The sequence below is a fragment of the Vipera berus genome (genome assembly GCF_964194415.1).
Source record: "Vipera berus genome assembly, chromosome: 5".
In the NCBI taxonomy this organism is placed as follows: Eukaryota; Metazoa; Chordata; class Lepidosauria; order Squamata; family Viperidae; genus Vipera; species Vipera berus.
In genome coordinates, this window is record NC_138207.1 from 32813866 (window position 1) to 32958044 (window position 144179).

General features: G+C 39.8%; 2 protein-coding genes and 1 long non-coding RNA gene across 8 annotated transcripts; 2 read left to right on the forward strand and 1 right to left on the reverse strand.

Annotated features, from left to right (window-relative positions):
* The first annotated feature begins 457 nt into the window (after nucleotides 1-457).
* On the forward strand, nucleotides 458-52902 carry CUL3 (cullin 3). 3 transcript variants are annotated; one of them, XM_081329800.1, is made up of 17 exons: nucleotides 481-888; nucleotides 23409-23606; nucleotides 26347-26460; nucleotides 28231-28391; nucleotides 29537-29651; nucleotides 30033-30261; nucleotides 30536-30681; nucleotides 33305-33481; nucleotides 35061-35231; nucleotides 36268-36375; nucleotides 41777-41901; nucleotides 42393-42489; nucleotides 43621-43755; nucleotides 45122-45308; nucleotides 46047-46192; nucleotides 47067-50615; nucleotides 51995-52902. In XM_081329800.1, the coding sequence occupies exons 1-16, from the start codon at nucleotides 823-825 to the stop codon at nucleotides 47196-47198; spliced, it is 2307 nt and encodes a 768-aa protein (XP_081185926.1). In that variant the 5' UTR covers nucleotides 481-822; the 3' UTR covers nucleotides 47199-50615; nucleotides 51995-52902. The 3 variants fall into 3 exon arrangements, with proteins under 3 accessions (XP_081185928.1, XP_081185926.1, XP_081185927.1); XM_081329801.1 differs by having other exon boundaries at nucleotides 47067-48328; XM_081329802.1 differs by lacking the exons at nucleotides 46047-46192; nucleotides 47067-50615; nucleotides 51995-52902 and adding an exon at nucleotides 44527-44627 and having other exon boundaries at nucleotides 458-888; nucleotides 45122-45243.
* Nucleotides 42374-54831, reverse strand: LOC308669209. The gene is made up of 3 exons (XR_014026723.1): nucleotides 54702-54831; nucleotides 43150-43258; nucleotides 42374-42478 (listed from the first exon to the last, which is right to left on the reverse strand). It is a non-coding gene; the product is annotated as an uncharacterized lncRNA (long non-coding RNA).
* A 119-nt stretch (nucleotides 54832-54950) lies between these two features.
* FAM124B (family with sequence similarity 124 member B) lies at nucleotides 54951-78168 on the forward strand. Of its 4 annotated transcripts, XM_081328412.1 has the most exons (8): nucleotides 54951-55074; nucleotides 55887-55925; nucleotides 65510-66252; nucleotides 67151-67636; nucleotides 70038-70148; nucleotides 74109-74242; nucleotides 75620-75675; nucleotides 77375-78168. In XM_081328412.1, exons 1-5 carry the CDS (start codon nucleotides 55014-55016, stop codon nucleotides 70074-70076), a joined length of 1368 nt encoding a protein of 455 aa, XP_081184538.1. In that variant the 5' UTR covers nucleotides 54951-55013; the 3' UTR covers nucleotides 70077-70148; nucleotides 74109-74242; nucleotides 75620-75675; nucleotides 77375-78168. The 4 variants fall into 4 exon arrangements, with proteins under 4 accessions (XP_081184538.1, XP_081184535.1, XP_081184536.1 ...); XM_081328409.1 differs by having other exon boundaries at nucleotides 67151-70148; XM_081328410.1 differs by having other exon boundaries at nucleotides 67151-70148; nucleotides 75624-75675.
* The last annotated feature ends 66011 nt before the right edge of the window (nucleotides 78169-144179 follow it).

Genomic DNA, 144179 nt, shown 5'->3' on the forward strand with positions numbered 1-144179 from the left:
TTTGACATTCATTCGATTAGATTTGTGAAAGCCGCCAATTTCCATAGTTTTAACTCCATTAAAAACTGTAATCATAAAAGAAGCGTGGATTGCCAGAACTAGGTATCCATACAACGTGTCAGGCTAACAAGAAGCGAGAGGATGCGGGGGGGGGCGGCGGGGGAAACTAGTCGAGCAACGCTACGTATGAATCACCCCTCCTCTTTCTGAGGTTTTACCGCGTGACAACCAAATCCTATCGCCACCGCGCCGCCGTCATCCAATTATCAGCCCCATTCGCTCGCGCGCCCCCAGCGGCGGTCGAGGAGAAAGACAATACTCCTCCCCCACCCTACTTTTCGTTTACCGCGGCAGCCGTTTGGAGCTCTCGCGAGACTTGCCGAATCTTCCCCCGCTCGCTGGGTTTCCACGCCACTCCCCTTTATCCCTCCTCCCCGCCGGCTGTGCTCCTCCCCTTTCTCCTCCCTCCCCCCCCTCTCTTGCGCCGCCGCCCCCGCCTGATCTGTCTGTGTCTCGGGGAGAGGGGAGGGGGGCCTTCTCGGCCCTGCGCACTGAGCGATGTTTGGCCGCCATCGCGGCGGAGGAAGAGGAGGTGCAGGAGGCTGAGGGAGTCGTCGCCGCCACCGCTACTATCGCCGCCGCCGAGTGAGAATAGACGGCCGCTTGGGCCTGCCACGGCTCGGCTTTTCACTGTCTACTGTCTGAGTAAAGGTCGCCGGCGCCTCTGTTGTTGTTGCCGGCGGGAGCTTTTTCCCCGATCCCTTTCCCTCGCCGCTTCCTCCTGGTCCCCAGGAAGGGGCTCCGCTCTCGCCGAGCCCCAAAATGTCGAACCTGAGCAAGGGGACGGGCAGCCGGAGAGACACCAAAATGCGGATCCGAGCATTCCCGGTGAGTGGACTGAGGCTGCGTCGCTGCGCAGGGCCTGGCTCGGTTCGGCCTGGCGAAGGGACGAGACGCCGGCCTCTCCTGGCTCATTTGCCTGGGAGCCTCGTTGCGCTCTTTCTCTCGCTTCCTCGACCCGGACTGTCAGCGACTCTTAAGGCTGGGGGGGGTGTGTGTGGAGGTGGGGAGGGGAAAGGAAGTCGGCCTTGCAGCTAAGGGATCCAGCGAGCTCCGGTGCCGCGGTTTGGCGAGCAAAGGAGAGCCCAAGTTTCCGTCACAGGAAACGAAGAGGGAGGCTGGAGGGGCCGTCGTTTGCCCCAGGGAAGGACGCTTCTCCCAGGCCTTTGTAAGGGATCTGTTGTTTCTTTTAATTTCGCTGATAAGGGGGCGAGCCTTTTTATACAGAAGAATAAATTAACTCAACGGGATTCGGCCACGTACCTGTCGCGCCTCTTGTCGGCGGGCCCACCTGGGATGTTTGCAAAGTTGCTTTTGGAGCCAGTAGCGATAAACGAACCTGCACACAGTACAGAGTTTGAAATCGGAAGGCAAAACAACCTAGTTCTGAAGTAGGGCACAGTTGTCATTTGGGAGGAATTTTGGGGGATGATTTTCTTCCATAATTGCTTCATAATTGCTTGGGAGGCCGGTGTGTGGTGTAGTTGGTTCACATAGTGTGGTGGGATGGAGGGTTTGTTGTCACTGTGTGTTGGGGGGAGAGAGCAGGGGGGGGGAGGCTCAGCTAATCTCAATGTACACATGTTGTACTTTGACAATAAAGGTTTATTATTATTATTATTATTATTATTATTATTATTATTATTATTATTATTATTATTATTATTATTATTATTATTATTATTAATTATTATTCATACCTTGTGATGATTTCAGTTGACATTTGCTTCAACTGAAGGTTGGAACCACAAACACGAGGGCATTCTCTCATCAAGGATTTCTGTAACATGAAGGCTTGGGGATTTTCAGTCTTTGAATCTGTTTCATTGAATCTGATGTACACATATCTATAAATTTGAAAGGCAATGGCTTTTCTTTTTTACCTAAGCAAAAGTTTCCCTGTTGGTTAAGGAGTATAATGGCAGATAATAGTTGACCTTTGCAAAGATAGAAATTATGCCCATTTAACAAATTATTTGGCAGCTGTCACTGACAACAGTACATTCTACAATTTCTTATTGAAAATATGTTTTGAAGCAGTCCATAGATTAAAAATAAAATCTTAGTATCCATTCCAGTTTACATAGAAATTTACTGGTTTTCTATAGTTTCACCTGAGTTCAATTCACAATATTAACATGTCAGCTTTTAAATATATATATATTTATCTTCTTCCTATTTCACTAGATTTGTGCTCAAAATGCTCTTTAAATCTTCTTGCATTAATAACTATTTGAGTAGCAGCTTCTTAAGAACCAATGAAATACTGTAGTGTTTTTCTGTTTAGTTGATTCTGAAGTGACTACACAACCAGTGGGATTCTTCCAGGGATAAAGTGTTACACTTTTTAAGGAAGTTTTGTTATTTTTGATTGTAATCAATATGTGTAATATATTAAGAACACATTTAATATTTAAATGTATTATCAGGAAAGTGTTCACTGCATGTTCCACTTGCCTGATAAGTTTGGTAAATGAGATCTATGCAGCAAAAAATGCTTAATGTACAAAAAAGTTAACTTGACTAAGAAAAGCAGAGTTTGTAGTCAGGATAAATATTCTTCATTCTGCTTGCTTTTTACAGATGAGCCTGTAAAATGTTGCTGGGTGAATATTGTTCACAGAGTATTACTGTTCCTCCCATGAAATTGTTTCATATTAATGAATATTTAAAACTATTCTGATAGTAACTGCATAGAAGTTTTACAACATGCATAGAGAGAATACATAGATAGCCCCATATAAAAGTTAGTGATTCTGTGTGCAAAGAATATGTATAAAAATTAATGTATTGAATATGAGTCAGATTTTATATTTCTGATAATAGAGAATATTTAGAGAACAGTAATTATCAGCTATTTTTTTCTGATCCATACATAGCACTGAACCTCAGCAGGGTCTATTTTGCTTAGGCACCGCACACACATACCCCCCCCCCCAAATATCAATAAAGAATCGTATACAGGTCTGCAGATTATGTTAAACTAAAACTAAATCTCATTATGGCTTAGTGCAATATGCATTTTAACTGGCTTCATCGTTACTGTCACATTACTAGAATGTGTACTAAGTTCTGACATCTTAATTTTAAAAAGTATTGACTCAGGTTTAATGTATTGAGTGGACAAACATGGTTTTTTGTACAGTAGCATTGAAATTTTTGAAATAGTTCTAATTTTTCTGGTTTTGTATAGAACAATACAGTTACTGTAAATTGTTCAATTTGGGTACAATATCAGTATCAGTTATTTAATTACATATGCAAATTGACAACCCTGTCTTATGATGAGTTGATATGCATAGGACTTGGTAGCAAATTATTGATATTGGTCACTTATTAGTATGAACATATGATTAGGTACTGAATTAATTCATGAGGTTATTACCAATTATTCGAAGAGGTTCTTAATATGTCATTCTGATTAGATTAACCTGCTACTTTCCTAAAAGTCCGTTAGATACTCCTTGGTCCATGTCTGTGCTATCTTTTATACCTGTTTTCTTTGCAAAAAGAGCACACGTATGTTTTGTGCAAAGTCTTGTTAGCCTGTGAGGCTTCTTCCATCTGCTACCCCTCACCCCAAATAAATGTCAGTGATAAGTTCTTAAGAACATAATTTCCCTGCAAGGAGAAACCACTCTGGGGTGATTATGAGTGGGCATGCATTTCAAAAATGTAATGTGAACAAAAGTGAAAATGTCACATTGCCCTAACTATATGCCATTGAAAAATATATATAATGTGTATTCTTTGAGTATCTACTCCCAGTTATAGTGATATATTTTCAACATTCTTTGATTCATATTTCTGTAGCTTTGCTTTTTATTCATATTGTAATTACTTCATATTTAATAGATGGAGTCAGTCTATAATTCTTTATGTGACAATTTTCTTTATATCCAGACATGGGTTTAACATTTTCAGTATTGAGAGTTTCATGATCTTAGCACTACAAAATATAATTGTATTGAATATAAAACTTTTTTCATATTTAATTAGACATAGTTAATATGATTACTATGATATTGTATTGTTAATATGATATTGTAGTTTACAATCCATTTTATAATTTTCCCTTGAAATCAGTTTAAAAAATACAGTTTCTTAGCATCTTTTGAAAGCCAGTGGAAGACCTACTTTAGTCTTCTGTAGTTTAGAAATTGTAAGCAACCTCTGATGTAGATAAAACACAAAAATATATAGATTAACGTATTTGAGTTATTCTGTTCCTCTTTGAAAAAGTCTTAGAAATATAATAATATGAATAGTAGAACAAAAGATGATCAACCATTTTTTGAAATATTCAAAGTGATTTCAGTCTGGCTATTACCTTGTATCAAAAAGATTACAGAGGTTCTTGTGATAACTTAAAGATTTGCATTTATGAATGGTAACCATTTATGAAAAAGTTCTTTATTCTGGCTTGGACTTTAAATTGCAAAATGTTTCATGAAGATACTTCATCCATTACATCTTTCTGTCTTAAATAATTTGTAATTTGTGCCATAAAATCATGTAGATTGACATAAGGATTGTTGATAAAGACTATATTCACAGATAATTTTTGCCATTCTCTGTGATCAATACATTTAGCTTATTTTTAGTGCACTTCTGCCTTGTAAACCAGGAGGAGTTCTCAAATATACAGCATTGAATTTCATTGTGAGACTTTCAGTTTGACTCCCTCAGAGGAAATCAGGCCAGGGATAGTCTTATCAGTGCCTAAATAAAATGCCAATAAATGTTTGCTGAATAATTCTACTTATGACAACTAGATAATGCAGCACAAAGCATTCATTAAAGTTGCTTCATGAAGCAACCCCCCCCCAAAAAAAGAACACCTGTTCTTTAAGTATTAAAGCATCTTCATCCTCTGTGAAACTTGGTATACATGCATACATAGCTGCTTCATTAGTAATCACAGCAGTAATGTTTATAGCTCTGCACATACAAGTATTTTGCTTAGAAAGCCTTTGGAGCAGCCATCTTCTGGGTATGATTGCATTAATAGTTGAGATGTTTACACCATTTTTTTTTGCAAATGTTTTGCATAGCGTTTCTAGATATAAATATAAAGAATTTCAGTAGGATCCCAGATTAGTTATATTATTTTTCTTACCATAATGGAGGCAGAAACAGAGTATAATAGTTTGAATTGTAATATTCTATGCTGCTTTGTTTCATTCATTGATTTGCCATTTTTGGCCTAAAGCAGTGATGGCGAACCTTCTAGAGACCAAGTGCCCAAACTGCAACCCAAAACCCACTTATGTATCGTCATGTGCTGGGTGGGCATGGCTCATTGGGTGAGCATGGCCCATTGGGTCGGTGTAGCTGCAGTAGTAATGGCAGACTGGGTGGGACTAAAAAGTTCAATCAATCAATTCCAACTTTGTGAGATCTTTTTTTTCCCACGAGAATTTGAAAGTGATTGATTGATTGAACCTTTTTTTTTTTTGCACATGGTGTTGGAGACCTAAAGTGAAAAGGTTTTATAAAACCCAGCTGAAGGACTGGGGCAATGGTGTGCGTGCCGACAGAGAGGGCTCTGCGTGCCACCAGTGGCACTCGTGCCATAGGTTTGCCACCACGGGCCTAAAGTGTTCTTATCCTAATTTTTAGGTTTTAAGAATGTGGCACTCAATCAAAATCTAGTTCATCATTACCATATTCATATAGAGAAAATAATACAATATTTTTGGTGTAGAAATTTTTCTTAATCAAAATGAAAGCTATTGTGGTTACAAACTACAATACAATGTGGCTTAATTAAAGCAAAAGCAGTAGCATTCTTACATTGAGAACACACCAGTTGTTTTGAAGTATGAACAATTTAAGGTAACAACTCCATTTTACTCATTAATTTATATAAAGTATCAATTATATAATGTATGAACAATACATTCAAAATTAAGTTCAAGTTTCAGTAGTTTATACAAATTCATGTTGAAGTCGTTCAGAAAACAGTTACTCTTTAGATTCATATTTGTATATTTTAAAGGTCCTTAAACTGCTTTCTGTTTTTTTGGACTAAGACTATGAAATGTTTCCAGTATCCAACCAAACATTATTAATTGTTCAAGTGCTACCCAAAATGTGATGTGAGTGATAAGGAATCTTATACTTTGCTACTTCAAAGTATTTTGCCTCTGGTATTACTTGCAGGTTTGTGAAAAAAACATCTGAAGTAATTACATCCAAGACAAGATATTAGAGAAAGGATAGTTCAATCTTTGATCTACTTTTTTATATAATTACCACTTATAAAACTTATCGCCGATTTAAAGTAATTGGGCAGTTGAGAAGAAACATAATTGTTTCTTGTTCCCAGCCTTTAGCATGGATCCATGAATTCTGATTCACTCTGCTAATCCCATATTTGGTAATATCTGAATGGGGGGGTGTCAAAATAGGCACTATGGTGGTTACAGCAATGTTGTTAAAAGCCCTGCCTGTTTGTATATGTATATGATGTCAATAAAACTCTCTTTTTATGACCAATTAATCCCTGCCTACACAAAATGGTTAGGCTTTGATGGTCCTATGACAACTGACATTTTGCTTGTTCTGTCACACACCCATTCATCCTTTAGCCCTCACCATAATTGCCACTGCTCATGTTTGGCCTGGAGTAAAAACAATCATTCTTATATATAAGATAAAGTGTCTTATAACACCTGAAAAATAATCAGGTCGTTATATATTAAAGTTTGTTTGATTATTTTGTATTTTCTTGCAAAAGATCAATATAATTTGTTTTCTCCTGGAAAGTATTACAATAAAAAAAATCCTATTGGTAATTTGTTGAAAGTACAACATCAGCCCAAACTCATCCTGCTTTTCAGTTTTATTCAGGAAATGAATTAAGAACTATTAAAATATGAACCAACTGCTGACAAACTCAAGAAAAGATTGAGGTTGTTTTCTATATTGTATTTAATGAATTATGGTACTTCTGAAAAATATAGTGCAAGCATAGTATAAATAGTTCTTATTTACTGATTGCATTGTACGATGACTGTCAAAGTTACAATGGTGTTACAACAATGACTTGTGTTCAGTGCCTACATTTATGACCTTCACAAGTCTGCAAAGCAAAGAAAACTGAAGTAAGACTATAAACACAGTTGCAGTGTCATTTACCAATCAGTTCACTTAACAACAAAATTGCCTTTTCAGTTGTGGTTGCTAAATAAGGATTACCTATATTTGTCATTCATTCAATCAGACTTATCAAGCTCTGATAGATATTAATTTGCTTGGATTGTCTGTCAGTAACTACTACAATGAGTTATTGTAGGGTAATGGTTGTGATATTGGTGATATCTAGCCATCTTGTTTTCTGTTAGTCCCTTTTTCAATTGTCTTTGTTGCCATGCATTTTGAGAGACAGGAAAGTCTACTGAGTAGTCTGGCTGCCAGCAGTTGCTAGTTCGTTTAGTTCAGGCTGTAGGACTATCCAGAGTGCACCATGAGGAGGCAAACTAGCTTTAGACCCTTCACACAGGCTATATTGAAACAGAATTTCAACAAGGCCTCAAAACCACAGCTATGTTCATAGACCTAACTGCAGCATATCAACAGTTTGGAAGGATGGGTTGTATACAAATTGTGCCAGATATGCCAGCGACAAGGAGATGCAAATCTGGATATGCTGATGATTTGGCCATATAGCAGTACAAGAAAAACACATGGAGATGGCAGATATTCTCCTGTCCAAAGATCTTAAAATCTTGGGAAAATTCTTCATTGACTGGAGGCTTACTCTTAGCACCAGCAAAACAGTAATTTTGTGCTTCCACCTTCACAACAAGCTAGCATATGAAAACCCCAAGGTCGTCTTAAACAACAACTTACTGTCTTATAATACCTAAAATATCTTGGAGTAACATTGGACCAGACTCTCTTCTATAACTAAATGGGGAGCTTCAGCTGCCACCCTCGGGCCATCAACACTAGGGGTTGGTCTACTGTGAAGCAAAATACTGGGTCCCTATATGGCAGTTTGGCGGGTCGAATCCCGAGTGCCGCGTAACAGAGTGAGCGCCTGTTACTCGTCCCAGCTTCTGCCAACCTAGCAGTTCGAAAGCACGTCAAAATGCAAGTAGAAAAATAGGGACCACTCCGGTGGGAAGGTAACAGCGTTCCGTGCGCCTCTGGCGTCTAGTCATGCCGGCCACATGACCACGGAGACGTCCTCGGACAAGCGCTGGCTCTTCGGCTTTGAAACGGAGATGAGCACCGGCCCCTAGAGTCGGAAACGACTAGCACCTTTACCTTTACCTTTATATGGCTTAACAGCTGCCATTACTAGTAAGTTAACCAGACTCAAGGACACCATTAGGATTATAAGTGGAAATATTAAAAGCACTCTGACTTGCTGTCTGTCTGTCTGTCCTGAGCCATATAGCACCACCATCTGTACAAAGGCAAGATGCATTAGTGAGAGAATACAGAAAAATTATGAACAATTCACTCCTATTGATGCATGCCAATCTTTCTCACTCATCAGCTGGAAGCCTCAAATCCAGGAAGCCCCCACTGGCACTTGCACAACATCTGCCCAGCAACTTTAACATCAATTCCTAATGGAAAGCCACATGGATTGCTGAACTCCCAGACATAGGTAGACGTAAATGACGCCACAAACAGGATTCCAGGCATTGAATTACCATATCAGCAGCGGACAATCCTGAATAGGATTTGTACCTCACACAGCGTCTGCCAGGATCCTCTGTATAAGTGGGGCATAGACTCCTCCCTTCAGTGTGATGCAAGGTCCCATGTCAGACATCATGACAGGCTATAACCTGAGGGCATATACAGTACAGGTAGTCCTTGACTTTCAACTATTTGTTTAGTGACTGTTCAAAGTTACAACTGCACTGAAAAATGTGACTTATGAGCATCTTTCACAGTTATGACCTTTGCAGCATCCCCATGATCATATGACCAAAATTCAGATGCTTGGCAACTGGTTCATATTTACGACCGTTGCAGTGTCTCAGTTATGTGATCAACTTTTGCAACCTTCTCACAAGCGAAGTCAACAGGGAAGACAGATTCACTTAACAACTGGGTTACTAACTTATGAACTTCAGTGATTCACTTAACAATTGTGGCAAGAAAAGTTGTAAAATGGGGCAAAACTCACTTAACAAATTTTTCACTTAACAACAGAAATTTTGGACTCAATTGTGGTTGTAAGTCGAGGACTACCTGTATCTGTTTGTTTTAATGTAAAAAGTGGTGCACTTCAGTGGTTAGATGACCTAGACCAGGAGTCCCTAACTCCCGGTCCGTGGACCGGCACTGGGCCATGGCATGCCAGAAACTGAGCTGTGCAAACAAGCAAAGCTCCATCTGCGGGATGCAGGCAGTACATGAAACCGTGCAGCTGTGGTCCGCAGAAAAAGCTTGCTCCACGGAACCAGTCCCTGGTGCCCAAAAGGTTGGGGACCTCTGACCTAGATATTGGTATTTGAACATAGCCTTTTTAACATTTATATTTTTTTTTCTAATCTAAGTAAAATGTTATATATTGCTAGCCTGTATGATACGCCACACACTAAATAAATAAATAACTTCCATTTTTTCCAAATATATGGTTTTCTCTAGTGACTATTGCCTTGCATTGTATTTCCAAAATATTAAGGCTTTAACTTCATTGAATAGTATTTCCAATTGTTTACTTGATTTAGTACTGAATTCTTCATTCTGATGGTCCAAGATATTCTCAACATTTTTTATCCAGCATTCAAGGTTTCAGTTTTTCAGCTACTCTTATAATCTGGTTTATGCAGTTATTTCTTAAAATTTTTAAAGCCATAGCCTGCTATTTCCCCCCCCCCCCCCCGATCTGTAGTTAGAAGGATTGTTGGGTCTTCTCATTCTTGTTGCATGAGATGAGCGGAGACTTGGAGATATTTTTCCCAAATACAGTTTGTTTTTACCATTAATATTCCATTATCGGTATAGTTAAAATAGCAAAAATTAGCAAAACCAGAACTATACTTTTGGAATGAAGGAGGTTGTTACCAGGCTTACAAACTATAATGTGAAAGTTGCTTATGTAAGACCAAATATCCAAACACTTTCCTAACTTCTTGTATGGAAGTTTAGTTGTTTTACATTTTTCTTGCTGACTTATTTGTTACATTCACTTGACTAATTGCTTTTTTGTATGAGAAAAGGAAAGGCTTTGTACTTTTTGTTAAAAAAAAGACTTGCAAAAGGAAAACATGGACTTTGCTTCCTGGAAGTATTTCTTTTGCTGTTTTTTTAAAATTAGTTTGTAAGTGACAGTTTGGAAAACAGTACAAGAATTTAGGCTTGATCTGAAATTATCCTTGTTGATAATTCTGTTTCCTTCTTCAGGGTATAGAAATGTATACTTATAAATACAGTGCTTTAGGCAAACGGTGCTGCTGAATTTTAGCAGTAATAGATATCGGTTGCCTATTGCTTATGGAGAAGGAAACAGTTCCAGAGCTAGAGAATTTGTGTGAGAATTTTTAGATAGTGTAAAAACATTCAAACTGACATTATCTGACAACTAAATGTAAACCATTCACTAAATATTGCATTTAAGGGTCATGAAATGCAGCAAGAAAAATATATGAATTTGTCTATGTTTATAAAAATGTGAGAGCAAAAACAAAATACCTCAGTGACTATATTTTCAAATAGAAACTGAATTATGACTAGAAATTGGTATAGTTTTTATTTATATAGAAACTATTAACTGATTTGATTGGTACCACAGATCAGAGAAATATAAGAATTACAGAATGTAAATATAAGCATGTAAATATATTTTTTGCATTTGTTCAAATTACTATGCATACAATATATGGATAATTAATAAAATATGCCAACATCAGATTATAAAGAGTAGGGTATCAGCCTTTTGTGATGGGAAAGTCAAGAAATAGGTGTCATTAAAAGTCTTGGAATATACTTTAATATGGTTAGGTTATAGTGACAGAATATTGAAAACCTGTCAGAACTGTTCTCTACTCCAGTTTATAGCTATCCCAGTCATGGCAGAGATAAGTTTCTCATATTTTTTCTTTTTCAAAGAGTCAGATATCTTTCTTCTAACAGCTTGGCATTCTCCTCCTTCTCTGAGTCAACCCAATATTTTATCACATAGGAATTGATTCTTCATTATTATAAATAGTATGAAAAGTTTTGTATAATTAAAAAAAACTGCTTAGTGATTAGGTTGGCCATACAGTATATGATAACAGAATAAAATATATCAAGAGCCAGTGCCATGTAGTACTTTAATGAATGAAATGTGCCATATGTAAAACGAAATAATTGATCATACGTTCGGTGGCTCAGTGGGTTAGGACGCTGAGCTTGTCGATCAGATGGTCAGCAGTTTGGCGGGTCGAATCCCGAGTGCTGCGTAGCAGAGTGAGCACCTGTTACTCGTCCCAGCTTCTGCCAACCTAGCAGTTCGAAAGCACGTAAAAATGCAAGTAGAAAAATAGGGACCACTCCGGTGGGAAGGTAACAGTGTTCCATGCACCTTTGGCGTCTAGTCATGCCAGCCACATGACCACGGAGACATCCTCGGACAAGCGCTGGCTCTTTCGGCTTTGAAATAGAGATGAGCACCGGCCCCTAGAGTTGGAAACGACTAGCACGCATGTGCGGGGGAACCTTTACCTTTTACCTTTTTATTTTAGTAAAGAATGTAATATTTCATCTAGATGAGCCAGCTTAGCTATTGGCTATGATTGTTAAAAAATCCTGGAAATTGAAGTCCATAATTCAGGATGTTTTCATTCTTGCCATATTGCCAACTGCCAAGTGGCTTTTGAGTACTGGAGCTTTTACAATATTTGATACTCAGTTATGTATATATATCAAATAGAAAAATAGTTGAATGAAATCTGACAAGTTGTCAGACTTTTACCAATTTATAATGTAATGGGATCAGATAAATTGATTGTTAACTCACAGTACTAAAACCCATAGTAAAGTATATGATTATATGCCTGGCAAGGGTCAAATGGAAAAAAGAACTGTGAAAAAAAGGAATATGGAAGAGCATTACTGTCAAACCTGAATTTAACAAGACTATTTAGGATTCTGTTAAATCAAAATGTCCATTAAATTTGAAGGTGAGAAAAGAAAGAAGTATCTAATAACAGGAAGAAAGATTCAGTATTGAATCACAGTGATCTGTAGAATAGATAGAGGATTGTGCTTGCATCCTGGGTGGAAGCCCTGCTTTGAAGAAAAGAGTGTAGGGAGGGGTAAGGGCAGTGAGAACATAGAGGGGCAAGTTATTCCTTTCCTTAGGCTGTAGTGAGACTGGAAGGATGCCAGGATGGAATAAAGAAAGATTAATATTACTAATTGTTAAATGTTTTGTATTATGTTTTTATCTTATGCTGCAGACTTCCCAGAGTCACTAACAGTGAGAAGTACAGCACATAAATTTAATAAATAGTGGAGAAGGGTAGTATAAAAGTTTACTATGCTTATGTAATGTACTCTGTAGCTTCTCAGTAGGGTCAAAGTTGCACCTCCACAAAGAGAGGAGGAGGAGTTACAGTGCATTCAAACCCCCTTCACTTTTATCAATTTTATTATGCTGTAGCCTGATTCTACAGTTGTTGAAATTTCATTTTTTTTCCTAATTAATCTACACTCAGTACCCCATAATGACAAAGTGAAAGCATAATTTTCACTTTGAGTGTGTGAGTGAGTATGTGTGTTGTGAATATAGTCAGTGAGACAATGACAAGCACAGGAGAATATGATGAGGAACACTGAATGGCCATTGCAGAAGAGAGTCTCATACAGTGATACAGGGCCCTTCTTCTAACTTAGTAGTTCCACCTGGGTGATTGAATCATTAGATACCTTAGGCTTCCTTGGTAAATGCCAAGTCTATATCTAACCAGACTATCTGTTCACACTGTAGAGGTGGGTTCAGATGTAGGCTTGACATACATTATGAGATTTGGTTGTGCAATGATGGTGATGTTGCTCTGTTAAAGGACTGTCCACCTTTAAGTTCAAGTTTTATAGCAATAGCTGCCATGCCAAGAATAGGAAAGGTAGATAGGTTCAGCCCCTTGGCAGAGACCGATATTGTTCCAGAGATGAATGATGAAAAATTATGTCTTGGTGTGCTGTCAAGACAAAACAGGACTTCTAGGAGTGTTTAGTTCTACTGGTTGAGAACAACCTTCAATTTCTGGACTATTCTGAGAATGGGTTTTGGGATCTCTCGGGTTTTGGAGCTGTAGGGTCTTGAATGCCTTTGAGGGTCTTGAATGGCTAGCGTATTTATAGCCCCCATAATGATTTTGTCCCAGGAAATTTCAGTGTCCATCAAGAGCCTTGGTGGAGCAGTGGGCTAATGCCTCCTTAAGTAACACCAGCTGCCTGCAATTAGTGCAGGTTCACATCCGGCTCAATTTTGAAGACCACATAGGAGCCGTGACCAGGGGGGCTTTTGCACAGGTTCACCTGGTGCGCCAGTTGCGTCCCTATCTGGACCGAGACGCCCTACGCACAGTTACTCATGCGCTTGTTACCTCCCGTCTGGACTACTGTAACGCTCTCTACATGGGGCTGCCCTTGAAGACCACTCGGAGGCTTCAACTGGTGCAGAATGCGGCCGCGCGAGTTGTAATGGGGGTCTCCCGATACTCCCATGTAACACCTCTACTCCGCGAGCTGCATTGGCTTCCGGTTGCCCTCCGGGTGAAATTCAAGGTGCTGGTTATTACCTATAAAGCCCTACATGGCCTGGGTCCGGGCTATTTGAGGGAACACCTGCTGCCGGCATCAAACGCCCAGTGCGCTCCCACAGGGAGGGTCTGCTCAGGGTGCCGCCGGTGAGAGATTGCCGGCGGGTGACACCCAGGGATAGGGCCTTCTCAGTGGGAGCGCCTGCCCTCTGGAACCAGCTGCCGGTGGAGCTGAGGACTGCCCCCGACCTCCGATCATTCCGCCGGGGCCTGAAGACCCGGCTCTTTGAGCTCTCGGGCCCAGGCTGAGGAGAAATTTTTAATTGGGGTTTTAAGTATACAGGGTCAATTTAATATTTTTTAATTTGGTTTTTTTTTAACTTTTGTATGGTGGATTTTTTAATTTCCTGTAAACCGCCCTGAGTCCTCAGGGAATAGGGCGGTATATAAATGTAACCAAATAAATAAATAAATAAATAAATCCCACCAGGCTCAAGGTTGACTCAGCCTTTCATCTTTCTGAGGTAGGTAAAATGAGGACCCAGATTGTTGGGGGCAATAAGCTGACTTTGTAATAATGCCGCTTGGTGGGAGGGCGAAAGCCCTAATAAGCAGGCATATACGTAGAATGAAGGCTATTGCTCAGCACATTGATTTGTGCTTTAGATTGTAAGCTGCCCTGAGTCTTCGGAGAAGGGTGGGATATAAATGGGATTAAAAAAAAACATAGGCAGGCACAAACTAGATCTGGTCTTTATTTTGGAGTAGGGTAGTTATAGTATGAATCATACAATTGATATCTGTTCTTTGTCACAGATAGATCATTTTCTGGTCAAGCAGGAGATTATCTTAACATATGTCAGGGCAAACAATTTATTAAGATGATCCCATGATTTTGGTAACTAGTTAAAGCTGTTCCTGACTAGAAAGCCTAGCTGATCATAACTCACACTTCTATTACTGACTACTACCACATGCTGAATGCGGGGTAACCTTTGAAAAGGCCTTGAAAACTATCACTGGTACAGAATTCAGTGCTCAGATGGCCAGTGGATTATACATACTATTGCAGAATAATTCTTAATTTTGTAGTTACTACACTGATTGCTAGTAAGGTTTTGAGTCAAAAATGTTGGGGTTTTTTACCTGTAAAGTCCTATGTGGTATAGGGTAACATTAGGGACTGCCTTGCTCCATATCATTCTGTTTGCAACAACAACAAAAAATAGACACTCGTTCTGAGAAGTAAAAAGACATCCACTAAAAGGTGGTCCTCCCTCATTGCCCTAACATTGTGCAACATGTTGCCACCAGAAGTAAAGTTAAGTCCCTTTGCTTTGGGCTTTCTGGGTGTGTTTGAAGTGAGCTTTTGATCTAAACTGGTGGTAAATGAGCACCATTTCTACCTCTTTATGTGGGTTAAGAAGTTGAATTTTTTATGGATTGTTATTTTATGTTTTACTGTTAACTATTTAGAAATAGATTAGGCATTATACTGTATCAGTAAATAAAAGATTTGTATGCATTATTTTTCTGATCTCAAAATAATCAGTTTTGTGAAAATTATAAAATCCTGAAATACTATTTTATTTTTTATTTTATTTTATTTTATTTTAATTCCATTTTGAACTTCATAAAGAAGCTAAAAGCTTTAGAGTAGCCTAAAAGCTTTAAGTAATTTATTTCTTTTTTAAAAAATGTGTAAATTGTTGTGTCACTAACAAAGATCTAGGGAAGATAAAGTGTGTATTTTTGAATCTGTCTTTTTGTTCAATATAAAGGTACTTGGGTAGGACAGCTTTCTTTGTTCTATATCAGGGCTTTTCAACCTTTTCACCCATTGTACCACTTTTAGGATATGGCAACATCCGAGTACTACCTGTTGCCTAGCAAGGTGTCAAAAACTTGATGACAAGAAAAAAGAAAAAAAGAACGTAGTCCTCGACTTACAACAGTTCGCTTAGTGACTGTTCGAAGTTACAATGGCACTGAAAAAAGTGCCCCCTAAGCCACAGCTGAGCAAGACACCTGCCTGCCCGCCTGGCGGCGCTCTTCCTCCTGTCTGAGGTTTTCATTGTTGTGAGCATTTCTACTGAGGATTGGCAGTGGTGTGTGTGTGTTTGGTTTTTATTCCTTCCGCCCTCTGCTGGGTGGTTGCAGCAGGTTTTGGTCACTTCACATGACCCTGGGACACTGTGACCGTCGTAAATATGAATCAGTTGACAAGCATCTGAATGTAAATCACAAGACCCTGGAGATGCTGCAACATTCCAGCTGATCAGCACTTCTGGGCTCAGCAGAAACGCCAGGATCAGTGCTGAGCTCCAGCTGGAGGCTGGCACTGATCCTGGCGCTTCCATTGAGCCCTGACAGCCCTGAAGAAGCGCTGATCCTGGCGCTTCCGCTGAGCCCTGACAGCCCTGCAGCTCCAGCCATCTCTCACTCAGGCTTGTGCGGTGCTGCCACCGGTTCAGCTCATTCCCCTCCCCCGCTGCCACTTTTCTAGGATGGCCACGTACCACCTGCCAGGTGCCAATGTACCACAGGTGTTACCCGTACCACTGGTTGAAAAGTCCTGTTCTATATTATTGACTTGCAGAGTTCAGAAATTTCAGTCAGTGAGAATAGCATGATCTCTACCCATACACCTTTTAGAACAGTGGTCTGAAAATGCGGATGTATGAGGATGATCCGTATATTTGTGGAAGTAGATCAGGTCCCTGAAGACGATGTACCCCTGGTAGTGTGATTTTTAGTAAACCTTGTCTCTCAGCTCTTGTTAGATGGATAGAGACAGAGAGAGTAGTCAGAGAGTAGCTTGAGCTTTTTTATCTTTAATATTGCTTTATTTCTTCAGATGGCTAAGTTGACATACCTGGTTATTCCAAATATATCTGAAATTTTATTCATCTTATATTGAAATATTCAGAATTTAATAAAGTCTTCTGCAGTGTTACTGAGACAAGTAGCCGCTTATCATCTTAACACATTTCATTAAAATCTACCTCAACATTCTAATGACGTCACAGACGGTCCTATGGCTCTTAGTAACCAAATTAGAACTTTGAGTTTCTGTATGAATGGTGTATACTTGTTTAATGAAGACGCTTTTTATAAAACTATTTGAAATACTTGAAAACAATCCTTTTAAAGGATTTTTAGAAAATGATTGTAAAGAAAACACTTCAGAGGTAATACACTATTGCAAATGCTTGATTTGAGGGGGGATATATTCAGTATGCATATTACCTGTAAACTTTCTGGTCTTAGATGATCCATTATTTGGCATGAATCCTTAGTTATTTTAATTGCTGTATCTTAACTTTCCAGTTGCTCATATTCTTAAGCTTATTGTATTGGAGTCCAGCAGTCTTTGAAGTTCAATTTTGTGCTTGACCTGTTTCACCCAGCCCCTTGTTTTATGTCTCAGCAATGGTGATAGGTCATTCTATGTGTAACTGCTGGATTCCTGAAGGTAATTCATGATTATGGACAGAATTGGACATAAGTTTATCTGTATTGGAATTTTGGTAACTGATTAGACTCTTAAATTGCTGAGTAAGTTTCTATTCATTCTGTGTTGATATATCTAAACATCAGTAAATCCTTGATATATAGTACTTGAACTATTTCTGAACATATACAGAGAAATCTATTGTAATATATCTCACTGCACAAACAGCAATACATGAATATTTAACATTACTAAACAGTTAGGATATATAAAGCTATATTAAGATACCTTGTTTCCTAACTTACAGAGAAAGCATGCATATTTGCAGTTAGAACAAAATCTTGGATTTAATTCTGAATTTATTATGTTAAATATGCAGTTGATTCAGATTGTGAGAAATTACCTAGAAAAAAATAGTGCATGAAACTTACATTTTGTAATGTTATTGTTAACTTCTGTTGCTAAAAGAGAAGCGGTTTCATGTTTATACAGTGAATTGTTGCAGTGTCTTCCACAAGTATTTTTAAGTAGTATAATTCTAAAAGAAACACAGACATATACATCACATGTAAATTTATTCTTTCTAATCTTTGGTTTAATAATATGTTTGTTAAGATTGTTCCATGCTGTAATGTCAGCTGTTTTATATAATGCCTTTCTGAAGTACAGTTTTATCTTGAATCTGATTAGTAAATTCTCTTCAGTAAATTATAGGAGTATTTGGGAAAGAACAGTAAACCAAGGTTTGCTATTACTTCCTTGATCCTGATCCTCCATCCATTTCCTCTACTGGCATGATCCTAAGAGAATAACACTTATATTTTCTTCCATTTTCAGCTAACCCTAACATACTGTCTGGGGAAAAAAACTGCATTTAGCTTTAATTTAATTATGTAACCAGGTTAAGGTTACAACTGATTTGAAATTTTCATTCTCAGACACACATATTATATACCATTGTGTCCCAGTTTGGTTATAAATAAGGTACTTTTATCCATGGGCTGTTAGGCTTTTGAACGAGAAATAACTTGTGTGAATTTTATGCAGAATTGACTTGGGAGGCCAGTGTGTGGTGTAGTTGGTTCACATGGTGTAGTAAGATGAAGGGTTTGTTGTCACTGTGTGTTGGGAGGTGGGAGCACAAAGGGTGGCTCAGCTAATCTCAGTGTATACATAGTTGTACTTTGACAATAAAGATTCATTCATTCATTCCAATACTGTATGTTTGAGTAAAAAAAGGAGGTGGAAATGTTGGTTTTTAATAGCACAGGGTTAATTTAATATTTTTTAACTTGGCTTTTAACTTTTGTATGTTTGATTTTTAACTCTCTGTAAACCGCCCTGAGTCCTCAGGGAAAGGGCGGTATATAAATGCAATAAAATAAATAAATAAATAAACTTGCAACGTCACATGATGTTGTGCGATGTATTGTGACTTTTTCCCCATTGCCAACAATGGGGTGGGTGCGGTTTCGGTGTGACGCATCCGGCCCATGGGCCGGCAGTTTGACATGCCTGCCCTATGGCTCTGCTAGGGGATAGGAACACACTAGCAACTGATTCTAAACTATAATTTAGTTTTCTGTCACTACTCAGTATTCTTCATGTACTTGACTCTTAAAATGAATACTATCTTTTGCATTGTTTGTTAACATTAAAAGCATTTGATTCCTTCATCACTGTTATCACTGGTGTTTGTATATTAATGGAATATGTATGGAATATGTTGTATTTTCCTTTTGACATTTAAATATATATAAAATGTGTTTTTATGTGCACGCATGCATGCATTTGACATGAGTTCCGATCATCATGTGTTTTGTTTATTTTAATTTACTCTGGTGTTTGAACCTGCTCATTGTGACTTAGTATACTGGAAGAACCAATTACTATGGATTCTTCAGAAAATCATGGTGAAAATAGTTCTGATTTTCCTTAAGCCATTTTACACAAAGATAGATATCGAAATGGAACTCTGACTTCAGTCTTTCTTTATAATTCATGTATCATTAGAGATATTGGGGTATTATCTTTGAAATCCTATCTTCGAGGAATCCTGTGCACCCTATTTCTTGCATTCTTCCATTTAAAACATTATTAGCTTTGTAACATATTTTACAAAATTCCTGAAGAAAAATTCTAAATAAGAAGCAAGTAACCCCAAAGATTCAGCCTGAATTAAAACAAGCTTCTCCCACATTTCCATCATACTTATTTCAAAGAGGTATATTTTGCTGAAAAACTCAATGTTTGAGATTTAATATAGAAAATCAGTTGAATTGGACAAGATCAACATGATTTTGAATTATCTTTAAATTGGGATTGCAGCATTATGTTCCAACTCTTAAGAAAATAGGCTAAGTTGCTATATGGCAGTGAAGAACTAGTGAGAGTTCATGAGCCTGTTGACTTTAAGCATTGACAACCTGCTCCTTCTTGACTTATGTAGATGTTAACTATTTATCTAGTACCATCAAACCTTTTCTGAAAGCAAAATAATTAAAATAACTACTTTGTCTTTTTAGGAAGTTATTCCAATAACCCTTCAGTGCCAGCATAGGGTGCTGCTGTGGCTTTTTGTATTCAGCACAGAATTTCTCTTTGTCTTTATAATTTTATCTTGAAATGTAATAGTAGGAGATTTAACAAGAATAAATACACCCGTAACAACAATTTATTTAACATTGATTCTATAGCATGGCTTGAGTCTCCCTTGATGTGAATAACTCCCCCCCTTTAAAAAAGAATATAGCCTTTTGTATTATTGCTAAATTCCCTGTCAGTTCAATTGGAATTATTCAGTTTCAGAACAGGTTTTCAACCTTTTCAAAAGTTGATTAGATCCTCTTATGTTTTAATGTTGGGAACCAGACTTTCCTGTTTTCGATTGAAATTGAACTAAGGGAAATATACAGATATTCTTTGTTTAATCTCAGTTTACAGAAAAGCTGAAGTGAAGAGATTGTATGCTTTCAGAACAGGGGTGTCAAACTCAATTTCATTGAGGGTCGCATCAGCATTCTGGTTGCCCTCAGGGGGCCAGGTAGGTGTGGCCAGGGTGGGTGTGGCCTAATGGGTGGGCATGGCCAGCTCTACATTGTTTGTGTCAAGGGTGCCTATGGGGGCCTGGGCAGCAGTGGGACAGATCTGAGGGTCCCTGGCAGAAGGGAGTGGGACCAGGGTAAGTGCCAAGGCATGGTCCACTGGAAGAGCCTCACTGTTCCTTTCAGGCCATGCGGGGGGGGACTGTATGGTGGCGTGGAGGTCAAATCAGCATTCTGGTTGCCCTCAGGGGGCCGGGTAGGTGTGGCCAGGGTGGGTGTGGCCTAATGGGTGGGCATGGCCAGCTCTACATTGTTCGTGTCAAGGGTGCCTATGGGGGCCTGGGCAGCAGTGGGACAGATCTGAGGGTCCCTGGCAGAAGGGAGTGGGACCAGGGTAAGTGCCAAGGCATGGTCCACTGGAAGAGCCTCACTGTTCCTTTCAGGCCATGCGGGGGGGACTGTATGGTGGCGTGGAGGTCAAACACCTAGCCCGGTCCTCAGCACTAAGCCCAGCCCCACTTCCCCAAGGAGGTGCCCAGATGCACTTACCTCCTTCTCAAGGCTGCTGCCCGCTGTGCTTGTTCTCCTTAGCCAGGTTGCTCATGATGGGTATGATGGCAAAGTCAGAGGGAGGCCAACTCCCTCTCCATATGAAGCCGCTGGATGAGATCATTTGTGGGGGGTTTTTGGGTTTTTTTTGTTTTTTTTAATCCCATTTATATCCCGCCCTTCTCCGAAGACTCAGGGCGGCTTACAAATTTTAAGCAGAAACCAATGTGCTTAGCAATAGCCTTCATTCTATGTATATGCCTGCTTATTAGGGCTTTCAACCCCCACCAAGCGGCATTATTACAAAGTCAGCTTATTGCCCCCAACAATCTGGGTCCTCATTTTACCTACCTCGGAAGGATGGAAGGCTGAGTCAACCTTGAGCCTGGTGGGATGCGAACCTGCACTAATTGCAGGCAGCTGGTGTTACTTAAGGAGGCAGTATGCTGATGATACCCAGCTTTTTATCCATCCCAAATCAACCCAGTGATGCCCTCGCCATGATGTCCCGTTGCCTGGAGGCGGTGAGGGTCTGGATGGGGAGGAACAGGCTTCGTCTAAATCCCGACAAGACCAAGTGGCTGTACATACCGGCATCTCGGGTTATCCACTCTATTCCATCTTTAACTATGAGGGGTGAGGTGTTACCCCCCGTAGATAGGGCTCGCAACTTGGGTGTCCTCCTTGACTCACAGCTCAGTTTAGAAGATCATATAGGAGCTGTGACCAGGGGGACTTTTGCCCAGGTTTGCCTGGTGCGCCAGTTGCGGCCCTATTTGGACCAAGATGCCCTACGTACAGTCACTCATGCGCTCGTGACCTCTCAGATTGACTACTGCAATGCTGTCTACATGGGGCTGCCCTTGAAGTCCACTCGGAGGCTCCAACTGGTGCAGAATGCGGCCGCGCGAGTTGTGATGGGGGTGTCCCGATACTCCCATGTAACACCTCTGCTCCGCGAGCTGCATTGGCTTCCAGTTGTCTTCCGGGTGAGATTCAAGGTGCTGGTGATGACCTATAAAGCCCTAAATGGCATGGGTCCGGATTATTTATGGGAGCACCTTCTGCCGGCATCAACCTCCCATCGTCCTATGCACTCCCACAGAGAGGGCCTCCTCAAGGTGCCGTCGGTCAGGGAATGCCGACTGGCGGCCCCCAGGAGGAGAGCATTCTCTGTGGACATGCGTGCCCTATGGAACCAACTCCCTGTTGAGCTCCAGATGGCTCCCGACCTTTGCTCCTTTCGCCGCGACCTGAAAACTTGGGTTATTTGAGCTTGCCGGCCTGGACTGGGATTGGGATTTAATTTTTTTTAATTTTTAAACTTTTAGAATGTGTTTTACTTATTAGGGCTAATTTAATGTAATTTATTTTAACTTTGTATAGTGTATATTGTATATTGTGTTTATTGCCCTGTACACCACCCGGAGTCCTTCAGGAGAAGGGCGGTATATAAATCCAATAAATAATCATAATAATAATGTGAGGAGACCTGGCTTTGTATCCAAAGCTTCCTTAGCAATAGGATGGGAGACCCCCCAGGATAGGCCAAGAGCAGGGCGCAAGGGGATGGTGAAAGGGCAGCAGGGCAGGACTAAGGCAGTACTTCCCTCAGACTGTCCCTCCTTCCTTCGTTCCTTCCTTCCTTCCTAAGAGTGGTGGGAAAATATTTGAGATGAGGGAGGGAGAAAAACAGGCAAGAAACGCAGCTGGGGAAGTTTCATCCTTCATGAAGAATGAAGAAATGCACCATCGCCTGGAAGTGGCCAGCACATGGCCCTTGCCTGCTTCAATATCCAGCTTGGTGGACTCTAGGGGAGGGGATGCCATGAGCAGCATGAGTCAATGTTACCTGTGCAATGCTGCCCAGTCCCTAACCTGCCTGAAGTTGCCAGGGCCATGTGCTGGCCACTTCGAGGCGATGGTGTATTTCTTCATTCCTCACAAAGGGTGATACCTCCCCAGCGTGCACCCAGGGGGCGGGGCCGATGCAGCAGGAGCCGGTCCCTTGCTGTTTCCAGACGGCCTTGTGGAGCTAAGACTGAATGTGTTTCACCATAGATGGCCACCATGAAATTGTACATTGCCTCCCAGCTGGCCTGGGCTGGGGTCAAGGCAGCGGGGGCCGTTCCCTCACTGTTTCCAGGATGGCTTCGCGGGCCACATGAAACCACTTCGCAGGCCAGATCTGGCGCCCGGGCCTTGTGTTTGACATGTCTGCAATAGACATTAATTCAGTTTATGTTAATATTTTGCCCTGATTGTGTCCTTTCTTATATACTGTACATATGCTCATGCAAGAAAGCAGCATATATTATTTTGCAGGCTTGGGTTCAGTGGCTTTCAGAACCATAACTGAAAAGTCAGGGAAGCTGAGCAATTTTATAGGAATTTTGTCTGTTCTTACCTACACACACGCACACACACTCACACATTCTATGTTTATTTGGGAATTTCTCTTAAATGCATCATCATCTATCTTTTAGGTAAATTTGGTCCTTAATCTGATTTAAAGGAAATATGTTTTGAAAACCTGACACCAATAAACTCTTAACTGTACTTTTGTATGTCCGCATACAGATGACCATGGATGAAAAATATGTTAACAGCATTTGGGATCTATTGAAAAATGCTATCCAAGAAATTCAGCGGAAGAACAACAGTGGTCTCAGCTTTGAGGAACTGTATAGAAATGCATATACTATGGTATTACATAAACATGGAGAAAAATTATACACTGGATTACGAGAAGTGGTTACAGAGCATCTTATAAATAAGGTATCTGAAGGCAATAATTTCCTGAAAGCATAGAAAGCAATATCTTGTTTGAACATTTGCTTGTCTTTAGAACAGAGACTGGTATACTTTGGCTTGGGTACATTTCTCACCTACCTGGAGAATGCAGAGCATGACTGAAGACAATGTAATGTTGTTGGATTAAGGAACTCAAATTTGGGGATATGGCTTTTTGTTGATGTTTTATTTTGCTTTGGGGGAATAACAGATAAAATTGATATATTAAGCTCCTTAAAATGCAAAAAATGGCCCAGTTTATGAGGCTTAGAATTTTTAAGAGCTTCTATGCATACTTACATTTATACAACATTTAACTTGATTTTGGGGCACAATGCAATCTAGTGGGGCACTAGGGACCTCAGGATGGGATGCTGGATTGAGCAAGTTTTATATTTCCAGCGAGATGTCTTGTTGGTGATATAGAGATTGAAAGAAGATTGCTGATGGTAGCTGATGAAAGAGGAAAAATAGCAGTGTGTCTGTGGAGATTCTCCATCATCATGGTTGTCCCAAAGGTGCTTTTTCCAAAAGGCACCTGGACTTTCTTGGGTTTTTTCTTGAAAATATTTTACTTTCCATCCAAGACGTTTCTTCAGTTCTAATTGACTGGTGGGGAATGCAAGGATTTATATTCTTTGCAAGTTGTTTGTTAACTCTCTGAGAGTCATTGGGGCCACTTGGGAGTTTATATACTCAGTGTTTCCTCAGAGTCACCTGAATTGGAGTGTAAACAGGTGTGGAACCTTCTTGGGACTGCAACTTGCTCTTTTAGCCCTTCCAAGAAGGTTTCACACCTGTTTACACTCTTATTCAGGTGACTGAGGATACAGATAAACTTCCAAATGATCCCAATGACTGTCAGAGTACTAATGAGCACAAGATTGCAAAGTATATAAATCCTTTCATTCCCCACCAGTCACTTATAAATGAAGAAGCTTCTTGGATGAGAAATGAAATGTTTACAAAGAAAAACCCAAGAAAGTCCAGTTGCTTTTTGGAAAAAAGCATCTTTGGGACAAAAAATAGCCATACTAGTTATATTATATAACTAGTAACATAAATTTTTGTTGGTTATTGACCAAATGAATATTACTATTAGCATAAACAAACCATTTATAAATAGTATCTAAATGTCAGAGTACTTTACATTTTTACATAGATTTTATTACAGTTAAAATCAATTAATTTAAATTAATTAAAATAAATTAATCTAGGTAAATCATCCACGTACAGGAGGTTAACATAGCAGAGATATTGTTTATGATAAGGGAAAAAAGCCAAAGCAGTTTTTGCTTTATAAGCAGAAGTCTTATTTGTCAGGCTTCCAGTCTTTTTTCTTTGGTTTGTATAGAGGTTTGAAATTTCTACTTCTGGTTTTCAGCAAACCATTATTTAAAATTATCTGTATCCAGAAGAAAACACTTTTCCAAGTTTGTACGAAATAGCAAATGGTTTGCTGTAAAATAAAAAATTAAACTCTAATTATGTCTAATAAAAAATAAAGAATTTACATCTTTGTGCTTGTTAACAAAATCATTGATGGGCTTCAGTTCACATGTTTGGTTTAAGTGGTTAAAATGCTGGCCTGAGTACTAGGAAAGTCCTTCTTTAGGCATGAAAGCCAGCTGCATGACTTTGGGCCTGTTTCTCAGCCTAATCCACCTCGCAGGGTTATTGTGTGGAAAAAAGGAGGAGGAAGTATTATGTATATTTGCCACTTTGAGTTACTTATCAAGTCATACAGGCAGGATAAAAATCAAATAAATTATTGGTGATTGTCTGAAAAGCATAAACTTATATAGCAGCTTGATATTATTAAACACCAAGAGGTGATAAGGGATTTTGGCAAATAAGTAAACTGCTAATATTTATTGATAACTATTGAGTGTGTTTAGAGCAGGGGTGTCAAACTGGAGGTGTGCGGGCTGGATGTGTCACATGCAAGCCACGCCCATCCCAGTTCCACAAGGGCAAAAAAATGTGACATGTCACGTGATGTGATCAAGTTTGACACCCGTGGTTTAGAGCATTTCAGCTGAGTTAAATATTGTAATATTTGCATTAACAGGTTGTTCTGCCAAGGGCATATCAGACATTTAACCTAATCATGAGACTTCAGTATAGCAAGTACCGTACATGTTTGTGCTATAATCAGAAATCGATGTTATAATAGAGTGGGGGAAAAATCCAATTTACATTCCAGCATCTTTCACAGATAATAATGGGCACTGAGTGACAATATAGATTATACTATTATTTGTTTCAGGCATTGTAAAACTATAGTGAAAAGTTACTAATCCTTTTCAAACAGTTGGCATGTGGTATTCTCACAAAATAATCACATCTCAGTGAACTTTGAAATTTCTCTTCATCTGTTCATATTCAGAGGGATAGTAATAGGAAAAATGAAATGGCTGTGGAACAGTAGTATAGTAGTTGTAAACTGCATTCATTTGTCTATTTGTCAGGAAAGCAGTGTCCTTCAGGTCATTAGCGTTTTTCTGCTTCAGATATCAAAGGGGATACTATTGTTTGCTCTTGCTATGCAACTACTTAATGAATTCAGTGTAGGAAAAATATTCACTATTTTGACATTTTGTCCCTTAAGTTCCCCCTTCCCAAAAATCAATGTTTGACTTCATTCATTCTTGATAATGCAGGATATAATTGCTCATTTCTGATCTATATTAAACAATTTATTCAATTAAATATTTTGTTGTAGGTGCGAGAAGATGTATTAAACTCATTAAATAACAATTTTCTTCAAACATTAAACCAAGCATGGAATGATCACCAGACAGCAATGGTGATGATTAGAGATATTCTGATGTATATGGTAAGTAAAATCTGAAATTCCAGTTACAAAAATGGTCAGTTAAAATGCAAACATTTTCTACTCCATGTTGTTGGAAAAATTGATTCAAACTTACATGATTAACTGATACACAGAGGAAAGAAACCTTTGTTTCTACCTCTGGCTTTAAAAACTACATTATTTGGCACTTGCTTTTATATTCTTCCACATTATTACATATTGTTTGAGTTTCCTGAATTTATATCTTTTTGTGTAAGCTGACCCTAAAGATAGTATATAAAAATGAAAAATCATAAGTACATATAACTCCAAAACTAAAATGGGGTTGGCTCACTTAATTTGCTATCTGTTCAGTTTGAATCATCCTGGGTTATGTCTTGCCCCTCTCTTGTTTTTATTTAAAAGAATACTACTCTAAGGATTAAAAAATTGCAAAAAACAAGGAATTTTGCTAAATCTGGTTTTTATATTCACTGTTAAGTTTTTTATTATTCCTAGCCTAGCCAATACAAATGTGGAGGAACTATTGTAGTAGTAGTTCCACATACAGTGAAATACAAGGAAGTGTTTCTTTTTCCTTTATTAAGGTTGGGATTACAACTAATAAGGCTTGGTAGAAATGCAGATTTGACACTGAAATAGTGATTTGGATTGTATGGCAAAAGCCACATTGCACTTGTTAATATTTTAAAGAAGCTGCATCTTATATTGATTCTAGGAAAAAGATGCCTTTGATCTAAGAATGTTCTGCTAGAAGATAATTTTGCATTCATGCATAGTCTAGAACATTTATTCAAATTCAAATTCATTGTACAATCCTAGTAGCTAACATTATTACCAACCCATATAAGCTTGGAATAAATAAATAAATAAATTTGTCGTTTATCTGATTAATAGGCAAACATGCACTATCCAGTTTAATTGTTCATGGTTTTGAAACTGTAAAACACTAATTTATTTAAACTATTTTTATATTCTAATTAGGTTATTAAATGTGAATGTAAATAGCTTGTAGCATTATTTTTAATGATGTTTAGTATATAGTTCCTTTTGTTTACTACATGCAGTACTTAAAAAGATGTTAGCCTTCCTCTAAAGCAGGGGTGTCAAACTGCCAGCCCACGGGCCAGACGCGTCACCAGGAAACTGCGGCCACCCAATTGCCGGCAATGGGGAAAACGCTCCGATATGTCGTGCAACGTCATGTGACGTCACGAGTTTGACATGTCTGCTCTAAAGGGCTCAAATGGTCACTCTGAAATATTTCAAGTAGTCATTCTTTTTGCAGTTCTAATCACAGCATATGAAATAATTTAACACTTTTTATTGCATTTTAATCAGGTATTGTTTCATACATGTGAAGTCACATGTTTATTATGTTCTATCTGAAAGAACTTAAATTATATATAATTTGAAATGGGTGTGTTAACATAATTTGTTGTACGTTAAGTTTATATGTATTGTAAACAATGGGTTGGAGCCCAGTTTAATCTAGATTACCGTATATGTTTTGTTATCATTGAACTCATTCCTAAATCCAGTTTATTTCAATAGACCTACTCCAAGTACGACTAGGTTTAGATCAAACCCATTAATGACTAATACATTTATCCAGTGTACATTTTTCTATAAATGTAACATTAATTTTGATATTATTAAATGCAATATTTTGGTAAGAAACTTAATAAAAGCATATTGTAGAGATATGCTGAAGCAGAATTAAGTTATTCCACTATAGATAAACTTCAGTTATATAGATGCTTTGCATTTGTATTTGTACTTTGATTTTAGGACCGTGTGTATGTACAACAAAACAACGTGGAAAATGTCTACAATTTGGGATTAATAATTTTTCGAGATCAAGTTGTACGGTACGGGTGCATTAGAGATCATCTCCGACAGACTTTGTTAGACATGATTGCAAGGGAACGGAAAGGAGAAGTGGTAGATAGGTATGTCTCTGCAAATGAATTACATTTGACAACGTTTTATTGGTTTGGGATTTTTTTGTTTTACTTCTCAATCATTTTTTTTGCTATTAGATTTTATTGGGTTTTTTTTGTTCAATATCATATGTCATTTTACATTTTTCAACTCTGAAATTTTAGTTGTTTTGAGCTAGTATGAGGGAGATCAACCACGCCCACCCCATTGCCGGCAATGGAGAAAATGTCGCGATGTGTCACAACACATCATGTGACGTTGCGAGTTTGACACCCCTGATCTACACAGTTCACAGTACCTACAGCAACCGAGTTGAGGTGCTTCGTAATTCACAGCTGAATATATAATCACAGCTTTATCTTATCTTATATGGCTATCAAACTAGTGAAATTCTGGACACCAAAAGAATAAAATAATGTCCAAACTGTTGAAAAGAAACAACAACTTAAGGGGCCCATAGAAATCTCTTTTCAAACCATTTGCATGTGTCTACCTCATTGTTCCATTAAATTAATCCCCAGTCAGGGCTTCATTGCTTTACAAAAAGCCAACAGTCAGGGCTGTTGGTATCCCTGAAAGGAGGCTGTTCCATAAGGCAGATGCCATGAAAGAGAAGGCATGCTTCCAAGGATGTACCTTGCTGGTGACACTGCTTCACTGAGTGAACTCAAGAGTTTGCCCACTCTGCTAGAACTGGTGGGATGCACAGAAACCATGAGGGATAACAGTCCTGCAAGTAACCTGGCCTAGTGTCATGTAGGGCTTTAAAGATGAAGACCAGTGCCTTGAATTGCACCCAGAAGCTTCATGTCAATTTATTATTTGGGGATAAAATGAAGTTATTTCCAAAATGCACACTAATAGATGTTGGGGATAAACAATTTTCTGAAAACTGACACTGATTTCTTTTTTCTCTCTTTCTTTTTGGCTTTGGTAATGATTGTATACTATTACCTTTGGCTGATAATAAAAAAACCTTTCTCGGTACTGTTCTAGCTCTTTCATTTATTGAGAACTGTGATACATAAAACATTTACTTTTGTGTGAAACATAGAACAAGTATGGAAATATTACACGAAACACTTATTGAATAGTTTGCAAATATTAATTTCACTAAAATTAACCTAATCTGCAAATTCTACTGTTTTGACAGAGGAGCAATAAGAAATGCTTGCCAGATGTTAATGATTCTAGGCCTTGAAGGAAGATCAGTCTATGAAGAAGACTTTGAAGCTCCATTTCTGGAGATGTCAGCAGAATTCTTTCAGGTACAATGCTGCTTTTCAGTATTTACAGATAGTAATAAAATGGATTTCCCCCAAAGTTTACAAATCCCTGTTATTTAATACTAGATTCATAAATATCAATCTGGAGTATTGTTATTGGCCCCTAATGTAGAGTGGTTTCTGCTTCAGGTTTTTCCTTTGCTCTGAACATGAGGCTGTGTTCACTCAGCCTTGACCTCTGGTGATAATGGATTTTGGTGGATATTAATGCATGGCAAATATAAGAGTTAACACAGTAGTAAGGTGATGAATTAATCCCTTGAGCAATTACTGCTAAGAGAAACTGAATGGGTTTGGTTTATTTTCTGTAGTTCTTCACAGTTTCTGTAGTGTTCTATTTTCCTTTGCTTTATTTTATTACAGATGGAAAGTCAGAAATTTTTAGCAGAAAATAGTGCTTCAGTTTATATTAAAAAAGTAGAAGCTAGAATTAATGAAGAAATAGAACGTGTGATGCACTGCCTTGACAAATCAACTGAAGAGCCAATTGTCAAAGTTGTTGAGAGGGAGCTGATTTCCAAGCATATGAAGACCATAGTGGAAATGGAAAATTCTGGTCTAGTTCACATGTTGAAAAATGGAAAAACAGAAGGTAAGTCTGTGTAGTGCTATCTGCAACAATAGTGAAGCCACATGTGGATGGATGCTAATTGAGACATTCCAGGTGATTTCAAAATGATAACAAAAAAGGAATAAGGCAAACTGATTTCAGAGAGAGAGGGCTATGATTAAGTAATGCTGCTTCTGGAAAATTGGAGAATTTAATGAAACATCAGAAATACCACATTTTGATTATTTGCTGTGTAATGTTACAAATATGTTATTAGTAGATAACAATATAAAATTTATGTATATATCTGCTGCAGATCTTGCGTGTATGTACAAATTATTTAGTCGTGTTCCAAATGGTTTAAAGACAATGTGTGAATGTATGAGTACCTACTTGAGGGAACAAGGTAAAGCACTTGTATCTGAAGAAGGTGAAGGAAAGAACCCAGTGGATTATATTCAGGTAATCAAAGCCTTTAAATACTCATTTTTTCTTATGATGAAAATGTTTCCTTTAGCAGAAGTATACTTACATAATTCAAGTACTGCTTCAGCAATGTTTCATAGTAGAGATAAGCAAAGAGAAATTATTAAGAATCATTTTCCCTAAAATTTAAAAATGTATTTACATTTTAATACTCTTCATTGGCTTCTCAAATTAGCTAAATTTTTTCATATGAGATAAACTAGATTTTTCATGGCTGTAAACAGAAAATTTCCGACTTTCCTGTCAATTCCTAGAAAGCTTATAATTTTAATCCCAAAGAAGCATAATAAATAAATTTTCAATTTACAAGAGGAGATTCTCAATCATCCAGGTCACGGTTGTCCCAAAGGTGTGTTTGGTTTGTTTTTTTTTCAAAAGGCAAGTGGGCTCTAGATTTTTTTTTCTTTGAAAACATTTTGCTTCTCTTCAGGTCTAACTGACTGATGGGGAATGGAAGGATTTATATTCTTTGCATTCATCTGCTTGTTAGCTCTTTGAGAGCCATTGGGGTCACTTGGGGTTTTATCTGTATCCTCTGTATTCCCTGAATCAGAGCGTAAAGGGTGAGGAACGTCTTGGGACTGGGGACAGGAGATAGATGGTATTGTCTCCCTCCCCCTCTGTCGAGGGAGGGCTGTTCAGTTTTGACGTAGATGTCAAATTATTTAAAACACCATTCAGAGCAACAACCAAGATGCCTGCAAAGAATATAAATGCTACCATTCCCACCAGTCAGTTAGAACCGAAGACTTTTCTTGGATGAGAAATGAAATGTTTTCAAATAAAAAAACTAAGAAAGTCCAGTTTTTGGAAAAGCACCTTTTGAGACAAAAATAAAAATATTTTTACTTTCAGTGAACAGTACAGACAGACAGCTCTTTCATAGATCATTCCATCTGGCAACACAGGCCGGCTTGTCTGAAAGGGAGAAAACAATTCTCTTGAAGTGCCAGTTTTCCTTTTCTTAGATAGCTTTCTAATATGGTTCATACTAGGTGCACAAAATGCTTCAGTCAAAAATCTTACATAGTTCTCATTTTTCTTCCTCTGGAACCTTTTTCTAAACTAATTTGTGAAAGTCTCACTTTGAAGAAGATAATTGACTAGATTCTCTAAACCTGATGGTAAATGAGGATACTTTATTATACTTGGGTCCGCAATAAATCTGTGTTTGTTTCTCCAGGGGTAGCTAGAAGTATGTGGGATGTAACTGCTTTCCTAGCCTGAATTTCTGTCAAATTTGTCAAGTGGATTAAGGCACCTTTTGACAACTGTCTGATTCAGTGAAATGCTTTTTTATTAGGGAAACAAACAAAGCTTTTCAAGAGACCTCTTTTCACAGGAAGAGAGGCAGGTTACTGCACCTTCCAGTATTGTAGGCATCATGATGGCTACTTTTTGGGTGAATTCTAAATCAAAAGTAAATATAATTCACCTTATCTTCTCCAGAAGGTATAATTTTGGGGATATTTTAAGTATAATATTAGGGAATGAAGAACAAGAAAAGGGCCAAAACAAAAAGCAACCTTAATCAATAACCAAAGCTTAATATTTAGATATTAATAGGAGCCCAGCAAGAGAGATGCGGTGGCTCAATGGGTTAGGACGCTGAGCTTGTCGATCAGAATGTCGGCAGTTTGGTGGGTCGAATCCTGAGTGCCGCGTAATAGAGTGAGCGCCTGTTACTCGTCCCAGCTTCTGCCAACCTAGCAGTTCGAAAGCATGTAAAAAATGCAAGTAGAAAAATAGGGACCACTACAATGGGAAGGTAACAGCGTTCCATGCGCCTTTGGCGTCTAGTCATGCCAGCCACATGACCACGGAGACGTCCTCGGACAAGCGCTGGCTCTTCGGCTTTGAAACGGAGATGAGCATTGGCCCCTAGAGTCGGAAACGACTAGCACACATGTGCAGGGGAACCTTTACCTTTAGGAGCCCAGCAATACAGCATATATCATTCAGAAGTATAGCATAACATCAGAATCTCCTGATACTCAGTTTCGGGTGGCTTTCATGATTTCCAGAGTTTGAATCATTAGGGAATTTTTTTCTTCCTAAGAAGGCATTCCTTGAAAGTTTTTTAGATTTTTAGAGACAGTTGTTTCTTCTTCAGAAACATGCCAAACAATACAGCATCTTCTAATCAAGATTTTGCATTATTTTCTGCAAACATCAGTCACATAGTTTACCTCTACATAATAAATTAATAATGGTTTAATTGGAGTGAAGGATTCCGATTCCCAAGAACTCAGCTTGAATATTTGCAATTGTAAAAATGGTGTGGGTTGGAGTGCAGTGGAGACTCAATCATGAGAATGAACCCCAAGTCATTATCCCCAGAAGAGTCTGAGAAGAACATAAATTATCTTAAAGATACTCATCTAGCCTTAATTTGTTTTATTATAGGACTGCAAGGGCAATATAGCTGAGAATATAAATGTGACAGGATAACAGGCAAGGAAACGTCAACATCCAAGTTAAAGGATTTTTGGCAACAATAAAAGTTACCAGTCCTATAAGTTCCAAAATAATAGTGACTATGATTTTCATATAGAATATAGTAGAAATCTAAAAAAATAATATGCTTTGTTGTTCTAAGGGCTTACTGGATTTGAAGAGTAGGTTTGACCGCTTCCTTCAAGAATCTTTTAATAATGACAGGCTCTTCAAACAAACAATTGCGGGTGATTTTGAATATTTCCTTAACCTCAACTCTAGATCTCCAGAGTATCTCTCATTATTTATTGATGATAAGCTAAAAAAAGGAGTCAAGGGAGTAAGTATCTTTTCTATTACAACTGTTCTGCTTTTGTGACAAAACAGCTACCAAAGCAGTGGCAGCTCATATTTGTGTATTTTTTTTCTAACAAAGAATAAAGGGAGACAGATATGATCATTTCAAACTTATTCTCCTCAGTCAACCATACCCTTCTGAGGAAAAAAAATTACACACATATATATAAAAGTATAGACTGAATAAATTCTTTTTAGGAACGTAAAACTCTGCAAAATACTGTATATATAGTTAAATCGTGTTGAAATAGTGAATGTAAGCCTCCATTCATATATTTCTTTGTTAAAATTAGGTATGTATATAAAAATTACTAATAAGTTATATGCTCATATCAAAATCATACATAGATATTAAACTAGGCCTGGAGAGGTTGGTTATGAGGTCTTAGTTGTGGGGAGAATCAGGATTTGAAGGCAGATGTAACTCACTTGCCTTTCAGTTACTCCATCTGTTATATCTTTGCTGTCACATTTTGAAGGAGTTACATTAGTTGGATCACTTTCAGTTAGTTTTCAGATCTGTAATACTTCAAGAAAGCAGCATTGATCATGCTTTTTCCATGGGTTAGGAATGGGAGGCATGGTGATTCTCCGCCTTCCTCCTGGGCTGGTTCAGGTCACTATTGATTTGGAAAAAGGGGGAGCAGAGAACTAGCATTGCTTTGCAGAATGCCTCAGGGTTTGGTTCTCTCCCTGCTCCGAGTTAACAATTATGTTCATTGGCACAAAGCTAGATATCATCAGTATGCTGATGATTCTCTGTGGTGCAGCTTAGATCCAGACCCTCCAATGCTGATGAAGTTCTGTAGGGATTTAGATGGAGAAAAGAGGCTCAGATTCACATCTTGTAAGAATGAGTGGTTGTGGATTGTGGAACCCCGAGGATATGGAGATTTTTTTGTCTTTGGTCCTTGGTGGGGTAATACTGCTGCAAACAGATCCAGTGCACAATTTCATGGCTTCTGTTTGAAGAGCAGATGGCATCTGTAACCCTGCAGGCCTTTTCTGCAGCTTTGCCATATGCGCCAGTTATACCCTTCTTGAATTGGGAGGCCCTTCTGCCTTACTTAAATCATGATTGGATGAATACAATGCACTCTACATGAAGCTGCCCTTGGACGCTCCAGCTGGTCTAGAATGCAGTAACATGAATACTTATTGGCATACCTCACTTACATGCACTTTTAATTGTGAGCAGCACTATAATCAATTTGATTCTAGGTAAAACTCAAGGTGCTGGTTCTTACCTATAAAACCTTTCATGGAAACAAAACTAGACTACTTATGGCAACATAGTTGTTTAAGCTGTCATATTTAAAGATTCAAAACTAAAACATTACTTTATTTCATTAAAATGAATGTTATGTAAATGTTGCACTCATATTTATAGAGTTTTGATTTTTGTTTTGTTCATAAATAGAATGGATCAGATAATCTGTTACTAGTTTTTTAATCCCTGCCTAAATTAACAACAAGATAATTTAGTTTTGAGAAATATTTTCTATAACAGTCATAGTTTGACTCTTCTAATAGTATATTGCCTATTATTTATATCTTTATAGCTAACTGAGCAAGAGGTGGAGACTATATTGGACAAGGCAATGGTTTTGTTTAGATTTATGCAAGAAAAAGATGTATTTGAACGATATTATAAACAGCACTTAGCAAGGAGGCTTCTGACAAACAAGAGTGTTTCAGATGACTCAGAGAAAAATATGATATCTAAGCTAAAGGTAAGCAGTATAACGATTTCTCGGTGACTTTTCCACTTAGCTTTAATTTTATGACAACATTTATTCAGTGGGATAAATCGCAGTGTAATTGGTTGTTTCAGCTAATTGTAAAAAAAATTTTTAATTCCATTTATATCCCGCCCTTCTCCGAAGACTCAGGGCGGCTTACAAACTTAGCAGTAAATGTTATATGATGTTAAGAAAGCTACAGTATATTTGGTTCAAATATTTTGTTTTTGTCAGTAAAGAATTATTAAGCCATTCTGGTGGAGTGACTAAGAAGTTAAACTAAGACTGAGGATCCAAGTTCAAATCATTTTCAGCCATGGAATCTCAACTTGTTGTACTAGTCACACTCTGTCAGCTCAGCTTGTCTCATAAGGCTTTTGTTGTGGGTTCCTTTACATAAGCCAATGTGCGCTCTAGTAAAAATTCAGAATATAAATCAAATATCAATACTATAGGGAAGTATTTTTCTTCAAGTTGCAAGTAACCTCCATATCCACAGAACATGCTTTTCCCTCTGCTTGGAAGAAGCAGTTGGATTCTTTGGGCTAATGGTTCCTAAAAATAATCCTCTTAAAAAGCAAAATTCCCACCCCATCACCCAACCATAAAATTTTACATTCCTGCTTTTAGCATGTGCTTGAATTAATATGCACCTGCAATGATATTTTAAGAATTATTTATGCTTCGAAAGGCCTAAGGAAATATTTACTGCATTCATTTATAGATATTTAATGGGAATATTGCCAATCTCTATTCCATGTTGAATTTTAAAAGATTGAAATAGTAAATTCTTATTTTCAGTAAAATTTACTAGAATAAATAGTTGTCTGATAATCCAGATATAAATTAGCATAATTGCCTGTTGATATTTACTGCTGATTAATTAGTGCCTGGAACCAAATAGAATGTGTTATTTTTTCATAACTTTCTTACACTTACTTAAATGTTTGTATTAAAATTCTAAATAGCTAGCCTAAGAGGTTTTTCTCTGTTTAAATCATCCTAAAAATAACTTTCTCTTTTGCAGACTGAATGTGGATGTCAGTTCACATCAAAATTGGAAGGAATGTTCAGGGACATGAGCATTTCAAACACAACAATGGATGAATTTAGGCAACATCTACAGGCCACAGGGGTAAGATGCAATTTTTTTATTTAACTTCAAGGATTCACAGACTTTTTGACCTGGTAGACACATTTGGAATTTTGAGAAGAGGGTGTGTGACACTTTGTCAGGTGTCCCCCTACCAAGGCAGACCAAATAATTTATTGGGGGGAAAAACTCTTACAAAGAAATTTCTGCAATCACTAGGTATGAAAAGTGCATCATTTATATAGCAAATCAAAATGTTTATTTCAAAAGAAATAAGACAAAAGGAAAGTATGTAAATTAAAAACTGCGTAAAACTAAATAAAAATGTCAGAGTAACATTAGGCTAGTATTGCAAATAAAAGAATGAAACAATTTTAAAATAATATTCAATAATTAATAAAAGTGAGTAGTAAACCTATGTCAGATTTAAGCATTATCCAAAATTTCTTTTTTTTATTTAAAAAGTTTTACAGTACATTTTAACTTTAACAATCCCCCCCTCCCCCACCCCTATCTAACCCTCCCTATCCCTCTCCCCCATTCCCCCCTCCCCCCCCGACTTCCCAGAGCTAAATACAGGGTATAAAGAGCCTTGGTGGAGCAGTGGGCTAATGCCTCCTTAAGTAACACCAGCTGCCTGCAATTAGTGCAGGTTCGCATCCCACCAGGCTCAAGGTTGACTCAGCCTTCCATCCTTCCGAGGTAGGTAAAATGAGGACCCAGATTGTTGGGGGCAATTAAGCTGACTTTGTAATAATGCCGCTTGGGGGTGTGTGAAAGCCCTAATAAGCAGGCATATACATAGAATGAAGGCTACTGCTAAGTTTGTAAGCTGCCCTGAGTCTTCGGAGAAGGGCGGGATATAAATGGAATTTAAAAAAAAATAAAAAATAAAAACGAAGAAAAAACATAAGCATCCATATGCTATCAACAATAAACTATTAATTCTATCACCCTCTAGCTCATGTAAAATGAATACAAACAATATTAATATTACAGATAAAAAAAAGGAAGAAAACAGAAAAGGAGCTTTACTCAAGTGCTAAATGAAATTTCTTAGTCCCAATCCTTATTCATATTAATTTCAAAAAAGAAAAAAAACTTTCATCAACTATTTACATTCTCCCACATTTCTCTAATTTCTAAACAAATTCTCAATTACGCGCCAAGAGCGCCTATCTCTATTAACCTTATTAATCTCCAACCAAACTGAACTATAATCAAAAATAGTTCTTGCATATGTCACGCCAAATGTCTCGCATTATCCAAAATTTCTATCTCATCTAGAAAGTTATATCCTCATATACTAAAACATTTAGAGAAGCCCAGATTTCATATGTTTCAGGTGTGGTAAAAGTCCATATATAATCTTAACAGTTCATGAATGATTTTCAGATTGAATTAAATTTGATATCAGACCTATTTTTCAAGTACAGATATATTGTTTGCATTGATGCATACCCCACAGCTGACAGAAAAAACAATTATTTCTATATTTATTCTATTGTTCAATAATCATATTCCAGGATTCTTGAACTTAATGCTGTCAATATAAAAAAGAATCTGATCTAATTATTACTTTCCAACAGTTTTTAAAAAATGAAGTAAACTAATTTGGCAATTAGCATTGAAATAGTTTCCAAAGGTAAAACATTTTGTACTCTCTGATATTCATGATAAAATTTATATTAGTCTTCCACAGATACTCCTCTTGTTGCATATCGATTTTTTTGTTTAGATTCTGCCCTTTATCATATAATCTTTTGTTAAATTGCTGAATCTTATTTTAATAACAACCTGTATGTAATTATATAATTGGTCATTCCTTCCTTACATGTTAAAATTATAAATATAAACTTAGATATATTTCAAAAATCTAACTGAGTTGCTTCACCAGCAGATGGCAGATTTTGATTTTTGTAATGAAAACTAATTGAATAATTTGAGGTCTGCTGCATTGAAAGCTTTTTGTAATTCATATATTTTAAAAAATATAATAAAATCTCTTGTAGATTATAATAACCTGAAAGCTACCTAGCTGAGATATAAGGACCTTCTCATCTTGTTCTGAGTTTGGGATGAAACAGAATCTAGTCAACATGAAGAGGGCAAGGTTAATGTACAGGTAGTCCTCAACTTACAACAGTTCATTTAGTGATCGTTAAAAGTTACAATGGCACTGAAAAAAGGGATTTATGGTCATTTTTCACACTAACGACCACTGTAGTATCTCCATGATCATGTGGTCAAAATTCAGATATTTGGCAAATGACTCGTCTGTGACGATTACAGTGTCCTGGAGTCATGTGATCATCCATTTGCGACCTTCTGACCAGCAAAGCTATTGGGGATTCATGTAACAACTGTGTTAGTAACTTAACAATTGCAGTGATTCACTTAACAATTGTACCAAAAAAGGTCATAAATGTTGCAAAACTCACTTAACAAATATCTCACTTAGCAACATAAATTTTGGTCTTGATTGTGGTTGTAAGTTGAGGACTATTTGTATATTGCTCCCTTTCTCTTTTTAGCAATTACCGTATTTTTCGGACCATAAGACGCACTTTTTTTTCCCAAAGTGGGGGGAAAACAAGGGTGCGTCTTATGGTCCGAAGGTGATCCGTATGGCCAGCCCCAACCTCCGCAAGTGAAAGCAAGGGAGATTGCAATTGGCTCCTGCAATCTCCCTGCGGCTCGGCTTTCTCTTGCAGAAGGCAGGCTGAAACAGAGCAAGGAATACGAATCGGCCGATCTCGCGCTCCTACGAACTCCTTCGCTCGGTTTCAGCTTCTCTTGCTACAAGAGAAAGCAGGCTGAAACAAAGCTCGTTTCAGCCTGCTTTCTCTTGTAGCAAGAGAAACTGAAACCGAGCGGAGGAGAATGCAGGAGCGCGAGATCGGCCGATTCGCATTCCTTGCTCCGTTTCAGCCTGCCTTCTGCAAGAGAAAGCCGGGCCGCAGGGCTGCCTCCGTAGGTACTGCTCTAACGCAGAGAGGGAAGGACAAAGAGGGAGGGAAGGAAGAAGGAAGGAAGGAAAGAAGGAAGGGACAATGGGAGAGGGAGAAAGAGGGAGAAAGAGAAAGAGAAAAATAGAGAGAGAGAAAGAGGGAGAGAGAGAAGGAGAAAGAAAGAGGAAGGGAAACAGGAAGAGGGAGAAATAGAGGGAAAGAGAAAAATAGAGAGGGAGAGAGAGAGGGAGAGAGAGAAGCAGAAAGAAAGGGAGGGAAATAGAGGGAGAGAGAGAAAGAGGGAGAGAAAGAAAGGGAGAGAGAGACAAGGAGAAAGAAAGAGGGAGGGAAATAGAGGAAGAGGGAGAAATAGAGGGAAAGGGAGAGAAAGGGAGAGAGAGAAGGAGAAAGGGAGGGAAATAGAGGGAGAGAGAGAAAGAGGGAGAGAAAGAGGGAGAGAGAGACAAGGAGAAAGAGAGGGAGGGAAATAGAGGAAGAGGGAGAAATAGAGGGAAAGAGAGAGGGAGAAGGAGAAAGAAAGGGAGGGAAAGGGAGAGAGAGAAAGAGGGAGAAATAGAGGAAAAGAGAAAAATAGGGAAAGAAGGAAAGGGAGAGAGAGAAAGAAGGAGAGGAGAAAGAAAGAGGGAGGGGGAGAGAGGGAAAGAGAAGGAGAGAGAGAAATTAAATTAGTAACATGATTGTTAAGTGAATCTGGTTTCCCCACTAACTTTGCTTGTCAGAAGGTTGCAAAAGGCAATCACATGACCCTGGGGATGCTGCAACGGTCATAAGTGTGAAAAATGGTCATAAGTCACTTTTTTCAGTGTCGTAACTTTGAACGGTCACTAAGTGAATCATTGTAAGTCGAGGACTACCTGTACTTTATCATTTTTTTAAGGGGGGGTCAAGTTTTTGACACGTTGCTGGGTGACATTGCCTTGTCCTAAAAGTGGTACAATGGATGAAAAGGTTGAAAAGCCCTGTTTTAGTATACTGGTACTATTTGGTTCAGAATATTTTTTTTCTTGTTTTCCTGCTCTAAAAACTGGGTGCGTCTTATGGTCAGGTGCGTCTTATGGTCCGAAAAATACGGTATTTATGTGTGTCATTTCCCACTGGCCAAGTTATCCTGAACTTTCCCTCCTTCCCATCAGCTACTTGCATTTCTCCCTATTCCTTCAGCTCCAAACTACTTCTGGGACAAAACAACTCTGTTTTGTTTCACATGACAAGATACCCAATATGTACATGTTTCACTTTGAAGATGGACCACTCAAAACCGGTTGATCCTTTCACAAAATAGATCATATGCATAATGTTTCCTTATATTCAATTTCTTCTGTTGTTTCTATCAGCTTTTAAAGTATGCTATTTGTGAACTTGGAAAGTAATTTTTCATAGATAATAGCTATTCTCAGCATTATAAACAGATGGAATTTAGCTAATGGTCAGTGGTTGTTACTGGTGGTAAACTCTGGACAAAATTGCATGGAAAGTTAAGAAAATATACAGGTAGACCTCAGTTTATGACTAGACACTTAATGACCATTTCAAGTTATGATGAAAAAGTTAAAAAAAAAAGTTACTTAACAACCTGTCCTCAAAATCATGACAAATGCACTCAACCTGATCACATTTCAGACAGTGGCAACTGGCTCATATTTACAATTGGTTGCAGCATCATGTGATCATGGATTGCAACTTTTTTTGTGGTTTTCCAGCAAAAAAACCTGCTGTGTTTAACTGAACAACTATGATAAAATCAAATCCAGTCACATAGTGACTCAACCTCATTGACTCAACTAAAATTTCGGGCTTAATTGTGATTATAAATCAAGGATTATCTGTATGGGAAACTCTTTTAAGAATGTCTATTAGTTCTGAAAGCTTCAATGGGATCTTAGATTTAATTTTTTACAGTTACAGTCCCAATGTTTGGGGTATATTATGCTGAGCTTGTTGATCAGATGGTCGGCAGTTTGGCGGGTCGAATCCCGAGTAACGCGTAACAGAGTGAACGCCTGTTACTTGTCCCAGCTTCTGCCAACCTAGCAGTTCGAAAGCATGTGAAAATGCAAGTAGAAAAATAGGGACCACTACGGTGGGAAGGTAACAGCGTTTCGTGCACCTTTGGCGTCTAGTCATGCCGGCCACATGACCACGGAAACGTCCTCGGACAAACACTGGCTCTTTGGCTTTGAAACGGAGATGAGTACCAGCCCCTAGAGTTGGAAACAACTAGCACACATGTGCGGGGGTACCTTTACCTTATCTTTAATAGAATGTTTCTTTCAGCATCATTCATATTTTAAATTATGATGTAAAATACAGTTATTTCTGATCAGATGGGTAGCTGTATAAATTTGATAACTAATGGGCCAGTATAATGAAAAGTAGGAATATAAATTCTTAAAGATATATAAAATAAATTGAATATTGAAAGGGTGGAATTATAAGAGAATACAATACATTGTTTGCCTTTATTTTTATAGGTCTCACTAGGCGGTGTTGATCTGACAGTGCGGGTTCTCACAACGGGTTACTGGCCCACTCAGTCGGCCACACCAAAGTGCAACATTCCCCCAGCCCCCAGGCATGCTTTTGAAATATTTAGGAGGTAAGAAATTTATTTACTTGTTTTAAAACGTAGTTAGTGCCCAAATTTTTGTGAGCATTTATGTGTGAAATTATTCTGCATCCACACTAGGTATTCCAAAAGTTACTGTTCCAACAATATTCGATTATTGCAAGATTTTTTTTTGGGGGGGGGAACATTTAGGCATTTAAGACTTAAAAACATTATTTGGATTACATGCAGTTGTTTTAATAGGTTCTTCTTTATTACATTTGTGTGTCTTCCTATTTTATGTGTGTGGACACTGATTGGTTCACAGTTATAAGATTATAATTAGTATGAAACATTTAAGATAACTTTTGAACTATGTTTTTGAAGGAATTTTGCTTATATCTGTTTTTTGAAATCATTGATTTTTGTAATAAATAATAAATATTGTTTAATACAATTTTTATATGGACATCAAAAATCTTTTTGTTGGAAATTCACAATACAATTAGGCAACTGTTGGTTGATTTTCTTGAATTTTGTAGATTTTATTTAGCCAAACATAGTGGACGGCAGCTAACACTCCAACATCACATGGGTTCTGCAGATCTTAATGCCACCTTCTATGGTCCTGTAAAAAAAGTAAGTGCCCTTGCTTATAAATAGTGTGGTCTAAGTCATATTTTAACAACAGTTTGCTGTATTTGTACTTTTCAAAAAATATTTATTTTGGCATTCAGTTATCTTTCAGAATAGCCACTGTACAAATTTTATATGTGCTTTAAGCAAAAAAATGGATACAAAAGTGCATCATTAAGAAATAATTGACATAAACATGAATATACTCATTAAAATGACAAAAATGCATATATAAAATATATTTTTAAATGTATATTAGGTAAACTTGCATATACCATATGCCATATGGTGGTTTCATAGTCTCAGATACGTTATTTTTTCTAGGCTTAACCTGCCCATCTTGTTTGACTTTATTTTAAAATAATTTTTATCATTGGCCACAGAACAACGGAGTTGGAAGGGACGTTGAAGGTCTTCCAATTCAATCCCCTGCTCAAGCAGGAAACCCTATACCATTTCAGACAAATGGTTGTCCAGTCTCTTCTTAAAGAGTACCTACAACTTCATAATTTTCAGAGTGTGATTTTACAGTATTCCAGGATTTTACAGCATTCCAGGATCCACAAATAGCATTTTAATGGTCACAGCTGTAAATTGTATATTTCTAGTTTGATTCAGAGTAACAAGGCACAGCCTGACAGTACAAATCTGTTGGAAACTTACTGATAGCAGCACTGTGATGACATATGGTTTATTTATGACTCTCTGGCTCATTTGTGCTTTGTTTCTGCTCTTTTCTCAAATCATCCAAAGACATGCAAGACATCATTAGCTAAAACAAAAAAGAAATAAAAGTGTTTTTTGCTATGCTCGTTCCACAGATTACATTCTTTGTCAATGAACTGTGATTTGGCTTAATAGATGTTTTTGCATTTCATGCTTTCAGTTACAGTTTGAAAGGCTTTTGAAAAGATACACTGGTAACTTCGATCTTCCAATAACTTATTAAAAAAATAAGCAAATCATGAAATGCACAAAATAATTTAAGTCCTGTGACAAGAAAACAAAGATAAATACCTTTAAATGAAAAGCATCTAACAACTTAAATTTTTTTAGTGAGTACACTAAATACTTAATCACTAAGTAAATGAAAATGTTCCTAGAATGACTTTAGATTATTATTTTTTTAAACAGGAAGATGGTTCAGAGGTTGGTGTAGGAGGTGCTCAAGTAACTGGCTCTAATACACGGAAGCATATATTGCAAGTCTCTACTTTCCAGATGACAATACTCATGCTTTTTAACAACAGAGAAAAATACACTTTTGAGGTATGAGCTAAGTCTTTGTTAGCTGTACACTTTCAGCTGTCTTTTGAAAATGCTTTTATTTTTATATATCATGGGAAAATAGGATGAATCATATATTTGAGCAATTGCATAGGAAATTCCCACATGTAATACCTAGAATACTGATTAATCTTACTGAACATCTTCGCTTGTTAATTAAATCTGAGTATGCTATATTTGTTGTGCTTTACATTTTTTGTTAATGTAATCTTGAAATTATATTACACCATTGTAAATGAAATTGATATGCTGCAATTCTTCCCACCCATTATTTTTATTTAAAGTATTTAGTGATAATATTACCATATTCATACTCTAAGTTCACTTTTTTGCCATGTAATAAGGTATGAAATGCAAGTGACATGGGAGTAAAGTTAGATTATTGCATTTAAATGTCACCATATATGGTCTTCGAAATTCAGTGTACAATTAAAGAACAAAGCTATCTTAAAAGTGAATACTTAGTGGATTGGTAATGTAGTTAAAACTTTCTTTAAAAGATATTTTACATCAAAATTGACTTTGTTTTATAAATGTTTAATAATGTTCTAGTTTGGTATTTAAATTATTTTGTGAAAAATCTTGCTAAGAATATTGCCAATCATTAGGCAAGTAAAAATAACTTTTTCTGGACTTAGAAATTTGGAACTTGAAATTCACAATTGTCTTTTTGAATGCACTTTCATATTTTTGTTTAAAAGATCTTTATTTTGAGAAGCAATGGATATTGTGGGTTATTTCTATTTTTTGAAGTGGTAAAGGGCAAATCAATGAGGAAGAATTGATATTACTCTCTGTGTTAGAGAATATACCCTGCCCTTGTATGGAATGGACAACCTACAGACTGCATACAGGTAGTCCTCTACCTATGACCACAATTGTGCCCAGAATTTATGTTGCTAATTGAAAAATTTGTTAAGTGGGTTTTGCCCCGTTTTATAACTTTTTAAACTGTTGTAAGTTGAGGACTGCCTGTACAACTCCCCAATACCTTAATTGGTCACCCCATATCTTAAGTTCACACCCCATAAATTCAACCACTAAGTGCCCAATTTTGAGTGGGTATTAGTTTTTTTAATAACAGTGGGAATGGGAATCTTAAACTTCTAAAGAGATTTTTTTTCCAATTTTCACTCTTCACCTTCAGCTTCTCTCTCCTTCCCAGTATTAAGTCCCTTAAAAATGCCAAACACAGGCTGATGTTTCCATAATGCTCTGTTGGTGACATCATAACACAGATTCTCTTTTGTGACCTCAGTTTGGTCAGGAGATTGAACTATAGTCCCCCAACGTCTCTTTTTTAAAATTTGCCTTGCTGTGTACAAAATCTTTATTCAATTTGATGTAGGAGATACAACAAGAGACAGATATTCCTGAAAGAGAACTTGTACGAGCGCTGCAGTCCCTCGCATGTGGAAAACCAACACAACGGGTTCTTACAAAGGAGCCAAAATCAAAAGAAATAGAAAATGGACATATATTTACAGTGAATGATCAATTCACATCCAAACTGCACAGAGTCAAGATTCAAACAGGTATGTTCACTTTCACTTAGCTGTCAATTTCACTATTTATTGATTCCTGGTTGCTCTTTCTCTCACACTCCCTTCATCACAGCTCCTCTGGCTTCTCCATTGATTTCAAATATTTTACTGTCTTGTCCCCAAAAAAAGCAGGGGTGGTATTCTTAGGGGAACATCATTCTCCTTTTTAGAATTGATAGTCTCTCTTAGACATTCTACTGAAATCGCCAAATCTAAAGGTTTTCATTCTCATATTGCTGGATCCAGTCACATTTGATTCACTTTGTTATTTATCAGTTAGATCTCTGTGATTTTATACTCAGATAATTCTCTGTCCAGTCGTTCTTTCAAATTCCTCTTTTTCTGGGTGAGGATATCTCCTAAGGCTTAGACTTTTGTCTATTTTTGTCTGTTAATATATTGAGTCGGGAGTCTTAAAACAAAATGTCTCTCATGAAAGTATATTGAAACTTCATGACAAGCATCAGTCTTCTTTTAAAGGTATTCTCATGCCTTCCAGATATTGCTAAAAGACAATACATAATCAATTAAAGGTTACATAAACAATTAAAGATGCTGGGAATTTTATCTGGGAAGAACATGAGAACCTCACCTTGTTTAAGGAATGAAAAGCAAGTTTCATTATTACACTACTGGATCACTTTGACTTGGCTTATTTTCAAGGACTGATTACTATTTTTAAAAATGCTACTTTTATTTTAATTGTGGGCGTCTATTCTATTCTTTCAGTTGCTGCCAAACAAGGAGAATCAGACCCCGAAAGAAAAGAAACAAGACAGAAAGTAGATGATGACAGAAAGCATGAGATAGAGGCTGCTATAGTGCGGATAATGAAATCTAGAAAGAAGATGCAACATAATGTGCTAGTAGCAGAGGTAATTTAATTAACGAAACATTAAAATTAAAATGTGTTTTAAGTTTCTAATTAATTTGAAATTAAAATTTCACAGTTGCAAGAATCATGAAAATTCCAATTAAGAGAGAGTTTTGTTTTCACAAATGGAGTTAGGCACATATCCCTGAGGAAGGACTTCTGTCAGATTGGATGATGCTCTAGTTCTAGCCCCAGCTTATAATCTTAATAATAACCATAAAAGTGGTTCATGCCACCAAAGCTAGCGATCCTTGTTTTAAAAAACTTATATGACACCTTTTTTCTGGAAGGAAATAATCTAGACCCAGGTCATTTCATTCTCAAACCCAGACGCCTGAATTGGCCGTGGAAACACTAGCTTCAATATGGTGTATAGTCAGTCTAATTTTGATGTAACATAGCATGTATACATGAAAGCAGGCTTGCCTTTCCTAGACAGTTACAGCTGACATGGAGAGAGAAAAAAAGTAAATATGTCTCATAAATTTCACTGTGTGGATACTGTCTTGCAATTTTTCAGACAACAGTGGTGAGGTTGTTTACCATTACCAGATTTTTGGATGTTTTTGACTTTAATTTATTGCCCTGTAATCCACATACTAGCATATTCTTCTCTGATTATCTTCCAAACCCAGTGTTTGGTTCCACCTGCTTAGAAATAGTCCTACCTTCAGCCGCCATGTATTTGTTTATATTCAGTGATGTTTACCAAAGGATCCCGAAAATACAGAATTAGTTTTTCAGTTTATGAAATTTGTGAAAGTATCAATAATCGAAAACGCATCCTACATGTCTTGCTTTTCACACAAAATCATATCCGGGTCTGCTTACTTGCTAGTATAAATGATATTAAAATACTTTACCTTTTGTTCCAGGTAACTCAACAACTGAAGGCACGATTCCTCCCAAGTCCAGTTGTTATTAAAAAGCGTATTGAAGGACTTATTGAGCGAGAATATTTGGCACGAACACCTGAGGACCGCAAAGTATACACTTACGTAGCATAAAACGTGTTCCACAACTATGATTTATTCTTGGACTATATTCTTCGCATGAACTGAGAAGTTCTTTTAAAAATCATTAAATATTAAGACGACTATATCTTCTATTAAATTACAATACATGTTCTAGACCAGTCAGATCAAGCCTTTACTTCTTCAGAAAGTTTTTCAACATCAAAATGATTGAGCTTCAAGCTTCTCAGCATTTATCCCTGTAGAGATCATCCTTACAGTTTCCTCGGGAAAATGTGAATGTGCCGCGTTTTTGTTTTCAATAATGTATGAAAACAGGAGAAAAAAATAAAAACAAATTTAGAAAATACAGCTCATTAAAAAAAATAAAATTGTTGGAATTTCATTTCCCTAAATCTTCAGTGTTGATGTAAATGTGTTTTCTATAGTGTTGCTTAGCACTTTGTGCATTGTATACGTTGGGTTACAAGAAAAACACATGATGGTAAGATTGAATTTCCAAAAATTCCAAAAATGTTTTGGACTTTTCTTTAAAGAACCATGTTTAATTTACTGTTTGGTAAATTTATAAAAGCCCAATTTTGGCATGGTTTTCCTTTCCACCTGCACTCATTCATATTCCAGTTAAAATGAGCAAGAACCTTTTTTTCGGCACAATTATGGGCTGTAATATTTGGCCTTCCCTTTTGTCATTTGAGATCTTCCAAATTAAATTGCATATTAATTTGATTTGTTCTGATTTCTTTATAGGAGAAATGGGAAAACATTAGTCTGTATAAACTGTATGATACTTTTTGCTGTTGTATTCACTGCTCATAGTGGATTGTACAGAGCTATGTTTTTATTTCACTCAATGTAGACAAAACAGATTTAAAATAAATGGATTTAGTATACACAGAGCACTAGTTCAAATATATTAGAGCACAGGGATGGCAATTTATTAAACCAAATACTGCCCTTTGGAGAAGCACATTAACCTATGCTCTCATGAAGTAGAAGGAGATTTTACAGCTTTTTAATTTCTCATTTTTCAGGAAGTTCAAGTGAAGCCACTGTGCACTATTTTACTGTTTTAAAATGCAATCTTAAAATGCAATAAATATTGTTACTTTGATCTTATTAAATCTCCAGTTCTTGCAACAAGTACTTTCTCCTCAAAGTGGGTAAGGATGAAGTTTTGACTACTACTAAAGCTTTTAAGATATGATTTTTTAAAAAAATTCAATAGCATTTTACTGTGTAATCTGATACCAAATGAATTTTTATGTAGCTCCTATACTATACAACCTAGTTTTACAGCAAATGAGTTCACAAAGATTCTTTTTGTGCACAAATTGTGAAGTGCTGCTGATCAATTTAATTTTAGCTTAAGTTCATAAATAGTATTCAGATGTAACAGTATAACTTTTTTAAAAAAAATGTATAGCATGTACAGGAAAGGGAACTGGTTGAATTCTGTTTCAACCTGTAAAATTGAAGTTCTCATTGAGCTTTTCATGCGTTACTGCTGTACTTTATTTGTACATTTGTATAAGAGATTTTTTTTCCAGTACTGAATATTTACAGTCTGCTTAAGCAGATAAAAGGTGGTAAGCCTGGTTCTGCATTGTAGGGTTGCTATTAGTAATGAATGTTTTTTTCCTGACTATGTAAAAGATTTGTTTTTCCTTTCTTTTTTTTCCCTTCTATGGGGATCATTTTGAGTCATTGCAATATGAAATACTGTAAAAGAACTATAGGCAATATTCTTGCAGTTGGGGTTGCTAATGTTAAGAACGTTGATTAGACCAGTTAATGTGTACTTAATTTTTTTTTTGACGTGTGATTGTTTTTATTGAGAATATTATTTTTTAAAAAATATATGTGTAGGTAGTTGTTGGTTAATGACCATTCAGTGACCATTTGAAGTTATGATACTGAACAAGGAGACCTCAAAATGGTGGCCAATACTGCATTCTCATCATCACATGAGAAACATCAGAACTTCATATAAAACTATGGAGACTTCCCCCTTTGTCACAGAGTTTGTATACACGTCTCTGAAGACGTGTGGTCTATTATCTACAGTACTGTGCAAAAGTTTTAGGAAGTTGTGCAAAAATGCTGTAAATTAAGAATGCTTTCAGAAATAGAAGTATTAATAGTTTATTTTTATCAATTAAAAGTGGAAAATAAATAAACAAGAAATCCAAATTGAATCAATATTTGGTGTGACAACCCTTTGCCTTCAAAACAGTATCAATTCTTCTAGGTACACTTGCACAGAGTTTTTGAAGGAACTTGGCAACTTTCAGGATTCCAAACATCTTGGAGAACTAACCACAGATCGTCTGTGGGTGTAGGCTGCCTCATATCCTTCAGTCTCTTCATGTAATCGCGATCTCAACGTCAGTGATGTTGAGATCAGCTTTGTGGGGGCCAAACCATTCCAGGACTTCTTGTTCTTTTTACACTGAAGATATTAATGACATTGATTATATGTTTGGGAGTGCTGTCCTGCTGTAGAATAAATTTGAGGCCAATCATATGCCTCCCTGATAGTATGGTATGATGGATAAATATCTGCCTGTATTTCTTAGCATTGAGGACACCATTGATTTTAATTAATCTCCAACTCCATTACACTCCAAAAATGCAGCCCCAAACTTGCAAGGAATTTCCACCATGCATGACTGTTGCCTGCAGACACTCATTGCACTGCTCTCCATCTCCAGTGAACAAACTGCCTCCTGCTACAGCCAATTTTTCCAAATTATGACTCATCAATCCAAAGCACTTGATGCTATTTGTCTGGACCCCAGTTCCTAAGTTTTCATGCATAGTTGAGTTCCTTAGCTTTGTTTCCACATTGGAGGTAGGGCTTTTGGGGCACAGTTATTCCATGAGGACCACTTCTGGCCAGACGTCTCCAGATAGCAGATAAGGGTACCTGGGTCCCACTAGTTTCCACCAGTTCTGTGCTGATGGCACTGCTGGACATATGTCAAAGAAAACCATGATGTGTCTTTCATCTGTTGCATTAGGTTTCCTTGGCCAACCACTGTCTACAGTCTTCAACATTGCTTGTTCCTTTGTGCTTTGAAAGAGCTTGAACAGACACCTTGAAACCGCAGTCTGCTTTGAAATCTTTGCCTGGGAGAGACCATGCTGATGCAGGATATAAACTACCTTTTGTCTTGTTCCTGTGCTCAGTTTTGCCATGCTGTATGACCTGTGACGTGAAACTCTTCCACAATCTCACCTTAGTAGCAAAGGTTGTTCCTCACCCAGTGTTAAGCCTCCTACACATGTCTTTCACTTAATGACTGCGTTGCAACCTATATATGAAACCGATGATCCTTAACATGTGCTTGGTATAATTGGTTAATCATACACCTGACTAATCCTACAAAATCCCTGACTTTGTACTAGTGTGCAAGTGTAAGAATTGATGCTGTTTTGAAGGCAAAGGTTAGTCAAACCAAATATTGATTTTATTTGGATTTCTCTTCTGTTCTCTTTCCATTTTGTTAATTGATAAAAATAAACTATTAACACTTCTATTTCTGAAAGCATTCTTAATTTATAGCATTTTTGCACAACTCCCTAACACTTTTGCACAGTTAGTATTTAGTATTTACTACTAAAACTCCCATCATGATCTTTAACTGGGTGATACAGTGCATCATTCGACAATAATTTTTAAACCAAGGTACCTCAAATAGGCTAACTTACAGAATCTGGGAGCCATGATTCTCTCCTGAATTCCTATACGCTTCCCCGGTTACTTTATGGAAAGCTTGCAGGAGAAATTTAGAGGGAGGTAAGGAAGATATGATTCCTGGCAGATTTCCACAAAGAAATTCAATGGGAAGCCATAGGAACTCCTAGCAAACAATTGTTTACCATCTATTAATAAAACAAATGAGTTTTTTAACTTAACAGGCAGAATTTCTCACTTTCTAACTACTTTTAAGCAACCTTCCCTAACCTTAACTCTTCCAGCAACTTGATTAAATATAAGTGGCCTATTAATACACACACACACCAAATGCATTTATATAAAATTGTTCTGAAAGGGAAAATTAAACGAAGTAATTGATAGACCCTTATGAGTACCTTTTCCAATAAGAGGCAAAATAATAGTTTCTTACAGTCTTTTAAAATATACTGCAATTTTCATATTTTAATTTAATCTGCATTTTAATTATTTAAAGTGCGGCTCTATACAAAGGTAAGTTCTAATGCATTAATATGTTCCAAAAAAGGAAACATTGGATTTGAAGATTTATTCTATAAGGGACTCCATGTTTTAAAAATAATTTGAAAGAAGTGCTTTGGGCCTTATGTCAAAGCAACTATTTTTCTGCTATTCATTAAAAGAGGTGGTACTGGGATTTTTAGTTTATCCCCCAAACTTCTGAATCTGAAAAAGGATTTTTCTACTTTTAATAAGTTGATTCAGCAACTCAACATTCATAAATTTATTCATACACTTGGGGAAAATGTTTTAATAATGTCATGTTTGCACAAAGTCTGTTTTCCCAACCATTTTCAAAATCTTACTCTCAGTTTTGCCAACTGATGCCATTGATACCTGTTGGTACATTAATTCCCAGAATATTACACCACAATGGTCTCTATGAAATTCCAAGAATTTCACCTGGAGAGTACATAAATTAAAATTTTACAGCTGAAAATAAAATATTTTTCCATCGAAGACAGGAAAACAGCCTATGGAACAGTGTTATTTTTAACTTTGCTTTGTAAAGTACTCAACACATGATTATGAATGCAAGAAACAACTATTTGAGAAAGAATTATACAATGTATATATTGTTTCTTAACAGATAACTGAAAATCCTTGCACTGGATCTAGGCATAGTGCTTTGTGAAGACGGCTTCCCTCCATTAATGAAGGGAATCATCACTGACTCCAGAGGAACACTGGAATGAAGGGTTTTATTCTCGTTTTCATTTTCCAGTGTCACATATACATGCCATATTCTAGAGATCCTTAATTTTACCGAATAGCTCATCTGGAGAAGAATGAATCAACCAGGAGGACAAGTTGAACTTTGAAGAAGCAGGATACGAAGAGTATGAATGGTTTGGAACTTTGATATTGAAGAGAATACCTTGGACAGTTAAGAAACCAAACTGAAAATTGATCAAATCAACCCAAAGCTGTCACTGGATGCACTTTTGTTTATTCTACTTATGCAAATACCAAGCTCTCTGGAGAATGCTCCAATGCTATGAAAGGTGGAAAGAGAAGAAGGGGATGCCCAGCAGCAAGGTGTATTGACTCAGTTGCAGTGGCAATAATTGCACCCCTGGAAGACCAGACATGTCAGGGACAGATCATCAGAAAGTCCATCCTTCCATGCAGGAGTTGATTACAACGTGATGATAAAAACTGGCAAAAATGTGCCTTCTCACAATTTCCTCTAGTTTAGTACTTTGCTCATAAAACTATGGAGATTTGTAAAAGACCAAATTGTGTACCAATTGTTTTTAATCAATAGCACAGTATAAAAGGAAACAGTAGTATGTAAACCATTGTTAGTGTGAAAAAGTAATATAGGTGGAATATCTTCCTCCCCCAAGGATCTTATAAGAGGACAAAGCACATCCATTTTAGGATATTTCAAGAGTTATAAACTGAATATTGAGTTTTCTGTAGTCTAAGACAGGACTACACTCTGAAAGTTTTGGATTCAGGAGGCAAAATAAAACACGAACTGCTTAATTTTAATTATTTGTTTTTGCATATTGGTGTTGGTATGTATGAGAAAGATTATTTGGGTTTAAATTAAATTGATCCAATAATAGCAATTAGTATTTCAGTCCTAATTTGCTTTCATTTTAAGTTGTAATAATAAAAACATATTACATTGTTCTTAAAGCTGAATATAACTGATAACAAAAATGCATGCTCAGAAAAAGTTTGCTTTGTTTATTCTGCTTGAATAAAAGTAGGATAAAAATAAGTAATAAATAAATTGGTGTGATTTAGGATATGAAAGATTAAAACCACTAATTTAGTTAACCCAATATCCTGTCTCCCACACCACAGCTAGCCACATTTTAGTCTTGCATGTAATAATGATAATGATAATAAAGTTGAAAGGCACCTTGGAGGTCTTCTAGTCCAACCCCCTGCTCAGGCAGGAAACACTATATCATTCAGACAAATGGTTGTCTGGTCTCTTCTTAAAAACTTCTAGTGTTGGAGGCAAATGTAATATGAATCCAGCCAGTTTGATTAATTTATGGATGATTTGTATGTAGAAAAGTGGGGTACTTCACTAAATCCATTATTAGTTTAATCATAAGAAAGCATATGATGTGGATTTAGCCAGGGCCAGCTAAGTCCAGAAATTCTAGGAACAAGGTATAAAGTTGTTACTTTTCTAATGATGGCACATATCTCTACCATTTCAAATCTTTATGAAACTTTGGCCCTTTAATTTCCACGTAATCCAACATTACGATAAAGTGGATTGTTCTAGGGCAGGTTGCCTAATCTGAGGTAGACGATCATACACAACCCCTGAAAGTTTTGGGCATAGTGTGAAAGACCTCCTAAGTACTTAGACTTAAATGAAATTTGTTGGCCTATCCACTAATGGGACTACTTGCATACCATTCAAAAGCTAAATGCAGTCCTTGGTTTGGAAAGTTTAGACCAGCTGTTCAACTTGTTAAAGGGGAAAGAGCCACGTTGAGAAATTAAAAACCATGGTGGTCTCAAAGGAATATCTTGGTATCAGCTGTTTGATGGGTGACAAGGGGAGGATCAGAAACACAGCAGTGGCAGCAGTGAATTTATTGACTTTACAAAATGAGGAAGGACAGCTCAAGGCTGCAGGTTGTACAGGCCTCACTTGGACTCTACTCGGAGAATGTCCATCTTCCGTTTTGCTATGCTGTGCTGTGCTACTCCCAGTGTTTGCCTCTTGTAGTGAGACAGGCAAAAGAACCTTTTGTCAGAACCTTTCATCATTAAGAGTTCCTCTGATGGCAGGCGTGACTTTACTCACACCATTTTTAGTTTTCATTTTCCCCTCAGCTGAATTACCTTTTAGTGACTGCAGAAATCATTTTATGTAGACATTTTATAACTGAGATGGTCTATTGTTTTATAGCAGGGGTCTTCAAACTTGGCCCTTTTATGACTTGTGGACTTCAACTCCCAGAATTCCTCAGCCAGGCATGCTGGCTGAGGAATTCTGGGAGTTGAAGTCCACAAGTCATAAAAGGGCCAAGTTTGAAGACCCCTGTTTTATAGAGTTCATATGCTTGTTCTGAGAAGAGCTATAAATAAAACCGATTAATTTTCCCAATTAGTATCTCACTTTAAACTGAAAGTCAGACCAGAGAAAAAGCAACAGGAAAAAGCTGTTTATCAAAACCTAGTTTCAGCCTACTGTTTGAGACCGGGCCACCAGAAGTGGTTTCACACCCATAACACGGAAGACTGTGCTCCCAGATCATGCTTAACCGGGGAATAAACCACAATTGGCTGGCTACCTTCAACCTGCTAAAACCCACCAATCGAAACGGCCAGCTTCGCGTAGCAGCCGAAGCAACGCCAAGCGCCGAGCAACTTGCCCTTTCTCAACTTCCCCTCGTGATGCCAAGGTCCCCTGAGTCTGTCCCGGGGCTTTCCGTGCCCAGCCTTCCCTTTGCCCCTCTCGGACGTTACCTTGACAAGCAGCCGCTGACCTCGCGGGAAAAAAAAAGCCACCAGCGTGGACCAGCCCTGCGTGACGCCCAGAAGAGGCGGGCCGGCAGAGCGGATGGGCGCGCGAGGGCAGCGTCTCCCTTCGCTTGTGGGCTGAGGCGCCGAGCGAGCCCCCAAAGATGCCCCGAGATGTTTTCCCCGTAGAGGCTGCGTGGAGCGGGCGAGGGGCTGCTGGCGAAGGTAGGACGCTGTGTTGTTTGGTAGTCTAGGCCAGCGTTTCCCAACCTTAGGAACTTGAAGATGCGTGGACTTCAACTCCCAGAATTCCCCAGCCAGCTATGCTGGCTGGGGAATTCTGGGAGTTGAAGTCCACGCATCTTCAAGTTCCTAAGGTTGGGAAACGTCTAGGCAGCACCAACAGCGCCGCTTTTTTTTTGTTTTTTTGCCTTCTTCAAATTCTCCCCGTCGCCGTCCGGTATGTAACGCTGCCCTTAGCTGGGCAGAACCGGCCGGAGCAGGACCGACGAGACGAGGTGTCCGCGACTGGCCTTAGCCTGGCAGCCGCTTCCTTTGTTTTCGCAAGTTTCGCCGGGGCTTGTCGTTCGTTTCCTTTCTGCACCCACCCCTCTTTCATTCCAACCCCCCCCTCCCCCAACAACTTTCAATAACTTTTCAATTACGAAAGACGATGTACGTCGGCTTTCCTCCGAAATGCGGCCTTCCCGATGCCTTGGGTTACAAAAGCCCATGATTCCCAGTCATTCCCGCATCCGACAGCTATTTTGGTTCGGGAGTCCAACGCTCTTACAGAATACCAGGCTGAGGAAGAGTAACATGAAGTAATCGATAAGTTTTAAATGAAGTTGAGAAGCAGTAAGGACAGTGCTTTAGACTACAGTTATCAGTCTGTCTAGTTGTAAAGAAATATTGTATGAGCAGATCAAAGGCTCGTCTAAACTATCATCCTCTCCTGGAGAAACTATTTACTTATATCTGTTTTCTTTTCATCACTTTATACACATTCCCTTTTTTTTCTCTTTTCCAATTTATAGATGTGGAAAATCAATTTGCTGGAGAGAAAACCAATCAAGGTTTGCATTTGAGATAATTTCAGTAATAATTTGACTGTTTAGAGGCCATTTGACTCCTGACAAGTCTGGACCGCTTAAAAGAAATACAGAATGAGAAACATGCAAAAGTTATTGTAATGAACCTGTTATAATTGCTAGCCAGCTTTTTTGCTGGGAAAAAACAACATGAAGGGGATACTATGTTTATGCTTACAGGTAGTGCTCAATTTGCAACCATTGACTGTTTGAAACATTGTGAAAAAAGGTCATAAAATGGGGTGCAACTCAACTGTCTTACTTAGCAACAGAAATTTTGGGCTAAATTGTGGTCGTAAATTGAGGATTACCTGTATTTTATCTAATGGTATTAGAGATATGCCATGCATTTAACTCTGTTATGGTTTGTTCCCATGTTCATAATTTATTAAGAATGATTATGTGAAAGAGTACCTGTGGAAATAAGGGAGGTGAAGAGACAGTGAACTAGTTAGTGAAAAACAATTAAAGAGAAATGTAGTGCTGTTAGCTTACAATCAAAGAAATTCTCAAAAAATGTAAATTTATCCTTGGCCAAAGTTAGAAAAACATGTATTGTTTCATATAGTTGTGTTCTTATCATATTTAGCTGAAAGCAGCATAACTCATTAAATACAGTGGACTTTCAGAATAGATATCTGTAAGATTGTGCTTTTAAGACTGTGCTGTGTTGCACTATGAATGATAGTCTACTTCCTGCCTATTAAATGTCAGGTTTCTACTGACTCCTATTATTTCTAGGCATTTGATTTCCAATCATGTATTATCAAGTTGAATTGTTTTTTGTAATCAATCCAAGTTACATTCAAGATGGTCTTCCTTGCAGTTTTCGAGTTTTGTTTCTCTGCTGTGTTGGCAATTTTCTTTCTGGTCATGTGCAAAGAGCTTATTTTCAGTTAGATGTTGAACTGTATCAGCTACACACTAGGTAGCAATTTGAAAGTTGTTAGTAAACAAATAATTGGTATGTAATTGCCTTTGCTACCCCTTTTGCTGGATCTTTCATTGTTGTGTAGATTCTACCAGATATTAACCAATCTTCCGATTTCACCTCTTTGTAGTATGTTGTTAAACTGCTTGGCAACAAATGGATTAGGCAGATGTTTCAGTCAAAAAAACATGTAGTTTATCTTCACCTAGTGCTGATCAGTTCTTGATCTTTGCCTTTTTCTCCATTTCAGCTATTAGATTATTACATGTTATTTCATTTCACTTTTTATTTTTATCCACTACTTTTATCCAAACTGCGTTCTTGTTGTATCTCTTTGGATTGTCCCATGGTTGCATCCAGAACTGCATTGTTTCTTTGTTGTCAGGTATTGACTGGTTCACTGGAGCTTCTCCATTGTTACTTAGTAGAAATGTTTCTGATTCCATTGAATTTGGATATTCTGCATATAATGTACAATTTGAGGTTCATTATGATTATCTTCTTAGCTAATAAAGCAGCTAAAATACAAAAACCTGCAAATAGAATTAGAATGACTGGCAAGAGAAAGCAAAATAGTACCAATAATAAGAAGTGTCTTAGGTGCAATCCCAAAACATCTGGAACACCACTTTTACACACTGGCATTAACAAAATCACCACCAGCCAACTGCAAAAGGCAGCTTTACTTGGAATAACTTACATGTTATTGTAAGTGTGTAGTGGGGTGCCCCAGGGCTCTGTTCTGGGCCCAGTGCTCTTCAATATCTTCATTAACGATTTGGATGAGGGGATAGATGGGGAACTCATAAAATTTGCAGACGACACCAAGCTGGCAGGAATAGCCAATACTCCAGAAGATAGGCTTAAAATGCAGGAGGATCTGGACAGACTTGAACACTAGGCGCTATCTAACAAAATGAAACTCAATGGTGAAAAAAGTAAGGTTCTACATTTAGGCAGGAAAAATCAAATGCACAGGTATAGTATAGGTGGTACCTTGCTCAATAGTAGTAATTGTGAGAGGGATCTTGGAGTCCTAGTAGACAATCACTTCAATAAGCCAACACAGTGCTAGGCTGCATTAACAGAGGGATAGAATCAAGATCAAGTGAAGTACTAATACCACTTTACAATGCTTTGGCAAGGCCACACCTGGAATACTGCATCCAGTTTTGGTCACCACGATGTAAAAAAGATGTCGAGACTCTATAAAGGGTACAGAGAAGAGCAACAAAGATGATTGGGGGACTGGAGGCTAAAACATATAGGGAACGGTTGCTGGAATTGGGTATGTGTAGTTTAATGAAGAGAAGGGTGAGGGGTGACATGATAGCAGTGATCCAATATCTCAGGGGCTGCCACAAAGAAGAGGGAGTCAGGCTATTCTCCAAAGCACCTGAAAGCAGGACAAGAAGCAACGGATGGAAACTAGTCAAGGAGAGAAGCAACCTAGAACTAAGGAGAAACTTCCTGACAGAACAATTAACCAGTGGAACAACCTGCCTCCAGAAGTGGTAAATGCTCCAACACTGGAAGTTTTTAAGAAGAGACTGGACAGCCATTTGCCTGAAATGGTATAGGTTTCCTGCCTGAGCAGGGGGTTGGAATAGATAACCTCCAAGGTCCCTTCCAACATTATTATTATGTTTCAGTCTTTCTGTATTTTTATCTCCTTCCACCTATCCATGCCTGTCATCTAAAAGAATACCCATATTTCCCAGATTGTCTCTGTTCAGAATGTTGAACAATATATTCCAAGATTCATCTTCTTTCATTATCACCATTTTTAGAGTATAGCAACCTATGAATTTTTGCTCCTCTAAGTGGAATTTTGACATATAAAATGGAATAGATCTTAAAATTGCCAGTTTGGCCTTTCTTATGGCTTCTTAAATGTATCGAATGATGCTTTATTTTTGCATGAACAGTTTAATATAGTTCCTTGGTCTTAAAAAAAAGCTTTGCATTTTTTTGTTGAATGGTTGAATGTTTGAACTGGAAGTTTTTAAGAAGAGACTGGCCAGCCATTTGCCTGAAATGGTATAGGGTTTCCTGCCTGAGCAGGGGGTTGGACTAGATGACGTCCAAGGTCCCTTCCAATTTTTTATTATTATTATTATTATTATTATTATTATTATTATTATTATTATTATTATTATTATTATTATTATTATTATTATTATTATTATTATTACATCCTGCGGCAATACCTTTAACACCAACAGACAACAACATCTGCCTCTTCCAGGTCCTCCGGAAGGACTCTAGGTGAATAAAAATGCCAGAGACAGTTTTAACATTTGGTCGACTGCAACAAACTGTAATAATAACCAAAGTGCATTAACAGCTCTTCATCAAACTGGGAGTAACAATTTGATCTTTGCCACAAATCTGAGTCTTTTACACTTGAATATTTTTATTAATGACTTAGATGAATGAATCCTTATCAAATCTTCAGATGCAAAATTGAGTGAGAAAATAGAAATAAAAATTTAAACAATATGGATGGGTTGGAAACCATGTGTAAAATTAATAATACAATTTTGTACTGCTGTATAAATAGTTCTACTCTATTTTGCATTGATCATACAAACTCCAATCTGGGTGTGATATGTTAAGAAAACAAATGCAGAAAAGCACAATGAAGATGATCTGGGGGCTAAATATGGAGAGATTGCAGTAAATGTTTTAACTTTGAGGGGAAAATGGCTGTTTAAAGATTTAAAGAGAAATCATAACAATACATATTCTTGTTTGCTCAGTTTCACATCATAGAAGAATAGTCTTAACATAGGAGAAGGCAGAGGCCCACTGAAATTTAGGAAAAACTACTAAAGAGCAATTGTGGCAGTGGATTGAGAGAGTCCTTCCCATGAGCTTCTTCAGTCAATATGCTCAAATTGAAATTGGATTAAGAGTCATTCATTAGATTGTGACACTTTTTAATAACCATAGACATAGATCCTGTCCAGAATTAGTATCGTCAACAGCATTCATTGCTGTTTTAATAGAGTCCATTCTAAGATGATTAAAGGACTGGAGACAAAAACATGAAGAATGGTTGCAGAAATTGGGTACGACCTCTCTAGAGAAAAGAAGGACTGGAGGGGACATGATAGCCGTATTCTAGTATTTGAGAGGCTGCCACAAAGAAGAGGAGGATCAACTTATTTTTCAAAGCACCAGAAGGCTAGACAAGAAACAATAGATGGAAACTAACCAAGGAGAGAAACAACCTGGAATTAAGGAGAAACTTTCTGTCTTCAGAAGTTGTAGGTACTTCATTACTGGAGGTTTAAGACTAGACAGCCACCTGTCTGAAATGGTATAGGCCAGGGGTAGGCAACCTTGGCTCTTTTATGACTCGTGGACTTCAACTCCCAGAATTCTGGGAGTTGAAGTCCACGAGTCATAAAAGAGCCAAGGTTGCCTACCCCTGGTATAGGCCCTCCTGCTTGAGCAGGGGGTTGGACTAGAAGACTTCCAAGGTTCCTTCCAGCTCTATTTCGATTTATTGACCCTTCTTTTTCCTTTCCTTTTTGTCTTTCCTTTTCCTCTTTTCCAACATTATAGGCTCCTCAAGGGTCTTCAAATAATGTACTAAAATATGATATTTTCAGTCCAGTTATTTCAGTCCAGTTATTTTCAGCCTCAGCTGAAAATTCTGCATTGTTTGTCCTATTTGGTGCTTTTCGTGGCTTTCTGTGATATCTTTAAAAGTCATCTGCAATAACTAAGTTCAAATGTGTTGATATTTGTTCTGCTTTTGTAAGTCTAACTTTTGCGTATATGGAGTCTCACAAGAAAAACCATAATCTGAACAATTCCGATCTTTGTAGTTATAGAGAATTTTGAATATTTTTCCAAAGCCTTTGTTACTACCTTACAAATCTGTTATCTGTTAGTAGTTTCTAACTACTGGATCATTTACAGTTAATGAAGGCTATTGCTAAGCACATTTGATTTGTGCTTAGATTGTAAGCCGCCCTGAGTCTTCGGAGAAGGGCGGGATATAAATGGGATTAAAATAAATTAAAAAATAAAATAATGGTTAATCCTAAAATCTATCTACCAGTTTAATGTCTTCATTATCGGTTCTGATGCTAGGTACCTTTTATTATTTAATCTTGGTATATAATCTTTTTTTTTACTGTGCTCTTTGATTTTCATTACTATATTGTAGATCAGGCATGTCAAACTCATGACGTCACGTGACGTTGCATGACGTATTGGGACTTTTTCCCCATTGCTGCCAATGGGATGGGCGCAGTTTCGGAATGCCGCATCCAGCCCATGGGCCGGCAGTTTGACATGCCTCTTGTAGATAATTTACATTTTGACTATCAGCTATTTCTTGCTCTGAATTTGTATTTCTGAACTGAGTAGGGTGTTGAACTTAAAGGCACAGTTCTGTGGCATAAAGAATACTCGTTGAAAACAAAACTATAGAGATTATATCCTTTTTAAAAAAATCTTTGGGAAATCTAATCCTGGTTTTTCCCCCACAATTTCCTGGTTGACTTTAAAATACAAAAGCTGTATGTTGGTACAGCTGTGATTTTAGCAATTCACTGACTGCTGGAGAACCAATATGGAGTTGGTACTGTGCACAGGTCTTCTTAGACTGATATTCTTATTGATTGCTAAAGTTGTTATAGGATTTGAACTAATATGAATTTTAATGAAACATTGAATTTTACTTTGAAATGCAAGTTTTTAAAATATCCAATTAAATTATTTTGCATAAACTATAGATTGCAGCAATGTGATTGTATGATGAGTAAAAGGGAAGAGAATATTCCAGCTTTTTCAGTTTCTGCACAAATAAGACCATAAATAAGAACATGAATAAAAGAGTGAACTTAAATAGTACTGCTCAAAAGGTACAGTAATTCTTTTAAAAATATTTTAAAATTTAATTTAGAAAGAAAAGGCATTCCTTTTGGTGTCTTGTATTTCACTTCTTAGAGTATTATCTACTAGTCTGCAAGTACTGCAGTTCTTTGAACAAGGTATTTTTTGAAGCAACTAGCTAAGAAATCTGATGGCAAAGATAACGTGTAAATAATGTGAGAAATCAAATTAATTTGTACTGTTTTATGTATGTACTTTCCTCTAAATAGAATGAATATTGAAAAAACACACAAAAGATATTTAAAGCTTTTAAGAACTGCCTGGCAATAGAAATTGTGACAAGTGAAAAAGTACACAGTAAAAGCCACAGCAGCTTCTGCCCACCTAGGAAATTCTTCTCTTTAAAAAAAAAAGTAGACTACAATTTTCATCATTCTCAGCCAAATAGGGATGTGTTTTGTTTTGGTTTTTTGGGTTATATGAAGCATGAAGGCATTAGGAGAATTAAATTTGGACATAACATTAATGAACCCACCTGATTAATTGCTAGTAAAATAAAGGAAACTCCATGTAATATATATTCATGGGAAAATTAGAGTTTTCAGTTAGAGCATTAGCATACACCCACATGAGAAAGTTATTCAGGAAAACAGAAAGCAAGTGATAATTAAGGGTGATAGAATAATTATTATATAGCATGATTTTTCCCACGTCTCTTTCTGTTTCAAAGCTCTCCAGACTGGTCTGGGAAATACATAGTAAAATACGTTATCAAAACAGAATTGTGAGCAAAACAACTCTTTGTATGTCCTTTACAGTTTAGAAAGGGAATTTGATACAGTAATATAATTTACTTGCTTCTAAAAAAATTGGAAGATTGGATCTATTGCCACTGTTGAGTCTTGTTATAGCAAAAACAAAATACAACATATAAAATTACAGTTCTAATTTTGAGAAGGGTATTGAAATACATCCCTTTTGCTCTATTTAATTTACAAGTGGAGAATATAATTTTTTGAGAGAAAAGTCACTTTGAAATTACTGCAGGACATGAAGAATTTTTGAGAGAACCAAATTTCTTATCCATTATTATTTTTAATTCATTAACTTAACACAGGGTATTGTCCTCAACTAAAGTCCTCTAGAAGGAAACAGTTTCCACCTCTGACAAGACCAACTCACTTACCCTGCAGCATAGTGGAAAAGAGATAGAAAAAGAAAAAAACAAAACTTGTCCACTGTTTGCTTAAGCTCCAACAGTCATAACATGGAACCTCTATGAATCACCCATTGTTGCTTTAACACAGGGGTGTCAAACTCAATTTCATTGAGGGCCGCATCAGCATTGCGGTTGCCCTCAGGCGGCCGGGTGGGTATGGCCAGGGTGGGCGTGGCCTACTGGGTGGGCGTGGCTAGAGTGTATATGGCCTACTGGGTGGGCATGGCCAGCTCTACATTGTTTGCATCAAGGATACCTATGGGGGCCTGGGCAGGAGTGGGACAGATCTTAGGGTCTCTGGCAGAAGGAGGGTCTCTGGGCCAGGGCCAAGGCAGTGGGGGCCGTTCCCTCACTGTTTCCAGGATGGCTTCGCGGGCCACATGAAACCACTTCAGGGGCCGGATCCAGCCCCCGGGCCTTGTGTTTGACATGTCTGCTTTAACAGATACTTAAACCACTGATTTTATGTGCCACTGAGTTCTCTTGGTGATTATAAAAATCTGTTAAGCCATATGACTCTAGAATTGGGTGGTATCATTAAAAAAAATCCTATAGAATTATCCCATCTTGGATAAGGATCAATTATAGATAATTTAACTAAAATACAGCCCTGGATCATATGCATATATTATTTGATTTACGGTACATCTTCATTCACGCTTGCTGTAATATCCAGGAATTTTTCATTTTAAAAGCCAGACATGGTCCTTTAAAATTAAACTGGATTTGCTATCCACGTGTCATGTTTATTTTTCCCCAAGAGATTCTAATAATACAATGCAAGGAAAGCGTTTGATTATTTGAGAACAGTAAAAACTGCAAATGACTTTGTGATATGACTTCTGAAACTATAGTTTAGCAAGGAAACTATAGTTTAGGACAAGAACAGAGGAGAAATTCTGAATGAGAGATGACTATTACCGGTAGGAAATAAACAGTTTTAAAACAGTGTTAGTGTTATGGAAATTGAGCTCTCATTTAAACTTTACTGTGGACAAGCTATGTTTCCTATCAGTGTGTTTTTGTCTAAGGAATGACCTGCCTCCAGAAGTTGTGGGTGCTCCAACACTGGAGGTTTTAAAGAAGAGATTGGAAAACCATTTGTCTGAAATGGTATAGAGCAGGGGTGTCAAACTCAATTTCATTGAGGGCCGCATCAGCATTGCGGTTGCCCTCAGGGGGCCGGGTGGGTATGGCCAGGGTGGGCGTGGCCTTCTGGGTGGGCGTGGCTAGAGTGCATATGGCCTACTGGATGGGCGTGGCCAGCTCTACTTCGTTAGCATCAAAGGTGCCTTTGGGGGCCTGGGCAGAAGTGGGACAGATCTGAGAGTCTCTGGCAGGAGGAGGGTCTCTGGGCCAGGGCCAAGGCAGTGGGGGCTGTTCCCTCACTGTTTCCAGGATGGCTTCGCGGGCCACATGAAACCACTTCGCGGGCCGGATCTGGCCCCCAGGCCTTGTGTTTGACATGTCTGGTATAGAGTTTCCTGCTTGAGCAGGGGATTGGACTGGAAGACCTCCAAGATCTTTTGAAAAAGCACCTTTGGGACAATCATGAATTAGATGACTGAGAATCTCCATAGACATTCAAGATCCCTATGAACTCTGTTATTCTGCATTATTTAAATACTTGCTCATATGGTTGATGACCACCTCTCATGATTTGGAACTACTTAGTCCATAGGTAGTTTTGTTTCAGCTGCTCAAAAGCAGCTATCTGTTCTGAAATATCATATCAGAGTGTTTGGCATTTTCAAGGTTGATCCCAAATCCGTGAGCTGGTAACTAGCTCACAAACCTTTTCAGAAGGCAGATACATTCAACTCTTTAGTGTGAGAAAATTAGCCTCTGGAATAACTGGAACAGAGCCAACTGGCATTGTAAGAAGCAGCAGTTATCAAACTGGCATTTAGAATCTGTTTCCTTCACGTCTTGTCTTTCCTGACTGACATTCTTCCTGTTATCTTTGGTATTCACTTTGACTCTCTGTAATTGTCCAATTTCCTTTCTTCTTTTAAAAGAATGGTTTATCAGCACAAGCCCAGGAAGGGTGTTGTCACAGGAAGATTGCTGCCTTCGTAAAACGGGCAATGCACACAAAGATGGAGGAAAAAAATCTGAACCTTTAAAATGCAAACATCATCTTGTATTTACATTATTTATATAATATAGGCAGAGATATCTTTTTTACCCTCCCTAAAATTCTGATAATTTACCCCAACTTTTTTCCAGATGTAAATGTACAGCCCTGAAAGAATTTGAAGAAGGATGCAGGGCATTTGAAAGCATGAAATTGTATAGTATATCGAGCTCTTGCTTGATTTAAAGGATAAGAGACTTTACTGTATTTTCCTTTTTTCCACTACTTGGACTTCAGATCTAATATACAAATAATAAATCAAGATGAAATTGTGGGTCTGCTTTGTACAGACATTTGTAAAGCTTAGAGAATTGCTTAAATGAGAATTAGCTGGGAAAAGTGGGTTTTATTCTTTTTAACATGGTTGTTGTACAAGTACGATCTTATAATCGATAAAGCATTGATTATGTTACTACTTGTATCTGAAGGTCACGGTGCAATGGATGTGACAGGAGATTCCATGAGGATGACTGTGCACCTGCTTGCCAACACTGGACATGCAATACACTTGCAACAAGCTCTTGATCAACTTCAAGAATGGATCTGCCTGGATGTTCGCCTCTTTCTTGTCTCAGAATGCCCTTCTCCCATTAAGTATTATGAGACATATCGCCAAAAGAGTTTCAGGTTTCCTAGTACTTCTGTTCTCCTTTTTTTGCATGAGGACTTTGGAGAAGAACGTTTTTTCCAGGTCCATGACTTCTTTCAACATCCACCTTGGCAGCCTATCCACATTGAGTGTCCCAGCAGGAAGCTATCCCTCCATGCCCTTGATCATCAGGACTTCTATGGACTGGATGAGCATATGCCAGTATGGGGCCTGAGACAAGTTCACTATGGCATGGAAATCCTTCGTGTCACTCTCTATTGTAGCTTTGATAATTATGAGGATGCAGTAAGACTTTATGAGACAATCCTGCAGAAAGAAGCCTCTGTCCAAAAAAGCAGCTTCTGTGCTTTCTTACTGTACACAACACAGAGCCTCGTGGTTCAGCTCTGCTTGAAGCAGCTGCCCTTGGGGATGAGTGTTGACCTGAAGGAATCTTCAGTATTACAGTTCAAAGTGCATGAAATTGGACAGCTGGTTCCACTTTTGCCCAATCCTTGTGTCCCAATAAGCAATACTAGGTGGCAAACGGAAGACTATGAAGGAAATAAGATCCTGCTGCAGGTACTTGTTGTCACTGCAATAGATACCAAAAGACATGATGGTAGAACTTTTGTATTGTCCTTAGCATGGATATTATGCAATAGCTGATACTGCTATTTTCACAGATAAGATCATTCTTCAGATATATATTTATTTGATATTTGGTATGGCTGTACAGAGTGATTGTAAAGGCATTTTATTCATTGGGATAAGAAACCACTTTGTCCCACTGATTGATTATTGATTGATTAACCATATTTGAAGTATTGAAGCAAGAATGTCTTCCAGAAAACCTGGTGTGATTCCTCTGAAGACTTACAGATGGTATGTCCATTTAAAGTGCATGTGGTTATGAGTTTGGAAACCATTCAAAGCCAAACTTTCTGAAGGTTGCCACTGATTTGCAATCACAAAATATTAATGTTCTTTGCAATTATATATTAATTAAACCTTTTAAAATTCTGTCTTATTTTGCAGTTATTAAAAGACAGACAAAATCTTTCAAAAAAACATCTGGACTTCAGCGGGCTTATGGTTAATCCAATGACATGTAAAGTGAATGCCTCGAATTACAGGCCTTGTAAAAATTATCATAAGCATGTACTGTATAAACAAGTAGACCAATAAAAATAGAATTGGTCAATAGAACATTTCAGGGTAACAATTTATCCTTTGATTTGGTATAAGCGATGTTATATCTTTTCAGTGTTTGCTTAATTATTCCCACTGCTGTCCCACTTCCTCTGCCTCCTCCCCCACCCCAATTCCATTTAAAGCTAAGAATGTGTTTTTCTTACCTATGTCCTTAGTAGAACCCTTTAATTACTGATTTGTGGTTGATGGTTTTATAGGATCAGGTGTAGATCTGACTTTATTCCTATTGTCAAGGTGCAGTTAATTTATTTATTTTTGTCCACAGGTTCAAAGCACAGGGTCAAAGCACAATGGAACTCAGTCTCTACCTCCTAATTGGCGCAACAGCACTGATGAGAAAGTGTCTCTCCATTACCACTGTGATTTATGCTCCAGTGTAATGACTCCCAGAACTGCTGTTCAGCAGAAAAACCGGACTCTTCGAGCCATGAAAAATAAAAACAAATCTGCAAGGAGGATGGTGCAAACTCCTACAAGTCTTTTCAGCCCTTCACAAAGTAGCTTTAATTCTTCCTCCAGTTTGTATAATATAGTACATTCTTCTTTGCAAGATCTAGGCCCTTCCCCAACGAACCTGGGCACTAAATTGAGACACTCCAGCCATGAGCTCTGGCTATGCCAGAACAAAGCAGAGGAGGAGGAGGAAGAGACTAATGTTGACACAGGCAAGAGAGTAGTACCTTTCACATGTGCTAACTCTCCCCTAAACAGATTTTCAAAGGACTTACAAAAAGAACTTCTTCAGTCCCAGGTACCAAGCAGTTCATTTATGGAAACAGGTTTGGGTTCTGAGGACAGGAACTCTCTATTGTCTTTGCATATTGCTGAAATTAAAAGATCAGGATTTAATCCTTTTCAGCTGCGCACATCAGGAGCAAGCGATGGGAATGAGAAAGATGAGGAAGAGTTTTTTATATGATTTGAAACTTCCATGTGTCTTTTACTGCCTTATTTTTGGAATATCAGAAAGTACAATTGATCTGAGCTGTATAAATAATCTGACAGTGTATGCTACCTTTTTATATTAACACTACAAAGAAAGGTTTACAAAGGTTGTTAAGAGAGCAAAAAATGTTTATGGATTAAAGTTAGAACTTGGGAAAGAAAAGGAAGAATTTTGCAATATAAATTTCATGTACTGGAGAACACTGCTCAATAGATTGGAAGAAGCCATTCATTTTAATGCACCCCATAAATTTACAGAAATTCACTAAAAATCTAGGAGAAAAACCGAAATCTAAGAAAGCTAAAAGAAATTTGGGAGGCATCAAGTTGGGATGATGAAAACAGTGCTTTATTTAATCTTAACTCATCTGACTCATATGGGAAGCTTGTTAGTTCTTGGGTAAGGCCTCCATGAAATATCCTAGAAGAAAGCAATGGCAAAAAATATTGCCACCAAGAAAATTCTTGGACACTTTTTCTGAAATCATGAAGATTCAAACTTAACTTTTCCATACCATAGAAATGGGTTTAAAGGTATAGAAAACCAAATAACTATTTTCATTTTGTCATCATTACTATGCTAAATCTATCCTCATTTTCCCCGTGCTTCCTGTACTACATCTTGATGTCAGAAGTATGAAAATGCAACTTTGGGTCTTGGGGACTGATGGCTTTCCATTGTTAAAAATGGAACTTACAAAGCAGAGGGGCATTCATAAATCTGGCTTCTAATGTCAATCCAAATGCAAAACTGCTTAGAATGGGCAAGATTAGACAATATGTCTAAGGCCAGGATAAATGCTACAATTCATTAAGCATAAATATAAGTCAACTTATAAGATAAACTGATTATTCTATCCACTTATTTTCATTACATTCATATTGAAACCTAGTAGCAATTTTTCCAGATTGCTCTGGAGAATATATCAAAGCTCATTCTGGAGTCCAGTTTTTGCACCTTGATGGAAAATGTAGTGCTACTGTTGTGACTACTGTAGGAATATTTCTTAAGCTATGGGCTACTTATGTCTAACTGATGATACTTGATAATGAGTCCTAGAGAACAGGAAACAAACACTCAGCTTGTTACACCATATTCATTTCTCAATCTGTTTATCAGAGAACTTAGATATATGATCAGAAGGCTGAGCTATATTCAGAATGATAAATAACTATAAGAACTATCGCAAATATAGGTGTGACTTTGTGCACTTGCTTTAACAGATGAGTTAAATTTGTCAATAACGAATTGTTATCTATATTAGTAAAGTAATATTGTGCTATCAATGTATTGATTGTCATTAGAAATATTTTTTTCTACTGCTAGGCAGAGGTGGAAGGTCTGAGGCTCTCAAATCATATGTGACACCGAAAAGCCTTGGGTGCCCCAGATATCCCCAAAGATATTATCAAATAAAAAGTTTAATATGACAGAAGCTCATAGATTAAATGCCATCAAATCAATCTGAAGGGGGGATGCGCATGTGCATGCTTGCCTGCCACTTTGTGTGGCTTGGTTTTGAACAGCTCACGGCCCAGTAGTGGACCAGGGATTGGGGACCCCTAATCTAATTAACATGCCAAGTATTGTTTTGCAGCCCACAATGATTTTTAATTGTTCATTGTGACCCTTTCCCCTCTACAAATTATACAGGTCTGATCTAAACACATCCCAGCACTTGAATACCTTTTCTAAGGTCCTTGTGGCTGCTGTACCAAGTGCTACTCTGAACCCAGGGTCCCCAACCCCTGGGCCATGAACCAGTATTGGTCCGTGGCCTGTTAGGTGCTGGGCCATGCAAACAGCAGGTTAGTGAGTGAAGCTTCATCTGTGCATGCGTGGGATCTCGGGTATGTGCAAAACCACCACCACCACCCCAATTCCAGGAAACCATTCCCTGGTGCCAGAAAGGTTGGGGACCGCTGGTCTGAACTATATTTTTTAATTACTTGTCCTTTTTTAGTAGAAAGTTGATTCTGTAAAAGGCAAAGACTATTCACCACTTCAATATTTTCATTGTCAGATGCAGGAATTATGCTTGTAACTATTGTGTGACAGAAATTTAAGTGAATGATTAATGTCATTTTAATTATGTTTATAGTATAAATGAAATTAAATCAATATTATTTTAGAATTATTTTAGAATTGAGCCTTACTGGTTGCACTCAACAAAATGTTGTTTGGAAATGGGCGTATTTTTTTTTAGCAAAGTGCAAGTAGCAAGACCAGAGAAGCTGAGAGCTAGAAGAAATGCAGCCAGTCCGAGAAGGCATTTGAAGCTACATACAACAATATTGTGAAGCAGAATCAAGAGGAGGTATTGTCATCTCTCCATTTACAGTTTCCTTCCTTTCTCAGATGAAAAGACTGACTCACTATAGAGTGCTTCACTATGCTTACAAACTGTGCGAACAAAACTTTTGTTTCAAGCCTGAGACAAACCGCCATGTTATAGAAATTCAGATGCTTTTATGTCCCACCCTCCCATCTTCTTAAGTTTTCAATGAAACTTCATTTCCAATAATCTTTCTTCCACCCACCCACCCCCCCCCCCCCGCTGCTTCCCCTAGCTGTTACTGATATCCCATCATGGCATATCTCACTGGCCTTCCTTCCCAATCTTCCATTCTCTCCCTCCCCCCTCAACCTCTGCCACCAAAGGATCGGCTTGTGAACCTCATTGCAGGAGTCTCCCAATGCATTTCTGGCTCAGCTGCTTCTTCCTGCCTCCTGTCAGACATCACTACAGATTTCCTTCCTATTTCTTGTTGATGCACACACTTCACACTAAACACTTCTGCCCATCAAAGAACTGTATTTCAGGTCACACCTGAAATAAAACAACCCCAAATTGTTTCAATATTTTGTTTTTAATATCCAGGTTCAAATTTCCATTTTATCATGAAATTCACTGGCTTTGGCCATTCATTCTCTCTAATGAAGTTGTTACCATAAAATAAGAAATAGACCTCATCAACTTACAGAAGGAGGGAAGGAAGGAGGGAAAGAAGGGAGGAGAGGGAGAGAAACTTGAACAATTTTAAGACATCTTAATTCCAATAAGTAGGTTCTTAACTGTTCTCACAAGCTGATTTTTGAATGCATTATTTTAGCTAAACAAAATTAATAATGCAATTGCCCTGCTTTGAAAAGGATCCAGGGCTGAACCAGGTGAGAAAGGCATTTGCCTGAACTTTATTTTTGTACAGGTTCAAAAGTAAAGGCTTAAAAATGTACATTGAAGTCAGCAAAGTTACCACTGGCTGTCCTTATTATAGATGAGGAAGAAACAGCATCACAGATAATACATAAACATCAGTTGCTAACCAATCAGAATAACAGAGTGGAAAGGGACCTTGGAGAACCTCTAGTCTAAACCTCTGTTCAGGCAGGAAACCCTATATCATTTCAGATAAATGATAGTCCAATTTCTTCCTAAAAACCTCTAGTGTTGGAGCACCCACATCTTCTGGAGGCAAGTGACATTTTCACCTCTGAAGCAGTTCATTTAAAAACCAATATCAGAGATGGTTACTATATATTCAACCAGCAGTTTATTTTTTAAACCTGATCCACCTTGTATGCTAAACTGTCTCCATAGATATAGCTAGTAGGAATTCCATGGAGAAATTGATCACTGTTTTGACAATGTGAATATTTCCTAAGCACTAAGTTACTTCCCCCAAATGTTGCCAACTAAATCTTTCCTGAAAATCTATTCTACCTCAGTTCTTCCAGAATGGCGAACCCGCATAGATATTCATTATTCTGAAGAGTTGGCACTAACCATGCCAACTAAATAAGAGAGATGCATAGACTTGTGATGGCCTGCATAGATAAAAAAACTCATCCTAGCTGAATCATGAAAGGCTATTTTATATAATTTATTATTCCTACTAATTTTAAAGTTCTGATGATGAAACGTTAGACTAGTGAAAGGGAGGCATATGTTAGGATAGGTAGCCTTGTGCTTCCACATCTTACTATGTGTCATAGTCCCATATTTGGTCTATATGTCATAGTCCAGGGGCCTTCAAACTTGGCCCATTTATGACTTGTGGTCTTCAACTCCCAGAATTCCTCAGCCAGGCATGCATGAGTTGAAGTCCAAAAGTCATAAAAGGGCCAAGTTTGAAGATCCCTGTCATAATCCCATTCACACTGCACTTAGTATGAATTGTGACCTTATAAATAATGAACTGTTACCTCAGTCAATTCATATTACCTCCAGATAGAAGCAATCATGTTTGTATGGTTAAATATTTAGAAGGAACATAGAAAGCTATCTTGTACAACTCAGGCCTAGGTCTGCCAGTCTATGATATTCCAGATTTCAGAATCTAATACAAACCTGGTGAGTGAGGGCTTTAGTTCTTCAGGTTCTTAATTTTCTGAATTTCAGCCTTAACCTTCTCTAACAGTTTAATAAAATAATGTCAGCTGCAAAGAATCAGGACCACAAGTTCAGTTCCAGTTAAGCTAATTTATTGCCCATGCCTATACACAAGAATCTAGTCAACTAATGGTCAGCATTGAATTGGTTCTAGGTAAGAGTTAACAGAACTCAAGGGAGGCTGGACTTGAACCACTTGGGGGAACTTAATAATTTCAGGCTAATTCCTCTCTTGACTGTGGCCCCAGGCTCTGCCTGTCCTTCTACAATATCAACAGATTGTTAAATAGCTGTGATAATATATTTGTCGCACACAAAAAATCATTCTAAGCCAACAACATTTCTACAGATGGAATGACCTGCTTTTGTATGAATTTTTGCACAGAAGGTATATTGAGATATTTCAGTTTGTTTATCCCAGAGGAAATAACTGGATAGAAAGGAAAATGCTTAGAGTAATTTTAGAAATTAATTTAAGTGGACTGCGGTTGTTTCTCCCTCCATTGTAGCCAATTAGTATGCAGCATGACTCCCATTTTCCTGCTATCAATGAAAACATAATTTGAGGAATGTCTCAAAAGTGCTGTTGCAATATTTATTTGCAATTGTAATTTTCAGTATGAAGTCTTTGCTTCTCAACCATGCTGAGTTTAGCTCCAAAGAGCTTTATGAAAGAAGAAGAATAAAAAAATGTTTATCATTATCAATGCAAAATGCTGCAGCAGTCTAAATGAACTTCAGGTTGCACTGTGCTTTAGCAGTGTGGGTGCTATTTAGTTGGTCCACAATGATGGGGAAGCAAAAGGGACATTTGGGACTTGATATAAGACAGGATGCTCCAAAGTTATAGGCTTAGTTGCCTCAGGGCACAATAACATCTTTTGTCTTGCCTGAAACTAGCAGTAGAGTTATTTCAAAAAAAGAGGGGGGGAAAAACACCTTCAGCTTGGTTGCCAAGAAACTGAAACAGTATCCCATAGCATCTTGGAAGCAAAGCAGAAGACTTTTGGAGGTTTGCCTAGTGTGTCCTGACCTGAGTGTAAGATTTTGGAGTAAGTGAATATCTGATGATTAATGTAGAAAGAAGAATTAGTTTTATCCTGTCCTAAACATACCATTATATCCTGTATGCTGCCTGAGCTATATGTGCCATATATAAAATGACAAGTTGCTTATAAATGACCTGAATAAAACATAAATAAAGATCATCCAGAGGTAGGAACAGAAACTGCAGCTGTGGACAGGAAGGACTGTAGCTAAGTCTAAGACTATAGCTTGCTTAAAATGCTAATACAAACTGGGCAGAGCTGGCTTGTTGAAGTTAACATGAATCTCCACATAAGACTTGAACAAGAAAAACAAACATTTGGAACTTGTAGCTGCATATGGGTGTAGAAGTACTATGCAGATTTGATTCATGATAAATTGTAGTTTAGCATCTTTTCTCAGTATGGCATTGAGTTAGGCATTCAGACTTGATACCAGTGTTTTGTGTTACATTTTATATAAGTGGAAAGTTCTAATATTTCAGAGGCTTTACCAACATCAGTAGCTCAGTCACAGTAGAGCATGGAATATATTGAGAAAAGGCCAGCCTGAATAATTGGTTTCTAGAGCAGAAAAAAATGGAATTTATGTGATGTTTTGATGCCTACTATCTCCTAGGAAGCTTATTGCTTGATAAGAAATGCATATTTTATGAAGTTTTGTGGAGCTACGAGATAGTAGGCAGATAAAGAGGAGCGACAGCTGCTACTTTGATAGAACTTTGATAAAAAATATTAGAGCTTGCAAAATGTTTTTAAAAGGAGTTTCAAAAACACATTGGCATGAATGAAGTAGCTTCACTTTTTCCAGTCCAACTGTTTCTCCATTCATGTGCAGGTAAAGCCTCAACTTTCCTGCTTCTCAGAGAAGTATCCGGTGTGCTTCAGATGAATGTGCAAGAAAAGGGAAAACATTCAAAACAGCTGGAGAAACTTGGAAAAGCCAGTGCTACTTTGACAGTTTGAAGGAAGGTATTTCATTCATGCTGATGCATTTTTAAAAATGCTTCATTTAAATACTGTACAAAATCATAAAAAGAATATTGGTATTTGCTAGTAGTCTACTGGAATTCCACCAGTTTCATTGGTTTCTTCTTAAACTTACCTCTAACATTTTGGTACAGATTTTAACAAACTTTGAAAGTATTAATAGCATATTTTGAAAATTCAGATGGTGCAAAATGCAGTGGCATGAACATTTATGTGTGTTTCTGGCAGAACACATACCTCTGCTGCCAGTTTTTTTTTCTGTATCCAATTCAAGGTGTTTGTGTTTACCTTTAAAGCCCTACATGGTATAGGACCAGGTTATTTGAGGGACCACCTTCCCAGATTTTATCTGTTCTTCCCACCAGAACCAACAATATGGGCATGCTACTGGTTGAATCATCTAGGGAGTTACATCTGACAGGTCTTAGCAATGGGCCATCTCTGATGTGCCTGCATAGTAGATTCTTCTCACCCCTGGGGCGAGGATGGCTTCATCTCTTCTGAGCTTCCAAAAATCCCGCAAGACCTGGTTATTCCAGCAGGTGTGAGGAATCCAGGGGATGGGAAACTAGTGATGCGGCTCCATTATTATTAACATTCCTTCATCTATAATTCTTTGTTTTAGCTCTGTTCGTATAGTTGTTAAATTTTAAAAAATAATGATAATTGTTTTAGTTATTTATTGTTTTAGTTTTGTTGTAGGCCACCTAGTGTCACTTGTTTGTGAGGTGGGCGGCTATATAAATGTGATAAAGATTTAAAATAATATTACATATCATGAAATTATTCACTTTGGATTATTATTTTTCTAAAACAAATAATTATTTTATTGGCTGTTAAGAAGTGCAAATAGGAGAACATACAAAATTATTGGTATGTCCACATAGGAGAAATATAATACATAAATGTTAGCCAAATTTCCCAAAGGTGTTTGTGGTTGTGTTCCACCAAACAGCAAATTCTGGGATTGGTTTTTTTCCATAATTATTGTAAAAGCAAAATTGAAATGTTGGAATCACTATTGTTTTAACATCTAGTATAGTAGCAGTGAAATAAACCATAACGAGTTTAGATTAACAAATAAACATGAGTAGTTTTTCACAAAAATTATATATAGTTATTTTAGCAGGGATTTTTTTAAAAAAAATATGGATAAAATTATAGAGGATAGAAGTATTTTAAAGAAATAGACAATAATCAGTACATGATATGTAATTATGTGGGAAATATGAATTAAATAATAAGGGTATATCAATGTGCATAATAGGCTGTGTTGAGAAAGTTGTTTATTGAATTTATCTAGAAACAGGAGAAGCTACAATCTGTTTCTAATATAAATTAAATATTTGTTTTTTCCAGTGAGGTTATTCATATTTACTGGAATATGCTGCATCTCCATCTTGTGGTCAAAATTGGCAAGTTTTCTTGAATATTTGTTAATTGTACAGAGCAGGGTAGGCAACCTTGGCTCTTTTATGACTTGTGGACTTCAATTCCCAGAATTCCTGAACCAGCCACGCTGAGGGGAAAGGGAGAGGTTTCCAAGCTGAGCCATGCTGGCTCAGGAATTCTGGGAGCTGAAGTCCACAAGTCATAAAAGAGCTAAGGTTGCTTACCCCTGGTATAGAGTATCTTTCATAACATTCCTATGATTATTTCACACACCTGTTATTTGGAAAAGTTGCTCAGAATTTATCTATTCCTTCCATATACCACACACAAAGTACAAAAGTATCTCTGCTGAAAATATTTGTATATGTCAACAGTTGACATCTGCTGAGGTTTTGGGCTGTGTTTCTGTGTATCTCTGATGTTAACCTGTTGCTGTTTATAAGAGGGCCACGAGCCTGGTTGGCTTTCTCTGAGCAAGGGTAGCTCAACCACTCAAGTACTGAGGCAGAACAGATGCCAGCTCTGTCTATACTGGCAACATTGCAACATGAAATAACAGATTTCACAATATCAGCAGTTCATAAATAGTAAATACTTTATTTAAGGGAATAATATAAGGAAGAGCTATTTGTTAAAGTGGAATAGTGTTAAATTCAAACGGGATATTATACTACAATGATGATGGCCATTTTATGCACATACAAAATACAAAGTGAACAGATTTGGAATATTAGATCTGATATTCACTAAACCAAGGTCCATTAAATCAAGGGTTTGTTTTATTTTTTTCATCTCTGGTTGATCTTTAGTCATAATAAATTTAAATTTTAAATCTTACTTTATTATTCCGGTAGGGATGAACAAGCCATCTCAATCAAAAGCTAGATGGAAACAAATCTCTGATAAGAAATACCAACAGCAAAAAATGTTGACATTTTAATGTTTTAGTCTCCCAACCACTTTTTCCTCTAAGAGGGTTACCTAGGATAATAGGCACCTGAAGAACAAAGTATAACACTGCAGAAGTGAAATATGTTATACTGAAAACCCAGGTATTATCTCCCATGGCTTTACTGTAGAATTAACATATAACGTGTAAAGGTGATCAGCTTGCCAATGCAAGAATGCTTGCATTGTTTACATTACAAATTTACATTATAAATTTGTTATACAAAATACAAAAAGTTTACATACAGATTTCTTACTCTTTAAAGTATTGTGAGATTCTAATGGTACAACACTATCACATCTGTTCTGGAAATGATTGAAAATTTAGAGGCAAGATAATATGGATATATGTATAGATGTTTTTGATGCAGTGCAAAGGAATGGCAGCAAACCCAGACCAGTACCTTAATCCTTTGTGTTAAACCAGAGGTCTTCAAACTTGGCCCTTTTATGACTTGTGGACTTCAACTCCCAGAATTCCTCAACCAGTGTGCCTGGCTGAGGAATTCTGGGAGTTGAAGTCCACAAGTCAAAAAAGGGCCAAGTTTGAAGACTCTTGTGTTAAACGAATGGCACAAATAGCACAATCAAGATATCTTTAAGCAGTGACTCAGAATGCCATAGCAGAGCCCATAGCACTAATATAGAAACTGGCAAGGCAGATGGTAGATTTTAAGTCAGCACTGTATTGTATGGGGTGAAAGGCAATGGAAACCACTTTAACTTTATAGGGAGGAAAATTCTTAGATTGGTCTGTTCTTTTGTATATTACAGGAATTCCTGAACTGTTTATCTCACACCACCACTAAACTCCAGAATTAAAATGTGCATGAAAGATCTACTTTTCTGCATTCTGCCCTCCCTGCTAAAAAGAACAACTATAATTCCTTCACCATCATATCCTTCTTTTTTCATTACCAACCAAAAGGCAACTAGACTTTCAAAAGGCAACTAGACTTTCTTTGTTTTTCCTTCAAGATTCCTGTTACAGAATCTGGTAGTCCTTCTGGAAATACTTTGAAACCTCCTCCCTGAGGGGAGCAACAGAAACAGACCGTAAAGTGGGTTTGTGGGGTCTCTGACAATGCTTTGAGCTCTAAGCACGTAGCGCTTATAAGCAGTGTCCTGAATAATGGGAAGCGGGCTTCGTATAATCTTCTTGGCTGTCCTTACTACTCTTTGTATGCCTCTTTGGGTGTTCCCCAGGAAGCTTTTTTAAGAAAATAAATAGTGGCACAGCTGGAGTGGTGGACTTATGGTAAAATAATATCTTTTAATTTTGATGATCCTAACCTCAAGTCTGAGAAAGAGCTAGAATCAGAAGGACATGTCTGATTTATTTATTTACAACTGAAAGAATGATTTAAATTAGACAAAAAACAGCTATGGTTTGGACTTTATTAAAAATATATGGTAGTGTTGAACATATCATTGCTAAGGTCTATAAAATGTTATTGAAAATGAATTTGGAAAGTGAATTTGTAAAGCATTGTATGATTCAGTGGGCAAGGAATTTTGGATATAATGTAAAGCAGACATGTCAAACACAAGGCCCAGGGGCCAGATACAGCCCGCGAAGCCATCCTGGAAACAGTGAGGGAATGGCCCCCACTGCCTTGGCCCTGGCCCAGAGACCCTCCTTCTGCCAGAGACCCTCAGATCTGTCCCACTCCTGCCCAGGCCTCCATAGGCACCCTTGATGCGAACGATATAGAGCTGGCCATGCCCACCCAGTAGGCCATACGCACTCTAGCCATGCCCACCCAGTAGGCCATGCCCACCCAGGCCATGCCCACCCGGCCCCCTGAGGGCAACTGCAATGCTGATGCGGCCCTCAATGAAATTGAGTTTGACACCCCTGATGTAAAGCTTGAACAATGGGACAATCCAGAGGGGGGGAAAGGTGCCACCGTCTTGGAGAACAGCTTTTATTTCCTTGATTCCGAAGGAAGACCAAGATGCTACTCAAGTTAAAAATTACAGACCGATATCGCTTTTAAATACAGATTACAAGATATTTGCTAAGGTTTTGGCTAATAGACTGATGAGGGTTCTGCAACAGGTGATTCATGGGGACCAAACAGGATTTATTAGTGGTAGGCAAATGAAAAATAATGTGAGGCATATAGTTGATGTGTTAGAGTTTTTGGAAAGGAACAACCAGATCTCTGCGGCGCTAATTTTTTTTAGATGCTGAAAAAGCTTTTGATCAATTGAATTGGCAATTTTTGTTGAAAGTTTTAGATAAAATGGATTTTGGGGAAAATTTTGTGCAACCGATCAGGGCATTATATCAAAAACAAACTGCCCGAATTATAGTTAATAATAGTTTGACAGAAGCATGTAATATTGAGAAGGGCACAAGGCAAGGGTGTCCGTTATCGCCCTTGTTATTTGTGTTAACATTAGAGATAACGGAATTCGGAAAAAATTAAGGGGATACAAATTAGAGATCAGGATTATAGATTGAGAGCATTCGCAGATGATCTGGTTGTTACAGTGACTCAGCCAGAGAACTCTGTTGTGGACCTGATGGAGATAATAACACAATATGGGAAGGTTTCTGGATTTAAAGTTAATACACAGAAAACCAAAATTTTGGCCAGAAATATGACAGTTTTGCAAAAGGCTCTCTTAGAAGGACTAACTGGATTTGAGATTGTTAAAAGGGTTAAATATTTGGGGGTGCTTTTGTCGCCCTCTAATACAAAGTTATATAAAAATAATTATGAAAAACTATGGGGGAGAATTCAAAAAGAATTGGAGAGTTGGGAAAAATTGCAATTGTCTTTGTTGGGACGGATTGCAGCAGTGAAAATGAATGTCCTGCCTAAATTTTTATTTTTATTTCAAATGATACCGATTCTTAAGAAAGATTCTAATTTGGAGGAATGGCAGCGAGGTATCAATAAATTTGTGTGGGCAGGGAAAAAGCCACGAGTTAAACTTAAGATTATGCAGGATACTCATGAGAGAGGTGGGCTTAAAATGCCCAATTTTAAATTATATTATGAAGCTGCTGCATTAGTAGGAATAAGTGATTGGATTAATTTGACACAAGAGAGATTATTAAATCTTGAGGGCCATGACTTGTTGTTTGGCTGGCATGCATATTTGTTGTATGATAAGAAGGTAGACAATGTGTTTAGAGTGCATATTTTAAGACAGGCATTGCTGAGAGTCTGGAAGAAGTATAGACATAAGTTAGATTGCAAGATACCACTATGGGCAATTCCAAAACACGCAATAGAAAATATACATGCTGGTTTCAAACATGACGTGACTACGTACAAGGAGATCCTAAGTTTGGAAAGAAATGTCTGGTGTTTGAAATCATATAGCCTCTTGCGAGAAGAGAAGGTTGTTCAAAACTGGTTTCAATATACTCAGTTACGGGCCAGGTGGAAAGAAGACCAGAAAAATGGTTTTACAATGACTGATGAAAATTTGATAAAGCAAATTAGAAATCAGGGACCCGCACATATTAAACGGATATATCTTGCGCTGATAGAGATTGATTCGGAAACAGAACTTGTTAAGGATTGTATGATAAAATGGGCCCAAAACATCCAGGAAGTTATCACAATGGACACGTGGGAAAAGATTTGGGTGAGGAACGTAAAATTCACACAAGCTCAAAATCTAAGAGAGAACTTTTATAAAATGTTTTATAGATGGCATCTAGATCCTAAAAAGCTTGCAAGTATGTATCCGAATTATCAGCCTAAATGTTGGAGGTGCGGTGATGAAGACGCAACATATTTTCACATATGGTGGACTTGTAAAAAGGTTAAGGCTTTTTGGATAAAAGTCTGGTGGAACATGCAGAAGATTTTTAAACAGAGGATAAAGTTTTGTCCGCAACTTTTTTTGTTGGGAATAATTACAGAAGAAAACTTTTATAAGATGATGTATTGTTGGTATTTAACACCAGATAATTTATCAATAATGTATAAAGGTTTTTCAAATTAATGTTGGAAATGCAAGTTAAAAAAGGGACCTTTTATCATTTATGGTGGACATGTCATAAAGCAAAGAAATATTGGAGTAGGATTCATATTCTAATACAGAAGATTCTTAATGTGAATATAAAGATACAACCAGAATTTTTTCTTTTGGGTTTAATGGAAAAAGACTTTGAACAAAAATGGAACTTTGATGTTATATATGTTGATGGCAGCAAGATTACTCTATGCATAAAAATGGAAGAACACTTTGATCCCCACAAAGGATGAATGGCTGCAAAAGTTGATGGAGTTAGAAGAGATGGCTAAATTGACTGCTTTGATAAAAGAAAGAAAAAACATACCGGTAAGTACTTTGTTTGTATTTGGAAACTGCTTCTGGACTTTGTGCTTGAGGTGGAAAAAATGATATTTTCAACCATCTTGGCAACAGCTCTTTTGCTTCATTCGGTTAACCACTTGTACAGTCACCTAACAACTACAACTACCAGTAGGAGAGCTGGGATTGTGGTCACTGAGTGAGTCAATCATGTGGGTATCTCACTTAATGACCGCAATGACTGATGACCAAACCTCCAGGTTCAATTATGATAGTAAGTTGAGGGGTACTTGTAAGTGCAGTTCAATGGTAGAATTGATTGACCAGAGAGTTGATGAGCTCCCTTTTATTAAGAGGATGTCCATGATACTTTAATTTGCATTTCTCAGTGAGCAGGGGATTCGACTCAGTAATTTAAATGGCTCCTTCCAAATTAATAATTTTATAAATCTATGGAACAGTGTTAAGTTCTGGTTATTTTAGCATCAGTTTATTGAGTGTTTGAATTCAGCTAGCAGTGGCAAGATATTTTCTGTCTTACAAAGAGAAATAAAAGATTTTATCTGAAACCCTCTGCTTGCAATGGATGTATTCCACCACTAAGGTATGCCCTTTACTTATTCATTTTGTAATGCATAATAAAGACTTCTCAGTGTCTCTTCATGTAGAACATCAAATAAAAGCAGTTCATTTCATTTTCAGGAAGTGAGTCAATGCAGCAGTAATATTGGAATACATCTAAATAAAGTATCTCAAAAATCCATAACCTATACTAGGAAACTACCCTGTATTAAGGCAATAATGGTCACAAATTGGTATGTTTCAGCATGTGGCTATGACAGAAGTTGCAGCCAGCAATTACAATTTCATCTCATAGAGCAAATACTGGATTCCATCTAAAAAGGGGTTCATTTAAGTCTAAGATTATGAAGTGCATTTATGCCTCACCCAAGACTTACTTGGATTAAGAAGCAATCCATGGCACTATGCTGAAGATAATGTTCAAATCCCAGTCATGAAGCAGTGTGACTGGAGAACAGATTCAGTGCTTCAATCTGAGCTTGTCTGGAGATTGTTTTAACAAAAAAAAAAGGGAAAAAAGAGTGACAAGCATATACAGTCTCTCTCTCTCTCTCTCTCTCTCTCTCTCTCTCTCTCTCTCTCTCTCTCTCTCTCTCTCTCTCTCTCTCTCTCTCTCTCTCTCTCTCTCAGGCTTCTATGTGGAAATGTAGAAGAATTATTACTCCATATATTCTGACTACTAATCAGCAGGTCATATTGGTGTCAGAAGAGTTTTAAGGAAATAGCAACAAAAAGTTCAATTACTGAATTTCAGACATAATTCAGTTTATTAAATCCTTGTCTGTTTAAAGCTAATGCATTAAACTGAGGAGTGCTTTATAGGCAATCAGTTTTTTAAATCAATCAGTTGGTGATTATTATTGGGATACAAAATCCCAGGACTGAAGAAAGAAATGATAAATCATTTCTATACTGTTCCAAGAAAATTACACCACAATTTCTTTGTAGGTGAAGAAAGTTACAGACAAAAATGATGAATCATGCCTTATTATAAATCGGCACAAAGATTTAATAAAATGTTAAAAAGAACCAGTTTGGTGTAGAGGTTAAGGCATCAGGCTAAAAAGTGGGAGACTTTGAGTTCAAGTCTTGCTTAGCCATGAAAGCCAGCTGGGTGACTGTGGGCTAGTCACACTCTCTCAGCCCAAACCACTTCACAGGGTTGTTGGTATGGATAAAATAGGAGAAGGAAGGTGTGCTGGATATGCCAGCTGCCTTGAGTTATTTGTAAAAATAATAAAGGGATACAAACAAACAAAGAAATTTCTAGCTGCTTATTAAAAGGAACTGTTCTCCGTATTCTCTCTTAGCTTCCAAACTGTTCTGTTATAAAATACACCCTTCATCTGAACCCACTTAATCTGTCATTACAAATGTATACATTTATTAATATAATCGATAGCAGGTAGTCCTTGTCTTACAATCACTTGTTTAGCAACTGTTATAAGTTACAATAGCACTGAAAAAAGTGACTTAGGAACGGTCCTTGCACTTATGAGCATCACAGCATTCCCACAGTCCCATGATCAAAGTTCAGGTGATTGACAATTGGCATGTATTTATGATAGTTGCAGTGTCCTGGGCTGTGTGATTACTATTTGTGACCCTTCCAGACAGCTTCCAACGAGCAAAGTCATGGGGGAAGCCACCTTAAGGGCTGTGTGATCGACTAAACAACTGCAGTAATTCATTTAACAACCAGGATAAAAAGGATTGCAAAACCAGGCACAACTCATTTAACAACCATCTTGCTGAGCAATGGAAATTCTAGTACCATGTGATTGTAAGTTGAGGATTACCTCTTTGTGGCAACCATCTCTTCCAGAAACTCTGGGCAGTGAACAACATAAACACAGAGAATGTCATTAAAAACAAAAAACCTGCATAAAATAAAAACACACCACCACTAGACATGCGCACACCTGCCAGAGCTCCTATGCCATCATCCCTAATGTATAGAAAACTTCAGTAGAAGGTGGTTAGCTACTGAATTTCAGCGGAGGAGAAAGTCCAATTTAGAAATGTATTTTATATAAAAGCATTCCCTGATGTGCTCTAAAAACAGTACATGCTCAATATGGGATAGCATGTGCCCCATCCACCTCATCTTAGGTGCCTCCTCTGGGACCGCAGTTGGCAAACTCCAAAACTCTGTATCAGAAGAAAGTGCTTATAAATTACTCAACTTCAACTGATTTTGCACGGGGCAAAATCAGGGCATAGGATTTATCTTTTTCCACAGAGATATACTGTAGATGTAAAAAGGAAATAAACCCTGAAATTTCTTTTCTGAGTTTGCTTATTTCAAAATAGCGATATTCCAACTTAATCATTTCAAGAAAGCACAAAGTCATCTTCTTGTTTATGTAGCTTTGAGAAATATTTTGGTGTCCAGGAACTGCTCTTAATTTTTTTTCCCAGGAAGCCATGTTAAGTCTAATGGAAAGTTGGGTCATGCAAATGGGTATGGCTGAATATTGAAAAAATGTTGTTTGTTATTTAAGGTTCATGCTAAATCTAGTTTAGGTCTGACAGCATTACTATGATTTATTTCCTTCCTCAAAATAGCAAGAAACCACACTTTTTAGCAAAACAGTATACAGAAAAGGGGTGCTGTGTCTAGGAGTTATCCAGGAATATTCACACAGGTTTTAGATGATCTAGTTCTGCCGTAATTGTAGGGCTCCCCATTCCAGTTCCTATTACTCTCAGGAACAGAAGTAGAAAATGCCTATTGTCCTTCAGTCCCGTTTATCAGCTTCCAATCTGGTCACTTTCCAATTTCATCTGGTATGATACTCTACATGGACCCTTGTCTTATCAATCAGAATCTTATTTTAAGAGATTTATACATATGCATATCACATGTCAGAGTTGGACAAAATTTTTGTTACTGGCAATGCATTCTTTTTTAAAGAGGGCAATTTTATTGGCCTCCATCAATTACTGGGGCATGAATAATAATGTCATGAAGGAAAAAAAGGTTTTGTAGTTAAGACTGAATTGTCCAGCTCCTCCTGAATGGTAAAAATTGGCCCTTTGGAAGGAGATGATGTGATGCCTTAAACTTAACCCATTTCCTGCAAAAGAGTTTGGCTCAAATACTCAGATAGGTATTCTGATTGGCAGGGACAATCCTATGACCCAAGGATCACCACTTTTGTTTTAAACATATATGTGACCACTTCTTCTCCAATATATAAATGTATCTATGTCACAATGCTCTGATCAGTTCTGTAATAATATTCAGAGTCAAGAGAATTCCTTTTTATGCATCTCCCAATTGCTATTTCTTTGTAACAACAAAACTCCTCCTCTTTCCTGAGTCTGTTTGAGATTAGTTTCTTAAGATATTTACTCTTTGGTCTTGCTAGGACAACCAAGGCAAAAAAAAAAGAGCAAAGTTTCTTGGCTGTGGTTACACACAGCTCTGAATCAGCAGCTTGCATCATACAATTTCACAATGGGAAACTGTCTGACCACAGTTACAGACCAATCCAGCTTGATCTGCTGTTACTGAACTGCATCACAGTTAAGTAGACACAATAGCTTTTTGCCTAGTAGAAGACCTGGAAACATTTTATCATCTTTACAACCTGCCAGATAAATTAATTTGAGCTATGTCTCATACTGTTTTTTTCTCTCCTCTCTCTCATATTTCTTTAGTCTCTTATTCCATATATTTTTTCATGGTGGGATTCTGTTTTGCACTTTGGACATTGAAGGAAGGAGATTCAGACATCTGTTTCTTTTAAGTTTAAAAATGAGATTTGCTATTATTCTACTTCATGGGAAACTCTGCTGGCAAACAGAAAGTATATTTTTTTTCCTGCAGCTTTTTCCTAAAAAATTCAAATTAATCCAAATCTGAGATCCATAAAATACATTGTGTACTTTTTAGCCTTTTCCAACATATTGCTTGCTAGCTGGGGAGGATTGAAAACATAATCCAATCACCTGGTGAGAACTTAGTGGGAGAAGCTGCTTCTTACTCGCCTTCATTGTTATAGTATTGTAGTTATATGATGTGGCACAGATTCTTTTTTCTTTAAAACGTGAGGTAAAATATTAAGATGCTATAAAATGTGAAGCACACAAGCAGTTTTCATAATACAGCTATGAAGTTTTTTATACAGGCAGCCCTTCAAAGGAATAATTGCCCAAGGTATAAAAAAGGGCGCTTCATAATTTTTTTTTGGAGTTAATGTGGTTTGGAGAAGATAGCTTTTTTCATCCCTCCAGCATTCAGAACCTTCCTACTTGGCTCTGCTATCTGATACGAAAAAGCCACCTGGGAGGAGTTTTCCAATATACATCTTCTTACTCTTTCCATAAATTTCCTTTCCACCTAGTTGAATCAAAATGGTTGAACGAATATGGAGCACCACACAATAATTTATTCACAATTAATATGTTTTTGTGCAAGATTCCCCCTCCCCAATATTATATTTCTACTACTATTTTACTAGAGTTTCATTTCTTCAAAACAGTATGGAGTATGGCTTTAAAATTACTATTAATTAAATGATTGTGTTCATATCCTGCATCAAACATATTACATTTTAATGTAGCAAAATATATGGAATGACATGGCAGGTATCTGGACTGCAATTTTGCTAGTAAGGTAGCTTCCTAAGTTTGTCCGACATGCATCATTCATATTAAGAGAGTTTGAATCAGGAACACACTGATCCACATAAGTGATGATACCAAATTCATCTGAGATCCTTTGATTCCAAAACTGTATTCAGCAAGATTGCAACACTTGCCTAAATGTGAGGAGACAGGCTCTACTATTCCCCAATATTGTCCTCTAGCTTAAAAGTTCTCTCTTCATGTTTTTGGACACCCCTGTGATAATAGGGGATTAGAGCAATATCTTTTTTATTTTACACCCCCCCCTTTATTTATTTTTTGCCTCAGTGTTGGAAGTAACAATTGTAACACTGGGGTGGGAGAGAGGACAAAGGAAACAGGAAAAGCATTTTCCCCCTGTCAATTTTCCTATCTACAGTATGTGCCACTGGCCCTTTTAGCATGTCCTGACTATAAAGTTACCCAGGCTGGATTTATGTGGGGATGTGGTAAGATTAGTTTTACCTTCTAAAAAGCTTCCATTACCTTTAATGTATTTGATTTGCCAACAACATCTCGGCCTCTCTTATGTAATTTCTTTCCTTGTAACTGTCAGTGGATAAAGTCCTGGCTTTCTATTAATTACACTTGCTGATTCCTAATACTAGCCAAAATATTCTTGTCTATTTGTGGTTTTTGATTTACCGTAAGGGTTTTTAAAAGATTTACTGAACTGGAGATTAATAATTAATAACTCACCATTACAATGGTGTTGTGTTCAGACTCAGTGAACTACTATTCTCTTCAAACTAGATAAAACTTTGCTTGAAGCCTGTATTAGGAACTCTGCTGTAGAATCAGTATGATCATTAAATTTGATGAAAAATAATTTATGAGACTTTCTCATAACTGGAGTATCGAGTTTCTATCCTTATTGAGTTATGAAGTGGCCAAAGGGTTTGTGTGAATGCCCTGTCTTTAACTGAAGAGTCTCGTATCCCTCAGTCTTACTGTTCCTGGCTTCAGTGAGATATCCGGGAAAGAATCTGGAGGGAAGTATTAGCACTACTTTTCCTTCTAAGGGAAAATCCTGCCCTTGGAATAACAGTTGGAAGGAATCTTGGAGATCTTCTAGGCTAAGCCCTGCTCAAGCAGGAAACTCTATACCATTTCCAACAAATGGTTGTCCAATCTGTTCTTAAATATCTCCGGCATTAGCACACCCACAACTTCTGGAGGCAAGTTGTTCCACTGATTACTTGTTCTATCAGGAAATTTCTCCTTGGTTCCAGGCTAGATCTCTCCTTGATTAGTTTCCATTCATTGCTTTTTGTCCTGCCTTCTTTGTGGCAGCCCCTCAAATAGACTGCTATCATGTCCCCCATAGTTTTTCTGGAAAATTTCCCCTTCCTAAGAAGAAATTCAGACAGTTCAGTTGCCCACATTTGTGTGAAACTGAATTCAGGAGGCACATTTAAAAACAAAATTCTCATTGAAATGAATTCCAAACTCAAAGGAAATTTGATTTTGAACCTGCATCATGCGGTGGTGCTAATAACAGCTCTTTGTTCTACTTTAATCTGTCAGCAAACTGGCAGCTTTTATGAACTGATTTTTGAGGTAGGATTAAACTATGAACATCATTAGTGAGTGAACTTTCATACTAAGTAACAGCATATGGCAAATGTGAACAATTAACAATTTATAATGTGATCAAATTTCAGGACAGAAACTACTAAGATCTCAGTGACTCACTATGCAGGGCTTAAAAATTCCAATGGGATGGTGTCATGTTGACACCACAGCTTTGGTTGTCTAGACAAAACTAAGACTATGATAATCTGTACTTTTTTCCTTTTCAGGTCAAGGAAATCATGGACTTGGATTAGGTATAAATAATATGTTGCATTTTTCCTATTATAATCAATCGTGTAAATGTCATGATGGACATTCCTCCCTCCCTCCCCCCTTCCATTATTGTTTTTTTTATAATTTTATATGTATATAACCAGTTTATTTATTTTATATATTTCATTAACATACTACCACAATTGTATGGAGACTAAGCAGCAGGATATACAGTACAGAAAATTTATTCTTTGGGTCTTCCACTATCTGGAGTGCCATTTAAATTAGTTTTTATGACAATATGAGATGAAGCTGATTTTTTTTTAACTTTTCTAAGAAGCTCTTTTGTCAAATCAGTAAAATGGGAAGATCAACAGCATGGAGGGAAATCTCTGACATGTGCAATTTCAGACTCACTGAACTGAAAATGGATATGGTTGATAAATTCAGATTCATAAATAATGAGCAGCCATTCACAGAAACCAAAGAAAAGATTGTTAACCCCTGAAATGGATGGATGGAAAGTCAGACAAACAGATAAATATGGGAGTCAGAAAATTTATTGCCTGAACATTTTTTAAAAAAAAATATGGGGAAAATGTTTTGGTAACTAAACGCTGAGGGGAAAGCAAGTCTTGGATGGGGAGGGTAGAAATTTAATTTTTTTCACATTTTGGGGTACAAACACATGCTTGTGTTTGGACTTCATGATGCTTTAGTGTGTCTGTTTTCACTCTTATCTGCCCCTCCTCCCAATCTCTTCAAATCACATTACTGAAAATCACCCATGGTCCTGCTGCATTTCAGTAGCATATTTTGAGGGTATTCTGGGATTGCAAATATGGGCTGGTATATGTGTGTCTGTGTGGGAGCATGTGCATGCATGCATATCTGTATACTTAAACAAGGATAAAACAGCTATCTAGCTAAAGATCCTGAATAGCAGATTCTGGCAATTTAGGGCCAAAGCACACATTATGTTAAGCATGACTATTGGAAATTGGGAGCAATTGAGGTAATGGAGATCTGATTAAAGCACATTAACATATTAGAAATTAAATCAAATTATGTAATGCTGAATTAGGAGAAAAATGTGTATAGCTGCTATATAAATGAAATATATCAAAGATTGTCACTGGGACAGAGAACAGAGAAGTCATAGAATATTTTTTAACAAATACCAGATTATTATGTTAGTAAACAGATGTTCATGCTTAGAAAGTATAAAGAGCATTTTGCTCTTTATATTGGCAAAATTCTGTCCTGAAGCAAGTCAACATCTTTAAGTCTTCTACATACCAAATAATTATATATGCATCTTTTTGTTATTAGATAATCTTTAAATTAAAGTTTAATAACAAAACTACTAGAATTCTTTGAATTAAACATTGCATTTATCTTTGGCCACCTTATTAGATTTCAAGACATCATTTACATGCCCTCCTACCATTCACTATAAATATATAATTACACTTGCCTTTTCCTACTACTACTAGAAAAAATAACTTATGGCCATCTTAAGTTCATCATAATCTTGTAAAATATATTGGTATAAGAGATATTGAAAATTATTATTATTATTATTATTATTATTATTATTATTATTATTATTATTATTATTATTATTATTTTATCCCATTTATATCCCGCCCTTCTCCGAAGACTCAGGGCGGCTTACAATTTAAGCACAAACCAATGTGCTTAGCAATAGCCTTCATTCTATGTATATGCATGCTTATTAGGGCTTTCGCGCCCCCCCCCCAAGTGGCATTATTACAAAGTCAGCTTATTGCCCCCAACAATCTGAGTCCTCATTTTACCTACCTCGGAAGGATGGAAGGTTGAGTCAACCTTGAGCCTGGTGGGATGCGAACCTGCACTAATTGCAGGCAGCTGGTGTTACTTAAGGAGGCATTAGCCCACTGCTCCACCAAGGAACTTCAGGAATTGAATGTAGACCTCTCTCAGGAGAATATAAGCAAGTAGGGAAAGTCCTGTTCTTTTTGTTCTTCCTTATGGGCTTTCCACTACACAGAATCATAGAATCACCTGGCTGTATTTATATAGGTTTGGTCTGATCCCACATATATGAGGGACTTTCGATGTCACTTGATTTTGCATCTCGCACCTCTAATTTCCCTATTTTACAAAACAAAGTTAAACTTGGTCACTGTTGATCTACGTTTCATTTCTCATATCACACACAATCCCTTGGTGGAGATCATGATAACGTTTCCCCCTCTTTTCCAACCAAAAGCAACACTAGGTTCCCAGTGGTGAATGGAAAAGATGGATCTTGTTTACTTCTTTGTTATATACACTTACCTGTATAACAAAAGCAGATAGTAGATTCTCAGCATCTATCACTAGCCCTCTGAATGGACAGCAGGTTTATGTTGTAACTTACTAGCATAGGAAACAATAGAAAGCAAGTGTGGTGGCAGTGGTCAAGGTATTAAAGAGCACCACATCAGGGAGATTCACGTTCTGCTCTAATCTCAGCCATGCAAGTTCATTGGGTGACTTTGCACTGGTTCTTTTCTTGGCCCAACTTACTTCAGAGAGTTTTGCAGTGGAAAAACTGGGATGGAGGAACATTATCAATGCCACTTTAAGTTCCTTTATGAAGGGTGAGATGAGAAAATAAAGAAATTTTCCTTTGCCTACTGTATTCATAAATGCAAAGAAGGGAAGTTCAATCTTGTACAAATCAAGGACAATCACTTAAAGATGCTGGGCTTTAACAAAAAGAAATTGGTCAAATGAGAACAAAGAAATGGGAGGGTCCATATTTAAATTTGATTTAATTTAAATGTTAATTAAATTAAATAGATTACTGTTCCCATTTGTTTAATTACTTCACCATGGTAAGATTAAAATTTGGTAGCAACCCAAAGGCTACTACACTCAAAAGAGTTGAGAGAGCAGCAGAGTTCGGGTCCTGATGCATGCATTGCATGTAAATCCTCAAGCAGAGAATAGGAAGAGCTCATCAGAAAGCTTTTACTTTCAGCATGATTTCTTTCTTTAAATGTTGAAGATATTTCATTTCAAAAGTGGGAGTAGAAAAGATGTGTCAGGAAGCAGGATAACTTAGAAATGCAATAAGACATTTTGAAAATTAAACCTGAAATATTATGGAAGCCTGTTTTTTCTTCTGCTTTTGGGGGAAACTCACTACTACATAATCACGGCATACTGGTTTTCTGAATTCTCTCTCTCTCTGTCTCTCTCTCTCTCTCTCTCTCTTTCTGTGGGTGTCTCTGTGTGTCTCTCTTTGTGTATGTATGTGTGTATATTTAAGAGGAAGAAATGACCAGAATGTATTTTGTCTCATAGCTTGCCTTTTACAATTGAAAGCCAGAAAATTGAGGTTAGTTTAATTTAATTTATTTAATTTAATTTATTAATATTTCTATACCGCCCTTCTCCCGAAGGACTCAGGGCGGTGAACAGGGCAAGAATAAAAAGACAGAATTACAAAAGTTAAAAAATAATTAAATACATGCCCACTAAAAAAACAATTAATACATAGTAAAAAAAACAATAAAATAACAATAAAAAACCCCACCAATCCCCCCTCAGGCCAGGCCGGCTTGTTCGAACAAGTATGTTTTTAGATCGCGGCGAAAGGAGCGAAGATCGGGCGCCATCCGGAGCTCAACCGGTAACTGATTCCATAGTACCGGGGCGCCCACAGAGAAGGATCTCCCCCTGGGGGCCACCAATCGACATTCTCTGACCGGTGGCACCCTGAGGAGGCCCTCTCTGTGGGAACGCACAGGGCGGAGGGAAGTTGATGCCGGCAGCAGGTGTTCCCTGAGGTACTCCGGACCCCTGCCATGTAGGGCTTTGAACACCATTACTAGTACCTTGAATCTCACCCAGAAGACAACTGGTAACCAATGCAGCTCACGGAGCAGAGGTGTAACATGGGAGTATCGGGAGACTCCCAACACAACTCTCGCGGCTGCATTCTGTACCAGTTGGAGCCTCCGGGTGGTCCTCAAGGGAAGCCCCATGTAGAGAGCGTTGCAGTAGTCTAGACGAGAGGTCACGAGCGCGTGAGTGACCGTGCATAAATCATCCCGGCTTAGATAGGCCCGCAACTGGCGCACCAGGCGAACCTATATGAAACCCAGCGGTTTCATATAGATGTTGAACAGGAGAGGCGAGAGGACCGACCCCTGAGGAACTCCACAAACAAGAGACCTCGCGGTCGACCTCTGCCCTCCTGTCAACACCGACTGCGAACGTCCCTGGAGATAGGAGGAGAACCACTGTAAGACCGTGCCTCCCACTCCCAATCCCCTGAGACGCCGCAGCAAGATACCATGGTCGATGGTATCGAAAGCCGCTGAGAGGTCTAATAGGACTAGAACAGAGGAATGTCCCCTGTCCCGAGCCCTCCAGAGATCATTCACCAGCGCGACCAATGCCGTCTCCGTGCTGTACCCGGGCCTGAAACCCGATTGGTACGGGTCTAGATAATCCGCTTCATCCAGGACCAGAGGGAGCTGATGCGCCACCACACTCTCAACAACCTTCGCAAGAAAGCGAAGGTTGGAGACCGGACGAAAGTTGTTCAATACAGCTGGGTCCAAGGCAGGCTTCTTGAGGAGAGGCCTCACCACCGCCTCTTTCAAGACGGCAGGGAAGCTACCCTCACTCAAAGAAGCCGATATAACTGCCTGGAACCAGCTGCGTGTCCTCTCCCGGGCTGCATAGACCAGCCAGGAAGGGCACGGGTCCAATAAACATGTGGTGGAGCTCAGCCTCCCCATAATCCTGTCCACTTCCTCCGGAGTCACAGAATCAAACTCCTCCCAGGTAATATCGACAAGACCGCCCGCGTCCTGATCGTCAGACTCTGCCCAGTCAGAGTCCAGGTCGGTCCGAATCCGAGCGATTTTGTCCGACAGATGTTGGTTAAACTCCTCGGCACGACCCTGCAAGGGTTCCTCCCTCACCTCTTGATTAAGGAGGGAGCGAGTCACCCTAAACAGGGCAGCCGGACGATTATCTGCGGACGCGATAAGGGTAGAGAAGTGATTAGACCTCACCACCCTTATCGCAGCGAGATAAGACCTAATATAGGCTCTTAGTCGCAATCGGTCGGATTCGGATCGGCTGGATCTCCAACCGCTCTCTAGGCCCCGTCTCCGACGCTTCATCTCCCAGAGCTCCGCGGAGAACCATGGAGCTCGACGAGATCTGCACCGGGTCAGGGGCCGCAAGGGTACAACTCGGTCAAGAGCCTCAGTGGCTGCCCTATCCCAGGCTTCCACCGCAGCTATGAGCACCCAATGGGGAATGCACACCCAATTGGCCATGCCCACCCATTTGCACTCCGAATTTGTTGGTGATGTCTATTTTGCTCAATGAGCTCATGGTGACCTAAGCCTAACCCTAAGTGGAATTTTCTTCCAATGGGATTTTCCCATGTGTTTTACCAGGAAACATAGACAGGGTAGGCTAGAAATGTCAGTGCCCTCCTAACCATACCAAAGCACTCTGAATTTGTTGGTGATGTTCATTTTGCTCTCCAGGTTTATGGTGATCTAACCCTAACCCTAAGTGGAATTTTCCTCCAATGGGATTTTCCCATGTATTTTAACAGGAAACAAAGATAGGGCAGGCAAGGAAAGTCAATGCCCTTCTAACCGTACCCAAGCACTACCAATTTGTTGGCAATGTCCATTTTGTTCTATGAGTCCATGGTGTTCTAACCCTAACCCTAAGTGGAATTTTCCTCCAATGGGATTTTCCCATGTATTTTACCAGGAAACATAGATAGGGCAGGCAAGAAAAGTCAGTGCCCTCCTAACCATACCAAAGCACTCCGAATTTGTTGGTGATGCCTATTTTGCTCTATGACTTCATGGTGACCTAACCCCAACCATAAGTGGATTTTTCCTCCAATGGTATTTTCCCATGTATTTTAACAGGAAACATAGATAGGGCAGGCAAGGAAAGCCAGTGCCCTCCTAACCATACCAAAGCATTCCAAATTTGTTGGTGATGTCCATTTTGCTCTCCAAGTTCATGGTGATCTAATCCTAACCCTAAGTGGAATTTTCCTCCAATGGGATTTTCCCATGTATTTTACCTCGGAACATAGAGCAGGCAAGAAAAGTCAGTGCCCTCCTAACCATACCCAAGCACTCTAAATTTGTCGGTGATGTCCATTTTGCTCTATGAGTTCATGGTGACCTAAGCCTAACTCTAAATGGAATTTTCCTCCAATGAGATTTTCCCATGTATTTTACCAGGAAACATCAATAGGGCAGCCTAGAAAAGTCACTGCCCTCCTAACCATACCCAAGCACTCTGAATTTTCTGGTGATCTCCATTTTGCTCTGTGAGTTCATGGTGATCTAAGCCTAAGCCTAAGTGAAATTTTCCTCCAATGGGATTGTCCAATGTATTTTACCCTGAAAGATAGATAGGGTAGCCTAGAAAGTTCAATGCCTTTCTAACCATACCCAAGCCCTCCGAATTTCTTGGCAATGTCCATTTTGCTCTCTGAGTTCATTGTGACATAACCCTAACCTAGCCAGTTTTTGATTCTTTATAAAATATGGGACTTGCTAAATTGACTATCGTTTAATGCACTATTTTGCAAAGACATTGTTTTCCTGATTTCAGTTCCGATAATCTGAAGTATCCTCAGAGACTGGGTGAGACAAGAAACTTAATTGAAATAACTCAGAATCTTTCTTCACTTGCATATTTTAAAATAAACCATTGTTCTTCTCCTTTGCCCCCTGCCTGTGAGCAAGAAAAGTCCAAGTTACCTTCATTCATATTCTCTGCTTAGTCTGACACTGTTGAAGGGCAGTTTTAAAGTGTATGTAGTTTAACGTGATGGGATTTCTTTAGTAAAAGTTCCCAAATTACTTTAATGAAACTTGTATAACTATTTTTTTCAAGATAGGGAAGGCTAGAAATTTGCATCAAGGATAGCAAATATCATGCTGATTTAATGACTGTAAAATGCAAGGACTGGAGATGGGTCAAAGAAGGTGAAGAAGTGCAGGGTCTAAATTTCATCATTTGTAATACTTTTTTGTGGTGATTGTTTTATTATCAGATTTATGTACAAGCTGAAAAGAGCAAAGTAATTGTGCTGCTACACAAGCAAGATTTAAAGTAGAAAGATTTTTACAGCTTGATGATCAAGATATCTTTGCATATCAAGATTTATTCCTGGCCAATTCATATTAGCAATTATGTTTTAACCCTTCCTTTTGAAAAGCAAGCTAAAAGCTGTTTCGCCATCATAGACTTACAGCATCAAGTAACCACTGTTAAATATACTTTAAAGCCTATTCTCAGCTATCATAATATTGGCACAATGACAGTTGGATTATCCTAAAAGAGTCATTAGTGGGTTCTTTTATTGTTCAATTCAAGTCTTCCCATCTTGTTCTGTAGATAATTCTACCTGTCCCTTTAATCAAAGCAATAATATTGGGATTATCTATATGGGTAAATTATGCATGAAAAATTCAATGTTCTCTAAAGTCAGATGTGCATGTTATAACAATTCAAAGTCAGAAATCTGATCTTCTGCTACTGCATAATATTCTAGAGGCTACAGTTTTTAGGAAATTACTGCAGCTCTAACACCACACCCACACTTGAATCAGAGTAGCAATAACTACACTGGTTTTTAAAAAAATATTTTAATACTCAGCCATGGTCTTTGAAACCTTCCAGCTTCTTGGGAAAACATTCCTTTAGACTGAAATTTCTCATGTTCTCTTAGCCAGTTTAGGAAGTGAAAATATCTGTTTTTTCCATCCCTGTTGTTTTACTAAAAGTACACTAAACATTGCGACAATTATTAACTGTGAAGATGTTTTCTTCACAAATGAGTAATTGCAGAGATCTAAGAACTATGAGTGGCTCATCTTAGCCCTAAAAAGTACACAGAATATATTAATGATTTCAACAGAAAATCAGGCCAGTGTTCCATATTCAGTGATAGATAGATGATTAGATAGATAGATAGACAGACAGACAGTTAAACAGACAGATTTCCTTCTACCCTAAAATTGTACAGTCTAATCCTTTTATTTCGGGCCTGAAGCAACAGGTCATAATAAACACCTTTTGCAGACAATTCTGGAAGGAATGAACTGGGGTGCCTGTTGTCTGAATGCTCATTATTCCTGACATAGTCTTATTATTTGGGTAATTTTTTATTTATTTTAATTCCATTTATATCCCGCTCTTCTCCGAAGACTCAGGGCGGCTTACAAGCTTAGCAGTAGCCTTCATTCTATGTATATGCCTGCTTATTAGGGCTTTCATACACCCCCCAAGCGGCATTATTACAAAGTCAGCTTAATTGCCCCCAACAATCTGGGTCCTCATTTTACCTACCTCGGAAGGATGGAAGGTTGAGTCAACCTTGAGCCTGGTGGGATGCGAACCTGCACTAATTGCAGGCAGCTGGTGTTACTTAAGGAGGCATTAGCCCACTGCTCCACCAAGGCTCAGTATCCAGTAATCCAGTAATAGGAAAAGGAATACTCTTGGGCAGTGCTTTTTTTGTAAGAAAAATGGTGCCGGAACTCAGGCCAGGCCATTCCTTGATCGGCAACCTTTCACTCCCCTCTCAAGCTGGACTGCCATGCTAAGGTGGATGGGATGGGTGGGGTAGGCCTGATCCCCCTCCACCATTTTGGAGTTAGAGGGGAGTGATGGTGAATGGCTCCACTGCTGCTGGAGGGGCTTTCTTTAAGCTTCACTCAGCAGATCACCTGCCTGGGCACAGCTGCCACCTCCTTGTCCCCCGCCAACTCTCTTGTGGCTTGCGCCATGACTGGGAGGCACAAGCCTCCCCTGCCACCTCCATCTGTCAGTCCTTTTGTCACCTGTCCCATGGAGAATGGAGAACACAGCAGTTCCGCACAGGGATGCAGAGCAGAAAACAGCACTTGCTTGCTGCCCTGCATTGCCTCACATCTCCCTTCTGGAAATGGCAGCCCCATTTCCTGCTGCTTCTCCTCCTGGTGCAGCTCTTCCCCAAAAGCATTTCTTTGCTAACCTGCTTTCCAGCTCTGGCGTTCTGCTGCAGGGAAACAAAGTTTGTGGGACTAAAAAAAGTTCAGTCAGACCTTCCAACTCCTTGTGAGATCTTTTTTTTTTCCCCGCAAGAAGTTGGAAGGTCTGGCTGAATTTTTTTTAGTTCCATAAATTTCATTGAAAAAAGGTGCCGGAACACTGTTCTGTGCATTCTATGACAAAAAAAGCCCTGAGTAAATCCTGAGTTTAGCCCCGAAAAATAAGAAACTGTAAGAAGCAAACTCAAGATTGCCCTACCTTGATTCTTTGGTATAAATCCCAGAATGAGGCAATGCCAAGCCATGTCCATCCTATTCCTATGAAAACCACATAGATGTTTCTGTGCAGTTATTTTGAGTAGAGTTTGACACAAGGGAACTTTTTTTAGTTCCTCAAATTCTGTTGAAAAAAGGTGCCGGAACACCGTTCCATTTGTTCTATGACAAAAAAAACCCTGCTCTTGGGACTGTAGGAGAGGGGTGGGCAATGTGCAGATTGGATGTGGCCTCCAGCTCTTATTTCATATTTTATGGAGTATTCCAAGATTTTTTCATCAAAAGTGTTGTTTTTTAAGGGCACAATTGCCATTTTCAGGGTCCACAAACTGTATAATCATCTGGAAAAGCCAAAATGTTTAATTACATTTTAAAACAAAACCTAATTGCATTTTTGTCATAAACAGAAAGGAAAAAATGAACAACAATAAAATTTACCTAATGAATGGGTAAAGAATAACCTTTCTCTAGCATATAATGTAAAAATGAAATTTAAGTATTAGTCTGAGAACCAGTTTGGTGTAATAGTTAAGGCATCAGGCTGCCTGGGAGACTGTGAGTTCTAGCTCCACCTTAAGTGCAAAGCCAGCTGGGTGATCTTTGGCTAATCACTTACTCTCAGTCCTAGGAAAAAGACAATGCAAGTCACTTCTGAAAAATCTTGTCAAGACAACTGTAGGGACTTGTCCAATATTTATTTCTTTTGTTTGATTGGTTATTTTTTAAGGGACCACCTCAAGGGGACAGAAACTGCAGAGCTAAGTACCATCTGAAAGTGTTGTGTGCAGCCTGCAGAGACTCTCCAAAAGTTGCCACTTGATTAACTTTTATAGCAATAGAAGAATAAATTGTCAAATACATTGGGTAGGTGCTCATCATTAATTATATCCCATTAACTCAACTTTAATTACAGTAGTCTAAAATTAAAATTTTCAAGTACTGTAATTAACTTGTTTTGATTTTCCAATACTCTTGAGATGTCAATCAAAGAATGCATGTACAGTAGTTCTTTGCAAAAAAAATGGTACAGTGTTTTTAATCTGGCAACAAAAACAACAACAATATGAGTTAGCAATCATCAGTCTTAGGAATGTATGCATTTCTCAGCCTCATTTTTCATACACTCTGGAAATCATCAATTTAGACTTCTGGTTAATAACAACATGTACCTTGCCCAACAATTCATTGCATGGGGAAGAAGATCTCATCAGAGTTTATTTTGATCATGGTTTTTTTATTACCGTTTTAATCAGGCTTACCCAACAGATGTAATCTGCATCAGAGGTCACCTGCATCTGCATAACCAACATTTCTATCCCTTTTTTTCCCCACTTCATCCTATCCTCCCATCCCATTTCAGTTCAAATCTTACATCAGAGTCTAGGCACTTTGTATCTGATGAAATGAGCTGTAGTTCATGAAAGCCTGCATCTTTTAATAAAATATGTTAGTAAAAAAAAAGGTGCTACTAGAATCCTGATTCTTTTTTTGCCTAACACTACTCCTCCAATAATCTTAACTTCAGTATACTGTATATGCCACAGTGCGTTAATAACAAATGAATCTGTTCCTTCTCAATAGGAAACATGCTAACTTTTGATGCATATAAAACCCAATTACTTGAGACCACTGGACACATAAAAGGAAAGAGCTGCCTTGGGAACTTGCTCATTCAGTAAATAGCTTACAAAATAATGCTAACAGGCAGAAAACATCAATATATTCAAAGGAAACTGATGAGATTGCTCTCTCATCTTCTTTAATTTGTCATGCTCTTCATCATTTCAAGGCCCAGCTTAGCTTCATTTTCATTTTCTTTTTTAGGATAAGTGCTCACATCTACAAAATTCTGAGCTACAGCCATATCCCATTGTTATTTTATATGAATACCTAAGGACTAATGTAAATCCAAGGGCTTCCTTGGAAAAAAAGATCATGGAAGTCCTTGATTATCACCTCGAGTTATAACTGTGTTTATAACCTAAACTTTTTTTAAAAAAAGTGGCAATCCCTGAGATATTGGAACACTGCTATCATGTCACCACTCATCCTTCTCTTCATAAAACTAGACACACCCAATTCCAGCAACCGTTCCTTGTATGTTTTAGCCTCCAGTCACCTGATCATCTTTGTTGCTCTTCTCTGTACTCTTTCTAGAGTCTCAACATCTTTTGTACATCGTGGTGACCAAAACTGGATGCAGTATTCAAAGTGTGGCCTTACCAAGGCATTGTAAAGTGGTATTAACACTTCATGTGATCTTGATTCTAGCCCTCTGTTAATGCAGCCTAACACTGTGTTGGGTTTTTCTTTCCTAAATGTAGAACCTTACTTTTTTCACCATTGAATTTCATTTTGTTTGAAAGCGCCCAATGTTCAAGTCTGTCAAGATCCTTCTGTATCTGGAATGTTGGCTATTCCTGCCAGCTTGTTGTCATCTGCAAATTTGATGAGTTCCCCATCTATCCCTTCATCCAAATCATTTATGAAGATGTTGAAGAACACTGGGCCCAGAACAGAGCCCTGGGGCATCCCACTACACACTTCCCTCCATGTAGATGCAGTTCCATTGAGGACCACACACTGAGTACAGCCAGTCAGCCACCTACGAATCCATCTGGTGGTGATGCTGTCTAACCCACATTTTTCTATCTTATCAAGTAGTAGGTTGTGGTCTACTTTATCAAATGGCTTACTGAAGTCCAGTAAATTATATCCACAGCATTCCTCTGGTTCACTAATTTTGTCACCTGGTGAAAGAATGCAATAAAATTTGTCTGGCATGATCTGTTTTTGACAAACCCATGTTGGCTTTTGGTAATGACTTTATTTGCCTCTAGGTGTTCACTTCTTCTTGCAGTTGCAATGTATCGCTGTGAAATTTGGACCATAAGAAAGGCTGAGCGCCAAAGAATTGAGGCCTATGAACTATGGTGCTGGAGAAGACTCCTGTGAGTCCCTTGGACTGCAAGGCAATCAAACTGCTAAATCCTAGAGATCAACCCTGACTGCTCTTTAGAAGGCCAGATCCTGAAGTTGAAACTCAGATACTTTGGCCACCTAATGAGAAGGAAGGACTCACTGGAGAAGAGCCTAATTCTGGGAAAGATTGAGGGCAATAGAAGAAGGGGATGACAGAAAATGAGGTGGCTGGAAGAATTCACTGAAACAGCAGGCGTGAGCTTAAAGGGACTCCACAAGATGGTAGAGGACAGGAAGATCTGAAGGAATGTTGTCCATGGGGTTGCAAGGGGTCGGACATGACTTCACAACTAACAACAACAACAACAACAAGGTGTTCACTGATTCATTGCTTGATTATCTTTTCCAAGATCTTCCCAGGTATTGAGGTCAGGCTGGTAGTTCTGTAGTTTCCTAGATCCATTTTTTTCCCTTTTTTGAAGATGGGCACTACTTCAGCTCTTTTCCAGGCCTCTGGTAGTTCCCCACTGCTCCAGGATTTAAACGTTTTTTTGCCTCAACATTTCAAAACGCCATAAATTTTTGAAAGTATGTTTTCTTATGAAAATCTTTTAATATACTTTTGCATACTTTTGCTAAACTGTGTTTAATATTCTTAAGAAACAACTAACAGCTAATTCCAGACACTAAAATACCAGCAATTATGCAGATTTTTTGTAAGACTCTGTATGATTTATTTATTTATTTATTTATTTTTTATTTATTTATTTATTTTATTTATTTTATTTTTATTTTATTGCATTTATATACCGCCCTTTCCCTGAGGACTCAGGGCGGTTTACAGGGAGTTAAAAATCAACCATACAAAAGTAAAAAAACCAATTAAAAAAGATTAAACCAACCCTGTCCAATTAAAAAACCCCAATTAAAATAAATTTCTCCTCAGCCTGGGCCCGAGAGCTCGAAGAGCCAGGTCTTCAGGCCCCGGCGGAATGATCGGAGGTCGGGGGCATGATTATAATGTCCACAGGACGATCACAAGCATATTTTGTAGATGACTGATTTGTCTCAGAAGGCTGATGCAACTCAGCTCAGAATTTAGATCTAAATAGGAATAGGTAAGGTAAAGGTTCCCCCGCACATACGTGCTAGTCATTTCCGACTCTAGGGGCCGGTGCTCATCTCCGTTTCAAAGCCGAAGAGCCAGCGTTTGTCTGAGGATGTCTCCGTGGTCATGTGGCCGGCATGACTAGATAAATAGAAATAAATGGGAGTAAAAGTGAGAAACAATGAAAAGAGTCCTATCTAATTTACCAAACTTGATGAAATTTTTAGTTGGTCACTTCACATGACTGAAGAAGCTGAAGTATTATATCATCTATGGAAAAAGAAAGAGAAAGAGAGAAGGAAGGAAGGAAGGAAGGAAGGAAGGAAGGAAGGAAGGAAGGGAAGGAAGGAAGGAAGGAAGGAAGGAAGGAAAGAAGGAAGGAAGGAAGGAAGGAAGGAAGGAAGCTGCCAAGTATTCTGAGCTAAAAAAAGTTTGTTTTATGTTTATGTTTTATTTAATTTATATACCGCCCTTCTCCCTAGGGACTCAGGGCGGTTCACAGGGCATATAAATAAAAATACAATACTATACAAAAGTTAAAACAAAGATTAAATCAGTGCCCAATTAAAAAACAATAATGCAATCTAAAATGACAATTTAAAACACAGCTCCCCCATCAGGCCAGACCGGCCAATTCAAACAAATGGGTCTTCAGACCACGACGGAAAGTTCGGAGGTCCGATGCCGTCCGGAGCTCCACCGGCAGTTGGTTCCACAAAGCCGGGGCACCCACAGAGAAGGCTCTCCCCCTGGGGGCCGCCAGTCGACATTCCCTGACCGGAGGCACCCTGAGGAGGCCCTCTCTGTGGGAACGCACAGGGCGGAGGGGAGTTGAAGCCGGCAGCAGGTGGTCCCCGAGGTACCCCGGACCCATGCCATGTAGGGACTTAAAGATCATAACTAAGACCTTGAACCTCACCCGGAAGACAACTGGTAACCAATGCAGCTCGCGGAGCAAAGGTGTAACATGGGAGTACCGGGAAACTCCCAAGACAACTCTCGCGACCGCATTCTGTACCAGCTGGAGCCTCCGAGTGGTCTTCAAGGGAAGCCCCATGTAGAGAGCATTACAGTAGTCAAGGCGAGAGGTCACGAGCGCATGAGTGACCGTGCACAGGGCATCCCGGTCCAGATAGGGCCGCAACTGGCGCACCAGGCGAACCTGGGCAAAAGCCCCCCTAGTCACGGCCACTACATGATCTTCTAGGGTAAGCCGTGAATCTAGGAGGACTCCCAAGTTGCGAGCCCTATCCACGGGGGGTAAGAGCTCACCCCCCATAGAAAGAGATGGAACATCTTGAATGTCCCGGGATGCCGGAATGCACAGCCACTCAGTCTTGTCAGGGTTGAGCTGAAGTCTGTTCCTCCCCATCCAGACCCGAACCGCCTCCAGGCAACGGGACATCACAGCGAGGGCATCACTGGGGTGGTTTGGGGTCGAAAAGAAAAGTTGGGTATCATCGGCATATTGATGATACCCAACTCCAAAACCACGAATGATCTCACCCAGCGGTTTCATGTAGATGTTGAACAGGAGAGGCGAGAGAACCGACCCCTGAGGAACTCCACAAACGAGAGACCTCGGGGCCGATCTCTGCCCCCCTGCCAACACCGACTGCGAACGTCCCAGGAGATAGGAGGAGAACCACCTAAGAACCGTGCCTCCCACTCCCAATCCCCTGAGACGCCGCAGCAAGATACCATGGTCGATGGTATCGAAAGCCGCCGAGAGGTCTAATAGGACTAGGACAGAGGAATATCCCCTGTCCCGAGCCCTCCAGAGATCATTCACCAGAGCGACCAATGCCGTCTCCGTGCTGTACCCGGGCCTGAAACCCGATTGGTAGGGGTCCAGATAATCCGCTTCATCCAGGACCAGAGGGAGCTGATGCGCCACCACACTCTCAACAACCTTCGCAAGAAAGCGAAGGTTGGAGACTGGACGAAAGTTGTTCAACACAGCTGGGTCCAAGGCAGGCTTCTTGAGGAGAGGTCTCACCACCGCCTCCTTCAAGACGGTGGGGAAATAACCCTCACTCAAAGAAGCAGATATAACCGCCTGGAGCCAGCCTCGTGTCCTCTCCCTAGCTGCATAAACCAGCCAGGAAGGGCACGGGTCCAACAAACATGTGGAGGAGCTCAGCCTCCCCATAATCCTGTCCACTTCATCAGGGGTCACAGAATCAAACTCTTCCCAGATAACATTGACAAGACCGTCCGTGTCCTGATCGCCTGACTCTGCCCAGCTGGAGTCCAAACCGGTCCGAATCCGAGCGATTTTATCCGACAGATATAGACTAAATTCCTCGGCACGACCCTGCAAGGGATCCTCCCTCACCTCCTGATTAAGAAGTGAGCGAGTCACCCTAAACAGGGCGGCCGGGCGATTATCTGCGGACGCAATGAGGGTAGAGAAGTAATTACACCTCGCCACCCTCATCGCTGCGAGATAAGACCTAATATAGGTTCTTAACCGCAACCGGTCGGGTTCGGATCGGCTCGACCTCCAACAGCTCTCTAGGCCCCGTTTCCGACGCTTCATCTCCCGGAGCTCCGCGGAGAACCATGGAGCTCGCTGGGATCTGCGCCGGGTCAGGGGCCGCAAGGGTACAACCCGGTCAAGTGCCTCAGTGGCTGCCCTTTCCCAGGTTTCCACTAAGGCATCCGCCGAGCTGTGAGCAATGGAGGCAGGTGGGGACCCCAGCGCCGCTTGGAATCTATCAGGATCCATTAAGCGTCTGGGGCGGTACCATCTAATTGGTTCCGTATCCCCACGGCGGGGGGTGGTAAAACGGAAGACCATCCGCAGGAGATGATGATCGGTCCATGACAGGGGCATAATAAATGGAGAGCCCCCACCAAGATCATCCAACCACCGTCTAGATAAAAAAATCAGGTCAAGAGTGTGGCCTCCCTCATGAGTTGGTTCAGAAATTACTTGCGTCAGGTCCATGGCCGTCATGGAAGCCATGAACTCCCGAGCTAGCTCAGATGAGCCTCCCAGGGATGGTAGATTGAAGTCTCCCAAAACTATAAGTTTGGGAAACTCAACCACCAACCCTGAGAGGATATCAAGCAGCTCGGGCAGGGCTGCCGCTGTACGACTAGGCGAAATGTACGTCAGCAGCAAACCCAACTGCGCCCCAGAACCAAATCTCACAAAGAGAGACTCACACCCGACTATCTGAGAAACGGTGGTCTCCCGCGGACATAAGGTCTCCCTAATAATAACCGCCACTCCCCCACCCCTACCTTGAGCTCTTGGCCGGTGCAGCACCCGGAAGCCTGGTGGGCAAATGTCAACCAAAGGGACCCCACCCTCTGGGCCCAACCAGGTCTCCGTGATGCAGGCCAGGTCCGCATGCTCACCCTCAACTAAATCCCTAACGAGGGGAGCTTTATTAACCACGGACCTGGCATTCAGATACACCAGCCGGAGCTCAGGAGGCTGCACATCCTCGCTCCCGGAACCTCGGGGAAGAAGCAGAGGGTCGGAGCGCCTCACCGCTTGCAAGTAGCGGAGATGGCCCTCCCGGTAGCGATACGGCCCCCTGTCTATCCGCCTGCTGCCATTCCCCGTCGTGGGAATTGGTAATCCCACGACCCGCTCGTGAGCTCCGGAGACAGCGACACCCCGTTCTCCCGCCGCGCGGTCAGACCCAAGTCCGGCCTGAACCATGGTTGATTGGCCACCCCCCAAGGCCAGACAACCCTTATCACCCACCCCCCTCCCTAACCCTATAAAAAATCTAGATAAAAAAATGATCAGAGGCCTTCTGTTAACTTTATATTGACGGCCCCTGCCCCTGCCCGGCCATCTCTCAGGGTCCCAAAACTCGGGCCCGTCATCGAGGTTAAAGGTGTCTAAAGAGGCGGGTCGCACCCAGGAGAGGGGGGCTCCCCTGAGGGCACACAAATCCGTGCTAGTATATTTCCGCATAAGTCTAGTAAGTCCAGGAAAGGCGTCCCATTAGTGGGAGGATCGAAGCATAAAGACAGATATCTTGGTCCCCACCCAACTTCACTGCCACTCAGTTGGGTGCCCCCAGAGACAGGCCATCCCCCGCCCTCTCACGACGGGTTGCAACTCTGTTCCTGGAGGTGGGCCAGATATCCTCTGGGTAGGCAACCCCGTAGAGCTCTCACCTCCATGGGGTCGCAGATGGAAAAAGTCAAGCCACTCTCCCACCGTGGCCGATACCCAGTTATGTCCCAAAATCCAAGGGGAGAGGGGGAAGGTAGGCAGACAAGATGATAAGTATATATGTCCATATGTCCGAGACAAAAAGGGCAAGCAGGCCAGGGTAGTGAAGATGGTCCAAATTGCGAACATCGCTGCAAAAGCAGTCCAAAGGCTAAAAGTGATCTATCTTCTAAATTAACTTAGTATGGGGAAATCAGACACAAGAATATCTGTAGCACTGTTCTTGCTATGAATTCATCTACCACAGTATACTATGTATTAACCCAAAGGCTCATCTGAGACTCAGATTCCCTAAAGAAGATGCCCTGTATGAATGTGGAGAAAAAACAATTTATCTCATATATACTATGATGCATACAATGTCCTTCAGTGTGTACAGAGAAAGACCTCATGGTGGTGAGACAAAATGGTGTTGACATGACCTGCTACTGGGCAAATGTCATTTAGTTTTAATCCTAATTATTTACATACTTTTTATGTATGCTATGTTTTTATGACCTATTTTATACCTATTTTATTTGAATTGTAAGTGCTTCTGACAATAAAAAAGAAAGATCAAGTAAGAATCCTTTCCAGATTTACCAAAAGTATCAAGGGATAAGACCTGGAAAGTTTCCATCCATCCATCCATCCTTATAGGGTTAAAAACCATACCATTGGAACATTTGTGATTTTCAAAAATGAAAACCAGTTTTTATCTCTTGAAAACTAAAATGATTGATGATTAGGAATGTTCTTTAAACAAAACTCTAATTTTAAATGCCTTTCACAGCTGAGCTTCTTAAGTTTCTTCACAGATAATCCTAGACTTCAAACAGAGGCCAAAAACGTAGTTTATTTAGATGGTAAGACAAATGCATCACTTTCAGGATGATGAAAATGATGATGCAGATACTTTCTGTACATTCTTTCAACATGCTATGTACATATCAGTCCAATATTTTCCCTCATCTATATATTTTATTTTGTTTTCATAAAGAGGGTGAGAGATATGGAATTGTCACCAATTGTGGCACTAATTCTTGTTCTACAAAACAAACTTAAGTTGTTACTCTTTAGAAGTGATCTGATCTTCATTTCTTTCCCTATCCTAAATCAATTTGTGATATGAATTTTGCAGGCATTTACACAACACTTGTCTGTAAGAAGAAACATACAATTCTCCTTTGCACAAATCCATTCTAATAATTAGTAGTCTTGCTAATATTTTATTACATTACTTTTAAGAATGTGCAAGTTTGAGAAATCTCTCCCACTAAAAGTGCTGGCGTTTTGTTGTTGTTCTTTCCTTTACATGGTCACACAGTGTAGGTGGTTGTTTGCCTTCCAGTTGACGTTTCTTTCCTTTTTGGAGTGATGCAAGACTTTAGTCCATGCCTTTTGCCATCTATGCTTTTTGCAGTTGCTTCAGAAGACAGTCTTAGTCTGTTCAAATATCATTCTCATTCTTCTCTGAAACTGCTGTCTTGATGGCATCTACAATTAGAAAGCAGCAATTTAAACATGTTTTTGTTTTGACAGCCTCTCCAATCCCCAAGAGAAAAGATTCTGTCTAAAGTGCAATGCACATAAACACACACACACACAATATGTCTTGAGGGATCAGAATTTAAATTAATAGATAGATAGATAGATAGATAGATAGATAGATAGATAGATAGATAGATAGATAATAGATAGGTAGGTAGGTAGATAGATAGATAGATAGATAGATAGATAGATAGATAGATAGATAGATAGATAGATAGATAGATAGATAGAGGCAGACAGACAAGGGTGGATCTACAGCTATTTGGAAGCCTTTTTGTGTTGTTTAAAGAGCTGTTTCGCTAGAAACATTTAGTTCTTAGGTATTTTTATTCCAGGCACTTTATTGAATGGGGATAATTTGTTCAGCGGATGGCATCACTTAATTAAAAGTCCCAGCTTATGAGGGGGAAAGAATCAAGATCACGTGAAGTACTAAAACCACTTTACAATGCCTTGGTAAGGCCACACCTGGAATACTGCATCCAGTTTTGGTCACCATGATGTAAAAAAGATGTCAAGACTCTAGAAAGGGTACAGAGAAGAGCAACAAAGATGATTAGGGGGCTGGAGGCTAAAACATATAGGGAACGGTTGCTGGAATTGGGTATGTGTAGTTTAACAAAGAGAAGAGTGAGGGGCGACATGATAGCAGTGTTCCAATATCTCAGGGGCTGCTACAAAGAAGAGGGAGTCAGGCTCTTCTCCAAAGCACCTGAAGGCAGGACAAGAAGCAACGGATGAAAGCTGGTCAAGGAAAGAAGCAACCTAGAACTCAGGAGAAACTTCCTGACAGTTAGAACAATTAACCAGTGGAACAACCTACCTCCAGAATTGGTGAATGCTCCAACACTGGAAGTTCTTAAGAGGAGACTGGACAGCCATTTGCCTGAAATGGTATAGGGTTTCCTGCCTGAGCAGGGGGTTGGACTAGATGACCTCCAAGGTCCCTTCCAACTACTACTATTACTTCTTCTTCTTCTTCTTCTTCTTCTTCTTCTTCTTCTTCTTCTTCTTCTTCTTCTTCTTCTTCTTCTTCTTCTTCTTCTTCTTTTTCTTCTTCTTCTTCTTCTTCTTCTTCTTCTTATTATTATTATTATTATTATTATTATTATTATTATTATTATTATTATTATTTATTATTATTATTATTATTATTATTATTATTATTATTATTATTATTATTATTATTATTATTATTGGAAAAAATCATTGTAATTTATTATCTGCCATTGTCATTTATGTCTTGTTTCTTTTTCCAATTCTCTAATCTCTGCAGTTCAATAGGAATCATCTGTATCATCTGTATAGATAACAAACTGTTGAATAATGTTTCTTTGTCTTTTAACTGCTTTTTAAAAAGAGAAATATCTAGTTATGAAGATCTGTTGTTAATAAGGTAAATAATGTCTTAAAGAAAATAAACTCATATAGATAAGGAACACCTGAGATAAATTCACATCTTGCAAACAGGTGTTTTTGATTGTGGAGGCATATAAACACATTTAAGAAAATAAATAAAAAGTATGGAAAGCTGCAAAATTCTAAATGACTTTGTGCAACGTGCAACATCAAAAACAATAGAAACAGAAATAATACAAAAAGAACACCGTATGACTCAGAAGAAAACATTCAACTAACAAGCTTTCAAAATATGGTGGGGAGCATATAGATATCTGCGGGTTGGAGGCTATTCTAGAGGGCAGCTGCCATTACAGAGAAGGCATGCTTGCTGAGTACCATCAGTTGATGAGACCTGGAACACTTCTACTCTGTTTGACTGTCCAGGCCAAGCAAGCCCTATGTTCAGAAGGACTTGGTGATCACCATTTTGAATTGCACCCATAATTGAATGGCAACCAATGCAGTTCATGGGCAATGATGTTACATGGGCATTGCTCATGGGGAAATAATTTTAATACTCTCATCACTGACCACTCTGCTACATTCTAACTTTACTAGATTTTTTTAAACTAGAGAAATAAAACTAACAAGAATTAATAATTAAGATAAAAGGATAAAGAATGAAAGGGAAAGCAAAGCCAAAATTTCAGAGAAAAATACAGTAAAAATACAAAGAAGTGACTTCAAATTTTCTTTTACAACAGGCATAAGCATAAATTTACATTAATCTCTTACTCTAAGTTTTTGATATAACTTTCATTTTTCTTCTATTATCTACTATATTTTATAATCATCAAACCCATATATCATGTCATTTTTTCCCATTTGGAAGTCCAAAGGGTACTTCTAATCATCATTAAAATTAGTGTTTTTTTCTCTAATCAAGATGTCAGTTTTATCATCTCAGCTAGCTCCATCAACTTCACCATCTATACTTCCATTGTAGGTAATGTCAAATCTTTCCACCATTGATTATATAACAGTCTCACTGCTATTATCTTATATTTGAACTCTTTTCCATTTGTCGGAGCCGTTCTCTGTCCAGGTAAGCCTCCACCTCACCCTTGGTCACCCCCATGGCCATTGCCAACATTGTTGCCATCACCTGGTAGCCCTCAGCCAATTGGCGGCCTCGCTGGTGCTGCACGAGGCTGCCAGCCGCTCGGCGGCTCTGGAATCGGCCTGGGAGGCCTCCCAGCTGTCTGGCGGTGCTGCAGTCATGCTGCGGATGATTACTGGTGGTGCAGAGGTCACATGGGGCTGCCAGCTGATTGGTGGCGCCGGAATTGGGCTGACAGGCCTCCCGGCTGTTCGGCGATGCCGCGTTCACCGGTGGCACTGCTTTCAGCAGTGTTGTGTTCCGTGCATTGCTGCTTTTGTTCCCCCCCCCACTTGAATGTTTAGCCCAAGGGGCTTGACAATTATAACATAATGTGAATTTCAATCCTTTTATCCACATATTCTCCCATTGTTCCATTTGTATATTATACCCAAAATTTTAGCTCATTTATCATATTTTTTCACTTGTTCATCTTTTCAAATTTCAACAAAGGTTTATACATTTTACCAATAATATGTGCATCATTTGTAGATGATTCTATTTCAAATTGTTTTAACTACAGCAGCAGGTGTATCACTGGGGAGGGAATGTATATTGTTACCTCATTATGTCATTCCTTAAGAAGTAATTGATATGTCTAAAGAAATTTGATTGAAAATTCTTTAAAACATCTCTGTAATCATGATTTAGCACACCAAAACACTAGAAGAAAAGTTCCTCTACATAGCACTTTCAATTTTCCCCCACAACAACTCTGCAATATGGGTTGGGCTGAGAAACAGTGAGACACAAGCTCACATGGTGAGCTGAGGGTGAATTATAACCTGGTAGTCCCCACACCTAGTCCTACAACTTAACCACTACACCACATTAGCATACCTTGCCACTTGCTCAGACATCCTGCAATGTCATCTGTTGTGAAGCAATATGTTTTCTTTACCTCTTTCTACAAAGAGTATCCTGTCTGCTTAAGGAATAAAAAAAGCTGCTTACAGAATAGGAAAATTCAGCATAAAGTTATTTAAGAGAGTTCTAGGGATGCCCTGCAGTTCCATTGATGATGTCAACTGCGCATAAGGAAAGAGCCACAATGGACTGCCCTATGGCACAGAGGAGAATACAGAGGAAATTTTAGAAGGCACTTTTGACCTTCTCCTTCTTGAACTTTTAGCCATAAGCCTATTTGTGTTTTTATTACATTCCATTGGTTGGAGAGTCCAGTTGCACAATCTTTGTAAACATGGCTTTGCTCTCATTCCCAATCTGTTTATTTATCCTCCCTGCTTTCCTGTCAGTCTACCACCCAGAAGGAGCTACTGCTACTGTATGCAGTAGTTCTTCATGAGATTCCAAACATAAGTCCAGGCTTTAGTCAAAAGGACATGTTACAGCTGCTTTCTGCAGGTGGGGTTCAATTTTGTAAAACCAAGCACAGCAAAGCCAGGAGAGCCAAGGCTAATTTTAACTTCTCAGCTGAAATGTAAATCCAAGGTGGTGGCTTTTTTTTCAAAATGAAAGCTATAAGCCATGGTTACCTTTATAACCTGCAAATAAGCTAATCATTCACAGCGTAGATGTTTAGATCGATGTGTGAAGTTCCTGTTGGGTTTTGTGTGGTTTTTTTTTAGTGTTACAGGGGTATTGTGTTTGTTCTTTCAGGGATCCAGCATTTCTTCTTCATAATTCCTCTTTCTGGTTATGTTGTCTTTTATTTTATAATGTAATCCCAGAGTTCTGGGATTTGGCAGCTTCTAAATTTAAATAAGAGGACGCGGTGGCTCAGTGGGTTAGGACGCTGAGCTTGTCGATCAGAAGGTTGGCAGTTTGGCGGGTCGAATCCCGAGTGCCGCGTAACAGAGTGAGCGCCTGTTACTCGTCCCAGCTTCTGCCCACCTAGCAGTTCGAAAGCACGTAAAAATGCAAGTAGAAAAATAGGGACCACCACGGTGGGAAGGTAACAGCGTTCCGTGCGCCTTTGGCGTCTAGTCATGCCGGCCACATGACCACGGAGACGTCCTCGGACAAACGCTGGCTCTTCGGCTTTGAAACGGAGATGAGCACCGGCCCCTAGAGTCAGAAACGACTAGCACGCATGTGCGGGGGAACCTTTACCTTACCTAAATTTAAATAAGTAAGCCTAATTTACAGAAAGTTGAAGGAAAGTGATGGAATTGATATTAGTTATTTACATGACCTGAGAAAAATTAAGCCCACTGATTCCAGCCAAAATACTTTCTGTTTGAAACAGATACTTTGTGAACTATATCCAGATTTAAACATGCATATTTCAATCTGAGTACTGACCAATATGTATTTCAATTTGAATATGGAATACCAGAAACAAGCTGTTCCTGCATGAAAAAAATTGCACACAGAATATTTTTCACATCTCCAGTATTGCTAACATCAGTAAGATTGTCATATGATTCTGAATTAATAGTTGAATGAGGGTCTCTAAGAATTGACACCAACTTGATGATACATAATCAAAGTTAAGAAAAGAAAACAAATATTAAATTTGGTAAAACTCTCCCAGTAAACTTTGTATCTAAAAACCTATTGACAGTAAGGGGTAATATTATAAAATAGCAATAGCACTTAGACTTATAGTGCTTTACACCTCTCCTTGAGAGGTTTACAATCTCAGCATGTTGCCCCCACAACAAATGGGCTGCTCATTTTACTGACCTTAGAAGGATGGATGGCTGAGTCAATCTCAAGCCCCTTTAGGATCAAACTTCAGACTGTGGGCAGAGTTAGCCTGCAATACTGCATTCTAATCACTTATCTGATGGATTTATAATATGTATCAGTCCAATATAGACATAAGATAAATTACTTGATGGGACATCTGCAAATACTCTTTGAAATTGGATAGTTCCTTTCTTTTTCAGATATTGTATTTCTTTTTTTTTACCAAAGAACTAGTAAGTCCTCTTTCCTTAGTTGTTCCCATATAAGGAATCATTCATGTACTGTAGTTTCTGTCTTGTAGCTCCTAACCCAGTAATCCTTCTTTATAAGAGGTTGAAGGAAATAAATAAAATTGATATTAAGTATTTGCATGACATTTGGGGAAAAACGCTATCTGAGTGTCTCTTTTTTATACAAAAAAGTGGTGAGTTGATTTAAGCTATTGTTGTATTGTTATGATTCTAGATCAATCACTGCATGTTGAGAGAGCTACTGTCCCAATATCATTTTTATATATTATACCATACTGGAAAATACATTTAAATTTGTTTCCTGCCTACTCTGTCTTAGTCTTACAATTCTTTACAACCCAATAAAATGTTGGAAGAAAAATATGTAATAAATATATTTGTTTGAAAATGACCTATGACTCCTGAAAAAAATTCCCAATACTTCCCTATGGAAGAGTCAGCTGTGCAGTTGCTGAATGCATTGACGACAGCTACATTTTAAGCCTCCCTGATGGGGTGGAATGTAGTCTGGAATCCCAGGAGGGAGGGGCTGCTTCACAGAGAACAAAGTAGCAGAGGAGCTTGGAATCTCAGAAGTATCTCTATGTGTCATTCTTTGTTCTTTGGGTCTGGCACCTTCCAATCATGTGACCAAGGCATTTGCAGTCTAATCCATCCTTTCCAAAGACAGTGATGGGGAAAAGGTTGAAAAAGAAGCATGATTGAGAAAAGGCTGAAGAAAAAGCAATGCAATCAAAATTCTTGTTCTGTTTATATCATAATTTTAATTTGTTTCCTTTTGTTATTGCAATACACAGTAATTTTGATGTTTCAGTGCTGTTCTGTGCATATGAACTTTTTAAAATTAGTTTACATAATTTTACATGGTGACCTACATCAAGAACAGACAGCTTGATGCTCTCAGATCACATATGTCTTTGCCCTATCAGTTCAGCAAGCGGACAGAGAAATAATGAAAGTGAAAGAACAGAATGTTTTTTTTAAAAAATAACAATGGATACTTTATCCAGTTTTAGATCTGACCCTACCCACCCCTTGTTTCAGCTGTTTTATCATTGATTTATGATTCCTAACCAATTAGGAAAATGACATTCTCTTCTTCTTGGTTTCCACAAGTCAATACTTACTTTATTAAAATTACCTTATTGAGTGTTTTCCCTCTCCGTGCAGTAAGTGGGAAAGGTAATTGAAGCACTTTGGTCAGGTTTGCTCAGATCTTTTCTTGCCAACATTTTCCTATAGCTACCAGGTATATATATGAGGAATGAGAGAGTTGGTGGAAAGGAAGGAAATTATTTCTATGGAGCTGGGACCAGCTTGGGGCTGGGGTGTTGGTGATCAACAGCTTCTTAAGACAATTACTTATAGCTGTATCCTTGTAAATGTTATTGTCCAATACAAATTTCATCAGTCTGGCATCCCTTAGATGGGGTGGGATGGTAGCCCAGCATTCTCAGAACTTCTCAGGAGCATAGGTGAGTTTCAATCAATGAATACTTGGAGAACACCAGTTTAGAAATCTTTTATCGCCATGGAAGAAATAACAGTTTTGAGGAAATGATTGTACTGTACATTCATATTTCCCATTCAATAAATAATTTTTAAAGATTTTTTCATACTCTACACAATTCACTGGAGTTTTTTGTATATGAACTTCCTGAAATGGTAAGAGCTTGTGCTTTCCACTGAAGTCGTGCTATGTACTAGATTTTGTATTGGCAGACCAAATCAACCCATTTTTCTAAGGAGTAGTATTTAAATGGTGTTACTAGCAAGTGCCTAACAATAAAATCATTACTGTGGCTTTGCAATGAGATTTATGAGGATTCTCAAAGAGCCATTCTGTGGCCTGTGAGACAAAGAATTCCTTCATGCTACAATGAAAGCTTTCACTATTTTAAAATCTACTTTAAAAAAATGAATGCCAAAACTAATTGTGTAAATTAACTCAGTTCAGTACTACTATCTATACTTGTCCTATCTTCACTTGAGGTCTTGTTCCAGGAAAAGAGAGCCAGCACGTGCTATAATATATAATTTATTGGCTGTAATTAGAATATCATGGTTTCTTCTTTGACTCCACCCCACCCTAAAAACATAAAAAATCAAATAATCTTCACCCAAACCCAGCAGTAAGAACAGACATGTTACGTTTGTTGCAACTGAATTCTTATTTATTTATTTTATTTATTTATTTAATAATATTTCTATACCGCCCTTCTCCCGCAGGACTCAGGGCGGTGAACAGGGCAAGAATAAAAATACAAGTTACAAAAGTTAAAACTAAATTAAATAAATGCCCACATACTAAAATAGATATTTAAAACCTAATAAATAGCAATAGCAAACCCACCCCCCCGATCCCCTCATCAGGCCAGGCCAGCTTGTTCAAAAAAGTATGTTTTTAGCTCGCGGCGAAAGGAGCGAAGGTCGGGCGCCGTCCGGAGCTCAACCGGGAGCTGATTCCATAGCTCCGGGGCGCCCACAGAGAAGGATCTCCCCCTGGGGGCCACCAGTCGACATTCTCTGACCGGAGGCACCCTGAGGAGGCCCTCTCTGTGGGAACGCACAGGGCGGAGGGAAGTCGATGCCGGCAGCAGGTGTTCCCTCAGGTACTCCGGACCCCTGCCATGTAGGGCTTTGAATACCATTACTAGTACCTTGAATCTCACCCGGAAGGCAACTGGTAACCAATGCAGCTCACGGAGCAGAGGTGTAACGTGGGAGTATCGGGAGACTCCCAACACAACTCTCGCGGCTGCATTCTGCACCAGTTGGAGCTTCCGGGTGGTCCTCAAGGGCAGCCCCATGTAGAGAGCGTTGCAGTAGTCAAGTCGAGAGGTCACGAGCGCATGAGTGACCGTGCATAGATCATCCCGGCTTAGATAGGGCCGCAACTGGCGCACCAGGCGAACCTGGGCGAAAGCCCCCCTAGTCACAGCTCCTATATGGTCTTCCAGGGTGAGCCGTGAATCTAGGAGGACTCCCAAGTTGCGAGCCCTATCTACGGGGGGTGATAATTCACCCCCCATAGTAAGAGGTGGAATGTCCGAATAAACCCGGGATGAAGGTATGCAAAGCCACTCGGTCTTGTCGGGGTTGAGTTGAAGTCTGTTCCTCCCCATCCAGACCCGAACCGCCTCCAGGCAACAGGACATCACGTTGAGGGCATCACTGGGGTGGTTTGGGGTCGAAAGGAAAAGCTGGGTATCATCAGCATACTGATGATACCCAACTCCAAAACCACGAATGATCTCACCCAGCGGTTTCATATAGATGTTGAACAGGAGAGGCGAGAGGACCGACCCCTGAGGAACTCCACAAATGAGAGACCTCGCGGTCGACCTCTGCCCTCCTGCCAACACCGACTGCGAGCGTCCCTGGAGATAGGAGGAGAACCACTGTAAAACCGTGCCTCCCACTCCCAATCCCCTGAGACGCCGCAGCAAGATACCATGGTCGATGGTATCGAAAGCCGCTGAGAGGTCTAACAGGACCAGAACAGAGGAATGCCCCCTGTCCCGAGCCCTCCAGAGATCATTCACCAGCGCGACCAATGCCGTCTCCGTGCTGTACCCGGGCCTGAAACCCGATTGGTACGGGTCTAGATAATCCGCTTCATCCAGGACCAGAGGGAGCTGATGTGCCACCACACTCTCAACAACCTTCGCAAGAAAGCGAAGGTTGGAGACAGGACGAAAGTTGTTCAATACAGCTGGGTCCAAGGCAGGCTTCTTGAGGAGAGGCCTCACCACCGCCTCTTTCAAGACGGCGGGGAAGCTACCCTCACTCAGAGAAGCCGATATAACTGCCTGGAACCAGCTGTGTGTCCTCTCCCGGGCTGCATAGACCAGCCAGGAAGGGCACGGGTCCAATAAACATGTGGTGGTGCTCAGCCTCCCCATGATCCTGTCCACTTCCTCCGGAGTCACAGAATCAAACTCCTCCCAGGTGATATCGACAAGACCGCCCGCGTCCTGCTCGACAGACTCTGCCCAGTCAGAGTCCAAACCGGTCCGAATCCGAGCGATTTTGTCCGACAGATGCTGGTTAAACTCCTCGGCACGACCCTGCAAGGGTTCCTCCCTCACCTCCTTATTCAGGAGGGAGCGAGTCACCCTAAACAGGGCGGCCGGGCGATTATCTGCGGACGTGATAAGGGTGGCGAAGTGGTTAGACCTCGCCTCCCTTATCGCAGCGAGATAAGACCTAGTGTAGGTTCTTAGTCGCAATCGGTCGGGTTCGGATTGGCTGGATCTCCAACCGCTCTCTAGGCCCCGTCTCCCACGCTTCATCTCCCGGAGCTCCGCGGAAAACCATGGAGCTCGACGGGATCTGCACCGGGTCAGGGGCCGCAGGGGTACAACTCGGTCAAGGGCCTCAGTGGCTGCCCTTTCCCAGGCTTCCACTAAGGCATCTGCCGAGCTGTGAGCAAGGGAGGCAGGTGGGGACCCCAGCACCGCCTGGAACCTCTGGGGATCCATTAAGCGTCTGGGGCGGTACCATTTAATTGGTTCCACACTCCCACGGCGGGGGGTGGCAAAATGGAAGACCAGCCGCAGGAGATGATGATCGGTCCATGACAGGGGCATAACAATTGGGGAGCCCCCACCAAGATCATCTAACCACCGTCCAGATAAGAAAACTAAGTCAAGGGTGTGGCCTCCCTCATGAGTCGGTCCCGAAATTACTTGCGTCAGGTCCATGGCCGTCATGGAAGCCATGAACTCCCGAGCCAACTCAGATGATCCTCCCAGCGATGGTAGATTGAAGTCCCCCAAAACTATAAGTTTCGGGAACTCAATCACCAACCCAGAGAGGACATCGAGAAGCTCAGGCAGGGCTGCTGCTATGTGACTAGGCGAAAGGTACACCAGCAGCAAGCCCAACTGCGCACCAGGGCCGCATCTCAAAAAGAGAGACTCACACCCGACTATCTGGGGAACGGTGGCCTCCCGCGGACATAAGGTCTCCCTCATGACAACAGCCACACCCCCACCCCTACCCTGAGCCCGAGGCCGGTGTAGCACCCGGAAACCTGGTGGGCAAAGGTCAACCAGAGGAATCCCTCCCTCTGGGCCCAACCAAGTCTCCGTGATGCAAGCCAGGTCCGCCAGCTCACCCTCGACCACATCACGGACGAGAGGAGCTTTATTAGCGACAGACCTGGCATTCAAGTACACCAGCCGGAGCTCAGGAGGCTGCACATCCTCACTCCCAGAGCCCTGTATCCTGCAAGCATACATTTCTGTACGTTGGGAGAAATCATGAGAGTGATATTTCTGAAATAAATTTTTCCCAAAACATTTTCATTAATTTGATATACATACCCTTCTGTGAAAGTGCTTTTGGTTTAAAATGAGTGAAAGTGAATGAAAGTGCTTCAAAGCGACAATGTGTAATTATGCTGATGAGGTTTCTCAAGAATATTCTGAGTTTGTGAATAAAATGGTAGAAAAAGGCCAGTTATTTGAGTGGATATAAACAGTCAACATGATGGAATTAATAGGATTTAAGTTATTCATCCCCTTCATGGATTATTGCCTTGTCGTGGTGAAGGGGCTTGCATAATTTAATGAAGCAATGAGCTATGCCATGCAGGGCCACCAAAGACGGACAGGTCATAGCAGAGAGTTCTGACAAAACGTGATCCACTGGAGAAGGAAAGGGCAACCCACTCCAGTATCTTTGCCATGAAAACCCTATGGACAGTACCAAAAGGCTGGAAGATGAGCCCCTCAGGTTGGAAGGCATCCAATATGCTACTGGGGAAGAGCAGAGGGCTAGTACTAGTAGCGCCAGAAAGAATGAAGCGACTGGGCCAAAGCCGAAAGAACACTAAGCTGTGGATGTATCTGGTGGTGAAAGGAAAGTCCGATGCTGTAAAGATTTTTTCTCCATAGGAACCTGGAACATAAGATCCATGACTCAAGGCAAGCTGGACGTGGTCAAACAAGAGATGACAAGACTGAACATCGACATTTATTTATTTTATTTTATTTATTAATTTAATTTATATACCGCCCTTCTCTCAAGAGACTCAGGGCGGTGAACAGGGCAATACATAAAAATTAGATACAAAAGTTAAAATTAGATTATTAAAACATAATTAAACAATGCCCAGAGATAATACAAATTTAAAATTGAAGTCATTAATAAAAATCCCACCCCGTCCCATCAGGCCAGGCCAGCTTGTTTAAAGAGATAGGTTTTAAGGTCGCGCCGGAAGGAGCGGAGATCGGGCGCCATCCGGAGCTCAACCGGAAGATGGTTCCATAAATCCGGTGCACCCACAGAGAACGCTCTCCCCCTGGGGGCCACCAGTCGGCATTCTTTGACCGGCGGCACCCTGAGGAGGCCCTCTCTGTGGGAGCGTACTGGGCGGAGGGAAGTTGACGCCGGCTGCAGGTGCTCCCCAAGGTATTCTGGACCCATGCCATGGAGGGCTTTGTAGGTCATTACCAACACCTTGAACCTCACCCGGAAGACAACTGGTAACCAATGCAGCTCGCGGAGCAGAGGTGTAACACGGGAGTATCGGGAGACTCCCAATACAACTCTCGCGGCTGCATTCTGTACCAGTTGGAGCCTCCGAGTGGTCTTCAAGGGTAGCCCCATGTAGAGAGCGTTGCAGTAATCAAGACGAGAGGTCACGAGCGCATGAGTGACCGTGCGCAAGGCATCCCGGTCTAGATAGGGCCGCAACTGGCGCACCAGGCGAACCTGGGCGAACGCCCCCCTAGTCACAGCTACAATATGATCTTCTAAGGAGAGTTGTGAGTCTAGGAGGACTCCCAAGTTGCGAGCCCTATCTACAGGAGGTAAAGACTCACCCCCCATAATGAGGGGTGGGATATCCTGAATATCCCGAGATGCCGGTACGCACAGCCACTCCGTCTTGTCAGGGTTGAGACGAAGCCTGTTCCTCCCCATCCAGACCCGGACCGCCTCCAGGCACCGGGACATCACGTCGAGGGCATCACTGGGGTGGTTTGGGGTCGAAATGAAAAGTTGGGTATCATTAGCATACTGATGATACCCAACTCCAAAACCACGAATGATCTCACCCAGCGGTTTCATGTAGATGTTGAACAGAAGGGGCGAGAGGACCGACCCCTGAGGGACTCCACAAGCGAGAGGCCTCGCGGTCGACCTCTGCCCTCCTGCCAACACCGACTGCGAGCGTCCCAGGAGATAGGAGGAGAACCACTGAAAAACCGTGCCTCCCACTCCCAACTCCCTGAGACGCCGCAGCAAGATACCATGGTCGATGGTATCGAAAGCCGCTGAGAGGTCTAATAGGACTAGAACAGAGGAGTATCCTCTGTCCCGAGGCCTCCAGAGATCATTCACCAGTGCGACCAATGCCGTCTCCATGCTGTACCCGGGTCTGAAGCCCGATTGGTACGGGTCTAGATAATCCGCTTCATCCAGGACCAGAGGGAGCTGATGCGCCACCACACTCTCAACAACCTTCGCAAGAAAGCGAAGGTTGGAGACCGGACGAAAGTTATTCAAAACAGCCGGGTCCAAGGCAGGCTTCTTGAGGAGAGGTCTCACCACCGCCTCTTTCAAGGCGGCGGGAAAACTACCCTCACTCAGAGAAGCAGATATAACCGCCTGGAACCAGCCTCGTGTCCCCTCCCGGGCTGCATAAACCAGCCAGGAAGGGCACGGGTCCAATAAACATGTGGTGGAGCTCAGCCTCCCCATGATCCTGTCCACTTCCTCCGGAGTCACAGGATCGAACTCCTCCCAGGTGACATTGACAAGACCGCTCGTGTCCTGATCGTCCGATACTGCCCAGTCGGAGTCCAAACCGGTCCGAATCCGAGCGATTTTGTCCGACAGATGTTGACTAAATTCCTCGGCCCGCCCCTGCAAGGGTTCCCCACTAACCTCCTTATTAAGGAGGGAGCGGGTCACCCTAAACAGGGCGGCCGGGCGATTATCTGCGGACGCGATGAGGGCAGCAAAGTAGTTAGATCTCGCTACCCTCATCGCTGCGAGATAAGACCTAATGTGGGTTCTTAGTCGCAATCGGTCGGACATCTTAGGAATCAGCGAACTAAAATGGACAGGAATGGGTGAATTTAATTCAGATGACCATCAGGTATACTACTGCGGGCAAGAATCCCTCAGAAGAAATGGAGTAGCCTTCATAGTCAATAAAAGAGTAGGAAAAGCAATACTGGGATACAATCCCCAAAATGACAGAATGATCTCAGTTTGAATCCAAGGCAAACCATTCAATATCACAGTAGTCCAAGTCTATGCCCCAACCACCAGTGCTGAAGAGGATGAAATTGACCAGTTCTATGAAGCCCTACAGCACCTTATAGAACTAACACCAAAAAATGATGTCCTTATCATCATGGGGGATTGGAATGCTAAAGTAGGAAGCCAAAAGATAACTGGAATAACAGGCAAGTTTGGCCTTGGAGTACAAAATGAAGCAGGGCACAGGCTGATAGAATTTTGTCAAGAGAATATGATGGTCATAGCAAACACTCTTTTTCAACAACCCAAGAGACGGCTTTACACATGGACATCACCAGAAGGTCAACACAGAAATCAGATTGACTATGTGCTCTGCAGCCAAAGATGGAGAAGCTCTATACAGTCAGTAAAAACAAGACCAGGAGCTGACTGTGGCTCAGACCATGAGCTTCTTGTTGCAAAGTTTCGGCTTAAATTAAAGAAAGTAGGGAAAAGCGCTAGGCCAGTCAGGTATGAATTAAATCATATCCCTGTTGAATATACAGTAGAGGTGACAAATAGATTTAAGGAATTAGATCTGATAGACAGAGTGCCTGAAGAACTATGGACAGAGGTTTGCAACATTGTACAACAGGTAGCAACCAGAACCATCCCAAAGAAAAAGAAATGCAAGAAAGCAAAATGGCTGTCTGAGGAAGCTTTGCAAATAGCTGAGGAAAGGAGGGAAGCGAAAGGCGAGGGAGAAAAAGAAAGATATGCCCAATTAAATGCAGAATTCCAAAGAATAGCTAGAAGAGATAAAAATGCCTTCTTAAATGAACAATGCAAAGAAATAGAAGAAAACAATAGAATAGGGAGGACCAGAGATCTTTTCAAGAAAATTGGAGAGATGAAAGGAAAGTTTCATGCAAAAATGGGCATGATAAAGGACCAAAATGGCAGGGACCTAACAGAGGCAGAAGAGATTACGAAGAGGTGGCAAAATTACACAGAAGAACTATACAAGAATGAGCTTAACATCCCTGATAATCACAATGAGGTGGTCACTGACCTCGAGCCAGACATCCTAGAATGTGAAGTGAAGTGGGCCTTAGAAAAGCTGAGCAACAACAAAGCTAGTGGAGGTGACAGTATTCCAGCTGAGCTATTCAAAATCTTAAAAGACGATGCAGTAAAAGTGCTACACTCAATTTGCCAGCAAATTTGGAAAACTCAACAGTGACCACAGGATTGGAAAAGATCAGTTTACATTCCAATTCCAAAGAAAGGCAGTGCCAAAGAATGTTCAAACTATTGCACCATTGCACTCACGCTAGTAAAGTTATGCTTAAAATCCTACAAGCTAGACTCCAGCAGTATGTGGATCGAGAACTACCAGAAGTACAGGCAGGATTTCGAAGAGGCAGAGGAAGTAGAGATCAAATTGCTAACATACGCTGGATCATGGAGAAAGCTAGAGAGTTCCAGAAAAACATCTACTTTTGCTTCATTGACTATGCTAAAGCCTTTGATTGTGTGGATCATAACAAACTGTGGCAAGTCCTTAAAGAGATGGGCGTACCAGACCATCTTATATGTCTCTTGAGAAACCTATATGCGGGCCAAGAAGCAACAGTGAGAACTGGACACGGAAGCACTGATTGGTTCAAAATTGGGAAAGGAGTCCGGCAAGGCTGTATACTGTCGCCTTGCCTATTAAACTTATATGCAGAGCACATCATGAGAAAGACAGGGCTAGATGAATCAAAAGTTGGAATTAAGATTGCCGGAAGAAACATCAACAACCTAAGATATGCAGATGATACCACTCTAATGGCAGAAAGTGAAGAGGAACTAAAGAGCCTCTTGTTGCGAATGAAGAAGGAGAGTGCAAAACTTGGGTTGAAACTAAACATTAAGAAAACCAAGATCATGGCATCTGGCCCTCTCAATTCCTGGCAAATAGATGGGGAAGAAATGGAGGTAGTGACAGATTTTATTTTCCTGGGCTCCAAGATCACTGCAGATGGGGACTGTAGCCAAGAAATTAAAAGACGCTTGCTCCTTGGGAGGAAAGCCATGGCAAATCTAGACAGCACACTAAAAAGCAGAGACATCACCCTGTCAACAAAGGTGCGTATAGTCAAGGCTATGGTCTTCCCAGTTGCAATGTATGGCAGTGAAAGTTGAACCATAAGAAAGGCTGAGCACCAAAGAATTGAAGCCTTTGAACTATGGTGCTGGAGAAGACTCCTGCGAGTCCCTTGGACTGCAAGGCGATCAAACCGGTCAGTCCTAGAGGAGATCAACCCTGACCGCTCTTTAGAAGGCCAGATCCTAAAGTTGAAACTCAAATACTTTGGCCACCTAATGAGAAGGAAGGACTCACTGGAGAAGAGCCTAATGCTGGGAAAGATTGAGGGCAATAGAAGAAGGGGATGACAGAGAATGAAGTGGCTGGATGGAGTCACTGAAGCAGTAGGCGTGAGCTTAAATGGACTCCAGAAGATGGTAGAGGACAGGAAGGCCTGGAGGAACGTTGTCCATAGGGTCGCGATGGGTCAGACACGACTTCGCAACTAACAACAATAACAACCTAATTCATATAGTAAGTTATTACTGAAATATACTTGTAATCCTTAAAATATAAATAACGTTCTTGGATAAACTCTTATTTTCATTGATTAAGAAAGCTAGAAAAATTATGGAAATCCAGAAAACTAACATCTGCCTTTAGAAAGCTTTTCATTTGGAAACCGCATTAATGTTGTTTTCAGAATGCCATGCTAGCCTAAGTGGACTCTGATGAAGATTGAATATGTTTGTGGGGGTGTATATGCCTGTGGTTGTTTTTGTTTTATTCTGGCATGTACTCAGCACTCAATGTTTCTAAAAAAATTATTTGTCCATTTTGGTGGCTATGGTTGTTCTTAGAAAGGCTGTACTGAGAAATAGTGATGCAGCTAGGCTCATATTTGCATTCTAATTCTGCCAGATCAGCCAAATTGGCAATCAATGGGATCATAGATCTGGCAGCCAAATTGCCCTCATATTCCATCTGAATATATCACATCCAGGACCCAGAAGGTGAACTGCATTATATAGTCTTGATAAACATACAGCCAAAAACATTTCATGGAGGGCTTTATCACTGTACAGAAAAGTCATTCATTTTCAGTGCAATCCCTGGGAAATTTTATACACAGAGATGATATATTTGTGCAGAGTTAATTGCTGCTTTTTCAAATAATCTATTTCTTAGCTTATTACAAAATCCTTTTATAAGAGCTTAAATCTCATGACTAAAATCACAGAAACAAATATGGAACCCTCAACATAATTCCAGAAAATCAAGCTACCATTAGATTAGATCGTGGATATTCTTTTTTATATAATTTCATCCTGAATGTAAATATAATTACAGTTTTTTGTGTTGCCAGCTCTATATCACATGACAGACAATATAGAAATAATATAAATGCCAAGAAATATGATAATATCAACATATATTTTACATGGTTCTGCAACTTCAGCAACATAAATGAGGTTTCTGTCTCAGGTAATTTACAGTTGTGAAGTTCTTTGTGCTCTCTGAGCTTGGTTGTGTTTGCAGACATTTCATCACCCAGCTAGGTAACATCATTACTGCTAGTGAGTATGGGGTAGATATCCCACCTGCACTGTCAGAGCAAACCCCACACTCACTAGCACTGATGATGTTACCTAACTGGGTAATAAAATGTTTCCAAGCAAACAACAAGCTCCAAGAGCACAAAGGACTACAACCCTGAGATAGCTACATATGTTCTCTTCTGTTGCGACCTACAATTTTTATAACCACGGTGGAAGTGATAAATAAGTAGATAACAAAAGATAGAATGAAATGAGCAATTCTATCAACAAAGGTGGCTTCTAACTTCTAGACTGAGGGCTACCTAATAAGTTGGAAAAAATATCTTCTGCTGTATTATAGATATTAATAATCACTTTTTTCAAAATGTGGCTTAAACAAATTTAATCTGAAAACTAATAATGACATTTCCCATCGTCATTTCATTTTTCCCTTAAATTGAAACAATTTAAGCATTACTGAGGAAATATTTTTTTAAAAGACTAAATTTTCTGATGGGATTTCATCTTCATTTTGCATGTTTCATTGCTTCATCATTCTAACAGCTGAACTTAAATTATTGCCTTTTTTTCTTAACTACATTAACTTTCAGTTAAAGATGTCTGAGCATTTCCAAAACTAAACCTCTCCTCTACTAAAAAGGTTACCCAGCAGTGTGTTAAATTCAAGGAGAAGAAAAATATAGGTTAGTTTGCAAAAGCAACCATCTAGAATGAAAGACAAAATTACTTCCCTGTATTTGGAAAGATGTGAATTATATGGCCAGAGCTTTTTGTATCTTCCTGAACCACAAGATATTTGAATTTAACTGTCACTGTCCCTGACCAGCTGCATGTCTATTAAATTGCCTTACCAAAGGAATGACTCTTTACCACTGACAAATTATAGTATCAAAAAATAAAAATAAAATGTAGAAATGCTCCTGATCAATACACACACACACACAAACACACACACACACACACACACACACACATGTATGAGCAGTATTTGACAATTATCACCTGTTCTCCAAACCTCTCTTTCAAGAGAACATTGCTACATGGTAGCAATTCAAGTGCAGAGTATACTAGAATACACAGATTATGTGAACCATTTTCAGTCTGTGTTCAAGGCTGGGCATGGGACAGAGTAGTGTTGGCTGCTCTCATGAGTTACCTTTGTTAGATCTAGATGGGGATATTGGACCTCACTTGATTCTTTTGGATCTCTCAGTGGCTTTTGATACATTGAGAAAATAAAATGAAATAATAGAAATAAACAGGATTAAACAAGACAATATAAAATGCATGCCTATGCTTCCTTAAGATTAAGTATTTGGAGTACCAGCATAAACAAATTTATCTTTAGAAACAGTTGCAAAACTGTCAGAAACATTACTTTTGGTTTCTTTCTAGCATAAGAACTATGATTTAATCATTATCTTGTCAACCTTTGTTACTTGCAGATGGTTATTTAAAAGTAAGAGTAGTTTCCTTTCTTGATTGTTAACAACTCAACTGTTAACATTAATAAACATAGAAACATAGAAACCTAAGTGCAGAAAAAGATCTAATGGTCCATCAAGTCTGTCCTTTAGGGGTTTTTGTTGTTGTTGTTTTTTCCTCTCATTCATTCATTCATTCATTCATTCATTCATTCATTCATTCATTCATTATTTTTAATTCTTATTTTTTAATTTTTGTTGAATGACAGACATGTGTTTATCCCAAGCATGTTTAAACTCACTGCTGACTGACGCACTAAGCATCTCTGGAAGTTGGTTCCAAGCTTTCGCTATCTTTCTAACATTACTTCTGAACTTCCTTCCTGTCAGTTTGAGGTTATACCCCCATGTCCTTGATTTTTGCTTAATATTGAAAATAATAACAATAACAACAACAACAACAATGATGATGATGATGATGATGATGATGATGATGATGATGATGATGATGATGATGATGATGTTGGAAGGGACCTTAGAGGTCATCTAGTCCAACCCCCCTGCTCAGGCAGGAAACACTATACCATTTCGGACAAATGGCTGTCCAGTCTCTTCCAGTGTTGGAGCATTCACCGCTTCTGGAGGCAGGTTGTTCCACTGGTTAATTGTTCTACTGTAACTGTCAGGAAGTTTCTCTTTAGTTCTAGGTTGCTTCTATCTTTGGTTTGTTTCAATACATTACTTCTTGTCCTGACTTCAGGCACTTTGGAGAATAGCTTGACTCTCTCTTCTTTGTGGCAGCCCCTGAGATATTGGAACACTGCTATCATGTCACCCCTCGTCCTTCTCTTCATTAAACTAGACATACCCAATTCTAGCAGCCGTTCCTTATATGTTTTAGCCTCCAGTCCCCTAATCATTTTTGTTGCTGCCTTCTATTCACATAATACTGCCTTCTATTCACATCCTTAATATATTTAAAGGTTTCAACCATGTCACCCCTTTCTCTTCAGTCCTCCAGGCTGTACATATTCAGTACCTCCAACCTCTCCTCATGTCTTACACCAGGTGTCCCCAACCTCCGGTCTGTGGACTAGTACTGGGCCATGGCATGTCAGCAACCAGTCCACACAAACAAGCAAAGCCCCATCCACAAGATGCATGCAGCACACAAAACCATGCACCCTCCAATCTGTGGAAATACCTCTCTCCACGGAACTAGTCTCTGGTGCCCAAAAGTTTGGGGACCTCTGTCTTAGACAGAAAACTGTATAAGTAAGGAATGAAAACTTATTTAAATAACTACAAAACACACAGAGAGATTAATTGATAAAGTAAGGCATTGATAAATAGCTTAAATTACTTGGGCATTGTACATGTGAGAAATAAGTAAGTTGAAATGAAAAAGACATTGTATTGACTAAGATCCTATAAAATGCTTTGTTGAAGTCTTATGCTCTTATGAAAGCTGCAAATGAAATCTGTTGAAAATTTATTTGTTGTTATTCCCATAAAGTTGCACCTTGTGATCAAGCAAAACTTGGGCATTTAAATAAGGCAAGACATTTAATGGAAGAAGACTCAAAGGAAAGATATATAAATGAATTAATTTAGTGCAAGAATATAGAACCAAGTGTCTCCAAATATTTTTAACTGCAGCACTCATTTTTCCTAATGGCCATGCGAGTAGGCCAGTTGGCAATTGATGATTCAGGGAAAATTAAATATTTCAAACAAGAAGATGTTGGGAGAGAGAAGGCATGCCTGAGCATGGTATCTGTTTCGAATTATGGAACTCAAACTGTTCCAAACATGAAGAAAGCAGAGCAAATTATGCAGGAAGAAGAAAATATACAAAAATTATACTCAAGCCCAAATGGATTATTCCCATGAATTCCAGCCAACATAAGATGATGGGATGTGTTGCCATGCCATGTATTCTTGAACGATACATAGCTGGAGAATTTTGCTGTAGTAAAATCCTGTTCCATATTCGCATACAATTTGACTGGAATCTATTTGTATATTTTATGCAGCTGTATCTCTGCTAGTTGGATGTATCTCTCTATATTACAGAGATGAGAGTGGGTGAAAATATCCTGTTTAAAAAGCAACAGCCAAAAAGCTCCATCAAAATGTAGCCAGGTCTGTGCCAAGTAATGAAAGGAAGGCTTGCCTGTGTTCATTATAATGTAACTCTACTTGTTACCATACACTTCCCAGCAGAAGTTTTAGTTTGGTGAGCTCTCCATAAAGGTCATTCTATTCATTTAACACTACATCCGTTTTTGAAAATAAACAAGATGACACAATCTCCTAAACAAATCTTAGCAAAGGAAAATGTTCTCACTGTGGTTGGTTGAAATGTTTTGTTAATAAGGGGTGTTTCAGAAAGAAAAGTTCTCACAGGAAAGTCAAAAAGGTCAGAACGGAAAGAAGCGTCTGTTTTCCCACTTCCAGGATTGCTTCACTTAATATTTCCACAAACATGATTTTCATGAAGTTTTTTTCCCCATTACTAAAATTTCTGCTCATTGGTTCATTTGGAAATGAAGCTACTGTTCCAAGGTGACTTCAGTTTAGAATATGCTATTAAACAAAAGTAGGTTCTGGGAAATGAGCAGGTTTCAGTGATGTATTTCTAACAGTTATAACTATTCAGATGACGAAAGTCTGTTTCTGTGCATTAAACAGTACAGTAAAGTTCCCAACAAGGCACATTCACTCTTTTTCTCTTGTCTATAATTTGTCTCAGCCTCCCATTTCAAGCAATTTAAATTACGTTGCCATAGTTCAAATTGTACTAGGCTGCCAAAGTAGCTAAGCAGTTTTCTTTAACTGGCCAGAAATTACACTTGCTAGGGAGAGTGGGATGGGAAAGATGGTTTGTTCCATTCAAGACATTAATTGTTGTATATGCAATAGAAGATTATGCTCCAGTTTATAATGGATGTACCCAAGATATAGCCACTTTTTCTTTATTACTTTTAATTAAAGAATAAACTAAAATATGTGTTTTTCTTGTTGATTGATTGATTGATTTGCCAGCCTGAGAATCAGTTGAACATGTGTGAGGCCAACCATCTGTGTATTTATCCTGTCAAAGGTAATTGAAAATAGCAAGTTTAGGCAGCTGCAGTTGTAACTTTTCCAATCAGAGGGAAACAGGCTGTGAAAATGCAAAAGTATTGGTACAATTCCTAACACTTTTCTAAAAGTTGTCATTAAATTGCATTTTTTTTCAAATGAGAGAAAGTGGAAAACTTTAAGATATGGTACATAATCACATAGGTTACAATCAATTGATCTGTTTATTGATTTACAGCTAATAAAATCAAATATTGCTTTTTCCTATTCCTGTCCATTTTTTTAGAATTTGTACCCCAACATTATTTATTTATTTATTTATTTATTTAAATTTTTATACCGCCCTATTCCTGAAGGACTCAGGGCGGTTTACAGGGCAGCATAAAATATAATATTAAAAAAATAGTATAAATTAAAATAGATTAAATTACATAAGCCCAACAATTAAAACTATATTAAAAGCTAAACCCCCTTCAGTCCAGGCCTGATAGATCAAAAAACCAGGTTTCCAGATCCCGGCGAAATGTACGCAGATCGGGGGCGGTCCAAAGTTCCACCGGTAAATCATTCCAAAGGGCAGGCGTGCCCACAGAGAATGCCCTCCCCCTGGGAATAACCCGCCGGCACTCCTTAACCGTCGGCACCCTGAGAAGGCCCTCAGGACGATGGGAAGTTGATGCCGGCAGCAGGTGTTCCCTTAGATAATCCGGACCCAAGCCATTCAGAGCTTTATAGGTCATTACCAGCACCTTGAATCTCACCCGGAGGGCAACCGGAAGCCAATGCAGCTCACGGAGAAGAGGTGTTACATGGGAGTATCTGGAAACTCCCATAACAACTCGTGCGGCTGCATTCTGCACCAGTTGAAGCCTCCACGGGGTCCTCAAGGGCAGCCCCATGTAGAGAGAGTTGCAGTAGTCTAGCTGGGAGGTGGTAACACCTCACCCCCCATCATTAGTGATGGAACAACCTGGTTAACCCAAGATGCCGGTATGCACAGCCACTCAGTCTTGGCAGGATTGAGACGAAGCCTGTTTCTCCCCATCCAAACCCGGACCGCCTCCAGGCAACAGGACATCACGTCGAGTGCATCACTGGGTTGGTTCGGGGTGGAAAGAAAAAGTTGGGTATCATCAGCGTACTGATGATACCCCACCCCGAAACCACGAATGAGCTCGCCCAGCGGTTTCATATAGATGTTGAACAGGAGGGGAGAGAGGACTGACCCCTGAGGGACTCCGCAAACGAGAGATCTCGGGGCGGACCTCTGCCCTCCCGTCAACACCGACTGCGAGCGACCCAGGAGGTAGGAGGAGAACCACCGCAAGACAGTGCCTCCCACTCCCAACTCCCTGAGACGCCGCAGTAGGATACCATGGTCGATGGTATCGAAAGCCGCTGAGAGATCTAAAAGGACTAGGACAGAGGAACATCCCCTGTCCCGAGCCCGCCAGAGATCATTCACCAGTGCGACCAATGCCATCTCCGTGCTGTACCCGGGCCTGAAACCCGATTGGTACGGGTCAAGATAATCAGTTTCCTCCAGGAACAGAGGAAGCTGATGCGCCACCACACTCTCAACAACCTTCGCCAAAAAGCGGAGGTTGGAGACCGGACGGTAGTTATTTAAAACAGCCGGGTCCAGGGCAGGCTTCTTGAGGAGGGGTCTCACCACCGCCTCCTTCAAGGCGGCAGGGAAAATACCCTCCTTCAAGGAAGCAGATATCACTGCCTGGAACCAGCCTCGTGTCTCCTCCCGAGCCGCATAGACCAGCCAGGAGGGGCACGGGTCCAGTAAACAAGTGGTGGAGCTCAGCCTTCTCATGATCCTGTCCACGTCATCAGGGGAAACAGGATCGAACTCAGTCCAGATAACATGCTCAAGACCGCTTATGATCAAAGATGCAGTGTGGCTCTTTGCCTGAAAAGGTTATGTACCCTGTTCTTCCTTCTCATGACTAGGAAGTCCTTTAATCAATGTCTACATTTATCTCTGCTCCAGTTCTCTTTTCCAAGCAATATTACATTACAGATAAGAATTAAATGGAGAAAAGTTGTTATTGCCTCCAGTATCTATAAGAGATTTCTCTTCCTCCCAGCCTTCCTTGTCTTTTATGACACATAGTATTATATCATGTATTAGACTGTGAAATAAAACTCAACTTGTACATAATTTTTGTTATTTCAAATTAGAGTTCTTCTGTGATTTATGTCTGTTTCTTGTTATAATTTCAGGATGTAAGCTACCTAAACTCTAAATCAATTTTATAACCTTGTAACTTGTTCTATGGATAACTTTTGATCTATATTATAGGACAGAAATATAGTGTTCAGAAATGTAAAGTTAAGTAATGCAAAGCTATATATAACGAACAAAGAAACTAAAGACACATTGGCATAAAAGTGCTATATGTGTTCTGAACCAGCCAACTACCGGCCTTGTAATAAGGCAAACCCCTGTTCAAGCAGTAGAGACTGGAGAGCGTCTGAGGTTGCAAAGCGTCTGCCAAGTTTAATTCACAAGCAAAACAACAGAACAAGAAACACAGGAACTTGAATCCTCAAGCGGAAGGGTTGCTTTCAGCAACCAGCCCCTCCCCAAACACTCCTTTTATTTAGAGTTCAGGGCGTGGTCTCCCTGTGCCTCCTCCCGAGGAGTCCCACAGCCTTTCTTTGTTTGTTCCTGCTCGACTGCCTCCTGCGTCGGGCGTCCTTGAACAGGGCCAGCTGTGGGTCATCATCCTCCGCACTATCGGGCTCACGCAGCTGAGAAGAGGGCCCCGGCTGAGGGCTCTGCGAAGCCTCCAAGCCATCATCAGCCGGTTCGTCTTCCACACCCTCCTCCTCCCCCTCATCTGAGTCATCCGATACATCTGAACCGGCTGCCGGACCCACCGGCTGGCCCTGAGTCATAACACTATCCCGCACCGCAGGGCCCTTCCCCCGGGGCTGCCGATCCGGATGCGGTCGGGATGGGAACTGTTCGTGAAACGCTGTCACCAACGCAGGGGCATGAACGGCGGTCGCGTCTTCCCATGTGAAGTCCTCCGGCCCGTACCCTTTCCACTCGATCAGGTACTGGAAGCGACCTTTCAGCCAGCGGGAATCCCGGATGCTGGCGACCTCGTACTCGGGGGTGCTGCCTCCATCACGAGGTCCTGATGGGGGAGATTCCGCTTGGCGAAGTGGACAAGCCGGTTGTTCGGGGACCAACAAGGACCGATGAAAGACGGGATGCACGCGCAGGGAACGTGGCAGAGTTAAACGATAGGCGACCGGATTGATGACGGCCTCGACTGGGAACGGTCCAAGGTAACGGTGGTCCAGCTTCCTCACCGGCCGAGTGGATGGTAGGTTCCTGGTGGACAGCCAGACCCGATCCACCACCGATAGTGGAGGCGTATCCCTTCTCGAACGATCGGCGAACCTCTTGTAGTCGGCCTTGGCCTTCTCCAGCTGCCGTCGCACCAACCGATGGATCACCTGTAACTCCGCCATGAATTCGTTCGCTGCCGGCTCCGGTGAGTCCACGGGAGAAAGGGGGAAAAACCGGGGGTGATAACCCACGTTGGCCAAGAACGGTGTCATCTGCGTGGAGGTGTGCTGCGAGTTGTTAAAGGCAAACTCGGCTATGGCCAAATAGTCCACCCAATTGTCCTGCTGCAGGTTAACGTAGCAGCGCAGATACTGCTCTAAGATGCCGATGACCTTCTCGGTACCCCCGTCGGTCTGAGGATGATGCGCGGACGAGAGGCAAACCTTAATGTCCAACGCCCGCATCAACTCCTGCCAGAAGCGGGCTGTAAACTGGGCCCCCCTATCGGAGACGACTCTATCGGGAAGGCCGTGCAGCCGGAACACCTGTTGGATGAACATGCGACTAGTGGCGCGAGCTGACGGTAAGCCGCGACAGGGGATGAAGTGCGCCATCTTGGTCAACATGTCCACCACCACAAACACTGTCGTGAAGCCGGAGGATGGGGGTAGATCCGTCAAAAAGTCCATGGACACAGCCCCCCAGGGTCTCTTGGGTGTTGGCAAAGGCTGCAGTAAACCAGGCGGGGCCCCTGTCGCTGACTTGGCCTGCCTGCATGGGATGCAAGAGGTGACATAAGACTGGACGTCGTGTCGGACTCGGGGCCACCAGAAGGTACGGGAGACCAGGTTCAGAGTCTTGAACAGGCCAAAATGCCCCGCAGCCGGGTTATCATGACACTGGCTGAGGACGAGTCCCCTGAGTGGCCCTCCCGGAACATAGAGCCGGTCACGATAATACAGAAGTCCATCCGTGACCGACCAAGGCGAATCTGGCCCCACCTCTTCCTTCCGCTGAGCCACCCACGCCTCCTGCTGCTGCGCCTCCCGGATCCGAGCCCGTATATCCACCGGCTCCCGCACCGCAGCAAAAGACTCGACGGGGATCACTGTCCTGGGCGGAAGCTTGTCTTCCACTCGGGTGTACTCGGGCTTCCTGGACAGAGCATCCGCTCTCTGGTTGTGCCCGCTTGGTATGTACCGCACCCAGAAGTCAAACCTCGCAAAGAAGAGGGACCACCGGATCTGGCGTTGGTTCAAATTCCGAGCGGTCTGCAGGCTTTCCAGATTCTTGTGGTCCGTCCGGACCTCGATTTGATGCCGCGCCCCCTCCAGATGATGCCTCCAAGCCTCGAACGCCGCCTTGATGGCCAGCAGCTCCTTCTCCCAGATGGTATAGTTGCGCTCCGAGGGGTTCAATTTCCGAGAGTGATACGCGCAAGGGAAGAGGGTACCGCTAGGCGTCGTGGCCTGGAGTAACACAGCCCCAATGGCAATGTTGGAGGCGTCCGCCTCCACGACAAACAGCCGTTGCGGGTCGGGATGCTTCAAGATGGGCTCCTTCATGAAGGCGTCCTTCAAAGCTTGGAACGCCTGTTGTTCGGGGGCGTTCCACTGGAACCGAGTCTTCTTCTGCAGGAGCCGGGTGAGGGGGGCTGTCAAGGCAGCAAAGCCAGGGATGAATGTTCGATAGTAGTTGGCAAATCCAAGAAGTCGCTGAACATCCTTCACGCGATGCGGGGGCTGCCAACTCTGCAACGACTCAACTTTACTCGGTTCCATGGCGATGCCCTCAGGAGAAATGCGGTGACCCAGGAAATCGATGGTCACCTGGTAGAACTGGCACTTCTCCAACTTGGCAAACAGCCGATGTTTCCGGAGGCGCTGCAGGACCTGACGGAGATGCTGATGATGCGCTTCACGCGACGGGGAGTAAATCAGGATGTCGTCCAGGTAAATCACGACAAACTGGTCCAACAGATCTCGAAAGATGTCGTTCATAAAATGCTGAAACACAGCGGGGGCGTTGGTCAGGCCAAACGGCATCACCGTGTACTCGAAATGTCCATAGCGAGTACCAAACGCCGTCTTCCACTCATCACCCGGCTGAACCCTGACGAGGTTGTAAGCTCCACGCAGGTCCAGTTTCGTGAAGATCTTAGCCTCCCGGAGTCGGTCCAAGAGCTCGGGGATGAGGGGCAGCGGGTAGCGGTTACGCACCGTGATGGCGTTGAGTTTCCGGTAGTCACAGCAAAGCCGTAACTCGCCCGACTTCTTTTTGACGAAGAGCACGGGCGCAGACACTGGCGAGGACGAGGGCCGGATGAAACCACGAGCCAAATTCTTTGTCAGGAAGTCCCGCAATGCAGCCAACTCGGGCTCCGACATGGAGTACAAACGCCCCACTGGGAGAGGCGCATCAGGGACTAGATCAATGGAGCAGTCATAGGGCCTGTGCGGGGGTAATTGATCCGCCTCTGACTCGCTGAACACATCAGCAAAGTCGGACAGTTCGGGAGGCAAGGAAACCCCTGGGGAACCCTCCACCTGGCCGGCACAGATATGGCGGGTGTGGTCCACGCACTGCAAACTTGGGAAGGTGACCAAGTTCTGAGACCAATAGATCTGTGGATCATGCGCCCGGAGCCACGCCAGTCCCAAGACCACGGGGAAGTGCAGATCCGAAGTGATGTAGAACTGGATGGCCTCCACATGGGAACTGATGGCCATACACACTGGTTGCGTGGCGGCCGTAATAGGCCCGGACAGGAGCACTCGACCATCGATAGTCTCCACTAGCATGGGCGGATCCACCGGACACTGGGGAACAGCCCATTTGGCCACAAAGGCCGAGTCCATAAAGTTTGTGGTAGCCCCAGAGTCAATTAAGGCATGGACCAGAATCCCCTCTGGCTTTCCAGGAAGGATCAGACGTGCCTCCAAAATCAAATGCCGTGGAGGTTCACAGGCACCGTCGGAACGGCGTCGCTCGGTGTGGTCGTTGTGGGTCGCCCGATCTATCACACCGTCTAGATCGGGCTCGGGCCGTTTCCCGACAGCAAAGCAGGGGACTTTCTCGGGGCAGGCTTGGTCACTGATGCCCGCTGACGCTTCTTTGAGCAAGAAGCAGCCAAATGTCCAGGGTCCCCACAGTAAAAACACAACCCCTCCGATCGTCGTCTGTCCATTTCCGTCACCGATAGACGGGACCTGGCGGCACCCAGCTCCATTGGCTCCTCACCTCTGGACTGGGGGCACACGCTCAACAGGAGCGGCAGGGGTCTGTGGGGTGGCACGGCGACTCTTTCGCTGCTGCAGCCGGGCATCGATCCGCAGACAAAGATGGATCAGCCCATTCAGGTCTGAGGGAATGTCCACGCGGGCCAGCTCATCCAACATCTCCTCTGACAAGCCATCCTGGAAGGCATCCACGAGCGCAGCCTCATTCCAGGCGGAATCCTGGCTAAGCAGCCGGAAATCGCTGATATAGGCCTGTAGGGGGCGCTGACCCTGCCTCAAAGCTTTCAGGCGTCGGGTGGCAGTCTGCGCCTTAATCGGGTCCTCGTACATGAGGCGCATATGGTCACAAAACCCCCAAAAGTTATCCAACAAAGGGCTAGGCTGTGCCAGCAGAGGCGTGCCCCAACGAGCTGCATCCCCCGACAGAAGGCTCAACACGAATCCCACCTTATCTCGGTCAGTGGGGAAATCAGCTGCTCTCACGCTGATAAAAAGCTGGCATTGTCCCAGGAAGGCAGGAAACAGTTCTGGATTGCCAGCAAATTTATCCGGCATAGCTATCTGACATTTCCTCCTGGGTGGGGGTGCAGCATGTACCTGAGCTTGCAGTTGAGCCACCTGAGCTGCCAGCAAAGTGAGTTGCTGGGTGAGCTGAGCATTCTCGGCAAGAAGCTGCTCCATCGTAGTAGTAAGGGGTGGGAGGCTGAAAGCAAACTGTTCTGAACCAGCCAACTACCGGCCTTGTAATAAGGCAAACCCCTGTTCAAGCAGTAGAGACTGGAGAGCGTCTGAGGTTGCAAAGCGTCTGTGTTAGAGATTAAACTTGATTTGGGTGACAATATTATATAATGGAGTAAAAGCACCTTTAAGGAGTTAAACGGTCTAAGGGTGTGGCTGTAATTATTCCACATAAAAGAGAGTTAGATGTTACACGTAGTTGCTCTTGTATATGTGTTTGATGTTAGTGTTTGGATACCTCTTGTTCTCTTGTTTGCTAACTTGATATTTATTCTCTCAAGAATCAACTGCTTGCTACAGTGTATATTGTTTTTGATATTGGTAAGCAGCTTTTGTATTTTGATACTATGTTTTTTATGGACTGACTTTTATGTGCATGATACTGGATTGATACTTGGACTATTTCTTACTGTGTTTCTTTTTGTTGTCTGAGTAAAAATAAGTTATAAAACTCGTGTTAGTGCATTACTGTTTGCCTAAAAGTCCCAGTACAACTTCCACTGTGTATTAATAATACTCTATTAAACAAACCATTTTTTCAACAACATATTCTAACAATGGTTATGGGCCCAGATCCAGTGTGGTGCTGAGGACAGGCACAGTATTGTATTTATATTTCCTAACTGAGTTTTCAAATTCAGACAATGGCACAAGGACTATTCAATCCATTCTGCATTACCCGGCTTAATGGGTCAAACTACGTATCCTGGTCTACACAATGTAGTTTGCTATTACAAAATCAAGGTCTTTGGAAAATAGTCCATAATCCTCCTGATGTAACTGCCTGGGATCCAACTAATGAAGAAGATAATAAGAAGATTGTAGACTTCAATAAAGACAATGATAAGGCTTTATCTATCATTGGGCTAACATTAGGAGACCAACAGCTAGTCCATGTGCGTGGAGAAGAATCTGCTGCTAAATGTTGGGCTAAGTTGAAAAAGATTTTTGTTCGGGACAGTGTTGGTGCTCATATAAATCTTACCAGAAAGCTATTTAGAGCTAGACTGGAAAAGAATGGCGATATGTTAGCTCACCTTAACTTTATAAAAGCAACTTTGTTGGAACTGCAAGAAAAAGAACTTATTTTCTCAGAGCTTCACCAGGTTTACATCATTTTATCATCATTGGATGAGAGCTACGATGCCTTTGTATCGTCCTTGGAGGTTTTGTCCAAAGAAGACCTAACTGTTTCTTCAATAACTGGAAGGTTGTTGGAAGAATCAAGATGTCATATGGAGAGAAAACAGTTGAGAGAGCCATTGCAACAAGAAATAAAGAAGACTGAATCTGCTTATATTTTAAGGAAATGCTTTAATTGTGGGTTAAAGGGACATATTGCTAAGTTTTGTCAGAATAGTAATTGTCAGAGAAAGGAAAGCTATAGAAAGAATAAAAAGCTGATTAATGTAGCTGTAGCTAATAGAACTACTAATAACCACAATTGGTGGGTGGTAGATAGTGGAGCTACACACTGTATTTCAAAAATAAAAAGGGATTTTGAGAATATAAGGTCTAGTAAAAAATATATTTCTATGGCTAATGGCTGGAGAGTCAAGGTTTCTGGAGAGGGTAAGGTTTACTGTTCATTTTTAAAACAAAATTTGGAAATGCTATATGTTCCCAGATGTGATTATAATCTATTATCAGTTAAGGCATTATTGGAAGCAGGTTTTAAAGTTACTTTCCAAGGGGAGGAATGTCTTATTCAAAAGAATGAAGTGAACTTAATAGCTAATATGAAAGACGGTTTGTTTGTAATTAGCAATGATCCTATTATAATGGCTACTACTTGTACAAATCAAAAACCACATGATGAATGTATTCATTTATTACATAGAAGATTGGGTCATGTGAATTTTAATACACTAAAAAGAACTGTAGCTTTGTCTAATGGGTTTAAGTTAAAGGCTTGTAAGAAATATCTGCAGTGTAACGTATGTGGTAGAGAAAAGAGCAGGGCAGCACCAGCTAATAGGTTAGATGGATTTAAAACCACAACTCCATTAGAACTGGTATTTATGGATTTGATAGGTCCTATGAAACCCAGTTTAGGGGGTGCTTGCTACATATTAAATATTCTAGACCATTATAGCAGATATGGGTTCTGTTATCTCCTTACGTCAAAAACTGAAACTATACAAACAATATCTAATTGGCTCAAGTTTGTACAAAGGAAAACTCAGTTAAATTAAAAACCATAATAACAGACAATGGAACTGAGTTTGTTAATAAACAGTTCATTGAGCTGTTAGTTTCAGAGGGAATAGAGCATAGACGTACAGCTCCTTATAGACCTCAGCATAATGCATTTATGTTTATGTTTATGTTTTATTTAATTTATATACCGCCCTTCTCCCTAGGGACTCAGGGCGGTTCACAGGGCATATAAATAAAATACAATACTATACAAAAGTTAAAACAAAGATTAAATCAGTGCCCAATTAAAAAAACAATAATGCAATCTAAAATGACAATTTAAAACACAGCTCCCCCATCAGGCCAGACCGGCCAATTCAAACAAATGGGTCTTCAGACCACGACGGAAAGTTCGGAGGTCCGATGCCGTCCGGAGCTCCACCGGCAGTTGGTTCCACAAAGCCGGGGCACCCACAGAGAAGGCTCTCCCCCTGGGGGCCGCCAGTCGACATTCCCTGACCGGAGGCACCCTGAGGAGGCCCTCTCTGTGGGAACGCACAGGGCGGAGGGGTGTTGAAGCCGGCAGCAGGTGGTCCCCGAGGTACCCCGGACCCATGCCATGTAGGGACTTAAAGATCATAACTAAGACCTTGAACCTCACCCGGAAGACAACTGGTAACCAATGCAGCTCGCGGAGCAAAGGTGTAACATGGGAGTACCGGGAAACTCCCAAGACAACTCTCGCGGCCGCATTCTGTACCAGTTGGAGCCTCCGAGTGGTCTTCAAGGGGAGCCCCATGTAGAGAGCATTACAGTAGTCAAGGCGAGAGGTCACGAGCGCATGAGTGACCGTGCACAGGGCATCCCGGTCCAGATAGGGCCGCAACTGGCGCACCAGGCGAACCTGGGCAAAAACCCCCCTAGTCACGGCCACTACATGATCTTCTAGGGTAAGCCGTGAATCTAGGAGGACTCCCAAGTTGCGAGCCCTATCCACGGGGGGTAAGAGCTCACCCCCCATAGAAAGAGATGGAACATCTTGAATGTCCCGGGATGCCGGAATGCACAGCCACTCAGTCTTGTCAGGGTTGAGCTGAAGTCTGTTCCTCCCCATCCAGACCCGAACCGCCTCCAGGCAACGGGACATCACAGTGAGGGCATCACTGGGGTGGTTTGGGGTCGAAAAGAAAAGTTGGGTATCATCGGCATATTGATGATACCCAACTCCAAAACCACGAATGATCTCACCCAGCGGTTGAACGGAGGGGCCAAACATTGCAAGCTATGATTAGATCTATGATTGAAGATTCTGGTTTACCTGATAGCTTATGGGGAGAAGCAGCAAAATGTGCTAATCATATTTTAAACAATGTGGTTAGTTCAGCTACAGGTAAAATTCCTTATACCTTATGGTATAAGAGAAAACCAAATCTTAGTTATATTCACACATTTGGGACACCTGCTTGGGTACATATTCCAAGTTCAATAAGAAATAAAGGAGAACATAGAGCTAAACAATTATTTTTTGTTGGCTATGAGTTAAACCATAAGTCTTATCGGTTCTGGGAGAAAGGTACTAAAAACATTTATTGTAGTTCTAGCGCTGTTTTTCAAGAACAGTCAGGCTGGGAAAGGGTAGAAGATATTGTATATATTCCTCAACAAGATTTAACTAACTCCTCAAATGAAAGTGATAAAGAAGAGGAGGAACCTGCTAGAGAGATCAAACAAGAACCACTGATAGTGGAGACAGGAGAGGAAGAAGATAATAATGTAAATGTACCTATAAGTCCAATAATTCTCAGAAGGTCTAACAGGGAAAGACGACAGCCTGATCGTTTCGAGGCAGGTTTAATTTGTCAAATAGACATTGAACCTTCTAATGTTGAAGAAATAAAAATGTATCCTGAGAATGAAAGAAAGAATTGGAAAGTAGCTATGGATAAAGAAATTAAGTCTTTGCAAGATCTTAATGTTTATCAAGAGGTTAAAATACCTAAAACAGAAAAGTTAATTGGATGTAAATGGGTTTTTAAACTGAAAGAAAGTGTTACAGGAGAGGTAATACATAAAGCAAGATTAGTTGCTCAAGGATTTGCACAGAATAATAGTGACTATGATGAAGTATTTTCCCCAACGTTAAGAGCTTCCACTCTTAGGGCTGCTTTAGTTTGGGCAGCAAATAAGAATTATAGTATAAAACATGTAGATATTGAAACTGCTTATTTGCATGCAACATTAAACCATGATATATATATGAAAGTTCCATCAGGAATAGAAAGTAAGGTAGGGTACTGTTGGAAACTGAATAAGAGTTTGTATGGTTTAAAACAGTCAGGTTATGAGTGGAATAGATGTTTAGTAAAAGAGTTAAATAGTTTGGGATTTAAAGCTAGTATTGCAGATCCTTGTTTATTTATAAAACAGCAAAATAGTGAATTATCATTGTTATTATTATTCACTGATGATATTGCTATTATAGCAAAAGATGAAACAGAAACTGAAAGAATAATTTCAGGGTTAAAAAGAAAATTTAGAGTAAAAGATCTAGGAGCTATTAGTCATTATCTAGGGCTGGATATTGTCAGGACTAGTAAAGGATTTAAATTGTCTCAAGCTAAGAAAATTAATGGTTTGCTGAAACGTTATAATATGGAAAACTGTAAACCAGTAAAAACACCTATGGTTCAAGGTTTTGAGAGTTCAGCAGATAACAGCAATGTCTTTGATAAAAAGATATATCAATCATTAATAGGCAGCTTGATGTATTTATGTAACTGGTCAAGACCTGATATAGCATTTACAGTTAATCATTTAGCTAGATATTGTGAGAATCCTACAACCAGATGTTGGCAAGGTGCGAAAAGAGTTTTAAGATATTTGAAGCACACCATACATTATTCTCTATATCTAGAGCCAACAAAGGAATTGGAACTAAAAGCATTTGCAGATGCTAGTTTTGCATCTGATACTGTAACCAGGAAATCCACTTCAGGATTGGTTGTATTATTGGGAAACGCTTTAGTAGGATGGAGGTCTAACAGACAGAAGCATATAAGCTTATCAACAACTGAATCCGAATTTTCTTGTTTATCTTTATTATGTACTGAGCTATTGGTATGGAAACAATTATTGTTTGATATGGGTTTAAATTGTAATGAACCAATAAAAGTGTATGAAGACAATCAAGCAGCTATAAAATTAGCAACTAATGCTGCAGTGAAAACTAGATCAAAACATACGGATCTACGGTATCTAAATGTCAGACAATGTGTTAAAGATAATTTGATTAAACTGGAATATTGTGCAACTGAAGATAATATTGCTGACCAGTTTACTAAAGCTCAGGGTGCTATAAAGCATAAATCTGTTTGTGATATGTGTAATTTGAGATTGTAAAAATATATGTATAATATGCCACCCAAAAGGGGAGATTGTTAGAGATTAAACTTGATTTGGGTGACAATATTATATAATGGAGTAAAAGCACCTTTAAGGAGTTAAACGGTCTAAGGGTGTGGCTGTAATTATTCCACATAAAAGAGAGTTAGATGTTACACGTAGTTGCTCTTGTATATGTGTTTGATGTTAGTGTTTGGATACCTCTTGTTCTCTTGTTTGCTAACTTGATATTTATTCTCTCAAGAATCAACTGCTTGCTACAGTGTATATTGTTTTTGATATTGGTAAGCAGCTTTTGTATTTTGATACTATGTTTTTTATGGACTGACTTTTATGTGCATGATACTGGATTGATACTTGGACTATTTCTTACTGTGTTTCTTTTTGTTGTCTGAGTAAAAATAAGTTATAAAACTCGTGTTAGTGCATTACTGTTTGCCTAAAAGTCCCAGTACAACTTCCACTGTGTATTAATAATACTCTATTAAACAAACCATTTTTTCAACAACATATTCTAACAGTCTGCCAAGTTTAATTCACAAGCAAAACAACAGAACAAGAAACACAGGAACTTGAATCCTCAAGCGGAAGGGTTGCTTTCAGCAACCAGCCCCTCCCCAAACACTCCTTTTATTTAGAGTTCAGGGCGTGGTCTCCCTGTGCCTCCTCCCGAGGAGTCCCACAGCCTTTCTTTGTTTGTTCCTGCTCGACTGCCTCCTGCGTCGGGCGTCCTTGAACAGGGCCAGCTGTGGGTCATCATCCTCCGCACTATCGGGCTCACGCAGCTGAGAAGAGGGCCCCGGCTGAGGGCTCTGCGAAGCCTCCAAGCCATCATCAGCCGGTTCGTCTTCCACACCCTCCTCCTCCCCCTCATCTGAGTCATCCGATACATCTGAACCGGCTGCCGGACCCACCGGCTGGCCCTGAGTCATAACAATATGTTATTTTCTCTTCTACTGTATACTTAGGATCAATGGCAATAATTAAGTTTCAAGAGACGTTTCAAGCAGATAATAGTATCCTGAAATGTCAGGAAGATCTTTTATAGTTGTAGTGGTTTTTTCAGACTAACAATATTTGATAGAACAGTGCAAGGAGAGGAATGAATGACAGAAGGACGTTTTAAGACCGTTGACAAAGGAATCCTTCCAGAAATCTGTAGAGTAGTTAAATGGAACCAAGATACACATTGAGAGGAAGATAGTACTTAGGTCTTGGGTTCTATGACTTACTGCAAAGAGTGACAAAATCAACCAAATGAGCTCTTCTCAATTACAAACTGATTCAGACATGAACAAGATGAGGCTTTCTCCTCACAAGCAGCTTTTGCTTCTTTTCAATTCAGTTGTTAGAAAAGTATTGCCATTTCTTTCACTGGTATTTTTTTTTCATTTGGTATATTTTTTGTTAAAAAACGGTCTTTAAACTTATATTGAAAACTTCTTTCACTAGGTATTTAAAGAAACTCACCTGGTAATATAAAATGTGACTATCTAAAAGTTACCAATAGCTAAAAATCCTATCATTCTATGCTCTATGGTCTGATTCTGTGTGCTATTAGCAGCTTTTAAAAACAACAAGGGAAAATACACCAGTAGAAATATAAAAAATAAGGTTTTTGTTATTTTAATCAAAACAAAAAGCCCACATTGTGATTTCCTGACCCTTTGAATTCTCTTGAGTTAGAACAGCTTTCAGTTCTGGGACTACTGTACATTTTGAAACAAAAGATTGATCTACTGTTGAACAAGTAACTAATTAGAGTTCCAGTGAACTTAGCAGGAAATTTTATAAAAGGCTAGTAACAGTTGGCTGTCTTCCAAAAAAGGCTCAAGTAGCTTTGAAATAAGATCACTATGATGAACTATGACTAGACTGGTGCTAGAGCTACCAGCTCCTCTTTCAGAAGCCAAATATCTCTAATTTGACCTCTCTAAAATGGCTTTCCACCAAAACATAGATGAAGTGCTTCCAACAGAAAAATAAATCATTTTCTAGATCTCTGCTTTTCTAAGTTTTTGGTAACTGTTCTTTCAGTGAGGCAAGATTCTTTTTTTTTCTTCCTTATTTCAAAGACAATCTATGTAAACTCTCACATCTTCTAAAAGAATTACTCATGCAGACTTTATCTTGTATTATCTGACAACTACAGGAAAGCATTTCAAAGAGCATTGATGAATATTAAAATTTATATTGGACTTTTTCAATTTCACTTTAAAATATCCATTTTCCTATTTGAACAACTACTGTATCATTTATAACAGCTGTGCTGGATATGGAAGTAGTAAGAGCAATCAAATGTTGGCATTTTTCCAATTTCAAATGTGTTTTGGAGAAGCAAACAAGTAGAGTGATAAACTTTCAAAACTCATCCCATGGGTTCACAAAAAACATTTTCCTGTTTTTTTGTAAAAAAAAACTATATTGCAAGAAAATTCTGCTCCAGCTGTTCCATTCAATATACCCCCACTTCTTCATTAATATATTATTATTTTTCTATGCAGCTTATTTTTCCCTTTCTGATTTTCCTTACTGATTGCTACATTGAAAAAAAAACAAAGCTTATGAATCTGCTGCTGCCAAGTATCAGGCA

Bases quoted from the DNA above. Each gene is read 5' to 3' on its own strand.
- CUL3 (XM_081329800.1), top strand. From the start codon at position 823: ATGTCGAACCTGAGCAAGGGGACGGGCAGCCGGAGAGACACCAAAATG. The intron at 28,392-29,536 runs GTATGTCTCTGC...CTGTTTTGACAG, and splicing joins AAAGGAGAAGTGGTAGATAG to AGGAGCAATAAGAAATGCTT. The intron at 42,490-43,620 runs GTAAGTGCCCTT...TTTTTTAAACAG, and splicing joins TCTATGGTCCTGTAAAAAAA to GAAGATGGTTCAGAGGTTGG.
- FAM124B (XM_081328409.1), top strand. From the start codon at position 55,014: ATGCCCCGAGATGTTTTCCCCGTAGAGGCTGCGTGGAGCGGGCGAGGG. The intron at 55,926-65,509 runs GTTTGCATTTGA...TTGTATCTGAAG, and splicing joins TGGAGAGAAAACCAATCAAG to GTCACGGTGCAATGGATGTG. The intron at 66,253-67,150 runs GTACTTGTTGTC...TTTTGTCCACAG, and splicing joins GAAATAAGATCCTGCTGCAG to GTTCAAAGCACAGGGTCAAA.